General features: G+C 42.1%; 3 protein-coding genes and 1 non-coding gene across 5 annotated transcripts in view; 3 read left to right on the forward strand and 1 right to left on the reverse strand.

The window, feature by feature from the left end:
- Positions 1-7,202: 7,202 nt before the first annotated feature.
- On the forward strand, positions 7,203-7,309 carry LOC114236728 (U6 spliceosomal RNA). Its single transcript, XR_003622599.1, has one exon. It is a non-coding gene; the product is annotated as a U6 spliceosomal RNA (small nuclear RNA).
- Positions 7,310-42,716: 35,407 nt separating this feature from the next.
- RIOK1 (RIO kinase 1) lies at positions 42,717-66,268 on the reverse strand. 2 transcript variants are annotated; one of them, XM_007173919.2, is made up of 17 exons: positions 65,965-66,267; positions 62,547-62,751; positions 60,187-60,277; positions 59,230-59,299; positions 58,029-58,071; positions 55,261-55,353; positions 53,507-53,619; positions 53,315-53,395; positions 52,149-52,235; positions 51,597-51,734; positions 51,078-51,181; positions 50,754-50,860; positions 47,975-48,040; positions 47,064-47,183; positions 46,180-46,233; positions 44,147-44,314; positions 42,717-43,081 (listed from the first exon to the last, which is right to left on the reverse strand). In XM_007173919.2, the coding sequence occupies exons 1-17, from the start codon at positions 66,033-66,035 to the stop codon at positions 42,971-42,973; spliced, it is 1,722 nt and encodes a 573-aa protein (XP_007173981.1). In that variant the 5' UTR covers positions 66,036-66,267; the 3' UTR covers positions 42,717-42,970. The 2 variants fall into 2 exon arrangements, with proteins under 2 accessions (XP_007173981.1, XP_057410663.1); XM_057554680.1 differs by lacking the exon at positions 44,147-44,314 and having other exon boundaries at positions 65,965-66,268.
- Positions 66,269-85,272: 19,004 nt separating this feature from the next.
- Positions 85,273-115,435, forward strand: CAGE1 (cancer antigen 1). Its single transcript, XM_057555782.1, has 9 exons — positions 85,273-86,283; positions 88,291-88,440; positions 90,319-90,429; positions 92,341-92,421; positions 92,634-92,741; positions 110,788-110,892; positions 111,498-111,568; positions 112,485-112,553; positions 115,328-115,435. The coding sequence occupies exons 1-9, from the start codon at positions 85,273-85,275 to the stop codon at positions 115,404-115,406; spliced, it is 1,785 nt and encodes a 594-aa protein (XP_057411765.1). The 3' UTR covers positions 115,407-115,435.
- Positions 115,436-126,327: 10,892 nt separating this feature from the next.
- SSR1 (signal sequence receptor subunit 1) overlaps positions 126,328-144,179 on the forward strand; it is a 21,682-nt gene continuing 3,830 nt past the window's right edge. Inside the window, exons 1-7 of the mRNA XM_057554414.1 lie at positions 126,328-126,503; positions 129,018-129,130; positions 132,594-132,681; positions 133,980-134,242; positions 136,200-136,276; positions 137,043-137,121; positions 138,985-139,078. Of these exons, the coding sequence (XP_057410397.1) occupies positions 126,425-126,503; positions 129,018-129,130; positions 132,594-132,681; positions 133,980-134,242; positions 136,200-136,276; positions 137,043-137,121; positions 138,985-139,078 (793 nt within the window). The 5' untranslated portion in view covers positions 126,328-126,424. The remainder of the gene's footprint in view (positions 126,504-129,017; positions 129,131-132,593; positions 132,682-133,979; positions 134,243-136,199; positions 136,277-137,042; positions 137,122-138,984; positions 139,079-144,179) is intronic.

Consider the following 144,179-nt stretch of genomic DNA (forward strand, 5'->3'; position numbering starts at 1 on the left):
AATGGTGAGAAAATGGTTGAAAAACTGAATGAGTGAAGCAAATTGTGTTTGCTTTGTTTGTGGAAACGGTGGGAAGTTAGTGGGACACTTACAGTAGGAAAGATCATGGAGGGCCTTGAGCACTGGAGAGAGAAGTCCAGCTCAAGCTCTAAGACACTGGAGCAAAGGAATGCCTGGTGGTTGATACTGTTGCGGGCACATTAGAAGGCACCGGTTTGCCTTGTGGTTTGGAGCAGAGGTGAGGCTGGAGGCAGGGAGGTCAGATGAGAGGTGAGGCTAATGAATACTACTCATTCCAGGTGTGGGGTCACAAGGGCCTTGACCAGGGTGGTGGCCACAGAATAAAAGCTGGAGATGGATGGGTGTGCCTGGTGGTTGTTCCAGGCACCTGCACCAGCTGATGCATCTGTGAGGACCACATTCCACCTTCACCTTGAGAACAATGAGTCCTCTAGAAACTGGAAAGGCAGCAGTTACCAAAGCCCTGTAAGGTGAGCTCATAAGTCCGGAGACACCAATGATACCAGACAATTCCTTTTGATTCAAGGCCCTCTCAGTTTGTTTAGCCCCACCCTGGCTCTGCAACTGGGTGTTCTCTCCTCTCCAAGATGGGTGGGTTACACTAGAACAGATTCTTCTTGATTCACAGAGGCATTAAACTCACTTCCACTGTGTCTTGGATTTTGTTGTCTTCTCCCTGCATCACATCACTTACACCTACCAGGCTGTCCTCTCTCCTCTTCCCTATTTCTGAAAATCCTCTCCATCTTTGAAGTCCCGGTTTATACATCGCCTTGTCCACACAGCCCTTCATGATTACTACTGTTCAGGTGGCACTGTCCCTTGGCTGAATCCTAATCACACATATTTATACCACAAAATCCACCAAGATATTAAATAATGTATTATGCCAATGCTCAAGATGTTTGGAATATTCATGCAAACTCCCCAAGGAGATTCTAAACTCCTTGAGGTTATAAATTTGGGACTTCTTATGTATTTATTACATGCCAGATCCAGTACATACTAGGTGCTCAAGAAATTAATGCTGAGACAGTAGCCAACACCCCAGAAGTCCATGGAGGTTTTTCCCTTGGCCCAGGAAATGGGGTTAGTAGTAAAAGGAGTGGAGATAAATTTTTTTTTAAACGCATTGTTTACTTTGTTTATTTATTTATTTATTTTTGGCTGTGTTGGGTCTTCGTCTCTGTGCGAGGGCTTTCTCTAGTTGTGGCAAGCGGGGGCCACACTTATCGCGGTGCGCGGGCCTCTCACTATCGCGACCTCTCTTGTTGCGGAGCACAGGCTCCAGACACGCAGGCTCAGTAATTGTGGCTCACGGGCCTAGCTGCTCCGTGGAATGTGGGATCTTCCCAGACCAGGGCTCGAACCCGTGTGCCCTGCATTGGCAGGCAGACTCTCAACCACTGCGCCACCAGGGAAGCCCGAGATAAAATTTAAGCATATTATTTCAATCCATAGAAATAGCCTTTAAGTCACAACTGCACCAGCTCTCCCCTTACTTCCTTAATACAGCTCAAAAAAGCATCAGCCCCAAGGCAGAGGGGTCCTTATACCTCCAAAAGGAGCTTCGTGGGTGGGTCGAAACGCAAAGCTGACTTATCCTCATGTGCATAATGTTGATAAAATGGTTAAGCAACTGACTCTTGGCAGTCTGCATCCAAGGAGATGATTAACCTGTCCTTAGAGGCAGGTAGGACCAACACCTGTGATAAGGATCATACAAAGGGCCTGAGGGGAGCTGGTGCCAGGGCAAACTTTGGAGTGGAAGACAGCTGTTTGAATACTACTTATGAGAAGAGGACAAAGGGGAGTTGGCAGGTATTTTTGCAGAAAGGTAAAAGCCGATCCTCAAATGCATATGGAATTGCAAGGGGCCCCAAATACCCAAAAGAATCTTGAGAAAGAAGAACAAAGTTGGAGGACTCACAGTTCCCAATTTCAAAACTTACCACAAAGCTACAGTAATCAAAACAGTGTGGTACTGGCATAAAAATAGACATATAGCCCAATGGGATAGGATAAGAGTCTTGAGATGAACTCATGTGTCTGTGGTCAAATAATTTTCAACAAGGGTGCCAAGTCCATTCAATGGGTGAAGTCATTTTAACAAATGATGCTGGGAAAACTGGATATCCACATGCAAAAGAGTGAAGTCAGTCCCCTATCTCACACCATATACAAAAATCAAGTCAAATGGATCAATGACCTAAATATCAAATCTAAAACCATAAAACCCTTAGAAGAAAACACAGGGGTAAGTCTTCATGACCTTGGATTTGGCAATGAATTCTTAGATATGACACCAAAAGCACAAGCAACAAAAGAAAAAAAATGATAAATCAGACTTCAAAATTAAAAACTTTCAGGCACCAAAAGACATTACCAAGAAAGTGAAAAGATAACCTGTAGAATGGAAGAAAATATTTGCAGATCAAATACTTGATAAAGGTTTAATATCCAAAATATATAAAGAACTTCTAACGCCCAACAGCAAGAAGACAAACGACCAAACTTAAGAAATGGGCAAAGGATTTAAATAGACATTTCTCCAAAGAAGATATGCAAATAGCCATCAAGCATATTAAAAAATGTTTAATATCATTAGTAATTAAGGAAATGCAAGTCAAAAGCACATTGCGATATCATTTCACACTGATTAGGTAGGCCATTATCAAAAAGAAACAAACAAAACCCAGAAAATAATGTGTGGACAAAGATGTGGAGAAACTGGAACGCTAATACATTGCTGGTGAAAATGTAAAATGGTGCAGCCACTTTGGAAAACAGTTTGCTATTTCCTCAAAAAGCTAAACATAGGGGGCTTCCCTGGTGGCGCAGTGGTTGAGAATCTGCCTGCTAATGCAGAGGACACCGGTTCGAGCCCTGGTCTGGGAAGATCCCACATGCCGCGGAGCAACTAGGCCCGTGAGCCACAACTACTGAGCCTGTGCGTCTGGAGCCTGTGCTCCGCAACAAGAGAGGCCGCGACAGTGAGAGGTCCGCACACCGCGATGAAGAGTGGCCCCCGCTTGCCACAACTACAGAAAGCCCTCGCACAGAGACGAAGACCCAACACATCCATAAATTAATTAATTAATTAATTAATTAAAAAAAAAAAAGCTAAACATAGAATAACCATATCATTCAGCAATTCCACTCCTAGGTATACCCCAAAAGAATTAAAAACAGGTGTTCAAACAGATACTTGTCCACCAACGTTTATTGCAGCATTATTTGCAATAGCCAAAAGGTAGAAACAACCCGTGTCCATCAGCAGATGAATGGATAAACAAAATGTGTTATATACATACAATGAAATATTATTCACTCATAAAAAAGGAATAAAGTTCTGATACAACATGGGTGAACCTTGAAAACATTATGCTAAATGAAATAAGCCAGACACAAAGAGCCGAATATTGTTATGATTCCACTTTTATGCAACATCTAGAATAGGCAAATCCATAGACACAGAAAGTGTAATAGAGGTTACTAGGAGCTGGAGGAGGGGCAAATGGAGAGTTATTTCTTAATGCTTACAAAGTTTCTGTTTGGGGTGGTGAAAAAGTTTTGAAAATAGATAGTGATCCTTGTACAACATTGTGAATGTACTTAATGTCACTGATCTGTACACTTAAAATGGTTAAAATGGCAAATTTTCTGTTAAACATACTTTACCCCAATAAATTTTTTTTTATAAAGTAAAAGGAGAGTTGGCAGATGTGAGGAGCAGAAGCAAGGTGAAATGTGTACCTGACACTCTCTGGAATGGGTAGATATTGGGAGAGTATGTGGTAAAGGCCAGGCTTTTATTTCAAAGACATTTTGTGTTAGATGCCAAAATATGCCTAAATACACAAAAACCATAGGCAGAGAAGATGTGTTCCAACAAATTGGGAGAAGCAAGATTCACCCTTGGAGTCAGCAGACTGATCCACAGGCTTTTGGGGCCACCCCAAGATGCTGAGAAAATGATCTCTAAGTTCACTTTCTACGCCCAAGCTTTATTATTCTGGTGGCACTTACTTCCCTTGCCATGTTAAATTAAAAAAAAAAAAAATCTCTGATGACAGATGCCCGAAAGCTTGCTTAGCTAGAAAATGTTTAATCTTCCAGCATCTCTTATGTCAAAAAAAAAAAAAAAAAAGGCACTATGGCTTCCATAGCCTTTTAATTTACTTTTTAGGATAAGATATGTCAGTTTCCTATTCAGCAGAATGTTGAATTCTGTTACCTTAAGAGAAAGCTACTTAGAGTCACATTGCCTCCTCACACATATCTGATTTCAAACCCTCCTCCTGGGGTGTCAGGGGTTCACCAGCTGTACCAGGACAGCACTGCCCAGCACCCTCCTCTGCCCCCACAGGACACTGGCTCTGGGGCACTGCAGTGTTCTGACCCATCTCTAGAAAAGCATGAGCATTGAGATAATGTACGTGGCAGTGCTTGGCACATAGAAGATGCTCAAAATACGTTCGTGATATATAGAGAATCCCAGCTCCCTGTGAGATGCAAAAAGAAGTACAAAGAGGTGATTGTTAGGAGAAAAGAAAAGGACATCCCTGGGATACTAAAGTGTAAGTTCAGCTTTTAAAGAGGGACATGTTTAAAAGAGAGCACATATGGTCCTTATGTACTTCAAGCCTCTTTGAATATCTCTGCAACTTCATTTGGATGATTCTAAATCTTCAGTTGGATCAGGGAACTGATTTTCTGGGATCTCCACTTTTGAATTTAAGAGTGAGCTGCCTGCAAATCAGACATGTCCTCAAATATTTAAACCTCCTAAATGAAAAGGTCCTCCTGAAAAGCACAGGTAAAAAAGTGTGACTGTAACAACATTTCTGGTTAAAAATGAAAAGAGAGCCTTTAAAATAGATACATACTTCTGTATAAGTGACATTTGGTTAGATTTGATATGATGGCTAGTTTGCTCGATTTTCTTTTATTTTGGTTTCTCTGTTCTGCTCAAATTGTACTATGCAGATACACCACACAGCCGGCCCTAAAGATTAATTGCTAAGAGACAGCTCTTGCAGGGAAGTAGACTCAATTATCATCAAATCTTTAATTACACAGCATATTATATACTTCACATGTATAATTATTTATTTTATGGCATCATGCCATCCTGTAGATAAACAAAGACTGAGAACATTTACTAGCTTTTCTGGGAGTGTCCCCAAAAGGGTGTAATTTTCATTCTAACCAATAACTAAGATGGGAATAACCCCAGAAGTAGATTGTTAACCTGTTGGTGTAAAATAAGTTCAGGAATTCCCCTCATGAATTTTTTGTCTTTAATGTAAAATTGCAGAAATGTTTATCACACCCACATGAATATATTATTTATATTTGTGTTGGAAATACAAATATAAATAATATAGAGATTTTGTATTCAAGGAATTCACAGTATAGCATGGGAGACTGGCATATAAATAAATCATTAAAATAAAGTCTGATAAAGGCACAAAAAGAAGTGAGTAGGGGTTGAAGGGTGGTGATGGTCTTCATGGCGGTAGGTAAAAGTCAAAAGTGAATACTGGGGAGATCAGCTCGGTGCTTTGTGACCACCTAGAGGGGTGGGATAGGGAAGGTGGGAGGGAGACGCAAGAGGGAGGGGATATGGGGATATACGTATATGTATAGCTGATTCACTTTGTTATAAAGCAGGAACTAACACACCATTGTAAAGCAATTATACTCCAATAAAGATGTTTAAAAAAAAAAGTGAATACTGAAGAATGAATAGGCATTTTCATGCTTACAAAAGTCAGCAGAACACTCCAGGAAGAGGGAACAGCACGTGCAAAGAAACACAAAACACAAAAAAGAGTGATGGGTTTGGGACAACTCTGTGTGGATCTATACTGCTATAGATATGGGGGTAAGCTGATAAGAAGTGAGACTGAAAATACAGAGTAAGGCCAGGGGGTTCTATGTTTTACCATCCTCAATAAGTAATAACAGGTGATTCATCTTCATCTTAACATACACAACATAAATTGGGTTATTGGATTGTAAAATACGATTGAGTTAGAATGAGTGGTCCTAAGAGCTACTGAACCAAGACTCTTAAAGCTCAGCCATACTCTTCAGAGAACCAGTAGCAAGAAAAGAAGAGTCTCTCTTTCCATGCCCCCATCCCCAACTTTAAAACTGTCAGTTTATTACAAATAAGCCAAGCAGAACAGGGACAGTCAGAAGAGGATGCCATTGGGGCAATTCCCAACAGGCTGAGTGACTCCAGGCCCTGCTGTTGGCTGCTTGGGTCCTGGGTCTGGGCTGAGAAGATGTGCAGGCTGAGGAAGGGGTACACAGGTAGGATGTGATCTCCTTGGGAAAGCAGTGTGGGGAACTGATAGCTTTTAGGCAATAGAGTCCTGGCTCTGCAGCGGGGAGGGTTCCGTGTCCTTAAGGATGGCTGCTGCTGGGAATTCTCATTCCACACCTGACCACCTCCCCTCCTTTGAATCTATTGATATCTCCTCTTCTGATGTCGTCCAGCATCACAATGTCTCTGCTACTCGAGCCCTCACAGTGATGAGACCATACAGAGCAGTCTGGTGTTGATCGTGGGCAACAAGGGCGCCCTGCCTCTCACTCCCTGTTTCCCTCTGATCAAGACATGGCAAAGGGTTTCCCTGGTGGTGCAGTGGTTGGGAGTCTGCCTGCCGATGCAGGGGACACGGGTTCGAGCCCTGGTCTGGGAAGATCCCACATGCCGCGGAGCAACTGGGCCCGTGAGCCACAGCTGCTGAGCCTGCGCGTCTAGAGCCTGTGCTCCGCAACAAGAGAGGCCGCGATAGTGAGAGGCCCGCGCACCGCGGTGAAGAGTGGCCCCCGCTTGCCGCAACTAGAGAAAGCCCTCGCACAGAAACGAAGACCCAACACAGCCAAGAATAAATAAATAAATATATTAATAAAAAACTACAGGGAGAACAATGATTTAAAAAAAAAAAAGACATGGCAAAGTTCATTTGCACATTCAACAAATTGTATTCTTTTCATAAAGCAAGCATAATTTTATTAAGTTATCTTAGCATCTAATTGAGGAAGAGGGTAAAGAAGGAAGAGAATACAATCGTCCCTCGGCATCTGCGGGGGACTGCTTTCAGGACTCCCATGGACACCAAAATCCACAGCTACTCAAGTCCCTCATAGAAAATGCCCTGTACGCGCTCGTTTCGGCAGCACGTATACTAAAATTGGAATGATACAGAGAAGATTAGCATGGCCCCTGCACTAGGATGACACGCAAATTCGGGAAGCGTTCCATATTTTTTGATTCACTTTTGTTATAAAGCAGAAACTAACACACCATTGTAAAGCAATTATACTCCAGTAAAGATGTTTAAAAAAAAAAAAAGAAAGAAAGGAAATGCCAGTCGGTCCTCCGTGTCCGCTGTTCTGTATCCGCAGATTCAACAAACTGTAGCTGGAAATCCATGGTTGGTTCATTCCGTGGATGTGCAATACTCAGATTGAGGGCTGACTGTATTTACAAACCCAGCACGTGCTTGACTCTGTGCTCTAAATATATTATCTCATTTAATCCTTTCAACATTCCTGTGAGGTAGGCATTGTTCACCATTTTGCAGATGTGAATATAATCACAAAGTCCATGTTATTGGGAACTTAGCCGCCATCGTTACCCAGCCCAGTTTTGAGCACAATGGTCTAGGCAAGTATCTAGCACAGCATATGACTGATATATGATAGATGGGCTTGGCTGGATCCTGGTCCCTGATCAAGTTGATAAAGTTTTACCTAGTTTCTCCTGCCCTTCTGCCTTATTTCAGCACTCCAAACATATATTGGTGGAGAACTGGAAGTTCTGGGCATCATATTAGGCTCTCTAAAGGAAAAGTCAAAGTCCTATATGCATTTATTTATACCTTACTTTTTCCTTCCAGGGATTTAGAGTGATTTACTGGGACTTCCCTGGTAGCGCTGTGGTTAAGAATGCACCTGCCAGGGCTTCCCTGGTGGCGCAGTGGTTGAGAATCTGCCTGCTAATGCAGGGGACACGGGTTCGAGCCCTGGTCTGGGAAGATCCCACATGCCACGGAGCAACTGGGCCCGTGAGCCACAATTGCTGAGCCTGCGCGTCTGGAGCCTGTGCCCCGCAGCGGGAGGGGCCGCGATAATGAGAGGCCCGCGCACCGCGATGAAGAGCGGTCCCCGCACCGCGATGAAGAGTGGCCCCCGCTTGCCGCAACTGGAGAAAGCCCTCGCACGAACCGAAGACCCAATACAGACAAAAATAATAAACAAATAAATAAATAAATAAATAAAAGAAAATCCTTAAAAAAAAAAAAAAAAAGAATGCACCTGCCAAAGCAGGGGACACGAGTTCAATCCCTGGTCCGGGAAGATCCCACATGCCACGGAGCAACTAAACCCGTGCGCCACAACTACTGAGCCTGCTCTCTAGAGCCTGCGAGCCACAACTACTGAGCCTGCATGCCACAACTACTGAAGCCTGCATGACTAGAACCTGTGCCCTGCAACAAAGAGAAGCCACCGCAATGAGAAGCCCACGCACCACAATGAAGAGTAGCCCCTGCTCGCCGCAACTAGAGAAAGCCCGTGGGCAGCAATGAAGACCCAATGCAGCCAAAAAAATAAAAATAAAATAAAAAATAAAAATAAAATAAAGTGATTTACCACAAAGATACCTACAATAACATGACTAAATACAAATAAGAATAAAATAATAGGATCATGGGTAACTTAAACATGACTAGTTAAAATAAAATAAAAGCTAATAACAGAAGAGGCAAAGTAAAATCATAAATATGTAGGCTATAAGGAATTATATAGTTGCCATAATTAAGCCTGAATTTTTACTTTTTGTTTACTACCAGCCAAACTGAAAAGGAAAATATGGTCAGTTACATAGTCCTTATTCTTAGGAAAAGAAACTTCCTCAAGGGAAGCTTAGCTCTTCGAAAAATTTGGTTCTAAATTATATACCTCATACACAATTTCATATTAGCTTCGACCCGCCCCACTCATGACAGAGTAGAAACTATATCATACATTCCTAGAGCAAAAGCAGTAAAGTAAAACTCTATAGTAAAGGTTAATAAAGAGGTTCTCAAGCTGGGATATAGAGTTTGTATCAGTTATCTGTTGCTGTGTAACAAATCTTCCCAAAGCTTAAAACAGCCACCATTTTATTTGCTCATGATCCTGAGGGTCAGCAAATTGGGCTGAGCTCAGCTGGGCACTTCTACCAACACTCAGGCCTCACACTGCAGAGGTTCTGATAATGGGATGAGGCCCATTTATCAGCAGCAGATTAAAAAGCTCCTCAGGTGATTCTTATATATTGCCAAGCTTCAGAGTCATCACCCTCGTGCACAACACTAAATCACAACTGAGTGAAGGCTGTTCTTCCCGGGTGAGGTAAAGTCAAAAAGGACTTTGAGAAGTCTGAGACCCAGATTAGCCAAAACAATACTGAAAAAGAACAAAGTTGGAGAACTCATACTTGCTGATTTCAAAATTTACTATAAAATTACAGTAATCAAGACAGTGTGGCATGGCATAAAGAAGATGTATATATCAAGGGATCAGAATAGAGAGTCCAGGAATAAACCCTCACATCTATAATCAACTGATTTTCAACAAGGGTGCCAAGATCATTCAATGGGGAAAGAAGTGTCTTTTCAACAATATGATAAGGAATGATTTTGGACCACTTTCTTCCATCATCTAAAAGAAGTCACTCAAAATAGGTCATAGACCTAAATGTAAGAGCTAGAACTATGTAACGCTTTAAAAAAAAAAAAAAAGCATAGGATTATACACCATGACCAAGTGGGATTTATCCTAGGAATGTAAGGTTGTTTTAAAACCCAAAATTCAATTAATGTAATTCACTGTAGTAATAGGAAAAAAGGACAAAAACCACATGGTCATCTCAATAGCTTCAGAAAAATCATTTCTCAAAATCCAATTTACGTTCATGATACAATTCCTCAATAAACTAAGGAAAAAAGGAAGCTTCCACAATTTAACATTATACTTAGCACTAAAAGACTGAATGTGTGATGGAATATGATTCAGCCTTAAAAAGGAAGGAAATTCTGACACAGGCTACACCATGCATGAACCTAGAAGACATTATGCTAAGTGAAATAAGCCAGTCACAAAAAGATAAATACTGTATGATTCCACTTATATAAAGTGCCTAGAATAGTCTAATTCATAGGGACAGAAAGTAGAATGGTTGGTGGCAGAGGCTGAGAAGACAGGGGAACAGGGAGTTACTTTTTAAAGGTACAGAGTTTCAGTTTGGGACGATGAAAAGAGTTCCACGGATGATGGCGGTGATGGTTGCACAACAGTGCGAATGTACTAAATGACAATGAACTGTACCCTTAAAAATGGTAAAAATGGTAAATTTTATGTTATGTAATTTTATATTTCACCACAAATTTTTTTTTTTTTGGCTGCGTTGGGTCTTTGTTGCTGCGCGTGGGCTTTCTCTAGTTGCGGCGAGCAGGGGCTACTCTTGATTGCAGTGCGCGGGCTTCTCATTGTCGTGGCTTCTCTTGTTGTGGAGCACGGTCTCTAGGCTCGCAGGCTTCAGCAGCTGTGGCACATGGGCTCAGTAGTTGTGGCTCACGGGCTCTAGAGCTCAGGTTCAGTAGTTGTGGCGCACGGGCTTAGTTGCTCCGCGGCATGTGGGATCTTCCCGGACCAGGGCTCGAACCCGTGTCCTCTGCATTGGCAAGCGGATTCTTAACCACTGCACCACCAGGGAAGTCCCTCACCACAATTTTTAAAATAAAAATAAGTAAATACAATAGTGAAAGCCTGAATGCTTTCCTAAGACCGAGAACCAGGCAGGGATATCTGCTCTCATCACTTTTACTCAGCGTTGTCCTAGAATCTCCAGCCAGTGAAATAATGCAAGAAAAACAAATAAAAGGTGTATAAACTGGAAAGGAAGAAGTAGAAATGTCTCTATTCACAGACAATATGATCCTGTACGTAGAAAATTCTAAGGAGTCTCCAAAAACGTACTAGAATGAATAAACCAGATCAGCAAGGCCACAGCACACAAAACCAATACAAAGTTAATTATATTTTAATATGCTAACAATGAACAATTCAGAAATGAAATTAAAAAGCAATTCCATTCACAATAGCATCAAAAAGAACAGGGCTTCCCTGTTGGCGCAGTGGTTGAGAGTCTGCCTGCCAATGCAGGGGACACGGGTTCAAGCCCCGGTCTGGGAAGATCCCACATGCCACGGAGTAACTGGGCCCGTGAGCCACAATTGCTGAGCCTGCGCGTCTGGAGCCTGTGCTCCGCAACAAGAGAGGCCGCGATAGTGAGAGGCCCGCGCACCGCGATGAAGAGTGGCCCCCGCTTGCCGCAACTGGAGAAAGCCCTCGCACAGAAACGAAGACCCAACACAGCCAAAAATTAAAAAAATAAAATAAAATAAATAAAGAATTATTCTAAAAAAAAAAAAAGAACAAAATACTTGGGAATCAATTTAACAAAAAAGTGCAAGAACTATGCACCAAAACCCCTAAAACTTTGCTGAGATATTTACCTGAACATCTGATCAAATGGAGAGGCGTACCATGCACATCAATTGGAAGGCTCAATTATTGTTAAAGAGGCAGTCCTCCCTAAATTGATCTAAAGATTCCACATAATCCCCACGAAAATCTCAGGAGGGCTTTTTTGGTATAATAGAATTTGACAACCTGACCCTAAAAGTTACATGGAAATGCAAAGAACCTAGAAGAGCCAAAGAGTTTTGAAAAAGAACTAAGTTGGGACACTTACACTACCTGGTTTCAAAGCTTTCTATAAAGCTAGAGTAATCAGGACAATCTTTTTTTTTTTTTTGGCTGCAACGCACAGCTTGTGGGATCTTAGTTCTCCAATCAGGGATCGAACTTGCACCCTTGGCAATGAAAGCACAGAGTCCTAACCACTGGACCGCCAGGGAATTCCCTGGGACAACCTTGTATTGGCATAGACGTAGACATATGGGTCAATAAAACAGAATGGCATGTCCAGAAATAAGCCCTTATGGTCACAATCAATTGCTTTCCAACAAAGATGCCAAGGCAAAAAAAAAAAAAGTATACCTTACCTCCCACTATACACAAAAATTCATTCTTAGATCTAAATGTAGGAGCTACAGTGCTTTGTGACCACCTAGAGGGGTGGGATAGGGAGGGTGGGAGGGAGGGAGATGCAAGAGGGAAGAGATATGAGAACATATGTATATGTATAACTGATTCACTTTTTTATAAAGCAGAAACTAACACACCATTGTAAAGCAATTATACTTCAATAAAGATGTTTAAAAAATAAATAAATAAATAAATGTAGGAGCTAAATAATTATTATCTACACTAATTCCAAAAATCTATCCCCAAAAAACCCCCAGCTAACTAGCTCTTTGCTTTACTTCACTAGGGCAAATGACTAAGGTTAGAGGTGGGCCAAATATTTTGAATGCCATTGTCTGTTATTTTCGACACCTTTACCAATATTTTTCTCTCTGTGACCAGATTTGTCAAGTTGAGTGCTTTGGAAGAAAACCCCATCACATTACCCCGATGGACGTCTACATTGGAAAGAAAGGTAATGAAATTTTTAAGTTGATCCCAAGGGTACTGAAAAATCCTAGATGGGTTCTGAACTCAGATTCTGTTCTAAAGAATAATGTTTTCCATCTAGAGAATTTGACTGACAGTTGCGCTAATAATTTCTCAAATTTAGCTGTGATCATTCACCTTAATTTAATTTGAAGATGTAACAAGGAAAGGAAGACCTCCCCAGGGGTGTTCGCCACTGAGTTCCTTCGGCCTTAAAACGCTGAGAGGGTCTACAAAATTCTAGGTCAGCAGCTGTGATTTGGGGGATTTCACAGACGGAGGAGCCCCAGTTTGTGTCTATCCTGACAGCCTAAGATGCTGCTGGTCAGGACCAAGCCTGCTTCTGTGAAATGCCTCCGAGGCAAGCAATCCCTCATTAATCTTAAGACTCAGTAGACCTGCAAAATGAACAGCTCTCTCTAGGGAGCAGCTGTAGGTTTGCCCATGTCTTCTGGATTCCTTCCAGCTTCTGGGTAGGTTTCTTTCTTGCAGTTCAGGAATGGGTGTGGGAAGCAGCAAGCTTCAGCTCTCCACCAGGGAAAACATATTCATTCACCTGCCAACACAAGCCGCAACTTGCGGGATCAACATTTCACTTCTTTTGTCTAGAGATTTGATACAAAGAAAATCAGGTCCCCTTCCCATGAGGCCAATATAAAGCAACTGTATTAAAAACAAGGATATATACCCAAAACACAATTTCCATCTCTCTCCCTACTTACCCACAGATACTCATGGAAGTTGAATTTCAGACTAGCCATGCATGTCTTTTAGAAGATTAGCTTCCTTCCAACCAAACCAGCCAAACCTAAAACGTCTATTTTAGGTAGTAGTGACCTTCCTTTGTTTTAGAATGTGTCATGCTCCCATCAGAGACATTAAATCTTTCTCTTCTCATGAATTAAAATGTCACAATTAAGAATTGTAACTCAACGTTTACCAGCCCTCATATGCCACTGCCTACCTGAGAATTTCATAACTTTCAAGATAAAATGACAGCTCACACAGTAGGAAAAAAAAAATAGATACCGTGTGAGTCTGAGCAAGTCATCGTCCTCTTCTTGAGAAAGTGTGTGCAGAGGTTAGCATGCAATCACAGTGTCTCTTTCAGGTCTACTCTTCCTCGATTTTATGATAGATTACAGAAAATGCTTAGGACCATCCTTAGCGTGCGACAAAGTTAAGCATGGCATGTGATCCTAGCTCTCCACTGTCATTTCTGAGTGTTTCTCCTGCTAGTACTCTATTTTACATTATTGTTTTTTCAATGAAATAATGTTCTCATCATCCTGCCTCTTTTTGATATTTCCTTTTATGTTTTAAAAACAGCATCTTTGGGGCTTCCCTGGTGGCGCAGTGGTTGAGAATCTGCCTGCCAATGCAGGGGACACGGGTTTGAACCTTGGTCTGGGAAGATCCCACATGCCGGGGAGCAACTGGGCCCGTGAGCCACAATTACTGAGCCTGCGCGTCTGGAGCCTGTGCTCCGCAACAAGAGAGGCCGCCATAGTGAGAGGCCCGCGCACCGCGATGAAGAGTAGCGCCCGCCTGCCATAACTAGAGAAAGCCCTCGCACAGAAACGAAGACCCAACACAGCCATAAATAAAATAAAAATAAAAATAAAATTTAAAAAAACAGCATCTTTTATCAGATTATAAAATTAGTACTGCTCATTACAAAATTCTAAAATATGAAGAGAGGCACAGATGAGTCCCACTGTAAAGCAAAGTCTCATTTTGAATAATGTCAGGAATCACACCTCCTCCCCCTAACTACTCTGAGAAGTTTAGATTATGTATACCGAATTTCCTAAAGCCAGGCACACCTGAGATATGTTTTGCTCAGGCACCTGCCCATTTGCAATCACTTCTTCCAGGAGATTCTGTGAGAGTCACTCATTTACAGACATTTTATTTCCTGCTTATGTCTAAAAACCACTTCGTGAGTCATGGCCATTTACTCACCTCCGTCGCTGTGTGTTGTCAGGTGTGTGACGGCAAACCTGCTGCCTGACAATGTCATTCTGTAACTGCCCCGCCCCAGGGAGCTGGGGCACACGGGCAGTGGTCCCCCTCCCACCACGGAAGCGCAGGGAGAAACTCCTGTTCCTCTCAACCTTGGGTCGGTGAATGACGTGGACCTGCCAACGACAAACGAGGCTTCTTCTGACTCATCCGTGCACACAGCTGCTTTATCTCCCTCCTCTCACCCTTGTGCCCTCCCCAGCCTTTCCTCCAGACAAGCCAGGGATGGAAATGAAAGTGGGCACCCTGGGCCCAGAGAGCTAGGAGGCTGCTGAATCAGGAGCCCGCCAGCCTTGCAGCAATGGCCCCAGTAATGCCTCACGCCTGGGCCACGCCTTTCACTGGGGACCGCAAAGTCCCTAAAGCACTGGCTTCCGAGTCCCATGCAGGCCCTGCGAAATGACTGGGCTATTTTCAAAGTCTGGGAGGCTCAGGCGCAGTGGGGTCACGGTCGCGATGGACATCACACAAGAAGATGATTCAACGACAACTGGGACTTCCGTGTTACTTTTAACCCCTCCTCCCCCACCCTTTTTCCTGATGTTTTCTGGAATCGAACTCATATTTTCAATGGATGGGGAAAGGGAATAACAACTTTGTACAAAATATAATCTACAAATAGCAATCCAGTGCTTTAGGACAGCCCAGAGAATCTCTGTTTGTGTGGCTTTTAGAATAGCTTTGCTTCCTGAACTCTCCCGGGAGCGTCTCCCCTTTCTGAAAGCTTTATTTCTTACAATGCCAGTGTCTTTTAGAAGGCAGTCACCTCAGGTTTTAAGATGGTTTCTCAGATTTTGATGTGCAGAAAAATCACCTGGAGATTGTATTAAAATGCAGAATCTGGGGCTTCCCTAGTGACGCAATGGTTAAGAATCAGCCTGCCAATGCAGGGGACACAGGTTCGATCCCTGGTCCGGGAAGATCCCACATGCCGTGGAGCAACTAAGCCCATGTGCCACAACTACTGAGCCTGCAAGCCACAACTACTGAGCCCACGTGCCACAACTACGGAAGCTGACGCGCCTAGAGCCCGTGCTCCGCAACAAGAGAAGCCACGACAGTGAGAAGCCTGCGCACCGCAACGAAGAGTAGCCCCCGCTCGCCACAACTAGAGAAAGCCCATGCGCACAGCAACGAAGACCCAATGCAGCCAAAAGTAAATAAATAAAATAAATTTAAAAAAGAAAAAATGCAGAATCTGATCCGATAGACCTGGGTGGGGCCTGAGCCTCTGGATTTCTAATAAACTCTCGGCTGCTGCTGGTGGTCCAGTGATTACACTTTGAGTAGCATGGGGCCAGCCAGAGAAAGCCACCTGTGGACACTGCCTTCTTGAAAAATAAGACTTAGAGCACATCCATGGCTTCCCTCAACACCAGCTTTCTGGGAGCTTAATTATCTGAGTCTTTAATTATTCTGAGTTTAATTATCTTGACTCTTAAGAGTCTGATTTGCAAACCATGCTCATGTTAGCGCATCACAGCACTGGATGGAGGTAAGGAAGTCATGGTTGTTTAAAGCCTGTACAAACTAGGGAGATGGTTTTATCTCTGATCGTACTTAACATAGTTAATAGACGTGCTCCTTCGAAGAGTACTACCAGGTAAAGTTGTTTGCTAAGCAACATTCCAATGCAATAGACTGAAAAAGAGATTAAATTAATAGGAGGTCACTTGAGAGTGAAGAGAAAAATTACCTTTCAAACCAGCCATCCAGTGCATCTCAAGAACATAGTCCAGGCACATAAGAGGTTTTACTACATCCATCTATCAGTGTCTGAAATGACCTTTCACCTCTGTCAAGTTATTCATGTGCCCAGTGGTTGTCATGGCAACGTTGATAACCAGCAGTGGCTTCTCAACACCTATGGAATGCCGGAGTCATCCGAGCAGTCTCATTTTCTAGCCTTCCAGCCTGTCACCCTATAAACTAAGAGACGGTTGAGGCTCTAGGGCACAATTTCTAAGTAATTAGGGGTACTGCAGAGTCGAGGACCTTCCCAGACCTAAAACTTCAACCCACAGCCTCCAGGATCAGGAGACAGTCACCGAGGGAGGAACCTTGCCTGCGCTCTTCTGGCCCAGACAGCAAGGACAGAGACAAACGTGCGTCTGCTAACATCTACTGCCCACCAGCACCTTGCCCCGCGCCTCGGTGAGGGCAGGAGGGTGGAGATGGCAACAGCAGTGGGCCCAGCACGCTCCAATCCCCGCGTCCCCCCCGCTCCCCCAGCTCCAGCTTCCCCTAGACAGCAGACTTTCACTCTGTCCACAAATTCCTACAGCCCGACAACATAAAACTTCACTCACCTTTTTCTTTAATACCGGGAGATATTGCAAATGTACTGAAAAGTACAGATGATTTTGCAAATATGTATACACTAGCTTTATCAAATATCGACATTTTCGACAGAAACAAATGTCCAGGTAGAGTTGATATTCCCTGAGTACTTGTACCCAATCCTCTTTCTCTCCTTCTTTCCCGAGCTAACTATTACCATGCTTTGCTATTTGTCATTCCCATGCATATTTTACATCATGACTTCATATGTTAGTGATAATACAAATATGTTATGCTTTGCATGGCTTTATACAAATGGCATCCCACTACATGCAGCTCCTTAAAAACATTTTTTTCACCGAAAATTATGTTTATGAGATGTATCCATGTTGACACATGTAACTCTAGTTCATCCATTTTAATTTGCTGTATAGTATTCCACTGCATGAATAAAAACAATTATTTACCTACTCTCCTGTTCATGGGCACTGAAGTTGCTTGAAATTTTCTCTTACAGATAAAGTTGCCATGAACATATGTTTATGAGATGTATCCATGTTGACACATGTAACTCTAGTTCATCCATTTTAATTTGCTGTATAGTATTCCACTGCATGAATAAAAACAATTATTTACCTACTCTCCTGTTCATGGGCACTGAAGTTGCTTGAAATTTTCTCTTACAGATAAAGTTGCCATGAACATACTTGTAAAGTCCCCTTGTGTGCATGTCCTAGGTTCATTACCTAGAAGTAGGGTTGCTGGGACACAGAATAGCATAGCTTTCCTTTTGCTAGAGGCTTCCAATTTGCTTTCCAAAGTGTACCAGCTTACAATTCCACCAGCAGTGGGGAGAGTTCCTATCTTTCCACATCTTCACCAGCACATAGAATAGTCAGACTTTTTAGTTTCTGCTCATCTGGCAGGAATAAAATGGTATATTCCTCCCTCTTTAAAAACAGCCTCTTGAGATATAATTCATAGACCATACAATTCATCCATTTAACATGTATAATCTGATGGCTCTGAGTTTATCTACAGAGGTGGGCATCCATCACCACAATCAATTGTAAAATATTTTCATTGCCCCAGAAAGAAATCCAGTTCCTCTTAGTTGTCACCCCCATACCCCCCTCCCCATCTCCCCAGGCCTAGGCAACCACTGACCTACTTTCTGTCCCTATAGATTTGCCTGTTCTGGACCTTTCATATAAGTTCATAAAAGAAGGAACCACACTTTCCTTCTTTTCACAAATTCCTACAACTTGACCACATAACATTTTGCTTAGTGTTTTTCTGTAATTTGGGGAAAGATTCAATATGTGGTTGCTGCCCATTTTAATTTGTATTTCCCTAATTACTAGTAATTCAGACAACGTCTTCATATGCTTATTGGCCATTTGGGATTCTTCTTGAAAATGCCAATTTACATTCTTTTATCCATTTTTAAATAGGATTGCTTGCCTTCTCCTTGTTTATTTGTAGGACTTAGTTACATATTCTGTACAGGCGTCCTTTATCGGTTCAATATGTTGCAGATATTGTTGGAAGGCAATGCTCCCTGGATTTCCCAGTGTTCCCTGCACTGTCCAGACCTTTTGGAGCAGCAAATATTGACATGCTATAAAGGTAGAAATGGTCTCCTTTCTCCCCACACCCATTTTTCTCTTCATTTTCTAAAGGTGATAAACCCAGAGCCATTTGTTTACATTCCAAATGGTTGTAAAAACCCAGAGAACTTCCTCTCCTCTCCCCAGAGTGGAGTGGTTTAGATTAGAGAGCAAAGGTCTCTCCCTCTACCTCCAGAGTGCAAGGGAGGGACAGATGTGCTGGCAGCATCTATACCGGCTCTGAGAGCCATCATTCTCCAGCTCTTCCCTGTGTTACAAGCCCCTGGACCTGCAGGACACATCTGCCCTCACTGCGTTGCCTGCTGGGAATTGGCAGAAAGACTGATAATGTCAGCAAATCACTGGTCTCTTCTCTGATCCAGAAACCTCATGCTTCCAGTCAGGATACTAAATGAATAATAGATATAAAAACTTAACTGGTATCCTCTCCTGGTCTGAAGCTTATCTTTTCCCTTTGTTTATGCTGTCTTTTTTTTTTTCATTGTAGTAAAATATACATACATAAAATTGACCACGTTAACCATTTTTTAGTGTAGGTTTCATTAGCATCAATATATTCACAATGTTATGCAACTATCAACCCTATCTATTTCTAGAAATGTTTCATCTTCCAAAACTGAAACTCTGTACCCATTGAACACCAACTCCCTCCCCCTTCCCCCTCCCCCAGCCCCCCTTCTACTTTCTGTCTCCATGAATTTGGCTACTCTGGGACCTCATATAAGTGGAATCATACAGTATTTGTCCTTCTGTGACTGGCTTATTTCACTCAGCATAATGTTTTCAAGGTTCACCCATGTTGAGGCATATGTCAGAATCTCCTTCCTTTCTTTTTTTAAAATTGTGGTAAAATACACATAATAGGGAATTTACCATCTTAACCCTTTTTAAGTGTATAACTGAATGAACCTAAGTAGATTCACATTGTTGTATAACTATCACCACCATCCATCCCAGAACTCTTCTCATTTTGCAAAACTGAAACTGTATATCTGTTAAAAAATAACTCCCCATTCCTCCCTTTTTAAGGCTGAATAATATTATACCCATAGTATGTATACAGCACATTTTGTTTATCCATGTATCTGTCAGTGGACACTGGGGTTGTTTCCACATTTCCCCTATTGTGAATAATAGTCCTATGAACATGGGTGTACAAGTATCTGAGTCCCTGCTTTGCTTATGCTTTTGATGAAAAAAATTTTTTTAAGTTTTACTTTATTTTTTTAAAGTTTTTTTTTTTTTTTTTGATGTGGACCATTTTTAAAGCCTTTATTGAAGTTGTTACAATATGGCTCCTGTTTTATGGCTACAAGGCATGTGGGATCTTAGCTCCCCGACCAGGGATCGAACCTACACCCCCTGCATTAGAAAGCAAGTCTTCACCACTGGACCGCCAAGGAAGTCCCTTAAGTTTCAACTCATTCACTTTTTTCACCCTTTCCTTTAAGGTCTGAGGGGTTTGTTTTTTGTTTTGTTTTGTTTTTTATATCTCATGAAACAACACTTTTTGAGTACACCATGCTTGCTATAGCGGCCTGCCTGCTTCTGGCTCCTGTTGCCCTGAAACCAGAATGCGGAGGCTGTTCACCCCAAGCCCAGGCTCTAGACCAACGCTGCCCAAAGCAAAGTAGATGGAGCTTGCTGGCTGGTTTCACGCAAACCCGATTCCTTAGACCCACTCATCGGGCTCTTCTGTCTGCTCTCCTTAGGCCCAACCCCAGGCTCGGCGCTCCAGCCTCACGTCTGGCTCCTCTTGGCTGAGTCCTGTCCACTCTCGTTGGTTCTTCTAATGAATAATCTTGTGCCTGAACTTAATCCCGGAGTCTGGGGCCTTGTTGTGTCCTGTGCCTGGTCCCCCAAACTCCCCCGAGATCATCTGGTTGCCTGAGTTCCACTCAGCTGCTTGCTCCAGGGATCTTTCGTAACCCGCACCCCAGGCCAGGGAAGTCTTAGATGGCCAGGGTCTTGGGTCACTGCCTCTCCCCCATCGCTGTTTAGACTACAACCAGAGATACTTAACATTCTTCATGAAACCACACTGACCATTATTCATTCTGCCTTTTTTTTTATGTGAAAATTAAATTAATAAAAGGAAAGCTCACTAAAATGGAGTCGGGAGGCCAGAAGGGGGTGGTCTCACTACCGTACCACCCTGCATCATTACAGATCCCAACGGGAAGAAACTTCCCTTTTTTTTTTTTTTTACCATGCTGCATGGCTTGCGGGATCTTAGTTCCCCCACCAGGGATCAGGGATCGAACCCGGGCCCCAGCAGTGAAAGCGCTGAGTCCTAACCACTGGACCTTGAGGGAATTCCCCGGAAGAGACTTACCTTGCATCTCCGGCAGGAAGTGACACTTCTTTACTACCCAGCAGGAAGAAGAAAGATTTCTCCTCGCCTGGCAACAGCCCAGCCAATGAGAGACTGCCACAACTCAGCCAATGGAAAGCCACTATACTTCGAACTCCCAGTTTCCTCCACAATTGGAGGGCTCTTCATCACAGCGTCCAGCTCTGTTACCTCCAGGGCACTGACGGTGTGGTCTGGTCCAGGAGCCCCTCATCTCCACATGGACCTCCTGGAATCTCTCCATTGTACACCTTGGCAGAGCTGCCGTGGCCATTCCCACTGTCAAGAACTCACTCAACAGAAACATTTTTTTTGTTTTTTTTTTTAGTTTTTTTTTTGGCTGGGCCATGCGGCTTATGGGATCTAAGTTCCCCGACCAGGGATCAAACCCGTACCCCCTGCAGTGGAAGCACGGAGCCCTAACCACTGGACCGCCAGGGAATTTCCTTCAACAAGATTTTAAACAAGTATTTATTGAGGCACCAACAGGTGGCCAGCCCTGAAGATGCAAAAGTAAATAAACAAAATAATTGAAATCAAGTTCTCAAAGGGTTCTTTGTACACCTGTGTTCACAGCAGTACTGTTCACAAAAGCCAAAAGGTGGAAGTAAGCCAAGTGTCCATCAATGGATGAATGGATAAACAAAATGTGGTCTATACACACAACGGGAAATTATTTGGCCTTAAAAAGGAAAATCTGGCATATTCTGCAAAATGGCTGAATCTGGAAGAAAGTATGCCAAGTGAAATATGCCAGTCACAAAAGGACAAATACTATATAATTTCGCTTAAATGAGGTGTCTCAAATTCATAGAGACAGCAGGTAGAATGGTGGTTGTCAGGGGTTGTGGAGAGGGAGGATGGGGATTTAGTGTCTGGTGGGGACAGGGGTTCGGTTTGGGGAGACGGATGGTGGTGATGGTTGTACAGCAACGTGAATGTACTTAATGCCACTGACCTGCGAGAACTGCAAAAACTCTTCACGTGAAAGACTCCATTCAACCCCCTCACTAAGCGACCCGACCAAACTCTAGTACGGCTTCTGGCAGCCTCAGCCCCCGTCCCTGGGAAGCCCGCACGCCTCCCACCTCAGTGTTCTTCTCTGGAAAAACACAAAGCTGCCAAAAGAAATTTACCATTTGTTCCAGCCAACCCCTTACTGATAGGCCCCTGACCTCCCTTTCTCGGAGCATTTGCTAAAAAAAAACCCCAAAAACTTACAATTGTAAATCTTTCCTCTGTCCTTTTGAGATGTGTGTGTGTTTCTGCTACAACCCAGGACGATTTTTCTCAAAGACCTCAAAGCCATTCCTTTCCTTTTTTTTTTTAAATTTTATTTATTTATTTTTATATAGCAGGTTCAAAGCCATTCCTTTTAAGTGTCATCATCAAGCAGGACAGGGCCACTGGCTCCCATTCGCTGTAGGAGGGGAGAAGCCTCACTGAGAAATGCCGATTAGTGGACACAGCTGGCCTGATGGGGTTTACACTGACGAACCCTCTCACCAGCTTTTTGTAATGTTTCGCTGCCCTGACTCTGCTTGAGCCCAGCCTGCTGCCCCTCCCCACTCCTGTTCTCCCTTGACAAGGCCGGGTCATCCCTGGCAGGTCGAAAGGAGCTCAGCTGTTTCCCCTTGATGTGGGAAAGCGTTCAGCCAGATACGCTGTCTAGTGAGAGAAGCCAGGCGCAGAGCTGCGGGATACCATCATTTGTTTAAAGGGGGGAGGGGCAAGTTTTATATACGTATTTTCCTGTGTGCACAGAATCTGTGAAAGTCACACGAGAAGGTACTATTGCTTTTAAAGTTTACGTTTGGAGAGGGGAATTGAGTAGCTGGAGGGATGAAGGGGAGCGAGATATCCTTTCAAATCTTTTGAATCTTGAAACATGTGACTAATAATACTATTTCCAGGGGGAAAAAGTTTAAATAGAAACAAAACAAAATGAGTAGGGCCAAAATTGAGAAGTGAAGTCACAGAAATGGAAAATTCTTTTATCTTTTTAATTGAGATATAATTCACATATCTTGAAATTCACCATTTTAAAGTGTACAATTCAGTGATTTTCAGTATACACAGAAAGTTGCGCAACCATCACCACTGTCTAATTCTGGAACTTTTTCATCATTCCAAAGAGAAACCCCTTATCTGTTAGCAGTCACTCCCCATATCCCCTCCCCCAAGTCCTTGGTAACCATTAACCTGCTTTCTGTCTCTTTGGATCTGCCACCTATGGACATTTCAGGTAAATGGGACCATACGATATGTGGTTCTTTTCGACTGGCTTCTTTCACTCAGCAAAATGTCTTCAAGGTTCATCCATGTGGTAGCATGTGTCAGAATTTCATTCCTTTTTATTGCTGAAAAATATTCCATGGTGCGGACATACCTGGTTTGTTTCCCCGCCGATGGACAGCTGGGTTGTTTCCACTTTTGGGCTATCATGAATAATGCTGCAGAAATGCAAAATCTGATCCACACTAAGTCCAAGATTTCCTAATACTCAATGTAAAAGCTGGGCAGCGTGTCCAGCTACAAAGTGGATGTTTTCTGTACGCATTTTAATACACATTTAAAATACATTCTGGTGCAACTGTGAAAAGGTCAAAATTTCATTTAAGTCAAATCTTCCCTTTCCCGTCCTTTGCATTCTCACCCACCTGCCTTGTTTCTTCCGTCCTTTCCTTCCCTTGTCTGTCTGTTGCTACCCTCTCTCTCTCCGAATTCCCAGTCCCTCCCCATTCTCCCTCCCGAATGACTAACCTTTCTTCCTTTACTGGGCATTTTTTCATTCCCCCTCTTTGCCAACATGTACAATCATCATTTCCAAATTAATTCAACCTGGAAAAAAAAAAATCTAAACACTGGCACCCGGGAGCTTTCTTTGAATAGTCACATTTGCCATTAGCTCTTTACCTGCAGGCCAAGAGGTTTGCTGAAACCCGCCCTGCTCCCCTGCTCCCACAAGTGTGAACTGTGGTCTTTTTAAGCCCAGGTTTACTGAGCCCCAGAGACTCTCTTAACAGAGATTAGGATCAGCAACTGGACAGTGTTTAGCTGCAGATAAGATCTGGAGAAGCAGGCGGGAGGTCTCCACACACACACACACACACACACACACACACACACACACACACACACACACACACACACACACACACACACCCTCCAGAGCAACCTCTGTGCCTGGAGTCTCTCCTGGGAGTCAGAGTAAACACCAAAGATAAGGGCTCAGACTCTTCCGCTGCCATCTCTGTCCATCCGGCCTCCAGAGAGAATTCCTAGGGAGACAGGCCTTGTTTACCAGACAGGCGTTCCTTGGGGGTCAAAGATCAGAGCTTCAGGTCAATCCTTGCTCGGAAGCTTAGGTCATTCTGGTACAGCCTGAATAAAACTTGTTTGGATTTTTAAATTATGTCATTGTCCCCTCCGTGGCTAAAATGCTCTTTAGGGGAACACAGACACATATAGCTCTTTAAACTGTATCCTTGCCTCTGTACTCGCCCTGTGGGAGCAGCCAGCACCCTACCCCCCCGGACTCCTGTCACAGTGCTCACTGCTGCCTGCCCCCTCCCCTTGCCCTGTCCCCTCATCCCACACAGCGACCCAGGCTGACCTCTGCCCCACATCTCCCTGTCAGTCCCCCTCCCCCGTCCCTTCCCCCCACCCCGTCTAAACCGTTCCGTGTCTCCCTGGTACGAGCAGGACAACATCCCGATCTCAGCCTGATGCACGGACTTGTAGGACATGCCCCAGTGGGCTCCGCATCTGCCCATCCCTGTTCTCTCCCCCAGCCAGGCGGGTTGACCCACTCTCTCCTCTGAGCACCCCAAACGCTTTCCAGACTCTGCTCAGACCACACTCTACTCCCCATCCACAATGCTCCTTATTTCCTCATTCGACAAATATTGACAAGTCCCCACGATGTGCTGTGGTGGGACGTCACGGTGACACGGCCAGCGAGGGCGGCGGGCAAGGGTGCAGGCTGTTCCAAACGCAGTGTGAGCAGGGCTTTGGGGTGGGGAGCAGGGCTCTGGGGGAGAGGAAACCAGGTGGGGGGGCGCAGGGAAGAACATCAGGCACACGTAACCTCGTGCTTTCAGCAGCTGTTAGGGAGACAGAGTTACACCCATTCCAGAGCAGAGGAGGCCGAGGGCTAGCACCGGGCTAGCAGAGGCCACTCCGCTGTATCTGGCTCCCAGGCTGTCTCCTCCACCAGCCGCCCCAGGCCAGACAGACCTAACAACAGAAGCTCCTACCTTCTGCCTTTCGTTTAGAGAGCAATGGCCTAAGCCTTGTCTTGGCAGCGTTCTTAAACTTTGTGGGCATGGTACATCTCCTCTCCCCGGCTGGCTGTGTCCCTGCAGGCAGGGCAGAGGTTCATATACACGACTTTGTACGGAGTAGGCAGCCAATAAATATCTGCTGAATGAATAAGTGAGTGAATGTACTCCTAGCACCTGATTATCTATCCAAAATCATCTGTCCAAAAAAATAGCTCCACAAAACGGAGAGGATTGTTCTTCCCTACTTTACAGGGAGTGCTGAATAGATTAATTCATTTGTGTCCCTAATGAGGCCTGAAATCTTCAGATCAAAAACACTAAATCTTTAGCAGACTCACAGATATAGAACACAAACTAGTGGTTACCAGTGGGGAGAAGGAAGGGGGGAGGGGCAAGATAGGGGTAGGGGTGTAAGAGGTACACACTATTAGGTATAAAATAAGCTACAAGGATATATTGTACAACATGGAGAATATAGCCAATAATTTATAATAACTATAAATCCTTAAAACTGTGAAGCACTAAGAAAATCGTGAATCACTATATTGTACACCTGTAACTTACATAATATTGTACAGCAACTGTACTTCAATAAATATATATATATATGATTAAGAAAAAAATCCCCACTAAATCTTGGTGGCTGAAAAAAAAAGCTTAAAAAATAAAATATAGGGGCTTCCCTGGTGGCGCAGTGGCTGAGAATCTGCCTGCCAATGCAGGGGACACGGGTTCGAGCCCTGGTCTGGGAAGATCCCACATGCCGCGGAGCAACTAGGCCCGTGAGCCACAATTACTGAGCCTGCGCGTCTGGAGCCTGTGCTCCGCAACAAGAGAGGCCGCGATAGTGAGAGGCCCGCGCACCGCGATGAAGAGTGGCCCCCGCTTGCTGCAACTAGAGAAAGCCCTCGCACAGAAACGAAGACCCAGCACAGCCAAAATTAAATAAATAAATAAATTAATTAAAAAAATAAAATAAAATAAAATATATTTTATCTCATAATAGGGGGCCTTGATTACCCTTCATTAATAACCATAAAGGCTCATTTAAACTGAAAGCACAAAGAGCGGAGAGCATAGGATATGGAGAAAAAATGTATTTTTTCCTTTTAAATGTCATTTCTCTTTTTCTCAGTGTCTAGAATGATTACTGAGCCCTGGGCGTATCCTGCCAAAATCAGAAGAAATGTATAAGGCAACGCACAGCTCAGAGCTGGCCTCTTCCCAGAGGCTGGAAAGCCCGGTTCCTTCAAAGCCAGGACACCGAAGCTTTGCAGGAGCTTCTCACTCAGCAAAAGGCTGAGGGAGCTCCACCCAGACCCCAAGCACCTGCCAGCTTTTGTCTCTGGGAGAAAATGCTGCTGAGTCCTGACAGAATCTGCAAGGAGATTAAAAAGTAATTGAGGGAGATCCCCAGCTCTGCTCTCCTCCCTTCCCCTCTGGGCATGTGGCCACCCGCTCCCAGGGGGCTTTGGGGGAGCGCGGGGCTTGGATGAACACACCCTTCTTCTTCCAGGCTGTCCTCGTCTGTTGGGGGGACACTTCATCTTCCTCCCTCCCTTCTGGCTGCTCCTGCTTGCCACTGTTCCTGTGTCCTCCACTTTCTTCCACCCCACGTGCAGTCCTACCTGCCTTCAGTGTTGAAAGCAATGTTCTCTTCCCGTGTCTACGCCTCACACTCTGTCGGGCAACTCACTTATTCCTATAATGTCAAACCCCCCTCTTCGCCCCTCCCTCAAGTGGCAACTCCCACGTCGCCACATCGACTTACACACTTGCAAACTCATTATTCCCCCAAAGTATCTTGTTCCGTCTCCCCAGACCTGATCGCGTCCTGATTCTCCATCTCGGTGGCTTGTACCGCTGTCTCCCCTGACACCATCAGGGCCGGAAACCTGGGAGTCAGTGAGTTGCTCTCCTCCCGTCCCTACGGCTGCATCTTCATGTGCTGTCAAGTCGAATCCTCTCCATCCCGAGTACCACTGCCTCCGAAAGGCCCACTTTCTCGTTAGCCTCCAAAGTGGCTGTTCTGTCTCCAGTCTCTTGCCCAGTCCAACTTCCACATTGTGGCCAAAGGGATATTTCTAAAATGCCAATCTGTTATGTTCTCTTTCTACTTACATTCCTTCAGTGGGACTGCACTGCCTAAAGCAATGGTTCCTAAACCTGGTTAATAGACCTGAGAGCTTTTTTAAAAATGGAGACTCAGAGGACCCAAGAAAGGCCAAGTCAGGATCTCCAATGAGTGGTAAGAGGGTAGCCCTGCCATGGACCTGATTTTGAAATCCACTTGCCTAAAAAATCAATTTAAATTCTTTTGAAGCACCTTGGTCCCAAAACTCACCCTACTCTTCAGCCATCCTTAATGATTTCATTTCCCGCCGGGACACCCCTTCTCTGCCCGAGCTATTCTGCTATCTGGACACCCTCTCCAGCCGAAGGCTTCCTGTGCCCCCAGGCAAAATCAATACCATCCTTCTCTGGGCCTCCTCTGGACTGTGTAGTCGGGGAAACCCCTACTATATCAGGTATCACATGATACCTGTAGTGCTTTTTTTAAAATATGAACCTGATTTTTTTTTTTTAGAACAATGTGACTATTACTTTTTATTTAATTTATTTATTTATTTATTTATGGCTGTGTTGGGTCTTCGTTTCTGTGTGAGGGCTTTCTCTAGTTGCGGCAAGTGGGGGCCACTCTTCATCGCGGTGCGTGGGCCTCTCACTATCGCAGCCTCTCTTGTTGCGGAGCACAGGCTCCAGATGCGCAGACTCAGTAGTTGTGGCTCACGGGCTTAGTTGCTCCGCGGCATGTGGGATCTTCCCAGACCAGGGCTCGAACCCGTGTCCCCTGCATCGGCAGGCAGATCCTCAACCACTGCGCCACCAGGGAAGCCCCCTCTAGTGCATTTTTTAAGAAGACGTCTCTCTCTCCAGCTGGACTCCAGAGTAACTCCCTGAGACAAGTCTTAAATAGCTTTGCATCCCTCAAGTCCCAGCACAGGGCTGGCATACAATTTGTTCTCAATAAATATGTATTAAATGCATTACTAAATGAAGAAGAATACGAGGAAACACAGTTTTTCCACGTTCAGAATTTTATAGAGATGAAATAATATGAAGAACCACCAACAATTTTTAGTTTCTGAAGTTTTTAAATTTCTGAAAGCCCAGAAACTTGCCATTTTCTGCCTGAAGTCTCAAATCTCCACATCGTCACTACAAGTCTCTTTTCCCAGGATCCTCAACCAGAACCTCCAAGCAGTGGTGTCCTAGGAGAGGGAGACCTTATCGAGGGTACAGACAATAAGGGATGGGTTTGCCTGCAAAGATTTTAACGACAATAATAAGCCAATTAAAACTCCCTCTGCTTTTTATTACCACCATGTGCTGGTAATTCTAAGCAATGTGAGTGATAAAATTCTGCTGGTCCTTTGCCCACCAAGTAACCCCGTCCTCTTGTGATCCCTTTTTTCCATTGTCATAAGTGAAAATATGTATGATCTTTAAAGTTTTATCAATTAAAGAGAGAGAGAGAGAGACCTGAAATCTGTCCATGATGAATTAATACTACCTCTCCTTTACCTTCCTTGGCCTGCTTTGAAAAGATTCTTAAGATAAAATAGAGATAAAAGAATTATGCATTCATCGAAATGTAATCTTTTTATTTCCTTTTCTCGTAGGGGCTCACACCGACGAAATAAAAGATTTCCAGGCCATCTCTGCTGTTTGTATATCCTTCACTATGCAAACAGTTCTGTTAGAATCTGAGATGCAGTTCTGGGTAAAGATACATGATGAGCACACACAACTCATTTCATTCCTCCTGAAATGCTAAAAACCAAAGAAACAAAACCGGCACACAGCCAGGGAGAATGAGAGACGAGACAAAATAAAACTTTGGAAGCTGGAAAACAGACGGACAGTGTTAAGTGACTTTGCTGACCTGAAAAGACTGAGTGTAACAAATGGGGGAAGCCGAGAACAGCTTGACTTACAGCCCAGAATCCTTAAAAGATGCGGGGAATGGCAGCACGAGGGGTCCCAGGAGCCAGCAGTAAAGGAGGTGCGACTTTCCTCCCCGGGAGGTCGAGGATGAAAGCTGTTTAACAAGCAGTTAGATCCGCGGATCCCCTCCCCCACTCCACGACTGCTCCTCCCCCATGGCAACAGCGGGGAGATCTATTGCCAGGGGAAGGTAAAGGAGAGGCTCTCTGGACCGGGGGACGCCAGGCACGGTTAGGGGTCAGGAGACTGTCCTGAGGGCAGAGGATGGCTTGAACGTTCACACACTGAGGAATGAAGCAATCAAAGCTCCCCCCCGCCTTGCGCGAGGCTTCCCGATGCTGGCAGCCAGTGTGTGTGTGTCTGTGTGTGTGTGTTTTATTCCATAAGAAAGTAGTAACATTAAGGGCAGTAGCTAAAGTATAAATCTTGTATATCTCTCAATAGCATATCATCAGTAGGTTTAGAATAATATTCAATTCAGAAAAAAAAAAAGAGAGAATGAACTATAGGGTTAGTGCTGCTTTTCACTGACTTTCTATTTATTTGCAGGGAGATTCGTTCCATGGGGCATGGATGTCAGAAAGAGAATCCAAGGTACGCAAATCTCTGTTTATTGTAAACATTTATTGCCCGCTCTCAAACCTCTGTTGGGACCTCAGACTGGACTTTGTGTGGTCCAGGCCTCCCCAAGAACGGAGCTTGAAAGATCATAAACCAGAGCAAGGAGGGCTCCGGATGGTGCTTCATTCAGCTGTTTACATTTCCTACTTCAAAAACCCGACACCACGCAACCCAGAACAGACTCACGGGTGCCTAAGAGGCCTGTGAGCAGCTGCGTGGCCTGCGGAGGCCGGGAAGTAGCCCCAGAGCAGCCCAGACACTCAGGTGGGAGGGACAGTCAAGCTGCCGCAGCCGGACTGTCGTCCTCAGAACCAGAGCAGGGCTGACCATCACCTCTAGAACTTTCCTCCTTCCTCTGGTCTTCTTGGAATTGTGTGTGGCAGAGAGCATCTAAAACCCCTCCAAGAAAGATCCTTACGGGCCATGGGAAAGTGGATCCCGTTTCTACATCCAGGGTGTAGAGTCTACGACAGCCCCGCCCTGAGCTGGGGAGGACAAAATGGGCCTCGGCCAGGAGGTGCCTCAAAGCTCTTCCCGGTGCCTGGTCCACCTCATCTTTCTCGCCTGCTTCAAGGAGATGGTCTGAAGAAGGGGAGCACCTCCACTAAGAGCAGCCAGAGAGGACAGACCACCAAGTCCCAGACTGCCTGGTCCTCACCCGCCTCCATCCACCTAGCGGGCGGCCCTAGCTAGGTCGGGCTGGCCTCTGCCTTGCAGGTTCTGCTCCTGGGAACGTCCACAGACACTGGCCTCGCACGTTCCTACAAGGCCAGACGGATCCTGCACCAACCCCGTCCCCAAGCACTGGGTGACTTTCTTCATTGTCCTCTATTTTCTGGGGACATGTGGGTCTGCATCACGTGCAGGCGGTGCTCACGCTGCCTCAATGTGATGCAGCTCCGGCCAGCATCCAGCTCCAGCGGCCTCAGGCAGCCTCACCCACACCCAGCCTCCTACCGCTGTATCCAAAGCACCCCTAATGTGTCTACTCGGGTTCTTCTCGCCCTCAATCCTCACGGTCTGGAAAACAGAGTCCTCTGCATGCTGGGATGCTGATACTGGCTGGCAACATGCCCAGCATAAGGTGGTTGGACCAGGACAGCCCACTGAGGCTGGGTGGGGCCTCCCTCGGGCTTGAAGATAGAAGCAGCTGAAATTTCAAACTCCAAACACAACCATTCGGAAACCTTTTCTGTAACTTGCCTTCTCGTAGGGGCTTGCCCTTTCTTTGTTACAAAAATGTTTTCCCATTGTTAAGATCTTTGAAGGATTCTTTTCTTTTTTTCCTGGACTCCTAACAAGCCCATTCCAGTCAAGAGAGCTAGATTTCCATCTCTGTGACACCTTGAGAAACTGCCTCATCCTGGAGAACCGTCCCCAGAGAACCTGCTCTCTGTTCCCTGAGCCCAGACTCCAGAGGCAGGAGGATTTCAGCCCCCTCTGGGCCATCCCAGGGCCTCAGAACCATGCCCCAAGGTCAAAGGTATTTCAGAGAGATGCTGGGAGAGTGAATCCAGCTAATGGCCAAGACTGCTCACTGCTTTTCTGGCCACTTTCTTCCCTGGCGAGCACAGGCTAAAAGCAGCAAACAAAGCAGACTCGTTCATAAACTGGGGAAGAAGGAGCGAAGCTCCTGCAGGAGGGGACAGAGAAATCCTAACCAGAGTGGGCTTCCCGGTGAAAGCAAGGGCCACCGGCTTTCCACTTTCCACTAAGCCGGGTAACTAGATGCTCCGTAGGCTGCCATGAACCTAAAACCAACCAAACCAAACAAAAAGCAGCCAAAAAGCAAAACCAGAAAAACGACCATCCCCCAAACCAACCCACGGCTCTACTGCAGAATCCTAATTACAACATGGCCCGCCTGCCCAGAGACACTCGGGTCCCCGGGGGCGGGGAGTCCAGCGCTCAGCATCGCACAGCCTCAGCCCCAGCCCTCCCCCTGGGGTGAGCACGCACCCCTCCACCTGGCTGGGAAGGCCGGCCTCTCCTGCTCAGGTGTTAGGGTGGGTGCCAAACCAGCTCTACCTGGGCCTGCCAAGCATCACGCAGAGATCCCAGGCCCCAAAACAGGGAGGGTTTTCCAACAGGATGAGGCCGACTCCGCCCACCCTTTTAAGCTAGGGCAGGGCTGGCGCAAGTGAAACTGCCAAGTCTGGGCGTTTGGCTTTCGGACTCCTCCACCCTTCCCTTTCTACCCATCTCTGCCCTTCCCACCTCACCCCTCCGGCAGTCCCCGGCCCTCCGCCTCGTTGAGGTTCCTTCCACGGAAATTCACCATGTACATTTGGTCCTCATCTGCTCCTTTTTCAGTAATTTGCTTATAACTAGATTCCCCGCCCGCCCCCTGCCCTCCGCCCTCTGGCTGGCCAGGGATCGAACCCGTGCCCCCCGCAGTGAAGGGTGGAGTCCCAACCACTGGATCGCCAGGGAATTCCCACCCCTCATCTGCTCCTAAAACCCTATTCCAGAAGCAACCTGTTGGTGGTGAAGGTCATTTTCTCCTCACTTCTCCGAGGGCTGTCCATGGACTTCGACCACTCGCTCTGGAATTCTCCGTTTTGAAGTTCCCAGTTACCCTGTTTGTAAAATAAAACGTATTCCTCCTGGAAGAGGGGAACGGAGCAAGAAAGTGACACTGCGAGGGAACTTGCCTTAGCATTTCCTTGAATTCTTAGGGGAAACCAATATTAATTGAGTACCATCCTCGTTTCAGATGAAGGAGCGAGTTCAGAAAGTTTGGTTTGCCCAAGTTTGTCCAACTAGCAAATAGTGGAGGTGGAATTTGAAACTAGGCTGACTTCAAATGCCAACCAGGTGGAATTTGAAGTCAGGCTGTCTGACTTGCAAGTTCAGTGCTTAGGCCTTAGCAATCACCCTCGTTAAGGAGATGAGGAGACAAGGGCTTATGTCAAATGACTTTTCCAAGCCCAACACACGAGGAAATTCAGCCAGGCAACAAGTATATCAGCCTATAGGTTGTTGCTGTCTTCACTTCTCCCTTCCTCCAAACGGCTTTGTTCTTTTTACCGATAGTATTGAATATGCTGTTTACTAAAGACCATTTAACAGTTCTTCATAGACAGTGTATAAGTTATAAATAAAAAGGAGTAGCAGATTCTGGACTAAATTTCAGGGTTTCTTAATTCAAATCTGGGACTTTTTCAGTTAGGACACATGGGCTCCTACTAACACCTGCATAAATATGAACAAAACTGTAAATGAAACCGGTATCCCATTGGTATAACAGCAGTCCTGATACAATGTTATAACTTGATGTGAGCTATCCCAGTACAGTCAGCATTCTCTAAGAAAAAGTCTTTAGCCTCTGTCCTTCATTTTATGTGGAACGGCACCTATTAGGAGCCAAATGAGAATAATAGCCAATACTTATATTTTAGAAACATTTAGTGTGTGCTAAATGACTTGTCTGCATTAAATCTCATTTAATCCTTACTGCAATATAATGGACACAGTTATTCTGCAATTTACAAGCAATAATCCTGCTACACTATCCTCACTAGCAACTGACTTTAAAATAAAATATGATTATGATGGTCCTGATGTGGACCAGGGAAACCTCGGGGTATACGTGAGGCACCACTTCCTGGAGCATCGATATTACTTGATGGTAATTTACAACTTTTCCCCAAAGTTCTTAACAGAAATTTATTATGAATGCAAAACTCACATGAATTTTGTCTTTTAAGCTAAAACAAGACATTAAAAAAAAAAAGGCCTGCCTGGAGGTGGAGTGGAAGGCATCCTGGGGCCATGTTCTTCTGTCTTGGTGAATCCCTTTCGGTAGGAAAGTTTGAGGAGCAAACCAACAAGCACACAAAATACTGTGGGGAAAAAACAAGTATTTAACGTCTCCTTTTTAAAAATAATTAATTAATTAATTAACTTTTGACTGCGTTGTGTCTTCGTTGCTGCGCGCGGGCTTTCTCTAGTTGCGGTGAGCGGGGGCTGCTCTTTGATGCGGTGCGCGGGCTTCTCATTGCAGTGGCTTCTCTTGTTGTGGAGCACGGGCTCTAGGCGCACGGACTTCAGTAGTTGTGGCACATGGGCTCAGTAGTTGTGGTTCACAGCCCCTAGAGCTCAGGCTCCGTAGTTGTGGTGCACGGGCTTAGTTGCTCCGCGGCATGTGGGATCTTCCTGGACCAGGGCTCGAACCCGTGTCCCCTGCATTGGCAGGCGGATTCTTAACCACTGCACCACCAGGGAAGTCCTAATGTCTCCTTTTACTTGTTTATTTTTAAAAAGCCCTATTGTCCCTCATACACCGTATATACAATCTGTATTTAAGCCAATTAGAATGGCAGTTTTGCCTTCAGAAATAATATATTTTTGAATGTGAAATATTAAAACTCTCTTGTAGAAGATGGGTTGAGATAGATTCTGGGGAAAATCTTGCTCATTCCTTCCTCTGTATGTTGCTTTGTCCTATACATCACATATTCACATATGTCACTTAAAATTTTCTACCCCACAAGAAAAGTAAACATAGGTGAAATTAATTCTAATTTATTTTATTTGACCCAATACATGCAGAATATTATTATTCCAACAAGTAATCAATATCAAAAAATTACGAAGTTACTTTATACATATATATATATTATTTTCATACTAAGTCTTCAAAATCCAGTGTGTATTTTACACTCTCAATCCAGACTAGCACCATTGCAAAAACTTGACCGTCACATGCGGCCCGTGGATACCACGTGGAAAGTGCAGCTCAAGAACGATCAGAGGCTTCATCTCCCCAATGTCATCGTTTCACAGATGAGGAAACTGAGGCCCAGAAAGACGAAGTGAGCGTCACAAGTTAATAACAGGTCAGATTTCCAGTCTAAGGCTCTTTAGGAGTCTTTTTGTGTGTGGTTGATATTCTTTGCTTCAAGTATGTGTCTAATTTTAAAGTAAAACGAACAACTCCTGATTAAATGAATTACAACTTCTAGGAAATGTTATTGAGGAGCTCTTTCTTCAGGAACTCTTGCAAAGGATTGATATAAACATCAACCACCGAACATGCACCTGCTGTCATAAGGATCCATTCATTTAATCCTTCTTTAAGGAGAAGGTAAAGACGTGAACTTGACTAGTCTTATGCCTCCTGTGCAATCAATAGTCCACGGGCCATTCCTGCAGCTCGCAGGACATTAATGATAAGACTTAGGCAAATATCTCCCTCCAGAGGAGCAAAAATTATTGCAGGACAATGAACAGAATTCCCATCGTTAAATTCAAATGGGACACGGTAAAAAAAATAAAATTGCCTTATGAGACTATGATACAGGTGAAAAGCAAACCTGGCCTGTGGGATATAACTGGCACCTTAAACCCACTGACTGTATTTTAATAAACAAACTGTTTTAAGAGATGTAATTCTAACCTGGTCCTTTGGCCTCTGAAGGGCCTTTTCTAAATCATTGATATGCTACACTTTTTTTTTTCACAGTCAGTTGCTTTATTAATTTTATATAAAGCCAGAAATCATAATCAGAAATAGATAACACACAATGTGCAGTATCCATGAGAAAAACATGAGACTTCTTTGAGCACGAAATTTGAGAGGCCTTTGGTCATCCTGATAAAACTACAGCATTTTGTTTAGCCATATCCAGGACTCCTGTAAAACACATTTTTTTTTTTTAAAGCAATCAACGGCTGTTATTTATTTGCCCTCACACGTGCTTTCTTTTTCATTCCGTATTCCTCTTCAAGCCTTCATCCGAGACCCCTTTCCTTCTCTCTGAAAATGTTTTCTTTGGTTTTTTCATGCCATGCCTCGCGGCTTGCGGGATGTTAGCTCCCTGACCAGGGATTAAACCCGGGCCCTGGCAGTGAAAGCGCTGAGTCCCAACCACTGGATGGCCAGGGAAGTCCCAAAAATACCTATTGGAAACTCCTTTCAATAAGGGTCATCTGTGCTACACGTTTTAAAATAATAGAATTGTAAAGGAGAAATTTGATGGCTGTCTGGTCCAATTCCCGCAATCCACAGACAAGAAATCTTCCCCCAACGGAAAGTGCCTTATCCATTCCTGCAACTCCCCCACCCCCGACCCTGCCCCGGCCAGCCTTGACCACGTTCACGTGCCCGGCAGTAGGAGGGAGGCTCCCAACATCACCGCCAATATTCGTATCATTTACTGAAAAAAAATACACCTGTATCTGGAACGGTTCTCACAGACCACCACCAGAACCATCTCTTAAGATCAATTTATTTTCAAAACTTTCACTCCCTATTTGGGGAGAGTTGGCAAAATGTGTGACTATAAGCCTAGGCTTGTATCAGGTCTCCCAGTCTCCTACATTATGGTGATTTGGGATTGAATAACTCATCAGTCGATCCATTGTTGCCCAAGCACTTTGGATAACAGTCAAACGGTCTCACGTGGTCAAAGTCAAAACAACAATCCAGTTTAAAATGCACCCGTTCCATTGGCTGGAGAGCTGTGCTAATGCCGAGGGTCTGTCAGAAGACTGTGCAGAGCCAGCGCTGTAGCCCCCAGGCGTAGTCGGTCACCTTACAGTGGGCGCCCCCGGTCACTGAAAGGAGGGCTAGAGGGCACAAGTCAATGCACATCAACCCCTAGTCTTCATTTTTATCATCAAGGGGGGGTGGTGGTGTGTGTATCCAATTGATGTCACAACTCCACCTTTGTTTAAGAAACACAACGTATTATTCCCTTATATATTTATTGAGCATTTACGGTATTTTTGACACAATTCTAGGTGCTGGGATACAAAACTGAACAAAGATAAAAATCCCTGCCCCTGTGGAGCTTACATTCTAGGAAGAGGTTGGGAGGTGAGGGAAGACACACAATACGTATGAGAAAATTCAGCACGTAAGTACAGGCAGAGCTCGGACATACCGCGGGCTCGGCTCCAGACCACCAAATAAAGCGAGTAGTGCAATAAAGCAAGTCACACGGATTTTTTGGTTTCCCAGTGCATAAAAAAGTGATGTTTACACTAGACTGCAGTCTGTAAGTGTGCAATAGCATTGTGTCTAAAAAAAGTGATTAAAAAATCCTTTATTGCTAAAAAAAAGTTATCCATCATCTGAGTTGTCAGCGAGATGTAATCTTTTTGCTGGTAGAGGGTTTCAAAGATTGTGAGAACTATCAAAATATGTAGCACAGAGTCACAAAGTGAGCAAATGTTGTTGGAAAAATGGCACAGACGTGCTCAACAGAGGGTTGCCACAGACCTGCAGTTTGTAAAAACCGCAATTATCTGTGAAGCGCAATAAAACGAGGTCTACCTGTAAGTTAGTTAGAGGAGCTTTAGAAAAACAATGCAGAGCAAAGGTAATAAGGTGTGTAGGGACCTTAGTTAAGGGGGCAGACTGCAAATCCAGGCAGAGTGGTTAGGACAGGTCACTGAGAAGGTGACATATGTTTTTTTTTTTTTTTTTTAGAAATTTATCTATTTATTTATTTATTTTTGGCTGCGTTGGGTCTTAGTTTCTGTGCAAGGGCTTTCTCTAGTTGTGGCAAGCGGGGGTCACTCTTCATCGCGGTGCGCGGGCCTCTCACTATCGCGGCCTCTCTTGTTGCGGAGCACAGGCTCCAGACGCGCAGGCTCAGTAGTCGTGGCTCACGGGCCCAGCTGCTCCGCGGCATGTGGGATCTTCCCAGACCAGGGCTCGAACCCGTGTCTCCTGCATTGGCAGGCAGATTCTCAACCACTGCGCCACCAGGGAAGCCCAAGGTGACATATGTTAAAACAAGGGTCAGGCTTGGCAGCACTAAAACTTCTGTCAGCATTTGTTCAATATACAAGGTCTCGAACTGCCTTCACAAAGGGCATTTCAAGTGACATTGCCGAGCTGGGCCAGTACCAGAAGCCATCACAGTCCTACCTAGACCTACTTCTTTGGCCCAGATGATTAAACCTTGATGCCTGGGCAAAAAAAGTTACTTAAGAATAACGAGTAAAATAAAAATATAGATACTTGCGTAATACAGTACTACTATGTGACAAGCCCTGTTTTAAGTACTTAATATAGTTACTTTGACTCAGTAAAAAAAAACCCCTTTTTTCTTACAGAAATTGTTACAGAGAGAGAAGAGTATAATAAATCCCTACATACCCATTACTCTGCTTTAGCAACTACTGACCTCCTGCTATTCCTGCTTCATCCGCCACTTTCCTTTAGGAGTCGGTCAAGGACGGAGAATTTTGAAACAATCGCAGGCATCCTATCCATCTCACCCATAAAGACTTCAGTCCATGCTCTGAGAGAACCATTTTTCAAAACAATACCACTGTCACACCCAGTAAAATTAACAATCCCTTACTATCATCTAACGCCTCCTCCATTTTTAGTTTTCCCTATTTGTCTAAAAAGAAACCCCCAACAGTCCATCTTTTTACAGTTGGTTTGATCTAATCAGGATCCAAGTGAAATCCACAGCATTGGGATATTTGTCTTAGACCTCTTTATCATAGCTCTCCCTTTTTTTTTTTCCCCCCTTATTCTGAATTCGGTTGGCTATATCCTCCCAGCATCATTTATCCTGTTCCTGTGAGCTGTATACTTTGTAAACTGCTGACTACAGCTGGCGGCTACATGGGTTGAGGTTCAACGTTTCTGGGGGGAGGCAAGATACTTTCTAGGTTCTGTGAACCTCTTTTCACATCACTGCAGGAACACCAAGGGGTCTGACTGTTGCATCTTTAATGACTGAGTTCAGGTTCACCAGCCTGATCCAGCCCTTACCAAGCTCCCTGTAGCTCTCCTCAGTGTCCTTCACGATAACTCCACGAGGCAGGCACTACTCTTTATCTCCATGTGCTTGTGGCATTTGCCTACTTAATGGGGTCAGGCCCTCAGACCCAGAAGCATCCAGCCCCACAACGGGGCTTTTCCTACTCTTCTCCATCCTGAAACACTCCCCCTAGTGCCGTCTGGAACCCACGTGGGGTCAGACACCAGCAAGAAGCCTCGTATCCTCAACATCTCCTCTGAGGGTTCCCCTCTCCTTGCCCCATTTAAACCCTGGCTCTCCGGAGGGCACTGACGTCGTCAGACACCCCTCACCTCCCCACAACGTTACAGAAGTCCACGTCACCCCTCTGCCAGCCCACTGAAGATTCAGGCATGTCACTCACAGACACTCTAAAACTAGGCCCTGTCCTAACACAGATGGTCCTTCCAAAACCCTGGCCTCAGTTCCTTGACCTAAGCCTCTGATGCTCCCCTATGCAGCCACTCACGCCCACGGCTGTAGCGCAGATGCTACCCACAAGGGCGACCCCCATGCGTACTTTAAACAGCCCATCCTCTGCCTGCCCGTCTCTCCAGCTGCTGCACTTGGACCCCAAGGACCCACCACTTTTTCACTGACAAGTTTATGACTCCAAGACAGCTATGCAGAAAATGTGTAAAGGTTAAAATTTCACCCTGAGATGATTAAGTTGCTCGGCCTTAAAATTATCAAGGTGCATTGATAAGAGGGGTAGAAAGCTCTCAGAGAGCTAGAAATAGCTGTGCTCACACACAGATGATGCCCTTGCCATTCTGGGAGAAAAGGAGAGAGAGAAAGGATTTTGTGGGTGTGTGGCTATTCCAGGTGGTACGAGGGCCACCTCCTCATGACCGCGGCCTGCCAGCAGTCAAAGCAGGATGTGGAGTGACACAGAAAATGAAGGAAAGCCGAAAACCAAAAATTCCACGAGTTCAAGTCTTCATTCTCCGAGTTCAAGCCCAGAGGTTCCCACAGCACTACCAACCGCGACTAAGATCTCTGGAGAACACAGACGCGAGAAAGGTATCTTTTCCTTCGGAAACTAGCTTAAATGATTTCAGACACAACACTATCATCTCCCCTGGAGCACTAATAAAAGCCCGGATTTCCAAGGCAACACAAACCCAAAGGATATGGAAGTTAAAAACTCCAACCAAAATGGATTAGGAATGTAATAACCTAATCCAATTCAGGAGACAGAACATGGAGAGCTCTTGTTTTATGATCACCAACGGTTGAAAATCTTAGCCATCTGATGTGGTCACAGGAAATCTTCACAGGAGACTACACCTTGAGGAGCAGGATTTGCTGTACCTGCTGATTCATGTGACCCTTTCATCATCAAAAAGTAAACCCCGGAAGTCAAAGTCAAGCTCTGAATGAATGTTCCTGGTCTTTACTTATATGTGTATAAACAACCAAAAATTAGAAAATCTGTCAAGCTCTTGAAAACCAAAAGGATTTTTAGAAACGTCAACATTCAGAGCCCACGACATTTGAGATGTCCTTCAAGTGAGTTTCTACCAGCTTCCAGAAGAACTTCTTCATCTCTTCATTTTGAGCCAAAAGGTTAATGAAATCATAGCCACAGAACAGGATAGGCCTGCAACCAAGAAACAACAAGCTGCTTGCACAGAATTCAACAGAAACCCATGAAAAGGAGAGCTCTTCTCCAACAAGTCTTAGTACCAAACTACAAAGTTCTTCAACCGATTGAGTCCATCTTCATCAAGGAGTAGAGGAAGCTGAAGAAAACGTGGTGTCAGCCCCAAACGTGGATTCGCATTTGATCAGACCTAGGCAGCCAGCTGCCACTATGCCCACCTCTTCACTCCAAGGCCAGGCTCAAATGCTGGAGCTCCTGGGCCAGGGGAAGTTCTGTTCCTAAACTGCTTCATGAGAGGAAGAATAAGTAGAGCTGCAGAGGAAATAGCTGTGATTTCGCGCTTCAACGAAATCATCCAGATTCCTCACAGTAAACCTTTAGAAACACCTGCATTTTTTGAAGCGATTAGAAAATCAACAAAATAGGACAGAAAACCAGATACATCAACAACTGACAAAATGATGTCCCAGCCTTTGGATCAAGAGACCCCAAAGCTCATCTCTCCAAATGGAAAGTCACTGCACAACCAATAATCCAGGGACGCTAAAACCTGTCAACTGCTCAAAATTCTATTGCAGTCAAAGCCACAAAGTAGCCCTGTTAAGTCGGCCTACAAAGAGGCTCCTTCTTCCAGACCTCCTGGCAAGAAACCAACAAGGGAAACGGTTTCAGACCAGTTTGGCAAGAATGCTACCAGTGGTTCCCACTCAGCCACAGCTACAGCCCAGAATCCAGACAGGGAAACAGCCACGTCAGCAAGCTGTCAGAAGAAGGCGCCTCAAATGAGAATCCCCTACAGTCCCAAGTCTCGGCTCGGCACAAGCCACTTCCTCCTGGCAGCAGGTAACGAGTGTCCATCCTGCCGACACCGCTTTTGCCCAGTGAAATGGAATCCAAGCCTAGGGATTGCATTCGATTCACCAAAGGTGGCACTGAGGACCCCGACCACCTGATTCCAACACGCCTGGCTGGAGGTAAGACCCACCCCATGAGAGAACCAGGGGGTCCTGAAGATGGATCCCCCAAGGTGTACTGGACTGCTCGGCCTCCTTTTTTGTTTTCTCTTTGGTTGTGTTAACTGTAGAATATTTTAGAGGACATACAATTGTGTTTCACTGAAATCATATTTCATGTTTTGAACTTTTTTCAAGTCAGGAAGAGAGGCTATTATGAACATAATGAATTTGACTTAAAACTTTAAAAGCTCAATTGACCCCGCCCCTCCTTCAGTAACCCCCAGATTCTCAAACAAGCAGGTGCAAGCTTCAGTTTAAGGGGAACTAGGTTTATCTGCGGAAAGTGCCTTTGATTCAAGGACTAAAGTCGGCATTTCTCACGGCATATCCAGTTCACCGTGGCTGCTCTACCTAGAATCCAACCGCTTCCCTCCACGTCCGCCGCTACCATCCTGGACCGAGCCTCCGACACCTGTCGCGTGGGTTACCACGGCACATACCCAGCCGCCCGCCGGCCCCCATCCATCTCCTAGTCAGTTCTCCCTGGAAGCCACAGGGATCGCGACCCCTTCAAAACAGAAGTCAGATTACACCATTCCTCTGCTCACAACCTTCCAGGCACATACCACCACCTGATCTAAGCTGCTACTCCCCCCCCCCCCCCCCACCCCGTGGTTATGATGCTCTAGCTCCCTGTTTCTGGAACATTTCAGACACACTTCTGCCTCGGGGCCTTTGCATTTGCTGTTTGCTTTGCCTGGAATGCTCTTCTCTCCCGATATGCACATGACTCACATCCTTCAAGTATCTGCCCAAATATGGCTTCTCAGTGTGGCCTGTTTTAAACCTGCACTCTCCCACCGCCCCAGGCATTCTCTTCTCTACATTATTTCTACCCCCCACCCCGGAATATATTACCTGCTGATAGACTATTTTTTACTTATTTTGTTTCAATGCCTTGTCTTCCTATTAAAACGCAAACCAGCTGAAGGTAGTAACTTTTGTCTGCTTTATCCAGTAGACCCGCCCCTCCCTCAATAACCCACTGATTCTCAAACAAGCAGGTACAAGCTTCGGTTTAAGGGAAACTAGGTTTATCTATGGAAATTGCTTTTGATTTACTGCTGTATCCCTCACACCTAAAATACTCAAATATTTGATGAATGAATGAACAGGTCTCATAGTTGAAATGTGAAATAGCTTATAAACTAGGAGGTCCTAGCTCAAAAAAGAATATGAAAGATGAAGAGTAAATTCATTGTAAATAATCATCAATACACATAGAACAAAGTTGCGATGAACGATTATATCAACAACTGAATTCTCTAAATCAGTGAAACCCCCTTTTATAGAAACTGTGGCCTTATAATCAAATGATTTCAGATGGGTCTTCGGCACGTACAAACAAAGCAAAAACAATTTGCCCAAGTTTGTCCAAAGTGCCTTTACGTGAATGCTCAATACATTTAAACAGTTACGACGCTTCAAAAACCACACTGCAGGAGAAAATATGTACAAAAGTAAAACTGTATGAAGTTCTTCATTAAAATAGTAGCTTAAACAATCCTCTATCAATACCACACAGAGCTAGGGACTAGACCTAGACACTAGAGCTTAGAGCTTTTTACATTATTACACGAAAACACGTGAATCCGTCCACATGGACATTGCAGTAATAACCATTCAGTTAAAATCAATAACCCATCCTCCAGCTGCAGCTCAGAGAGCAGGTGATGGGAAATCACTGTACATCATACAATTCTGGTTCTATCTGCCCCTTTTCGTCCTGGCTGTCTTCTCCTTTCTTTTTTTCACATGTTTAGGAACTTTGTTTTTTCTTTTCTCTCTCTGGGCTTCCTTGACCATCTTTTTTCTTTCCTGTAAAAACAAAAATTAAAAAAATTTGCGAATTTCATTCATTCTGAGTATTCATATTATTATTACAACTACATTTTTAAACAAATTAGTTAATTAATTAATTTTTGGCTGCATTGGGTCTTCGTTGCTGCATGCGGGCTTTCTCTAGTTGCGGCGAGCGGGGGCTACTCTTGATTGTGGTGCACGGGCTTCTCATTGCGGTGGCTTCTCTTGTTGCAGAGCATGGGCTCTAGGGCGCACGGGCTTCAGTAGTTGTGGCACATGGACTCTAGAGCGCAAGCTCCCTAGTTGTGGTGCACGGGCTTAGCTGCTCTGAGGCATGTGGGATCTTCCCAGACCAGGGCTCAAACCCGTGTCCCCAGCATTGGCAGGTGGATTCTTAACCACTGCACCACCAGGGAAGCCCCACAACTAAATTTTAAAATATATGTAAAAAGATAAAAAGTGAGCATCACAGAAAAAAAAATTGAAAATGATAATGGCTTGGTGGTAGAATTTGGGATGAAAATTTTAAGATTTCTTAATAGAAATTTGAAGATAGCCAAAGAGAACATGCGCTAGGGAGTTGGGTATGTCTCTCAGAAGTCTTGGAACCCTCACTCTAGAAGGTTTAAAGGATGAGGCTAAGACTAAAGAGTAACAGTTAGCCACCATGGATTGTTTCATCAGTAGCATCTCTTATGTCCACGGCCAGGAGTGGTAGCAACAGAGATTCTGGAAACAGGGAGCTGGGCTGTAACCCCCCTGAAGTGGTTCTTTGGTATTTCACCATGGGGCAACTCCAGCATCATTTGTTCTTCAAGTGCATGACAATCACTTTCCATCAATGCACTGAAACTAGTGTGCCCTCTCTCGAGGCAGTGCCCAAGGAGCTCCTAGCAGAAGCCTAATCTCTAGCTGATGTTACCACCAAAAAGCAAAGTTCACGCTTGGGAACTAAAACTTCAGGTGGAGGGACTTACTGACCAATGTGTTCAGCAACTATGATCCAGATACCTGAGCAGAGAGCCTTGAGGGGCTGTGCCGTCGTACTGACAAACAAGGGAATGTAAGTTCGTGGCTAACCTTTTTATCAACTTCAAGGTCAGCGGTGGGCTTCCTGGAGCAGGCGTTGTCTCCCTGCTCTTCAGAGTCTGTGTCAGAACACTGAGAGCTTCTGGCATCTTCTGAATCAGAACAAGTCTTTTCCTTAACTTGACTTTCCTTAATTTGACTTTCTAGGAGTGCAGGGACCTTGAAAATATCACAGGACCATGTTATTCTAAACCAGTCAGTTATCTATTGGTATTAAATGTGTTAATACCAAAAATCAGATTTCAGCCTTACAGACAGACTTTGAAAAATGACATCCTGTATTGAAACATCAAAACGATGGAATCAATGTCAGGGAGGAAGCCTGAAGTAGCCGTTCCAGGACGGCTCAAGGATGTACCCAAACGCAGGGACTGGGGCTTCACTGGGTGACCTAGATCAACAACAGGACTGTTCTACCTCCTGCAGGAAATCAGGAGGGTTGAGCCGGGATTTGGAAAGACGTGAAATACACATAGAAGTAAAAAGTGAAGTTATTTGGATAACTTTACAGTGGACTTTCTACGAATTAAATTTCATTTAACACTTGTTAATCCAATCAAGAGGGAAGACAATATTTAAACAAGAGAAACATTCATTTTTTTCCCTGAAATTTAGCAGTTTTTAAATTAACTAATTAATTAATTAATTAAATTTTTTGGCTGCGTTGGGTCTTTGTTGCTGTGCACGGGCTTTCTCTAGCTGCAGTGAGCAGGGGCTAGTCTTTGTCGTGGTGCACAGACTTCTTATTGCGGTGGCTTCTCTTGTTGCAGAGCACGGGCTCTAGGCGCACAGGCTTCAGTAGTTGTGGCACACGGGCTCAGTAGTTGTGGCTCGCGGGCTTAGTTGCTCTGCGGCATGTGGGATCTTCGCGGACCAGGGCTCAAACCTGTGTCCCCTGCATTGGCGGGCGGATTCTTAACCACTGCGCCACCAGAGAAGTCCAAATTTAGCAGTTTTTAAAGCAGCAGGAAGCATATTTAAAACCATGAGGTTTTCTCTTCATATGAAAAAACCAGATCTTTAAAAGGCGATTGTACAGAAAGGCTTTCCAGCCAGTTACAGCAGAATCTTCCCGCTCTGGAATTCAAAGCACACCTACCCCATCACACCTGCTGCATAAAACCCAGAATTCTCCTAGTCCAATTCTTCCCACAAAAAAAAAAACACTCAATTTTCAGAATGTAAACCATGATCCTTCATATTCAAGGCTTTCATTAAGAATATTAAAAGAAGTGGGACTTCCCTGGTGGCCCAGTGATTAAGAATCCGCCTTCCAATGCAGGGGACGTGGGTTCAATCCCTGGTCGGGGAACTAAGATCCCACATGCCGCGGAGCAACTAAGCCTGCGTACCACAATTGCTGAGCTCACGCGCCTCAACCAGAGAGCCCACGTGCTGCAAACTACAGAGCCCACGCTCCCTGGAGCCCACGCCACAACAAAAGATGCCACATGCTGCAACTAAGAACCAACGTGGCCAAATCAATCAATCAATATTTTTTTAAAAAAAAGAATATTAAAAGAAGAACTACCTTTATTATTGCTTAAATAAGACTCAATCCCTGCCGTTTGAAAATGTAAGACAAAACAAAGTTGCTTTAAGAAAAGAACACTACAGGAGTCTGCACTGCGAGACAGCATGACTAGCCCTTCGACAGCCTGTGCGCTGGGATGAGACCAGATCTCACTGTTGCTTTAAGTTGGTTGTAGAAACATCAACAAGCACACGGTTATTTGTTAATAACTTCACAAATGAAGACCAGGATACAAAAAGAATCGATGCCTCAGCTACAACAACAGAGCAATTCAGGGGCAGAATGAAGACTAAACCACCATTTCCACATTTCAGTCTCACGGTTAAGAAGAATGAACATAAAAAGGGCATTTCTGAAAATGCCCATGGACTTTGAAAGCATCTATACTAGTAACATTACACCACTGTTAATTTAATAATACCTGACATGAAATTTTATATCCTTTGAAAGAGTTTTCAAGTAAATGAACAGTAACACATGTTCTGCATACCTTCTGAACTCCTGACAAATCCTTCTTCAGTCCCGTGACAGTTTGGTATAGAATCTTGAAACCAAAGAGAAAAAAACAAGAATTAACATAAAACTGGACACGGAAGTACCCTGCAATACTAAGAAAGAACACTGTGGGCTAAATGATACCTTGTGTGATTATAAAAAGGTGCCTAACATTTATCTCATGGGACACAGAGTGTGTAGCATGGGTGTGGTTCTCACCCACAGGCACAGCAGGCATCAGCACTCTGGCCCACAGGCCAAATCTGACCTGCAGCCTGGTGGTTTTTAAGGATAAACAGTTGCAATCAATTTGATGATAGAAAGCCCTAACTCTGAATCTCAACTAAATGTAATGTTTTCTCCTCCCCCCCACATAACTCCATTCTTCTCTCATTAGTAGACCTGTATCATGAAAAGCTGTATGTTTTCAATTATTATTAAAGTATTTTTAATTTCATCAAAAATTTGGGGGAAGTTTTTTCTCTCTTGTTTTATAACAACCCACATAATAGCCTCAATTTTGCTTCTTGGCCTGCGAAGCCTTAAATATTTACTATCTGGCCCTTCAGCAGAAAAAAATTTTCCAGACTCTGAAACATATATGTTAGTGGAGCTAGTATAATAACCATTGATAGCCTAGACTTCTATACAAATCTTCCTTTTCCTGCAATTATAGTCTGTTGGACTCATTCAAGTGTGTCATTTCCTTTCACAAAGACCAGGGGATTGATTCCCTTTACAAGCAATGTGCGCAGAGGGTTTGCTAACGTGAAGGGAATGAGCCGTCGCACTAGCTTAGAGGCCAACACTCGAGACCGCAGGTCTGGGCCGGCAGCTTCTGCGGTGAGCTTACTTGCTGAAGACAAACCAGCGACTCACGTTGTCCTGCTGGGCGTTCATGGCCATGTCCTCTTCCTTCAATTTCATCATTATATCCATATCCCTCTCGTAATTCTTCACTTCATTCAAGGTTCTAGGAATATAAGCTCGCTTAAACACCTAACAGACGCAGAGGAAAAGTAAAATGGAGACTTATTCACATACTTCTCCTGTGCACTCACCATCCTCACCCCGTCAAGTCACAGAGGAGTTTATCACCATCGTCGCCCTCAGCGCTGATACACGGCTACCCTTAGAATAACACTTCTCTCCCCTCGTCCGTGTTCCATAGAGCCTTTCCGATGGCAGAGAAAGGGGCTGCCGCGGGCAAGCACTGCCTGCCTATGCCTAACAAAGGAAGAGGCTCCTTCACGGGCGCGTCATCTACCGTGCGCCGCAGCTGACGTGTACGGGGTACTGTATATTCACCCATCCCACCGCACACGACAGCTGTGAGGATTATTATTATTTTTTAAAAGCCTACTATACTGTGGATCACCTTCACAAAAACATATACTGACTCCCAAGATTTTAAAAAAGTCTTCCTTTTTACCAAACACGAGTCTTTAAAATCTACAGCGTTACTGAAAGCAACATTTAAATCACTTAAAAATTCACATTAGCGAACTGAAACAGGCTTTTCCTTCTTGAATCACGTCCTCCAAGGGGTTCTGTAAAAATGTTCTCCACACAGGACAAGGGTCTAACAGGTCACTGAGTGGAAGGATGTAATGGGATGTAAGTTACACAACCTCGTGCGGCTGAATCGTGTAATGTTACGTGTCAAGGAAATATCATCATTAAAAAAAACTGTTTATCTATTAAAATTAAGATCATGCCCCAGCAATATAAAAAAAAAGACCTCAAGACACAAGTGTTTCCTAAGTCAGTAAACAGATAATACATCTTACCTCTTCATCCACATGATCTTGGCTGGACATTTCCTCCTTGGTCCTTTGAGATGCTATATCCATGGCCTTGGAAAGAAAACAAAAATCACTTTCCTTTACATTCAATCCACAGAAGACACATCCATTCCCCAGTTTTAGTGGAAAGCTGTTCTAGTCTCTCTGGGTACCACGCCTTCACACTCCGTGTCCTCCAGTGGTACAGGTTAGCTCTCCACGGTAGAACTCACCAAAAAGGCTGCCATTGAACCCAGAAGTCAACAGAATAAATCAAACTCGTTTAGCCTCAGGGCATCCCTAGACTCTTCCTCAAGAGTAATACTGCTTGGACTAATTTTTAAACGATTAGCAAAAATATTTATTAAAGGAAAACTGACACCGAACGAATGAAGGAACCATTCCTCAATTCTTAAGCTGTCCACGAAGGGGATCACAGAGGAGCAGGAGGGTCCTCTCACCTTGAGTCCATGGCTCTCACGCTGCCGCACGACAGACCCCCAAAGAAAGCTCTTTGAGCAAACGATGACTGACACTAAGAAGGTGACAAAGATTCTATAGATTCTTTTGGCTTGTAAAACTGAAGATTTGTTCTCTAATCTATTTAGAATACATAGAGGAAAGCAAACAACAGTGGTACTAGAGTTTTTTAAGTTCACACACTAAAATTAGTGCTAAAGAGTTTAAGAATAAAAGTGATGGGATATCTACTTATTCAATTAACGTGATTATTTCCTCTGTGCCAGGTACTGACTAGCTACCAGTGATACAGAAAACTCTTGTCCCTTAAGAGTTCATAGCCTAGCAGAGGGTGACAAAATTAAAAAGAACTTAATGTGATAAGAAGGATACAGTGTGACTACTTCTGTTACAGAGTTAGATAATATAGAAAATATACCTATGGAAACAATGATTTCTGCCTGATTTCCCCTCGAGAGCTTTCTGAATTGAGCTTTGAAGTTCACTAGGCAGAGCAAGACGAGCAAAGGTAGAAACGGGAAGGCATTCCAGGGAAAGGGGAGAGTGTGAAAAGGTGGGATGAAACTGAACACCTGTTCAGGGGCCATGTGTTCAGTATTCTACGATTGAGAGGCAACAAAAGTAAAAACAGATAAATTGGACATCAAAACTAAAAACCTCTGTGCATCCAAGGGTGTGGTCAACAGAGTGAAAAGGCAGCCCATGGAACGGGAGAAAACATTTGCAAATCATATATCTGACAAGGGGTTAATAATCTCCTAAATATATAAAGAACTTCTATAATTCAACAACAAAAAAACAATCTAATTAAAAAATGGGCACACCTGAATAGACATTTCTCCAAAGACATACAAATGGCCAACAAGCACATGAAAAGATGCTCAACATCACTAATCATTAGGAAAATGTCAATCAAAATTGCAAGGGCTTCCCTGGTGGCGCAGTGGTTGAGAATCTGCCTGCCAATGCAGGGGACACGGGTTCGAGCCCTGGTCTGGGAAGATCCCACATGCCGCGGAGCAACTAGGCCCGTGAGCCACAATTACTGAGCCTGCGTGTCTGGAGCCTGTGCTCCACAACAAGAGAGGCCGCGATAATGAGAGGCCCGCGCACCGCGATGAAGAGTGGCCCCCACTTGCTGCAACTAGAGAAAGCCCTCACACAGAAACGAAGACCCAACACAGCCATAAATAAATAAATAAATAAATAAATAAATAAATAAACCCAAAAGTTTAAAAAAAAAAAAACCACACACACATTTAAAAAAAAAAAAAAAAATTGCAAGACCCCACCTCCCACCCATCAGCTACTCAAAAACCAAAACCAGAAAATAACGAGTGTTGGTGAGGATGTAAGAACGTGGAGAAACTGGAACCCACGCAGCCTGCTGGTGACAGTGTAAAATGGTGCAGCCACTAGGGAAAACGGTAGGGCGATTCCTCAAAAACTAAAAGTAGAATGACCATATTATCCAGCAATCCCACTTGCGGGTATACACCCAAAAGAACTGAAAGCAGGGTCTTGAAGAGATATTTGCACACCCATGTTCACAGCAGCGTTATTCACAACAGCCAACATGTGGAAGCAACCCAAGTATCCAGCAAGGGATGAACAGATAAACAAAATGTGGTCTATACACACAATGGAAGATTATTCAACCTTCAAAAGGAAGGAAATCCGGTGTCACGCTACACCATGGATGAACCTTCAGGACATTATGCTCAGTGAAATAAGTCAGCCAAAGAAAGACAAATACTGTATGATTCCACTTATACGAGGTACCTAGAGTAGGTGTCATACACATAAAGCAGAAGGGCCTTGGGAAAGGGAGGGACCGCGAGTTAGTGTTGAATGGGGACACAATTTGTTTTACAAGATGCAGAAAGTTCCATGGATGGATGGTGGTAACGGATACGCAACAGTGTACTTACTGCCACTGAACCATACACTGAAAAATGGTTAAAATGGTAAATTTTATGCTGTGTATATTTTACCACAATTTTAAAAGTTCTGTGATGCAAAAAGGCCTCTGAGAAACAAGGGAAAGGAATTAATGACCCAAAGCTAACAGGTTTCTTACTATACATTCACGAATTTGACAGCCTGTGTATCTTGCTGATGGTGAAAGTCAAGAAACCTGGCTTTACCATTGGCTTTTTACTACAGCTTGATTCCCCATCTGTGAAATCAGGAGACAGTCTCTGGAAGCTGTCACGATGAACAAAAGTCATGCCTAGCCCTGAGTCCCTCAGAAGTGCACTCGCTACTGCTATTGTCTGTTCCTCCCGTCCCGGCCCCGCCTCACCTTTGCCAGATACGCGTCCACGTTCTCGTGTGTAACTGACGGATCCGTGACGAATTCAAAGAGCTCTCGCACAGTCATCACGGCGACCCCGTGCTTCAGAAAGAAATCTGTCCCAGGAGGACATTCGTGAGAGCTTTGCGAGGGAAGAGGCTGTTAATCCAACCCCTTCATAGAGAAACAAAGAGATAAAAATACCCCGTGATCCACACTGGTGTCAGTGTCACCGCATCAAACGATTTAGCGCCAAGATTCTCTATCCACGGTTTACCAGAGTGAGAAGCACCGGCGCAAACAAGTTGGGGGACGATCCCAGCGTCCACTCACCATTGACGTTGGCGCAGTCCTTCCTCAAGAACTCCAAGGCATGCGGGTGGTCGTGCTCCACGGACTGAGAAACGTCAATGATGCACACGCCTCCGCCCTGGTACCTGTGGGCCAGGCGCGCCGGGGGTGAGCCGCCCGCTGCCTCCAGGCTGGCATGAGGGCCGGGCACGCGGGGCCAGGGCGCACCGCGGCTCGCCCACACTCTTGTTTAAACGTTTCTACTTTAGTAGCAATGGAAAGAACTAATAAAATGAACGAGGTGGGTAAGGAGAAGAGCCACTGTGACTAACAAGAGATGAAAACTGAGAAAATTTCCCAAGTCCTTTAGCCCTGCTAACGATCAGGGTGGTCAATTCTGTGACTGAGGCCACCAAAGGCAGGGAACACATCCTATCCTGTGACCCTGTGGAAGCCAACTCTACAACTGGAGAATTTAGCAAGACTTCTTGGACGGGGATTTAGTTCATTTCCCCAAAGGAAAGGTGGCTACTGGGAGGTGCGTGTGGGCCACACACTCACAGCATGTTGAATTCACTGAGATCCGCGTGCACGAGCCTGGCGTCCTGGTACATTCTCCTCATGTACTCGATCACCTGCACATACAACTCCCGAGCCTTGGATTCTGATAACTGGACGTTTTTCAAGAGCGGCGCTGGCCTTGAACAAAAATAAAGTGAACAACTCAGATAAACGGATCCAGAACAAGTCTTCTTGCTTCCTAACATTGTTACCCGTTCTTTTCTTCTATCAATCATCACTGAACAATGTGCTTCGCTCCAGAGATACGGTTCTATCAATAAAAAGCTGTCCACAAACAGATGCTTTCCCAGCTGACTGTATGAGACATTCCCCAAAAAACAAGGTGAGCTTTGTTATTCTGAAGCATCTTGGGACTTAAAAACAGCAGAACAAATGAGTAACTCTATGCATTAATAGAGTGGGAAAGATTCATTAAAAATATTACAAGACGCAAGGAGCTATTTAAATGGGAAATAGTCACATGTTGGATAATTCAAAGCACTTAAAAATACAGTTCTGGGCGTGTAATTATTAGGCCTCCTACACACTCACATGTCGTCTTTGCCAATGAAACCCATGACGAGAACATGACTTCGTAGCAGGATAGGTTCTGGGCACGGGATCTCCGCTGTGTTTAGCCTGTGATATGAAAACAGATAAACGGACAAATGAAAAGCTGAAACAAATCATCTAAAGCACCTAATCTAAAACAAGTTACAATAGCTGCAGTGCACAAGACTAGCAGTGCTGTGAGGAAACAGCACCCAGGCCTCTCGACTGTATTATTTTATTTCATAAACTCTAAGGCACCCGTGACTTTAAGCGGCACTGTTATGCGTCACCAAGAATGGCAAAACACCAGCAATTCAACTATGACATCCCATAGCCTCCATGGCATAGTTCGATGCCAGAGATGTCAAACCGTGAAGAAATGGGCGCCTTAGAACCGATGAAATACAGCAGATATGTTTGCAATTATCTTTTGAGTTGATCAGTGTGAACAATGATGACTAAAAATAGTGGCCTCATAGCCAGTCGCAAACTGAGCATAAGAAGATTTCAGAAGGACTTCCAAAACAAGTGAACTTTGCTGAATACTACTAAAATATCCAACGTACGGCACCTATGTATAGCATATAAAAAGTTAAAAGATATTTGAAAGAGAGAAAAAAAACCTTCCAATTTAAAACTTCAATTGAGGAAACTTGATCTCAGATGCCTTTACTTGATACAAAGGTGCCAGTGCAAACAAAGAATATATAAATGTGTCCAAAATGGGACTGAAGAAGAGGAAACTTCGATAAAGAGCTTAGGGCCTAACAAAATTGCCTAAAACTCCAACACCTATTTAAAAAATGACACATTATTCTCACCACCTGATTGTGTCACTTCCCTGCTTCAAATCCTGTAATGGCTCTTTATCATCCTCAGTATAAATTCTAAACCTTTTCACATGGCTCCCAAGGCTTTTCACATGACCCAGCCTTGCAGAATAAATGTGAGTCGGGGCAAAATTCTCCTGTAATGGGTTCGTAAAACAGGAGAGAGAAGGTAGCTCCTATTTGCTTGGAAATGCGTTTCCTCTGCTCACCTCTGCAGATCTAATGGAGCTCTGCGAGACCCTATCTTTGGACAGAACCACACCAGGACCTGCTGGGAGGAAAGCTCTGAGGCTGACATGCGGACACAGCACAGACACACACACCCCGGAAAGTCACCTGATTAAGTTCCTCATTTCCTTTTCTGCCCATGTTTTCACCATTTTTCTGGGGTTGCCTTTACAGTAGCCATGACGAAACCTTGAATGAGAAAAATATTTGCTATTTCGATCGTTCCATTATTCTAGTTTTTATTTTTAGGATATAGAAGTCAAGCCACCTGGGGAAAAAAAAAAAAACACCTGAGCTCACCTGAATTCCCCACTGACATACTTATCCCGGTCTTTGAACACCAAAATAGAAGTTTTATAAATTTTGATTGCTCTGCTTTCTCCATTTGTTGTGCGAGCATGATATACATTAGCCTATTTGAAGTCAAAAACAAAGAAAATTAAGTTTGTGTTAAGTAACTATAAGTAGTATTTTACTTTTGCAATCTATTTGAGTTTCTCCTCAAAGGTTAAAAAAAAAAAGTCAAGTGAACTGAACTTCTGTGCATAAGGAACACCATCCTCTTTTTAATGTGAATTAAAATATAAAACATCACACCAAACGGTACGGTAAATACACCTCCGACTTACATGTATAGTAAAGGCCAATTTAAACACATGTGAGACAGACACAGAAAACAAACTTACGGTTACCGAAGGGGAAAGGTGGGGAAGAGGGGGATAAATTAGGAATTTGGGATTAACAGATACACACTACTATATATAAAACAGATAACCAACAAGGACCTACTGTAGAGCACAGGGAACTCTACTCGATATTTTTAATAACCTATATGGGAAAAGAAACTGGAAAAGTATATATATAAAAATATATATAAATATATGTGTGTGTGTGTATATATAAAACTGAATCACTCTGCTGTACACCTGAAACGAGGACAACATTGAAAATCAACTATACTTCAATAAAAAATAAATTGAAAAAATAGGTCTTCAAATTAAATAAATATACACATACATACACACACGTGAGAAGTGGTTTCAAACATTTTTGTATTTCAAGCACGTGGAAAATATCTGAAGACATTCTTACATCTCATGATTTATAAAGTGAATTTTACTGCTTCCCACAGAATGAGTTGCTAATAGAAAAACAGCACGCCTTATATAAAGAAAACAGTGAGAAGGACATTTGTTGGCTAACAGAAACTAGATCATGACCCCCTGTCCCAGCAGTAACCGTCTGACCATCTGAACTCACTGCTGGGCACACCTGGACGGACTCCATGACCCAGGACCAAAGCCCTTACAGGCACAACTTCCTACCTGGCCATAAACATTAATAAAGCCATTTAAAAAAATTTTTTATTGGAGTATAGTTGATTTACAATATTGTGTTAGTTTCTGCTGTACAGCAAAGTGAATCAGTTATACATATACATATATCCACTCTTTTTTAGATTCTTTTCCCATATAGGTCATTACAGAGTATTGAGTAGAGTTCCCTGTGCTATACAGCAGGTCCTTATTAGTTATCTATTTTATATAGCATGTAATAAAGCCATTTTTTAAAAAATTATTTTAAATTTTTTTTTATTTTTGAATTTATTTATTTATGGCTGTGTTGGCTCTTCGTTTCTGTGCGAGGGCTTTCTCTAGTTGTGGCAAGTGGGGGCCACTCTTCATCGTGGTGCGCAGGCCTTTCACTGTCGTGGCCTCTCTTATTGCGGAGCACAGGCTCCAGATGCGCAGGCTCAGTAGTTGTGGCTCACGGGCCTAGTTGCTCCGCGGCATGTGGGATCTTCCCAGACCAGGGCTCGAACCCGTGTCCCCTGCATTAGCAGGCAGATTCTCAACCACTGCGCCACCAGGGAAGCCCAATAAAGCCATTTTTAAGAAATGGCACTGATTAAACTATCCTGGCTTGTATATGGGGTTTTTGTTTTTTCTTTTCTTTTTAAAGGCACAATTTATTTACTAAGTGCCTTAGTTTCATCTGGTATCTGAAATCAGAAAACTAACATGAAAGCATCAGGCAACCCAAGAATCGCTCACTTCTTTTCCTGTGCTAATGCAGCCATTGATCTCTGATATGACTCCTCTCGTCAACATCTTGAACAATATCATTCGTGTTCGGGGATCCAACACCTAAAAAGAAATGCAAGAAATACAAAGTTCAGAGAGTACCAAATATTTCTCACTGAAGTGTTAGACAAGAAACTGAAGAGCAAAGGCCCTATGCAATCCTGCTCAACTAAAGAAGAGTCACTACTGTGGTGCTTTTGTTCATTCTCATTTTTAGTGAATAAAATGTGAGGTGAGACCAAAGGAACCAAAGAGACAAGAAACCAGCAAGTTCACTCAGTCGTGGCAATCAAAGGCTACCAAGTCCAAGTGAAGCGGAAACCGACTCTAGACCAATGTTAGCTAACAGAAATACAATCAGACCAGAGGAAATTGTCTTTTCCAGTCATTGGTAGACAGGTGAAATTAATCTGAATAGATTTTCTCCAACCCAATACATCCAAAACATTATGATTTCAATATGTAATCAATATAAAAAGTTATTAGGGGGGCTTCCCTGGTGGCGCAGTGGTTGAGAATCTGCCTGCCAATGCAGGGGACACGGGTTCGAGCCCTGGTCTGGGAAGATCCCACATGCCGCACAGCAACTAGGCCCGTGAGCCACAACTACTGAGCCTGCGCGTCTGGAGCCTGTGCTCTGCAACAAGAGAGGCCGCGATAGTGAGAGGCCCGCGCACCGCGATGAAGAGTGGCCCCCGCTTGCTGCAACTAGAGAAAGCCCTCGCACAGAAACGAAGACCCAACACAGCCATAAATAAATTTAAAAAAAAAATTATTAAACAAAATTGTAGCCCACAATGCCTAAAGTATTTATTATTTAGCCCTTTAAAGAAAGAGTTCGCAGACCCCTGCTAGAGATGAGTAGATCAGGGAAAGGCTCTCCTTCAAAGTCAGAGCAGTCAATCTTGAGTACAAAGGACCCTCAAATTCTCTTTAACAAACAGAAGGCAACGAATTTAAAGCCTGAGGCTGTTCACACGTGAAACTGAGGCAGCCGCACATGTACATGCAATTCCCAGGGCCAGCGCCAGCAGCTCCCTGGGCGCAGGCAGCCCTCCAGCTCCAGGCAGGGGACAGTGAAAGTGGCCAGAACTAACTACAGTTCGGGGCCTACCCTTCAACGAGGTGGCTGTGGTCGCACAAGAAACCTAAGGTTAACAGAAACAAGACAACCTTGTAAGACTGGAGGACTGAAAGCGAGCTACAACCAGGACAAGTAGAGCAGCATGAAAGGAAAGTGAGTAAAGAGGCAGGAACTGCCGCTCCTTCTGCACGTGCAGGTAAACAGAGGGCACGTAAGCTGGGTGAGTAGGAATCTGCGTAGAGACCTGGGCTTCTGCAGGATCGCTGGGGAGCCAAGCGAGAGGCCCAGGAAGGAGCAATGGGCCCAAACAGCTGAAAACAAAATAGGGAAAGAGAAATAGGAGAGGCAAGTCAACTTACAAATATATATATATATATTTTTAAAATAAATTTATTTATTTATTTATTTATTTATGGCTGTGTTGGGTCTTCGTTTCTGTGCGAGGGCTTTCTCCAGTTGCGGCGAGCGGGGGCCACTCTTCATCGCGGTGCGCGGGCCTCTCACTATCGTGGCCTCTCCCGTTGCGGAGCACAGGCTCCAGACGCGCAGGCTCCGCAATTGTGGCTCACGGGCTTAGTCGCTCCGCGGCATGTGGGATCTTCCCAGACCAGGGCTCAAACCCGTGTGCCCTGCATTGGCAGGCGGATTCTCAACCACTGCGCCACCAGGGAAGCCCACAAATATATATTTTTAAAAGACAGTTTAAGACTCAAGATATACACTCTTCTTCAAAATTAATTTCCCAAGAGAAAAAGGATTTCAGGGTCTTTGAAAATGAAAGCTGCCTCATCTCTCTGAGTTGGACCACACTTCGCTCTCAATCACAAAAGAGAATACACAAAATAAATAAGTTAGAGGATGACAAAGACACAGATCCCAGACCTGACCTGCTCCCGCCAGACTGAAGGTGGAATTCTTCATTTGCACAAATGGGCTGGAGCTGAGGTTGGGATGGAGGTGGATAGAATGGGTGCTTGTGTCTTAAACCAAGAACCTGTAGGGCGAAGAGGCTACTATTCGAAACGTGTTTGTGCTTATGTGTACGGTCGGGGAGGGTGGTAGGCAGCAGAAGCAATGTTCTGACCTGTTTTATCACTCTCTTCACAACAAAAATCTGGGCCAATCCTAATACCCAATTACAACCCTCTACATGTGGGAAAATCAGGGGCTGATTTTTCCCCATTCTTGAATATAGAATAAAACAAGCATAACTTCTAAACCAAGTAAGGGATTCTAATTGAAAATTTGAAGGCATTATCTGTCTACCTCTCTCTCTCTCACACACACACACGCTTTGTGGGTGATACCTGACTCACCACCTGGGAAGGCTCACAAAATCCCTGCAGACCTTGTTTAAGACAAAAGAAAAGATTTCTGGTCTTATAGTCAATTCTGCTTCCCCCTAGAAGATGAAAGCATTGGGTGGTGGTTTCACAGGGCCACAGAAGCGGGGCATGATTCTAATTTATCTATTAATAGTCCTATTAGAAATAAAGCAAAATGTAGCTCTCTAAACTCAAAGAAGGAACAGTTTTACATAGAAGCAGTTATAGGTGACATTAGCATTAAGCAAGAAGGATGAAAGCAAATTACAACTCAAAGACAGAAGAAATGCTACTTTAAAATAAGAGCTTGCAACACATTTCAACTGTACCTGTTCTACAGTTGCTCTGTCCGCCTTATCTTTGATGCGATACCTAAGGCAGAACCAAAAAAACAGAAGTGACATTCAAAATTCAGAGAAGCCAAAATCAAAAGTTTCTAAATGTACATCGTTCCATAAAATTCCTAAGCAGGTAGTTCCTTTAATAACACGCTTCACGACCTCATCATAGTTTCATCACTTTGTGAAACTTCATTTCCCCTTAATAAGCAATTCAGTTCCCTAGGGCAAAAGGAGCATATCTGCAGTAAGAAAAAAAAAATGCCATCCACGTTTCAGAAGAATTAAATAAGTAGAGCAGTGGGATAGAGTGAACTATGTCAGAAAAAAGAAAACATCAAGTCTGTAACTACTGTCCTTAGACCTTTAATGATTATATTAGTATAGAATTAAAGTCATATACAAGGCTTTCTCTTTAGAGTCCTTTTCTACAAAGACACAAGTTTTTATCATTTCAAGACAGTTACTGCATTAAAACGCAGGCTCCGATGGCTTCGGCTCACACTAAGTGACTCAATTCACAGACTAACCTAAACTATTAAAGATTCAAACAGACACTTAAATAAGAAATGCTGTTTCTCAGAAAGCTGGTATCCCTTGGGCATAACAATAAACTAGAAGAAAACTGGTTTTTAAGTTCAGTTCTAACACTGCCATTTATATCATCTTAGTGTCACTTTCTATAATATATTGTTAATGCCTTAGAGCCATTAACAATAGGAGGTTAGCCAGATCCTAAACATTTGGCTTTGAGAACAGAGTTGTAAATGAAAACTGTTCTCTGTTGTATCACTATTTAGTTTTAAATCTGCCCTTAAATTTTTAAAAATATTCCATGGAAGGGAACAATTCTTAATAAGTTCTAAAAAGGGAACATTTTCATACTCTAACATTCTAGTTTAAACTGTAATGTACAAACACTGTTCCCCTCCTGAGAGGACATTCGTGAATTTCACAAGATTATAGTTTTAGCACAGATTTCTTAAGAAAACTCACTTAATATTTTCAACCTACAAAGGCATAGAATACCCTCATTTAAACTTAAAAAAAAAAAAAAATTGGTTCAGGTACACAAAGGAACATACTTTGCAAAAGAATTATGACAAAGATGCTACTAATTTGTCTAGAATTAGTTCCTACCAGCCAGGTTTTGTTTTATTTATTTATTTTATATGCTTGAAATATTACTTACATATCTGCTTCCTTTTGTCTAAACTTTCCCGTGACTTTGTTTATGACAGAATCAGTAACGTTTAGTTTCTCTAAAAAAAAACAAAAAAAACCCACAACGTAAAGAACATGTAAGACAAAAAGTTTCTGACTAAGCATACTTTCCGCCTTCTCCATTTTCTAAATATTTTATTATACATAGTATCTATTGTAGTAATGAAAAAAGTGTTTAATGTTTTTAAGGGCAAGCGCTAAGTTGTGCTTCCTTACTAACAAGGGCTGTCACTTTCATCACGACAGCCGTCATTTCTGAGCCATAAAAATCTAGATCCAGAAATCTCTCAAAACTACTTTACCTGCGTATGTTGAATTTCAGACTTTTTTAAATATTTTGTACGACTAACATAGATAATATAACTGCCTGTATTCCAAGTTAATTCTAAAAATGTCAGTTTCTTTTCAAATTATGGGCCCATGATAGGCAATGATGAGATATGAGAGATGCTGTACCAGGTCCGTAACGGTCAGCGTCTACGAGAGAAAGATGAACCTGCATTTCCCAAGTGGCTTCAAATCCACATTCTGATTCCTTGCTTTCAATGGCTCACTAAATGATTAATGCCACACAAAAAGTTTCGAGTAAAACAAAACGTAATTATACTCAATAGTCTAGCGTTTTCAACATTCTACTACGAGATAATCCTACTACAAAATCTAATACAAAACAGACAATAACTTGAATGGGTATCTGTAACTTCGTATTTCTACAACAGGAGAGAAAACACAACTAAAAAAGTATAAGCTAAAGTCTTTCCTTGAAGCCATGTTTTTAAATGACTAAGTTTTTAATTTTCTCTTAGTATTTAGTCAGCAACACTGAATACATCCATTGCTTAATCTAATAAAATTTTATAACACTTCGTGGTTTTTGAAGAATTTTCTCATAGCCCAGTGAGGGAATGTTATCTTAAAAACTCACCTAGATTAATTTTATTCTCAAATTTCCGTAAGACCTTGTCTGATGGAGTAGACATTTTGGCTGAATTGCAGCTGGGAGTCTGTCGATTTGCCTGGAAGAAATGAGTTCCAGAGACTAAAGCTCTAATTATAAATACAAGCCTAAGGTTCATAACGTTTTCTCCCTTAGTATTAATTATTAATTAATTAATTAATTTATGGCTGCGTTGGGTCTTTGTTGCTGCATGGCGGCTTTCTCTAGTTGCGGCGAGCAGGGCTACTCTTCGTTGCAGTGCATGGACTCATTGCGGTGGCTTCTCTTGGTGCGGAGCACAGGTTCTAGGCACGCAGGCTTCAGTAGTTGTGGCACGTGAGCTCAGTAGTTGTGGCTTGCGGGCTCTAGAGCGCAGGCTCAGTAGTTGTGGCGCATGGGCATGTGGGATTGCTCTGAGGCATGTGGGATGTTCCCTGACCAGGGATCGAACCCAGGTCCCCTGCATTGGCAGATGGATTCTTAACCACTGCGCCACCAAGGAAGTCCCATAGTTAACTATTAAAGTATCAGTACTTAGGGGAGTACCCTAAGGGAAGGGAAGGATCAATCAAATTTGCCCAAGAAGTTTTTTAAAAAGGCATTTGAGGGCTTCCCTGGTGGCGCAGTGGTTAAGAATCCACCTGCCAATGCAGGAGAGACACGGGTTCGAGCCCTGGTCCAGGAAGATCCCACATGCCGCGGAGCAACTCAGCCCGTGTGCCACAACTACTGAGCCTGCGCTCTAGAGCCCACGAGCCACAACTACTGAAGCCCATGCGCCTAGAGCCCGTGCTCTGCAATGAGAAGCCCCAGCAATAAGCCCGCACACCACAACGAAGAGTAGCCCCCGCTCGCTGCAACTAGAGAGAAGACCGCGTGCAGCAACGAAGACTCAATGCAGCCAAAAATAAATAAAATAAATAAAAAAATAAATTAATTTTTTTAAAAAAGGCATTTGAAATAGGACAAAGTCACTGGCTAAAATAAAGTCTATATAATCTGCATTTTTGCTTTTGTTTCTAACCTCTCTACAACATATTCTTCATTATTATAAATAACAAATTAAAATTAAATGCATTTTTCTGATTTGACTGGTTTCTAGATTTAAAATGTGAGAATGTTCATTTACCCCCAAGTGTATAATAAAGAGCTAAGACCAACGTTAAACTGGTTCCAGGAATTTCATTTTGGGCCTAGTGTCTCAAAAGAGGGAAAGACTAAGTACAAGGCTTAGCACTTAGACTGGTGCAATGCACAAACTGAAGTAATGGAAAAAAAAGGGAAGAGAGGGGAGACAATATCCAGAACCTATAAATAAGAGAACAGAGATTAAAAGGGCCTGTCACGAGGACTGATTCAATCCTGGTATCTAAGCGTGAACTTGGAGGCTGAGTAGTTTCTTATTTACAGGGAACTTAAAAATTGTTTTCTATTAAATATAACTTAAAATAATACATGTTCACAGTAGAAACCACAGGTAAAATTTTAATTACCTATAAGCCCAGCGCCCAAAGATTAACAGTTAACATTTAAGCATATATATTTTTCCCCCCAGCTTTATTAAAAGAAATTCCACTCTATGTTGAAATTGCTCAGTCTCACCAATGAATCAGTGAAGGAGTTGCCAAAGCAATACTGCACGTTAAGTGTGAAATTTCTTTGGTTATTCAAGAACGTATGCATTCTAGGCCATGGTATAGCTGTTTTAATTTTCAAAGAAATAGTGCTGCTTTCCCCCCCTCCCTATCTTCATGCTCTAGGAACCTTTATGTTCCAGGAAGGTGCACCGTCTGAACCCTCTGGTTCTGCACACTCCCAACTCTTAGTCCTTGCAGTTTGAGGGGCAGGCTCTACGCGGCTTGGTAACCTGCATTCTGCACTTGGTAGAAGATGGCAGATCGGGAACATTTCTCCATGTCATTAAGACAGTTTTCCATGGCAACAGACTTATTACGTATTTTGTGTCTCTGTCAGTTCATAAGTGAAAAAAAAAATCTCTACATACTCTCTGCTTTTCTTTAATTACTAATTAAGCTGAACTTTTTCTCTGTTTCCTAACCATTTGTAGTAATCTGCCTATTTGTGTCTTTTCCCAGGCAGATTTTTAGGTTTATTATCTTATGACAATTTAAATAACTTTTTAAATTTACTGATTATGGAACAAATGTACATCATTATCAGAAATACGGAAAGGATGAAGAATGAAAACCAGTAAAGGCTAGGGCTATGGTGCAATATAATCTGGTGAAAACCTTTCACTTACTCAATTCTAGAACCACAAAAAGTCCTTTTAAAAAAGAAGACATAAGCAAACAACGCAAAGATGTACAGGATCGTTCATCAGATACCTGCTGGTTACTCCCTCCACCTGAGGCTGAACACCTGGTCAGTTTTCCAAATCCATCGTCCCAGTCCCAATCATCATCGTCGTCATAATCTTCCTCCTCCTCCCTTTCTATCTCACCTTCACCCATCTTCTCATTCACGTTATTCTGAAGGTCTTCAAACAGAATATCACCTTCCTCTTTGACAGTCTTCAAGTCAATGTTTTCACTGGAAATAACAATGTTTTGGCATGTTTACACATACTCTAGTTGGACTTGCATATGTATTTATTTATGATATAGTAGGCTACATCTACACCAATAAATCTAAAAGGTTCACTTACAACATCTCCCAATAAACTCAAACTTAACACCAAGTTCTCCTGTTTCTCAGGGTTCTGTTCCAGCTGTTCACTTATTCTCCAGGTCCTACCACGGAAGAAGTACATAAGGTTGTTAAATCCACCCCTGCCTTAATGAAGTTAGAATTTATATTACTATCTTCTCTGCTGAATGAACTAACTCTGATGAGTACACCAGACCTGAACTTCAGGAAAACCATTCACAGAGCTGCTTTAAAAGGGGGTGGGGGGGGGGCTTCCCTGGTGGTGCAGTGGTTGAGAATCTGCCTGCCAATGCAGGGGACACAGGTTCGAGCCCTGGTCTGGGAAGATCCCACATGCCGCGGAGCAACTGGGCCCGTGAGCCACAATTACTGAGCCTGCGCATCTGGAGCCTGTGCTCCGCAACAAAAAAAAAAAAAAAAAAAAAGGGGGTGGGGGAAGCTTTCTGACCAAACTTGGGAATAAGTCTAAAGCCTTATTTCAAGCCTTACCTTGAACTCGTATCAAGACCTGTGTTACACAAAGAACTTCAAATCACCCTTGCTCATGAAGGGAGGGACGGTGAAGAGAAGCAGCACAAATGAGAGAAGAAGGCTGGGTATAATTAAAGAGGAGAAGCGGAGACTGTCAAACCCAGAGAACTGGCCCAGAGTAAAGGGAGCACAGGTAACAGGGTCTTTTCATACCACATGAGAATTCAGACGAGTGTTACTGTATCTTCTTAGTTTTTCAAAAGAAGCCAGAACTCTGGGTTTTTGTGTAAAATCTCCCTCTTACCTGGTATATTCAATTTGAACAAACCACTGTGCACACCAAACACAACATGTCTGCAGGTCAGATTCCAGAGGCAGTACTACCAGTTTTGAGCCCTCAGGTGGAGAACGAGTACAGAAACCACATAAAACACATGATGATATGCCCTACCAGATTAAACACAGTCAGACAGTGGTTTAAGTAAATTCAGATTATCGATCCTGACTCATTAACTAGCCATGGCTTAGAGGGCTCCAAATCTCCACGGATATGGGTGGGAAGAGAACAAATAATCAGTAAACCCCTGTTGTTGACTAGGATTTCATAAACACAATCCATAAGTCGATCCTTCAATTGCCAATAACCTAGAGCGGCATGTTAAAGCTATACTTTCATTTGTACCATGGCTTCACCACCTCGGCTGGACAATCCCTTGTTGAGGGTGGTTGTCCTGTGCCTCGATGATGTTCAGCAGCATCTCCGGTCCCTGCCTTCCAGACGCTACCAGCACACCAGGCCCCCCCGCCCCCCCCCCCCAGCTATGACAAACAAAAATGTCTCCAAAGTCCCAGGAGTGCGCAAAATCCGCTGGTTTCTATCTTCACAATGTCTAGGGTATACTCATGACCGTTAACTACTCACCAGCCACACTGGCTGTGTTTCTTCTTCCCACTTAACTTAGTCCCTAAGGCCTTCTGTACGCTCATCTGAAAACGTAGTTCTGGATGCCCTTCTCATTTCTCTGGCTAAATCCTACGTATCCTTCCAGTATTGACCTACTATCTTTGCTCAGGAAAGTCTGCCCTGTTCTTTACCCACTTCTCCTTTGTACTACTTACCCAAATCTAATACAAATAATTTGTCTAATTATTCGATATGCTTCCCCTGGTAGAGTGCAAGCTCTGTGTCATTCAGGGGAGTATTTACCAATGCATCACGATCAACTAACAAGAGATCTGACACACAGAAAGCCATCCACCTATATTTACTGAAATTAATAAAATCTATGTGCAGTGAATCCTTACTATAAAGTAAAAACCATTTTCTTGGAATTCCAAAATGAACTCTATGTTTCTTTTTGCTTTCAAGTAGGAGTTATCCTTAATTCCTTTTGCCTCTCACTTCACATCTAACCCACCGTTACACCCTGTCCCTTCACCCTCCAAAACATCCCTAGCTTGATCCCATCGTCTTTGAACTCAATTACCTGAGTACTTTTCAACTGTGTCCACCCTTGCCCTCCAAAACCATCTCCTCCAGAGCAGAATGATTCCTTTAAATCATACATCAAGTGATGTCACTGCCCTGCTAAAAGCCGTCCTGTGGCTTTCTATAAGACCTAAAATAATATCTCAAAACCTTACCGTCACTTGTAACACTCTTCATGCTCTGGCCCTTTCTCACTTCTGTATCATTACCAACCAATCTCCTCAACTACCTGCACTGTGCTCTAGGCACAATGGCTTCTAGATCTTCCTTTCACAGCCAAAAGGGATCCCACCGTAGGGCCTCTGCACCTGCTGTCCCCTGTCCTGAATTGCTGTTCCCACTGCTCTTCCTGAGGTTGGCTCCTTCGTGTCCTTTAGATCTGGACTATTTACTTATTCATTCATTCATTTTGGCTGCGCCGGGTCTCGGTTGCTGCACAAGGGATCTTCGTTGCTGCGTGCAGGATCGTTAGTTGAGGCATGCAGGATCTAGTTCCCTGACCAGGGATCCAACCCAGGTCCCCTGCATTGGGAGCTCGGAGTCTTAACCGCTGGACCACCAAGTAGGTCCCCAGATTTGGACTTAACCCTTTTCTTACAACTAAGCCACTACTTAGGTCTATCAATTGATTTTAATTGTTTGCATAGTAAATATGTCATCTGGGTTTTTAAAAAAAATATCTCTATGTACCTAATGGTGTGCCCTCCCTCCCAAGTAGAAGGCAGAACTCAATGGCAGCAAGGCCTTGCTTTGTCTTGTTCATCACTATCTTTAGCGCCGAGGACAGAAATAGGCACACGATAGGTGCTCCAATATTTTTTGAACGCTAAGTGTAGTTAAAGCTCAAACACCTGTTACCCAATCGCTCTCTCCAACTCTGCCTCTCAGCGATGCTAACAATCTGGGAACCCCGGACTCTCCGGACAGACAAGGGGCTTTCATTAACTCCGCCGGCAACTGAACAGAAAGACCTGGCTGGGATGGAGAAAGCAGCAAGAGGCTGTGAAAAGAGGCCCCGAGTGATGAATTACCAGTCTCCCTCCAAACCACAAACAAGCGTCAACTCCCCAAAGGGACCGCGGCGGCGGAAGAGAGAGCACCGTGCGCACAGCGTCGGTGTACTCACGGCTGCTTACCTGTCCGAGGAGTCGGCGTCGTCAAACTGCCCCGGGACCACCCGACTCATCAGCAGCCGCCGGTAGTCCATGACGGAAGCGCGCCGAGCCTCAGCGCCACCGGCGGCCGCTCGCCCTGCGCCGGGGCAGGAACGGCACAGGGACGGTTCTACCCGCCGATCCAACGGCCTCTGCGCGTGACGTCCGCCTCGCAAACCGCTCAGAAGCCCCCGCGCCCAAAGCGCGCGCCACGTGCGGGGGACGGAGCTCCAAACCTAGCCCCCGAGCCACCCGGACAGGAAGCCCCGCCCCGAATGGAATGCGTCTTCCCACCGGAAGCCCCGCCCCCGCGCCGGGCTGAGCGCCGGAAGTTCGCGTCCCGCAGGGCGCGAGAGGTACTCGAGGCCTGTGGGGCATTCGTGGTCCCGTCGTTCCCCGCCGAGGCTGGGCCGATTGTTCCTTCCGGAGCTTTTCGAGTCCGCTCCCCGCTTTGTGTTGTCCCGTGGAAGGACGCGTCAGCTAGCCCGGGGCTGCTGGACGTGGGGTCTCACACCGTGTAACCTCCCAACTCTGCATGGAAACGTCGATAGGGTCAGAGGGCGCGGGAGCCGGGCGGGCGCCGTTGCGGCCGCGAGGGGCGGGCGCGGCCGGGCGGACGTCACACTGGGACGTTCCGGCGCTGCCGCATCCCCGCTGCGAGGCGTGAAAAGGTTGAAAGCGTTCTTCCCCCTCCCTCGTTACCCAGTGCGGAGGGAGGCAGCCCGAAATCCTTAATGTGGAGCCGAGCAGCGATGGAGCCTGGAAGTGAGCACACGTGTGCGACCTGAAAAGTTTGTTGCGTTGTTGTGAGGTGAAAATAAGACAGTTGCTTTTCAGAAGTTTGAAATTTGACATACGACTGAAAATTTAAGGAAAAAAAAAACACTTGAGAATTTTTGCCAGTGGCCCCAGTGACACCTCTTTTAACACCCATCCTAAAACAGCTTAGGAGTGTCTCTGGAATATCTATCCAAACGTTTGAACAAGTTTTTTTTGGTTGTTGTTTTCAAGTCTAGCATAAATCGGGTAACGACAGAATGAAAAGTGAAAAAAGGAAGCCTAACTTTAAAAAAAAAGGAAATTGGTAGATTATGCCATATGAACAAAGTTGTAAAAGTGTTATAATTGGGAGTTCTAGGTTTGCAAACAAAAAATTTTGAAGGAATAAGGCCCTGGCGGTTTTTTGTATTTGGAAAACAAAAGAAGGATGTTTCAGACCCCTTTCACCACAGCCCAGGCAGCATTTACGTATTTGGAAGACAGAGGAAAAGGTGAGCATAAAGTCTGGCCGCTCACCAATCCTGCCCAGCCGGCTTGTCTCCCTGGCTTTTTTTATATTGATCCTTAACCAAATGATGACAGGTTTGAAAAAAAATTAAACCTCGGTGAATTATTTATTAATTTGATAATTCAATAAAATACCCCAGGGGAGCTGCAGATTGAAAAGTTTTAATAGAAATAAATCATTTAAGTGCAGGATTTATTCGATATATTCTCGGAACAACACTGGTTGGTTTGCTGTAGGGGATATTGAAAAACCGTAAATGGGCTCCTCCTGAGGTCTGTATAGTATGTGAGTGCAGACACTAGCACCCTTGAAAGAATGGTGAAGACTAAAACAGTCAACGAATAGGTGCTGAACTGTGAGATGGAAGTTTAGACTAAAGACGTTGAAGGAATTTAAAAACTGGGTGAACGGGTAGATAAAGTTTTAGGAGGGAGAAGCACTTACCAGGGCAGACTGCTGAGATGGTAAGGAGCGTGATCTATTTGCAGGGAAGGAAGCCTGATCTGACTTGAGCAGAGGAGGACTGGGTAGGTAATGCGGGTTCAGGCTATGGAAGACCTAGGAAGTCAAGCAGAAGAATTTGGACTCAGTGTGTTTGGACTTGTTTTCTACTCCCATCCCCTGACGGACCTGAGGAGGTCATGAGAATATGGACCAGTACGATGCCGTAGGGAGGGAAAGAAAGCATGGGTTATGAAGAACATTTTTTAAAGGAGAATCGGACAGGACTTGGTAACTGAGTAGCCCATGGGTGATGAGGTAGAAGGATGCCAAAGATATCTCCTGGTTTTCAAACCCAAGTGCCTGAGAGAATAAGTGTGGCATAAGGAAGGGAGGGAAAACTGATGTTCAGTGTTGGCTTTGACTTGGTAATGCGCTATTAGAATAGAAAGTATCAGGTAAGTAGAAATACAGTGTTTTGTGGACCCTAATAGGTCTCTGATACTATTTTGTAAATATCTTTTGATTAAGTAATTGAGAGATCCCTTCACCTTCTGGGTCCCAAACCTTTTAGGGAATCACTGGATGGTAGCCACACATACTGACTTCTTTTTGTCCAAATTAGTATTTACTACCATGCAAAGTTACCATGACTTTGTAACATACTCAGACTAATTTTATATTTTTCCAATGACTTCACAAATGATATTTTAAAATTTAGGGTAGTGAACTTTGCTGCCTTCTTAATGTGAGGAGGGAAGCGGAAAACAGCTTTTTGTTTGTATATACTAATAGACATTAAAATTATGTTTTTCTTTTGTTTGTTTTTTTTTTGGCTGCGTTGGGTCTTTGTCGCTGTGCGCGGGCTTTCGCTAGTGGCGAGCAGGGGCTACTCTTCATTGCGGTGTGCAGGCTCTCATTGCGGTGGCTTCTTGTTGCAGAGCACGGGCTCTAGGCGTGGGCTCAGTAGTTGTGGCACATGGGCTCAGTAGTTGTGGCACGCGGGCTCTAGAGCGCAGGCTCAGTAGTTGGGGCACATGGCTTAGTTGCTCCGCGGCATGTGGGATCTTCCCGGACCAGGGCTCAAACCTGTGTCCCCAGCATTGGCAGGTGGATTCTTAATCACTGCGCCACCAGGGAAGCCCCTTAAATTATGTTTTTTTAAAGAGGCCTTTCATCATTCAACAGTTAGGAACAAGGACTATCAGAAAGTTTGGTCATCACCTTCAGATCCTGTACCTTTTGAAGTGGATGCTTCTCATGAAAAATTAGAAAGCGTGTCAGAAGCAGATGCTATGAATTTCAGCAGTCTTTTTTGAGACTTAACTCACTCAGATTCTCCCTTTATGGAAACCAGCAGTACCACTTCAGACTTGCCTCAGGTGTGCATTGCTTATAAATTCTGGGAGATTTAGATGTCTTCATCCTTCACATTGTCTTCTGTATTAAATTTCATAAAAAATATGAGGAATAATAAAAGAATCTCCAGTGGAGGTGTAGAGGAGGGGAATATAGGGCTTGTTTTTTCCAGTTCCATTAGTGTACAAAGAAAGGTAGAGTCTTACAAATAGAGTGTTAAAACCAATCCTTTCTAGCATCCTGGTGTAGTCCCATGAGTGCAGCCAGGGGACGTGGGCACAAGGACTCAGATCACGTCATCTGGTCTAGAGCATTTTCCACTATGTCGGCTTGCAAATGATTCGTAATGACATTGACTGTGCCCTGCACGTAAATGACTTCCTTTGTATCTATATGAACATTCCTAGTGCCCTTTCTCACAAAATAAAAGGTTGTAATATTGCAAGGTCTTCATTAATGTTCTAAATGTTCGATAATTGTTAGCTTGAGTGTAGGGAAATAGTAGCAGTGTGTTAGGTTGTGCCGTATGAAATTGCCTTTCTATAGTTCAAAAATGGACAAATAGTGACAATTTCATGTGATTCAGGCCGTAATTGGTGTAACTTTCTAAAGGGCTGTTTAGTGGTAGGAAATCAAGAGTTTAACTGCACATTTTACTTTTAATTCTACCTCTAGGTAAGTATACAAATGAGATATTTGCAGAATTCTCCATAATAACTAAACATTGGAAACAACCTAAATTTTCATCAGTAGGGGCCTAGTTATTGTACAGATGTATAGCAGATATGTAAACCTAAAATTTGATAGTATAGATATATACTTGACATGGAAAAATGGTCACACTGCTTCTCACTGGGTAGTGGGCTTTTGAGTGTTTTTTACTTTCTTGTTTTAGACAACGTTCAAAATTATTTTTTATAATTATAAAGAACTATTTTCATTTTGAAAAAAAATTTTTGTCATAGTATTACAGGGTTAATCACGGACCAAGATACTATATATTGAATTATAAAGAATGAATGTCTTAAATTATATGAGGAGGTCCTTCCTCATGGGTTTCACTGAGCATTTTATTCTTTATAGAAAATGTATAGACCAAAGGAACAAAAGGCATGTTTTAGTTAAATATCATAGAATACTAGTGTTAGACGTGATCTCTAAAATTCAGTGTGTAGGAGTTCCAAAAAGTTTGTATAAATATAACATCAGTACATGTCAATAGTGCTATATTTTGTTTTTCATGTATGTTATTCTTGATACTTTTAAAATCTAATTAGAAGGAACGGTCTCAGCAACACGTCTAAAAAACAGATTGTTATAAAATATAATTTGGTTTTTTTGTACTTCAAATGCATTCAATAAGTAGAACAATGCTATAAAAAAGCATTTTTGAATAGAGGTTTGTAACCAGCTGACTTTAATAAGAGATAAGAATTTTTTAAGAGCATCATTTAGGTCCCCATACTTGATACGCTATTCATGATTAAACCAATGTTTTCCTCAAACGTTTAAAATATTTCTCTTACTATCTTATTTATATTTTTAATTTACTTAATAAACCCTTTCATCTTATGTAGAAGTAACGTAACTTTGAGAATAAGCTACATGAATTGTTAGGGATTGCTGTTTAGTGAAATCAGATTCCACGTTATACTGGAATCCTTTTTTTGTGTATCTACAATGTTAAATGACTCGAATAAAAACTACCTTAAAGTTGTTTAGACCAGATTTAATAAACATCAAAGAATTATAAGTAAGGGATATATATGTTATCATATATTTGAATGTTTATAGTAACATGATTTGATTTACCAGAAAAACCCGAAATATTGAAATAGCAAGATACTTATTTAATTGCAATTTAATATTGTAACTCTATTAGTATGGTTTAATTAGAAGGGAGTTCAGATATACAGTGGGGAAAGATACCAGAAAGCACATTCTACCCTTGCAACAAAAAATACTAAAAGAAAAATTATATAGTACTGTACCTTTAGAAGAAGCTTATGAGGTTAGAAGTATTAATATTAATGCCTTTTTGTTATTAATACAGAATGAAATAAAGTATATAAAAAGGAAAAATGAGTCTAAACTCACACTTTCCAAAGAAATCTGTAGCACACTAGGCAATTTGTTAGGTGGTGAGTATCTCTCTGTCGGCAATATGCAAACAGAGAAACTAAAATTTTGTGTATATGTCCTGTTATAATAATAGGTACTGTGCTAAGCACTTTATGTACATTATCACGTTTAATCCACAATCCTATGAAATCGGGCTTTTTTTTGTTCTTTTTAAGTAGGGCTGTTTTTAACCTTCATTTTACAGATGAGAAAAGTGAGGCTCAGAGAGTTACACAAGAAATATAAACCATAATCAACACATTTGACTACATTAAAATGAAGAAAAATTCTGTATGACCAAAGTATAATCAGGAAAGTAAGATAACAAGCCTCAGACTAAGAGAAAATATGTGCAATGTATACAATTCACAAAGGATTAGTATACAAAATAAAGAACTCCAATAAGAAAAAGACGCATATAACTCAATAGAAAATCAGGCAAATTGTATTATTAGTTTGGTAGAGCTGCCATAACAAAATATGCCACAAACTGGGTGCCTTCAACAGAAATTTATCTTCTCACAGTTCTAGAGGCTGGAAGTCCAAGATCAAGGTGTCAGCAGAGTTTTCTCCTGAGACTTCTCAGACAGTTGTCTTCTTATATCCTCATGTGGCATTTTCTCTGTGCCTCCCTGGTGTCTTTTCTGATAAGAACACCAGTCATATTGCACCAGGGCCCCACACTTATGACCTCATTTAACCTTAATTACCTCTTTGAAGGCCTTATCTCAGAATACAATCACATTCTAAGGTACTGGGGGTTAAGCCTTCAACATAAGAGTTTTGGGGAGACATAGTATCTAATAGGCAGATCATGAAAAGGAAACCTGCAAGACCATTAAATACCTGAAAGGATGTACATTAAAAACACCACAAAATACCATTTCATATGTGTCAGTCTGACATGGGTTGGAGGGATGTAAAGCAAAGGTAGAAGTGTAAATTGGTACAACCATTTTGGAGAGTAACTTTGCAATATCTAGTAAAGTTGAAGATATATATTTCCTATAATCCAGCAATTCCGCTTCTAGGTATATACCCAGAGCCTAGGCAAAAAAAAAAATTTTTTTTAATTTAATTTATTTATTTTTGGCTGCATTGGGTGTTCGTTGCTGTGCGTGGGCTTTCTCATTGTGGTGGCTTCTCTTGTTGCACAGCACGGGCTCTAGGCAGGCGGGCTTCAGTAGTTGTGGCACGCAGGCTCAGTAGTTGTGGCTCGCGGACTCTAGAGCGCAGTCTCAGTAGTTGTGACGCATGGGCTTAGTTGCTCCGCAGCATGTGGGATCTTCTGCACCAGGGCTCGAACCTGTGTCTACTGCATTGGCAGGTGGATTCTTAACCACTGCGCCACCAGGGAAGCCCCCCAAAATTCTTAAATTAGTGTACAAGGAAATGTGTATAAGGATGTTTACTGCAGTGCTGTTTTTAATAGCAAAATTAGAAACAAATATCTAACAGAAAAGGAATAAAGTGTAATCCTTTAGAATGAACTAGATCTACATGTATTTACATGGCTAAGTCTGAAAAGCAAAAATTTAAGTGAAATAGACATTTATATGGATATATATAAAACATGATGTTATTTATATAAAAATATTAAAACAAAATAATACTGTGTACCCACAGTTTGCCCAGGGTGCTGCAGGATATTTTGAAATTTGAAGAAAACAGTGATACTGGACATCTGTTGGACCCCACAAACTACTAGCTTAAGATAGTTCACTATTTCAGTATAAAAACCATACTATAATCCTTTCTATGCTGCCTTGTTTGCAAAGATGGGTTTTTGGAGGTTTCTGTGATAAAAAGCAAGTACTTCCTGAAAATCAGTGTGAAGTCAGAAGTGAGGGTTGGCTTCCAGCTTGATTCCAAGGTTTGAGACATTGTGCTGTGCTCAGTCGTGTACCCAGCTAGCAAGGCAAGTTTGGTTGTTTAAGAATGAAATAAAATATTTTTCTTTTACAGTTTATGTGTATTTTTAAACAGCTACTAAGTTGTTAGGAAAAATCGTTAAGTTGTTTGAGCTTAACTACTTAATAAATGGAACTGTTAAGTATTTCTTTTGGTCTAGGGGTGCTGTGAAAAAATTACAGACTTTTAAGGTGTCACAAAATGAGAAAGTCGGGGAACTTGATATGTGTTATTTCAGGTACTTAAATGAGTAGTAAAATTAGAAAAATATTGATGGGAAGAATTAATACTTACCAGCTTCAGTATAGTAGTTCTCTCTGGGGAGGGGAAAAGGAGGGAATTTAGGTAGAAGGGAAGGGTCATTTATTAATTTTGTAACACTTTACTTCTTTCCATTTTGTCTTTATTTGCTTCTTATTTTTTAAAATGTATTAAATCTGAGTAATTTGTCATATTGAGAAACAGTATAGCATAGCATTTAGAAATACTATTCTGGAATCCCAGATGCACTGCTTACCAGCTCTGTGACCTTAGGCAACTGACTTAACATCTCTTATGTTTCAGTTTTCTTATCTGTAAAACAGGGGTAATAACAGTACCTAGCTCATGAGATTGTTGTGAGATTAAATGAGTTTATATGTGTTTGCTATTACACTATGTGCTGTGCGTTTGTATTGTTTTGAAACATTTTAAAATTACAGTACAACGAAAGAATTTTGAAGATGTCTTGGAATTTGTTGCAATGGTATTTGACAAGAATGATCTATAACAAGCTTTTTTGTAGCAGTCCCTTGATGACTTTTTCCTCCACATAAAAAAGTTTTGTTGTGTTTGCTAGCACAAATACACTCAATGAAAAAGGTTGAAATATATGTAATGCATAAAAGCCTCCAACAGTTGATTTCATAAATGTAAATGTAACTGTTAAGTCATAAATTTCAGGTCAGGTAATTCTTATTTCCATCTTTCTCTTTCTAATGAGATGTCAACGTTGGAAATTACTCACAGAATGTACCAGCTCAGCCAGTTGACACCAGCATTTCTTCCTTCAGACAATTTGAACCCCTTTGCAAATTTCATCAGACAGAAGCATTTAATAATGAAATGATAACATTTCAAAATCTGACAGAAGGCTTATCTTATACAGAGGAGCCAGAACTGCAACATCATGTATATAATTATGCAGAAGACACCAATATACAGGAAGATTCATTTAAGGAAGAAAATCCAAAGGGAACTAGCACTTCCACAAATAAAGATCAACTTGTTCTTGAGTGTGTCAGACAACCTCCTAGAAGCCCACCTCTAATCCACTGCAGTGGAGAGATGCTGAAATTCATGGAAATGTCACTGGCTAATAGTACTGCCATGGAATCTGCCCTTAACCCTAGTCAACCTCAAGGCTTCTTGTGTGAGGAAAATTTACACAGTGATGTTGAACAACCACTTTATAAGGAGAATAGCTTTAACCTGCTTGATCTGAGAGCTAATTATAAAACAGAGGAGGTAAGATTTTTAATGGTTAGTACAGCCTGTAGGGTATTAAAGGATGTGTTTTTAAAAAACAAACAAAAAACACTGTATGTAATCTGAGACTTTTGTAAGTAGTGCTAAATCATCTGATCAGCATGAGGGACATTGCTTCTCCGGGGAAAATGCCTTCTGAGATCTTACTCAATTTAGAAACAATTTTTTCTAATAAAATCAAGTCCATACTTGGGGATTAGTTCTACCAAATGATAATTTCTTTGAGGGTCAGGGCTCTGTCTTACTTATCCTTTTATGCACCCTGGCATCTGCATGATGCCTTGAATATACTAAGCTTTTATATTTGGTGAATCATATTGATTGGAACTCAGAGTTTACGGTAAGGAAAAGGTTAGAAGAGGAAGAAGTACAGAGGTATTAATTATTTGACAAGAAAAGTTTATGGTTTTTCTATCATGTGGGATTTCTACTGACAAGCAAAAAGTGTTTATCTTTCTACCAAAGTGAAAACATTAATTTGTCTTTGAATTGTTGATCCTTGGTATGTAGTATCCTAAGAGCACTGAAGATGCCAACAGTATAAAGTCTATGTACTCTCTGAATAAAAAAATAAAAAATTTAAGAATTTGTGTGGGCAAATAGATAACAATCCAAGAATAGCATAAATAGTGCCTTATCATTGTGAGTTTGGTGAGAAAGCTATGGCTGTTATGTATCATTTACAAGTATAAGCAGGTTTTTTGTTCATTTATTTGGAAGGAGCATTTACAAGAGAACTTTATTTACCTGTTTTGAGGTCTGGAAAAGAACATTTTAAAAAGTTGTTTAATTAGGGTTTCTCAAGATTGTTCCTTCCTATTTCCCATTGCACCTAGCCATTCAGTCAGTCAATAAAAACTTTCAGGCATCTATCATGTCCTAGGCCCTGTGCTATGTGTTGGTTATAAAATGGCTGAAAAAGAAAACCAAAACCAAAAAGATGTGGGTTTTGTCCTCATAAAAAGAACACCCTAGTAGAGGAGATAGACTTAAACAATCACATAAGTAAATGTAAACTTTCAACTGTGGTAAGTGCTGTGAATAAAAGTTACATATAAATTGTATATAATGTTATATAAAATTACATATAAACTTGCAACTATGATAAGTGCTGTGACTAAAAGTAAGATGGGAGTCTTCCTGTCCTGGTCGGGGAGTTTGGGTAAGGCTTCCCTGAAGTGTAGTGGTAATTGAGCTCAGCTCTGAAGGATGAGTGGGAGTAGTTAGGTAACAGTGGGTGGGAGAGCATTCCATGCAGAAGTAACAACAAGTGCAAAAACCCTGTGGCTGCAGGGAGCATGGTACCTTCATTCATGGATCTGAAGGAAGCTTAATGTTGCTGGGTTGGAGGGAGAAGAGGGATGTTGTTGATGAGGATGGAAAGGTAGCATGGATTAGATATCAAGGTCAATATCAGGACCTTGTAGGCCTCAGTAAGGATAGTTGTCTTTATCTCAGAGCAATGAAAAAAACACTAAATGTAAGAATCCAGTATCCCTAAATTCTAGAAAGTTATTCAGCCCACCCCTTCAGAGATCTTTTACTGGGTTGTTATGTCATATTCATTTTAGTGTTTTCTTACTACAACTTACTGTCCTTTTTTAAGCCTCCCAAAACTGTATTGTGGGCAGAAAGTCAATCATGAGGTATGTTCATCTGACTTTCCAGTGTTCACAGGAATCATAGCATAGTGAGGTAATGGTTTAATGAGGAAAAAAAAGTCTTTATTCAAAAGAGGCTTCACGAGAGTGTCATCAGCATCATGGTGGATTGAGATGCTCTCTCTGTCTCAGCCCTTCAATCTACAACTAGTAAAACATCCACAACTCAACAAACGTGCATCTGCCGAACATACCAGGGTGCTGGAGAATTCCACGCAACTGTACATCTAAAGGAGGGTGCACTGGAATACATAGAGGAGGCAGAACTGGGGGAACAGTGGAGGTGGCGCCTGCAATCCTGGTCCCCCTGCCATGGCGGCTAAGCCCACGGCCTCAGAGAACCCAGTAGCAGCAGGAGAGGCAGCACACGTGACTCAAGCCTCCTGGCCACAGTAGCAGTAGCCAACCATAGGTGACTAGGCAGCAGTGGCAGTGGGGCCCACAACCTCATCTCTCCACCTGCAGAGGCACCCATAACTCTGCCCCCCCCAATTCAGCCCACAGTGGCAGCACCCACGAACCTGACACCACCAGGCACAACAGGGTGCCCATGATCCCCACTCTCTTCCCCTCCCCCCGTGTTGGCAGAGCCTGTGACTCAGGGGATCTTGGACGTGGCAGAAGCACCCACCACCATCCCAGTGCCCCAGGCAGCAATATCAGCAGCAGCAAGGCACCAACCACCCTAGAGGCACAAGCAGCAATAGCAAGGGCACCTGTCAGAGGCCATGGAGAGTGGAAAGTGCCAACTCTCAAATGTAACCAGAGGTAGCACAGGTAAGAGAAACTGAAAACTTGTGCTATGTATGCCACCTGCTGGAAAACAAAAGAAAGGCCTCTAATTTCTAACCTATTGAATCATTAGAATCAAGAGAGGGGAAAAAGAAAAAAGGTTTATCTAAAGAAGAAAGGTATTTGCTACTTCAAATGCACTGGCAGAGGAACAACTCATCAAGCACCAAGGAAGAGAAGAGCCATGGTAACACTGTATCACAAAAAGAAAATGATGATTCTCCAGAAACCAAAGTTAAAGTCATGGAATATTGAGATCTAACTGATAAAGAATTCAAAATAGCTGTCATAAAGAAACTCGGGGAGCCATGAGAAAATCAGGCAGTTCAATGAGCTAAGGAATCAAATTAATTAACAGAAGGAATATTTTACCAAAATATTGAAACTCTAAAAAAGAACCAAACAAATTCTGGAGCTGAAGGACTCAATAAACAAGATGAAGAATGCATTAGAAAGCCGCGGAAGTAGAGCAGACCATATGGAAGAGAGGATTAGCGAGCTTGAGGATAGAAATCTAGAAATGATACAGATAGAAAAAGAGAGTTAATCTTTAAAAAATAAGGAAATTCTATGAGAGCTATACAACTCTTTTAGGAGGGACAACAGTAGGGTAATGGATTATCCCAGAAGAAGAAGAGATGAAGAAGGGAGCAGAGAGTTTACCTAAAGAAATAATAGCTGAGGGACTTCCCTGATGGTTCAGTGGTTAAGACTCCGACCTTCCACTGCAGGGGGCACAGGTTTGATCCCTGCTTAGGGAACTAAGATCCCACATACCGTGCAGGGCGGTCAAAAAATAAATTAAAAAAATATATATACCCGTGGGCCTTTTCCCTTTGGGAAAAGGCACAGGGGGAGAAATGTTTTACTTCTTATCCTGGATGGTGGCTACACAGGTACTTACTTTATTACTATTCTTTAAAGTAAACTCCAGTGTTTTGTGCCTGCTTCTGTATATAAGGTATATGTCACAATAAAACAAAAATACTGAAGTGGAAAAATAAGATGATGTCTTCAAGTGAATAGGAAGTTCAAAAGCACTCTTCAAGTTAATTTTCTTTACCTGGCTTAATTTTCTTGGAGATAAAGATTTTTCAGTTTTCAAAATATTAATCATGACTGAATTGTGATGACAACAGAGATTTATAATTGGAACATGACTCTTTGAATTTTTGCTCATTTTAATTCTAAAATTAACTGCTATAAAGAGCCCTGTTGGAATAAAGATTTTTTTCAGAAAAAAATAAATAAAAGTAAAGATTACTGAAACCAACAGCATATCAGGGATGTAAAAAGATTAAGGTTTAAAAAAATAATAATAGCTGAGAATTTTCCAAGCTTGAGGAAGGAACTATATACACAAATCCATGAAGCCAAGAGAACATCTAATTACCTCATTGCAAAAAGATCTTCTCTAAGACACATTATATTAAAGCTGTCAAAAGTCAATGACAGGGCTTCCCTGGTGGCGCAGTGGTTAAGAATCCGCCTGCCAATGCAGGGGACACGGGTTCGAGCCCTGGTCCGGGAAGATCCCACATACCACGGAGCAACTAAGCCTGTGCGCCACAACTACTGAGGCTGTGCTCTAGAGCCCACGAGCCACAACTACTGAGTCCACGTGCTACAACTACTGAAGCCTGTGCGCCTGGAGCCCGTGCTCCGCAACAAGAGAAACCACCGCAATGAGAAGCCCGCGCACCACAACGAAGAGTAGCCCCCGCTCACCGCAGCTAGAGAAAGCCCGCGTGCGGCAATGAAGACCCAACACGGCCAAAAATAAATAAATTAATTAAAAAAAAAAAAGTCAATGACAAAGATGTACTAAATACAATGTAATACCCTGGATTGGATCTTGGAACAGAAAAAGGACATTAGTGGGAAAATGGTAAAATCTAGAGTTTAGTTAATAGCAGTGCATTTGTGTTGTTTTGTTTTAATTTTAACAAATGTGCCATGGTATATAAGATGTTAACATTAAGGGAAACTAATAAAAATTTTATTAAAAATGCAAAAAAAAGGTCAATGGCAAAGAATTTTAAAGGCAACTAGGGAAAAAAGGATGGTTACCTACAAAGGAACCCCCATTAGGCTACCAGCAGAGTTTTCAGCTGAAACTCTATAGGCCAGGAGGGAGTGGAATAACATTCTCAAAATACTGAAATATTAAAAACTGTCAGCCAAAAATACTTTATCCAGCAAAGGAGAAATAAAGGCTTTCTCAGACAAAAGCTGAAGTTTATCAACACTAGACATGCCTTACAAGAGATGTTGAAAGGAGCTCTTATGCCAAAAATAGAAAGGCAAAATACACAAAACTTCGAGTAAGGTGATAAATAGAATCAGAAAATTGCAACTCTATGTCAGAATAGATTGTTAACACTGTAATACAGCATAAATATCAAGGGAGAAAAAAGCAGAAAAAATAACCATATCTACTTCAATTTGGTGACAGACTCACAACATAAATAGGGATAATTGGAGACAACAAAAACAAGAGGGGAAGAGGAAAAGGACAGAACCTATATAGGCAAATGAAGATAAGATGCTATCAGCAGAAAAAAGACTGTCTTATCTATGAGATGTTTTACATAAACCTCATGGTAACCACAAAACATAAATCTAGAGCAAATACGTGCAACATAAAAAAGAGAAACATCATAGAAAACCACCGAAAAAAAAAATAGCAGACAGAAACACAAGAAAAAAGAAACAGTGGAGATAGAGAGCAATCAGAAAACAAAAGATAAAATGGCAGTACCAAGTCCTCATCTGTCAATAAACATCCTAAAAGTAAATGGATTTAATTCACCAATCAAAAGACACAGAGTGGTTGGATGGATTAAAGACAAGACCCTCCCCCTGCAAAAAAATATATATGAAAAACAAGACCCAACTATATACTCCCTCCAGGAGACTCACCTCAGCTTTAAAGATAAACATAGGCTCAAAATGAAGGGATGGAAGATGATACTCCAAGCAAATGGGAGCTAAAAGAAAGTGTATCAATAGTCATATCTGACAAAATAGACTCCAAGCCAAAAAAGGTAATAAGAGACAAAGATGGACATATAAAAATAATAAAGGGGACAATTCATGAAGAAGATGTAACATATATTAATAGGTATGCACCTAACATAGGAGCACCAAAATATATAAAGTGATTATTAATGGACCTAAGGGAGAAATTGACAGCAACACAATAATAGTAGGGGACTTTAACACCCACTTACACCAATGGATAGATCATCCAGACAGGAAGTCAGTAAAGAAACATCAGCCTTAAATGAAACATTAGACTAGATGTATTTGATAAATTTGTACAGAACATTCTATCCAAATGCAACAAAGTACACATTCTCAAGTGCACATGCAATTTTCTCAAGGATACACCATATGTTGGGACCAAAAAAGTCAATAAATGGAAGAAGATTGAAATCATATCGAGCACAATGGTATAAAACTAGGAGAAGAAAGCTGGAAAAATCACAGATATGTTCATGGCTGAACAACATGCTACTGAACAACTGTTGGGTCAATGGAGAAATAAAAAGTTACCTGAGGACAAATGAAGATAAAAATGCTACATATAGGGATGCAGCTCTTAAAAGAAGTTTATAGCAATGCAGGCCTACCTCAAGACAAAAGAAAAATCTCAGGGAATTCCCTGGCGGTCCAGTGGTTAGGACTCTGTGCTTTCACTGCAGAGGGCACGGGTTCGATCACTGGTTGGGGAACTAAGATTCCACAAGCTGCACGGTGCAGCCAAAAAAAGAAAGAAAGAAAAAAAAATCCTCAAACAATCTAAACTTAAACGTAAAGGAGCAAAAAAAGAAGAACAAACGAAGCCCAAAGTCAGTAGAAGGAAAAAAATAATAAAGATCAGAGTGGAAATAAATGAAATAGACTAAAAAGACATTAGAAAAGATCAATGAAACTAAGAGATGGTTCTTTGAAAAGATAAACAAAATTGACAAACCTTTAGCTAGACTCACTAAGAAAAAAAGAGCACTCTGCTAAATAAAATCAGGAACAAAAGAGACTATTAACAGCAGGTATCACAGAAATACAAATGATTATAAGAGAATACTAAGAACAGCTATACATCAACAACCTAGGAGACATGGACAAATTCTTAGAATCATACAACCTTCGAAGATGAATCAAGAAGAAATAGAAGGACTTCCCTGGTGGTGCAGTGGTTGGGAGTCCACCTGCCAATGCAGGGGACACAGGTTTGATCCTTGGTCTGGGAGGGTCCCACATGCCATGGAGCATCTAAGCCTATGAGCCACAGGTGCTGAGCCTGCACTCCGGAGCCCGTGAGCCACAACTGCTGAGCCCGCATGCCACAACTACTGAAGCCTGCACACCTAGAGCCCACGCTTTGCAACAGGAGAAGCCACTGCAGTGAGGGACCCGCACACTGCAGAGAAGAGTGGCCCCTGCTCGCCGCCCCTAGAGAAAGCCTGCACACAGCAACAAAGACCCAATGCAGCCAAAAAATAATAAAAAGAAATAAATTTAAAAAAAAGAAATAGAAAATCTGAATAGACAAATCACTAGTAAAGAGATTGAAACAGTAATCAAAAACCTCCAAAAAAAAAAAAAGTTCAGGATCAGGAGGCTTCACTGGTATATTCTATTAAACATTTAAAGAAGATTTAATACCTATTCTTCTCAAACTCTTCCAAAAACTTGAAGAGGAGAGAACATTTCCTAACTCATTCTATGAGGCCAACATTACTCTGATAACAAAGTCAGACAAAGACAACACAGAAAAAGAAATTGCAAGCCAATATTTTTGATGAACATAGATGCAAAAATCCTCAACAAAATATTAGCAAACCAAATACAACAATACAGGAAAAGAAACATACACCATGATCAAGTGGGATTTATTTCAGGGATGCAAGGATGGTTCAACATCTGCAAATCAATCAACGTGATACATCATATTAGCAAAATGGAGGATAAAAACTGTATGATCATCTCAATAGATGCAGAAAAGCATTTAACAAGATTCAACCCCCATTTATGATAAAAACCCTCAATAAAATTACTATAGAAGGAACATACCTCAACATAACAAAAGCTATATAAACCCACAGCTAACATCATACTCAAATTTGAAAACCTGAAAGCTATCCCCCTAAAATCAGGAACAAGACAAGAATGCCCACTCTTGCCACTCTTATTCAACATAGTATTGGAAATCCTAGCCAGAGCAATTAGGCAAGAAAAAGAAACAAAAAGCATTCAAATTCGAAAGGAAGAAGTAAAACTCTCAGTATTTGCAGATTACGTGATTTTATAGATAGAAAATTCTAAAGACTTCACAAAAAAAAACTGTCAGAAATAATAAATGAATACAGTTGCAGGGTACAAAATCAACATACAAAAATCTGTGGTGTTCCTATATATGCTAACAATGAGCTAGCAGAAAGGGAAATTAAGAAAATCTCATTTACAATTGCAACAAAAAGATTAATTAACTAGTAATAAATTTAACCAAGGAGGTGAAAGATCTGTACACTGAAAACTATGACATTGTTGAAAGAGACTGAAGAAGACACAAATGGAAAGATACTCCATGCTAATAGATTAGAAAAATTAACATTTACCTAGGACAATCTACATATTCAATGCCTATTATTCAGTCCCTATTAAATATTCAGTCCCTATTAAATATTCAGTCCCTATTAAATCCCAAGGATATTTTTACGGAAATAGATCAAACAATTCTAAAATTTATATGGAATCACAAAAGACCCCAAAGAACCAAAGCAATCCTAAGAAAAAAGAACAAAGGTAGAGGTATCACACGCCCAGATTTCAAACTATATTACAAAGCTATAGTAATCAAAACAGCATGATATTGGCAGAAAAACAGTTACATAGATCAATGGAACAGAATCCAGAGCCCAGAAATAATCCCACACATTTATGGGCAATTAATTTATAACAAAGGAGCAAAGAACATACAATAGAGAAACAATAGTCTCTTCAATAAATGGTGTTGGGAAAACTGAAAAGCCACATGCAAAAACAAAAAAAACAAAAAGAAAACACTATGTCACACCATACACAAAACTCAAAATGGATTAAAGACTTGAATGTTAGACCTGAAACCATAAAACTTGTAGAACAAATCATAGGCTGTATACTCCTTGACATTGGCCTTAGCAATATCTTTCTGGATGTGTGTCCTCAGGCAAGGGAAACAAAAGCAAAAACAAACAAATGGGACCTCATCAAACTAAAAAGCTTTTGCACAGTGAAGGAAACTATCCACAAAATACAAAGACAACCTGCCGAATGGGAGAAGATATTTGCAAATCATATATCCAATAAGGGTTAATATGCAAAATATATACAGGGCTCATACAACTCAACAACAACAACAAAAAAATCCAATTAAAAAATGGGCAGAGAAGCTGAATAGACATTTTTCCAAAGAAGATGTACAGGTGGCCAACAGGCACATGAAAAGATGCTCAACTTTGCTAATTGTTAGAGAAATGCAAATCAAAACCACAACGAGGTTGTCACCTCACACTGGTCAGAATGGCCATCATCAAAAAGTCTACAGATAATAAATGCTGGAGAGATATGGCCCAGCAATCCCACTACTGGGCATGTACCCAGAGAAAACCATAATTCAAGAGGACACATGCACCCCAATGGTCATTGCAGCACTATTTACAATAACAAGGTCATGGAAGCAACCTAAATGCCCATCGACAGATGAATGGATAAAGAAGATGTGGTACATATATACAATGGAATATTAGCCATAAAAAGGAACGAAACTGGGTCATTTGTAGAGACGTGGATGGATCTAGAGACTGTCATACAGAGTGAAGTAAGTCAGAAAGAGAAAAATATCGTATATTAATGCACATATGTGGAACCTAGAAAAATTGTACAGATGAACTGGTTTGCAGGGCAGAAATTGAGACACAGATGTAGAGAACAAACATATGGACACCAAGGGGGGAAAGCGGCGGGGGGGTGGGAGTGGTGGTGTGATGAATTGGGAGATTGGGATTGGCATGTATACACTGATGTGTATAAAATTGATGACTAATAAGAACCTGCTGTATAAAAAAATAAATACAAAAATTCAAAAAATGCTGTAGAGGATGTGGAGAAAAGGGAACCCTCCTGTACTGTTGGTGGGAATGTAAATTTGTGCAGCCACTATGGAAAACAGCATGAAGATTCCTCAAAAATAAAGAATAAAACTACCATATGGTCCAGCTATTCCACTTCTGGGTATTTACCCAAAGAATACGAAAACACTAATTTGAAAAGATATATGCACCTCTATGTTCATCACAGCATTATTTACACTAACCAAGACATGGAAGCAACCTAAGTGCCTGTGAATGGATGAATGGATAAAGAGAATGTTTTATATGTTTACAATAGAATACTACTGTTATATAAACAAGATGAAATCTTGCCATGTGCCACAACATGGATGGGTGGAACTTGAGGGTGTTAGGCTAAGTGAAATAAGTCAGATAGGGAAAGACAAATATCATATGATTTCCCTCATACATGGAAAAAACTCAAATGAACATAATAAGTGAAATGGGTAAAGGGGATCAACTGTATGGTGATGAATGGAAACTAAATATTTGGTGGTGAGTACGCTGTAGGGTATACAGAAGTAGAAGTATAATGTTGTACACATGAAACTTACATAATGTTATAAACCAGTGTTACCTCAATAGAAAATAAACTTTTTAAAAAGGCTTTGCAGACTTAGGGTGATGGACAAATGTTTTAATTAATTTGAAGTCGAAGAAAGTTATATGTATTCAGAAAAGTTTGTGTCATAGAAAATGGTGAGAGTATCAAAGTTTAATTTTTCCTCTGTAAAAGTAAGTGTAATACATATCTCTATCATATACCTACTGTTTGTGCTCTGCTGTGCTATTAGGTGCTGTACATACATTCAGCAATTAATACTTAAGTATTTTTGTTAATTAGACATCAGTATTGGAAGTAGATGTTGTCATTGTTATTTCAGAACAGAGAATACCAAACTAGGGATCTTGGATTCAAGGCCAGACCTCAAAGCTTATGATCTTTCTACTCTTTCATACTTATTTTATTTACTGTAATTTACAGATTGCAGGTTCTTCAAAAGGAATACAGAATTCTACAGATATTCCTGAGATGTCAGTCAGGCACCAAAAGGAAGTCGCAGTGGAGGGGACGGAGAGTCCAGAGATTGTCTCAACTTGGTCTCCGACAGGCATTTCTTGGAGTGGTGGAGCAGCTCGGGAGGACTGCATGACACCCGACACAGAGCAGAGCTTGGAAAGCTCACAACCTCTGGAAGAGGACATGGCTTTAAACGAAGTCCTACGAAAATTAAAACGTACTAACAAAGAACAGCAAACTCTGATCCAAGACCTACAGCGTAGTAACATGTATTTAGAGAAGAAGGTTGAAGAACTGCAGATGAAGACAACTAAACAGCACGTGTTCATGGACATCATCAATAAGCTAAAGGAGAATGTTGAAGAATTAATTGAAGACAAATACAGAGTAATGCTAGAGAAGAATGATACAGAGAAGACATTGCAGGATTTGCATGAGATTTTAGTTAACACCCAAAAACATCTTCAGGAATCCAGGAATGAAAAGGAAACCTTACAGCTAGAGTTTAAGAAGATCAAGGACAATTATGTTAGTCTACAGGAAAGGTACATGACTGAAATGCAACAAAAAAATAAAGCTGCAAGTCAGTGCATGGAGATGGACAGAGCCTTAAGCAAGAAAGAAGAAGAGGTAGAGAGGCTGCAGCAACTCAAAGGAGAACTGGAAAAGGCCACCACTTCTGCTCTGGACTTGTTGAAAAAGGAAAAAGAGACCCGAGAACAAGAGTTCCTGTCTTTACAGGAGGAATTTCAGAAACGTGAAAAGGAGAACCTGGGTGAAAGACAGAAACTGAAATCTAGACTTGAGAAATTGGTCGCTCAAGTTCAAAATTTGCAGTTCATATCCGACAATGAAAAGGCTAAGAATACAGAACTCCAGCAGCAGATCAACAAAGTAAAAAATGAAAACTCAAAACTTCAGCAGCAGGTTGGAAGGAGTGAGGAGCAAAATTATGTCCCTAAATGTGAGATAGCTCAACTCAAGGAGAACTTAGAGGAAGGAATAGAGTCAGATATGGCAAAGGTATTATCACAAATTCAGAATCTCTAACACAGAATTTCAGGAGTTTCTAGTAGCCTTCTGATGCATATTTGGGCATGGCCCGTACACAAATTTGTTGGCAGAGAGAGTCATTAACAAAAAAGAGAGAAAGGAAAATGCACCACAGGTTTGGAGAAGTTTCTTTGGTTCTTGGGTACTCACATTAAAGAACAGCCATTCCTGGCCTCTTGTGATTATTTTGGTAGTGGTGAAAATTAATGTGGGAATTTTGTGGGTTCCTATGACCAATCATCCGGAGCATCCTTTGAGAAAAGATTTTCTAAGTGGGGATCGCAATCTTTTCATACCACATCTACCTATTCAAACTAAATAATACAATTGCATATTTGGTTTACAAGGTAAAACAAACCTATGTTGTATCACATAGTAATTTTGTAAAGTTATAAACATTTTTATTGAGATGTAGTTGACATATAACATTATATTAGTTTCAGGTATACAACATAAAGATTTGTTATTTGTATATATTGCAAAATGATCATCATAATATATCTACTTAACATTCATTAAAAACATCATGAGAGCCTCATATCAATGTGTTTGGAAAGGCTGTAATTTTGTATTTGCAGTTCAAATGGCTTTTTTGGCAGACAGCCTGGAAGCATGTCCTGGTAGTGATAATCTTCAGAAGCCAGAGCATATCTGTTCTATTTCAGTTTTGTAGGCCTGCCTTAAAGTATTTATAGTATACAATCTTATTAACTCCGACTGCTTAGAAAGAAGGCTAATCTAATCTAGAAAAATGTATGAGTTTATTTTTGTATTTGTCGTAATAACTTAGGCTGAGCTGATCTGTTGCTTGAAGATGTCCTTAGAGGACTCTCTTTCATGAATCTGTAATCAGTATAAGTATTGCTTGCAAGTAAATAATTCTGTTATTTTTAATGACTCAGAAAAATATTGTTCTCTTATTAGAAAATTCTCTCTGTGATCTTTTCTCCAGAGAGAAGGAAGGACTATGTAAGCCAGTGTGGTTCTCAAACTTTAGCATTCATCAGCATCAGCTGTGAAAATGCAGATTGCTGGGGCCCACCCAGATTTTCTGATTCAGTAGGTGTGCAGTGGGGCCTGAGAATGTGCATTTCTAAGAAGATCCTGGATCTCACTGATGCTTCTGGTCCAGGGATCACACTTTGAGAACCACTGACCTAAACAAAGATGACCTTAAGTTTAGCTGGTAGCCAAATCATGGCAAGTTTTGAATTAGAAAACACTGAGTAAATTAGTGTAACTGTGCAGAAGTTTATCCAGTATACAATTTTTTTCCTGAGCTTGCTTCTTTAAAAAGCAGTGAAGTTCCTTGTTCTATCTTGACTAATCAATTTTTTTACTCTGCTTTTAGTTTTGCTTTTCATTACCTTTAGGTCCATTTTCCCAAAGTGTGTTCCGGGAGTATCTTTGAGGTCAAAAGCATTTTCATGGTAATAAATAGGAAGACATTATTGCCTTTTTCACTCTCATTCTTTCACAAGTGTACAGTGGAGTTTTCCGGAATCTCTGTGACATGTGATGGTGTAATTGCTTTTCACGGCTGATGGAATGTGGGAAGCACATTATGAGAATCCAGCTATCTTCTATTAAGCCAGCATTAAAAATATTTGCAAAAAGTGTAAACACTGCCACTCTTTTCACTAATTTTTCATTTTGGAAAATGTGCTAACTTTGTATTAAATTGTTACTTACATTGACACATAATAGATTTATTGTTATTTGAATTAGTAAGCAAATATTTTTGAATGTTCTCAGTTGTAATTTCAATACAATAAATATTGATAGATGTAACCTAATAAACAAAAAGTTTTTGGGATCCTCAATAATTTTTAAGAGTGTGAAGGCATCCTGAGAATCAAAAAGTGTGAGAACCACTGCTCTGAGTTTTTAAGAGTGGTATTTTATTCAGCATTTTACCTAAAAAGTAATCCAGATTCTTTGTCTTTATTGTGGCAAATCTGAATTGTGTACATGTAGGATGCAAAGATGATACATTCTAATTTGTTCCTGAATCACTCACCTTGTGAAGGAGAGAGCCTGAATCCCCCAGACATGAAAAGAACTTCGCAGCTGACCTCCAAAATTTGCAATCTTCTGGCTCTGATGGTACGACTTCTCATGTGCCAGGTAATTAGAAAAAATCATATTTTTTACTGGGAGAAGAGATATCAAGGTTGGACAATTAAGTTGTGAAAGAAAAAAAATGGAAGTAAAAATACAGATCCTTAAACTAACCAATCAGCCCTTCCTTCTTCCCACTGCTTCTTTCTTTCTTCAACACCTAATTCCCACAAATCTATAGTAAGATAATATAATAAGATTAAAAAAATAAAAACTTCAGGCAAAACCCTTCCCTCAGTGCTTTCCACATTTCAGGAAAACTCCCTCAGAGTAATAGTCTTGTGCTTCAGGGCAGCCTGTGATGAGAGATTGTTCACACAAATGAGCTGTTTACCCGATCTAAAATGCAGCTTTGGGGCAGGGGTTGGGCAGTGCAGAGCTGTGTACATTAATTAGTAGAATGAAAAATGAAGTTAGTGTCTGGTGAGTTCAAGGCACGGCTTCACCACCTTGCTGTTGTGTGACGTGGCCAAGTAAATTTTCCTTTCTCAGCCTTAGCTGAAGTGATAATTTGCTGCTGCCCTGGGAGGTTACAAACACTACATTTTAATGAGCGAACATTTTAAGGGCATGACACTTGATAGCTTCTCAGTTATTAAGCTGTCTTTCTTCCTCTTCCCTCTGATCATTGTACATTTCTTTGAGCTTCAGTGCACTCCTCTGAGCCAAAATTTGGGGACATGAGTTTGCAATGTTCCGGATCCAACACAACCTTTATTCCTGCTTTCTTTTAGCTAAAATTTGTTGCACACTAGCATTTATTGAATGCTGGAAACCAAGCTAAGCATTTTTAGCAGTGATCACGAAGTGGTGGCCCATAGACTGTATCCACCTGAAGTTCTGTCTTTAATATTTGAGTTTGAATATGGCACAAACTCTTCTTTGCTGTAACCTTTTCCCCCCCACCTCGCCCCTTCCGACGTCTGCTTTCTTACCATATTTGCTTGGCTTTCTCCTGTCTCACTGGAGGCTGCTGTTCTTTCTCAGTCTTATTTGCTGTCTGCTTCTTCTCTACAAGACCTCTCAGTAAGGGAGTGAGTCATCAGCCCTCTTCTTAGTAGATTTCATCCCAGGCCAAACAAATATCTGTTTGCTTAAGCCTTCAAGATCAGAGACTCCATATGTCAGATGCCCTCTGCCTAATGCGGGGTAAGCCCTTAACAGGCACTCAACAAATATTTGCTGACTTCCCAACCTGTCCTGGGAGGCATTTAAGTTGACCCTGCTTTTCATGGGTTATCTCATTCCATTCTTACACCAGTTTTTACATTATCAGACTTTTTTTTTTTTAACATGGAAAAACAAACTGAGGCTTAGAATCATTGAGTTTCTTGTCCAAAGTCAAGTGGTTAAGTGACAGAACTCAGATGGTTAAGTGACAGAACTCAGATACAAACCCAAGTAGTCTGACTGTAATGCATGCACTTTTGACCCTTAGGTTATATTGGTCCAAGTATCTTCATTCTTGTGGAATGTGGGTGCCACTGAAATATCTAGAGTTTCAGTATTGTTGAGGATGTCTGATTGTTCTGGTGTCAGGTATAACAATTTGTCTAAAATTTGGATTTGTAAACTGACTAGGCTAAGAGCAGATGTATGTATGAGTATATAAGCATGTGTAGTTATTAACTTCCCAGTGATTATACTAATTTGTCCCAATAACAATTTATATACAAGTGTGAATCTATATGAATTCTTTCCACATTAACCCTTTATTAGATGGCTTATGATGAGTAATTGAAGAATTGAGTTCAGTATGATTTTATCTCCTTTGGTTTAGCCACTTATTTTGGAAGGGAGATTTATTTCATTTGTGTTCTTTCCTTCCTCCTTTTAGCTTTACTGAAAACTTTTTAATATAGCTTCTCAAAATGTTACCCTTAGGACATCACCAATCCCGATGCCGAACATTTCAAAGAGAATGAGAAAGTTAGTGATATCATGCTACAAAAATTGAAGAGTTTTCATCTTAAAAAGAAAAAGTTAGATAAAGAGGTACTGTATGTATTCTTCATTCTAAAAATTGTATCATTTTTAGTGAAAAAAAGACAGAAAAAGGTCATGTAAAAGTATAAAGAGACTCCTAAAATTTTGGATTTTTTTAAAGAATTATTTTGGGGGGCAAGATTAGCTTTACTTTGGCTCTCACTAAGGAGATACACTGTTCAACATTTGACTTGTTTTATAGCATAAGTATGTATTAGAAAATCTCATTCATCTACCAAAAAATTGGTATGATTGTTTTTTCACTTTTGTATGGTACTACTGATTCCTGAAGAAGAGTGTATTTTGACATTTCTATAGTGATTACAAACTTTATCACTTGGAATAATGAATACATTGAAAACAAATTTTATTTCTCAAGTGGGACAAGGGTAAGGGAAGAGGCTCTTGGAATTTCTTCAATCATTCTTTTCCTGGTGTAGTGGTGCAGGGATGGAGAGAGAGAATGAGGAGAGTCAGTTATATAGAGAAAGTGATAACAGGACATGAATGTGTGCGCTTTTAATCTGAAAGGAATACAGAAGTGACTAATTTATCTGGCTAAAGGAAAAAAAACGTATTTAAATCTGGGATTCAATTTCAGTGCTGCATTATCAGGAAATGACTTCTCTGAACTGAGGTGGATAGAAAATTTGTTGCAGGTATTCTGTGGAATCTCTTTGTCTCTTAGCTAACCTCTAGAGGAAAGGACTAAGGAATAAACAGACAGGCAGAGAAACTACTGGCCTCCACTTCTTAAACCAGTCTTCAGAAATAAGCCCAGTTGAGGATTTGAGTAGGATGTTATAAAAATACCATTTCAGATATTTATGTTCTCTTGGTAAATTTCTGTGTCATTCCTGTAATACTGGCAGATGAAATAATATGATGTGTGTAATTTGATTCAGTGAAGGGAGTTGCAGGGAAGAGGAAGTGGCTGGGGTATTAACGATACAAGGCTGACCGTTAACTGTTAGTAGTTGAAACTGGGTAATAGTTACCTGGGTGTTCATTAAAGTTTTTCCTCTTTTCTGGAAAGTGTTCACAGTAAAAAAAAAAAAAAAAATCTGTGCAGCCCTCACTAATATTTGGAGGAGTTAGAATATTAAGATTTATTGTTATTACATGGAACAAACAAATAAACAAGGAGAAAGGACTATAAATTGCATCTAGAAAAATTTGGCTAATTTTTTTTCTTTAAAGAAGAATTTTAATAGCCTGGCTGTAAAAACAATTGAATATTAGGATAAGCTCTCTGGAGATCCCAAGCCCACGCTCAGGTTTAATGATTTACTGGACTCACAGGACTTAGCACATAGTTGTTCTCACAGCTATGATGTATTATTACCGTGAGAGGATACAGAGCAAAATCAGTAAAGGGAAAAAGCACGTAGGGCAAAGTCCAGAGGAAACCAGATCCAAGCTTCCAAGAGTCCTTTCCCAGTGAGTCACACAGGGTGCACTTCCTTTCACCAGCAGTGACCTGTGCAGCATGCGTGAAATGTTCCCAGGGATGCTTATTGGAGACTGAGTGTCCAGGGTTTTGATTGGAGGCTGGTTGGGTAGGCGCCCTCTGCCTACCACGTACCAAAATTCCAGACCCTCCCGAAGGAAAGGGGTATTCAGCATAAACGTTCTTTGTACAAATAGGTTAGGCACAGTGAGCCTTCATATCAGGAAATGATGGAAACCCTCCCACAATCCAAGTTCCTAGATGCCAGTCAGAGAGCAGTCTGGAGAGCAGGCCTTTCTAAGGACAGCAGTCTCAGGCCTGCTGTGTGAACTCTCTGCTACACAAGAGCTTTAAAAACAAGACACCTTTGGAGACCAGGGACTGTGCATGGTTTGGTGACTTTATTATAAATGTTATGGAATGTAGTTTTATTTCCTCTCCTCTGAAATAGAAAATGCTTTTTTCCTTAGCTACTGAAACATAAAGACAGAATCACAGCTTTCAGAGAGTTAATTGCTAATGAAAAATCATTTCAAGATCAGGATACTGAGGTGAGTTAAACATTCACTATGTACTATCTTTAACATACAAAAATACAATTTTAGATACTTAACATTGAAATCATTCTGACTCCAAGTTCTACACATCTGTTATTGAAACCACTGGAGATCTCTCTGATGGTTAAACTAATAACATATTCATTGTCAAATGTTCCAAGGAGTGTGAACATATTGGAAGTGAGTACAAATATGTTTCATTTCAGGTTACAGACTTTGATTCAAATGAAGCCAAGAATGTCGGAGACGTACCTGTCTTACTGGGAGCCAAACTGGATCAGTACCACAACCTAAACGAAGAGCTTGATTTCTTGGTAAGAAACACCTTTTGTTGCTTTGCTAGCATTTTTATATACAACACCATTTTATTAACAAGTTCAGGAAATTATCAACCTTCAGAAATTTTGCTCATTGAAATGGTCACACACTGGCATAGTAGCAGCATTATTCACCCACAAAAATATACAATTGAAGTTTGCATTTTCAGGTTTTGAAATTTTAAATATTGTCCCACCTGATTTCTGTTTAATCAGATTTTTTCTTTCAAAATGCAGAAATTTTCAAATATGTGCAGTTTTTCATAGAGGATGGAGCACATTGTTGCATATGCTACCACTATTCTTATAGCAACAGGTGTCTACGGCAATCATGATTAAGGGATGTACTTTGGAAAATGGCACTCGTACTTTAGATGGCATCTAAAGATAAAGGCATCACAAGGAAATGGTAATTATGTGAGGGGATGGAGATGTTAGCTAAGCTATGGTGGTAATCATTTTGCAATATATAAGTGTATCAAATCAACACGTTGTATACCTTACACTTACACAGTGTTACATCAATTATATCTCAATAAAGCTGGAAAATTTAAGATAAAGGCAGATAAAACAGGAAAAATACATGGGAAGAACATAAAAATATCTTGGTATCTAGAAAGTTACAGCCCATTTGGATCCCACCTTAATTAAAAAGAGGTTAACATAATTTATTTTTTAATAGCTAGAGAAGCCTATCATCATATTTCTAACTTATTAAAAATCAGGGAATTCCCTGGCAGACCAGTGGTTGGGACTCAGTGCTTTCACTGCCAAGGACTCGGGTTCAGTCCCTGGTCGGGGAACTAAAATCCTGCAAGCCGAGCAGTCTGGCCAAAAAATTAAATAATTAATTAATTAAAATTAATTAATAATTAATGATAAATTAATTAAAATCGGCATTCTGTACTAAATTCATTACACACCCATTCATCTTTAAGAGAGAAAAAAAAGTCCAACGTGGTGAGGGCTTAAAGGTTTCTTCTTTTCTAATTTGTTCATTTTTTTCATTAAATAAGTAATTGTTCACTTCCCACGAAAGGTTAAGCAGGGCTAGTCGCTGTGAAGATAGAAAGTTAAATCAAGCATGAGCCCTGGGTTTCCCTGGTGGCGCAGTGGTTGGGAATCCACCTGCCAATGCAGGGGACACGAGTTCGAGCCCTGGTCCGGGAAGATCCCACATGCAGTGGAGCAGCTAAGCCCGTGCGCCACAACTGCTGAGCCTGTGCTCTAGAGACGGTGAGCCACAACTACTGAAGCCCACGCGCCTAGAGCCCGTGCTCCGCAACAAGAGAAGCCACCTCAATGAAGAGTAGCCCCCGCTCGCCGCAACTGGAGAAAGCCCACGTGCAACAAAGAAGACCCAGTGCAGCCAAAAATAAATAAAATAAATTTGTATAAAAAAAAAAACATGAGTCCTGCTTCCAAGGAATCTAGAAAAGTAGATGCGATACATAGATAATTATTTACGAGGACTAAAGGGAACATTTTTAAAAAGAGATACACAGTGACGAGCATCCGGCAGAGGAGATCAGAGGAGGAACCGATGGCATCCTGGTGGGAGAAGCACAGAGGACGGTGACCAGACTGTTAGTGGGCGGATGAGAGGAGGGCACGCGGTAAGCTCTGGCTCTATCACCAGCTTCTGTGCTTCAGGCATAAAAAGGATGGGAGTGGACCTTGATCTTCCCCAGGTGGGAAGCTGGAGTGAGGAAAAGGACACAAACGGAAGTGCTCAGACACACTGTGTCGCTTTTAACATGTGCTGCAGACTTTCTTGTACAAACCGTATCTCAGAGAAACCAAATAATTGATGAGGGAGAGGTCTTCATGGAGGAATGTAAGCTATTAAAAGCAAGAGAAGACACACCTGCAGAAAATTTCATTTTGCATCCCTGAATGAAATAAGGAATCCAGGCAATTACAATGGCTGCTAAAACGTTTAAGTTCAAGGCTCATAGGAACCTGTTAATGACCAACACCAGAGCCCCCTTGTCTGCCTCAACCACACAAAAGGTGAGACATGCCCCTGACGGGATGCAGGAGGGAACGGGGCACTGTGCATGAGGTGTTCTCACCTGAACCACCTGTTCTGAAAGCAAGCTTCTAGACCACATGACCAGCTGACAGGATAAAGAACCATGTTAAGTTGACCATGATAAAAATCCAGAACGTGAGAAATTCTAATCCATAAACAATTGGCACAAGGAAGGGGAGGAAGAGGAGAGGAAGAGCTGTTCTAGACTCAGAGATTAGAGACCTGAGACAAATCAAGCAAACGCATCGTGTGTAGATCCTGGCTTGAACACACCCACTTCACAAAGATATTCGTGAGGTAGCAGCAGAAAACCGAACACAGTCTGGGTGTTAGATGCTATTGAGAATTTATTGTTAATTTTAATAGATGTGATAGTGGTATCATTGTGTTTTTAAAAGCCCTTGTCTGTTAGTGATACATACTGAGAAGTGTTTGTGAGTGAAGTAACATGATGGCTAGCTTTGCTTTAAAATACTCCAAGAAATTTAAAAGGTGGCAGAGTGAGAGTGGGGGGTGGAAAGTTGGAGACAGATGAAAAAATACTGGAAAAATGTTGATAATTGTTGAAGTTAAGTGATGGGTACATTGAGGTTCATTATACTACTCTCTCTACTTTTGTATGTGTTTTGGAATTTTCCAAAGTGAAAAGGGCTTTAGTTTTGTTCTTTGGTTTTGAAGTGCAGAAGTGTGCTCTAGAAGGCTCACTCCTCATTCTCCAAGGAACTCTAGGCCAGGAAGACTAGGTCTGCCAGAGTTAAATTTGGTGGCTTGCACCTCCTCTCATGCTTTCTCATGTACTGCTCCTGTGGTCCTTCTGACCCTTGCCTTTGGTTCTTCTTCACAATTCTGATCTTATTGGCTGCCCCAGGAGCCTCCTGACCTCCTCCCTCCTGAGACAGGACCCTAGCTTTGCCTTCCTGCTGGCTCTAGCCAGCTGGATGTTTAACTTTCAAGTGCAAACTGTCTCCTGGTCCTACAAGGCCTTGATAAGGTACACCAAAGTCAGGGATTTGGTCAGAGGGAAGAGGCAAGAGTCCAGTTAACACTGCTGACATTCCGGGTTCAAGGGGGGCTAATAAGATTGACCCCTCAAGTTCCTCCTAGATCCTATCTTCTGTAAAATAGGAACCTTTTTATAAAAATAAGATACTCTTTTTTAAATTTTTATTTTATATTGGACTATAGTTGATTAACAATGTGTTAGTTTCAGGTGAACAACAAAGTGATTCAGTTATACATATACATGTAAAAAATAAGATATTCTTTAACCAGTATTATAGAAGATATCCTTTAATCATTATTGTAGAATAGTTGAAGATTAAAAACTAAAATACGGGGCTTCCCTGGTGGCGCAGTGGTTGAGAGTCTGCCTGCCAATGCAGGGGAGACGGGTTCGAGCCCTGGTCTGGGAGGATCCCGCGTGCCGCGGAGCAACTAGGCCCGTGAGCCACAATTGCTGAGCCTGCGCGTCTGGAGCCTGTGCTCCGCAGCGGGAGAGGCCGCGATAGTGAGAGGCCTGCGCACCACGATGAAGAGTGGCCCCCACTTGCCACAGCTAGAGAAAGCCCTCGCACAGAAACGAAGACCCAACACAGCCATAAATAAATAAGTAAAATTAAAAAAAAAAAAAAACTAAAATACTATCCTAAAATATACCACTTCACTATAACACTCTATATATTACATAAAACATTTACCTAATTTGGACTTCCTTGGTGGTCCAGTGGTTAAGAATCCGCCTGCCAATGCAGGGGACACGGGTCCAAGCCCTGGTCTGGGAAGATCCCACATGCTGTGGAGCAACTAAGCCCGTGTGCCACAGCTACTGAGCCCGTGCACCTAGAGCCTGTGCTCTGCAACAAGAGAAGCCACCACAATGAGAAGCCCCCGCTCACCGCAAGTAGAGAAAGCCTGCGCACAGCAACGAAGACCCAACGCAGCCAAATAAATAAATAAATAAATTTATTTTTAAAAAAGAAGATATTCTCTAACCAGTATTATAGAAGATATCCTTTAACCATTATTGTAGACTAGTTGAAGATTAAAAACTAAAATACTGGACTTCCCTGGTGGCGCAGTGGTTAAGAATCCGCCTGCCAATGCAGGGGACACGGGTTCGAGCCCTGGTCCGGGAAGATCCCACATGCCATGGAACAACTAAGCCCATGTGCCACAACTGCTGAGGCTGCACTCTAGAGCCCGCAAGCCACAACTACTGAGCCCACGTGCCACAACTACTGAAGCCTGTGCGCCTAGAGCCCGTGCTCCACAACAAGAGAAGCCACCTCAGTGAGAAGCCCATGCACTGCAATGAAGAGTAGCCCCCGCTCACTGCAACTAGAGAAAGTCCATGCGCAGCAACGAAGACCCAACGCAGCCAAAAATAAATAAATAAATTTATATAAAAAAACAAAACTAAACTAAAATACTGTCCTAAAATATACCACTTCACTTTAGCACTCTATATATTACATAAAACATTTACCTAATTTGGACTTCCCTGGTGGTCCAGTGGTTAAGAATCCACCTGCCAATGCAAAGGACACAGGTTCAAGCCCTGGTCCGGGAAGATCCCACATGCCACAGAGCAACTAAGCCTGTGCCTCAAAACTACTGAGCCTGTGCTCTGTAGCCCACGAGCTGCAACTGCTGAGCCCATGTGCCACAACTACTGAAGCCCACGCACCTAGAGCCTGTGCACCGCAGCAAAGAGTAGCCTCTGCTTGCCACAACTAGAGAAAGCCCGCATGCAGCAACGAAGACCCAGCACAGCCAAAAACAAAAAACAAAAAACCCATTTACCTAATTTATTATTTTGGTAGCCTTTAAAATTAGAAGTTTGGGGGCTTCCCTGGTGGCGCAGTGGTTGAGAATCTGCCTGCTGATGCAGGGGACACGGGTTCGAGCCCTGGTCTGGGAAGATCCCACATGCCACGGAGCAGCTGGGCCCGTGAGCCACAATTGCTGAGCCTGCGCGTCTGGAGCCTGTGCCCCGCAACGGGAGGGGCCGCGATGGAGAAAGGCCCGCGCACCGCGATGAAGAGCGGTCCTCGCACCGCGATGAAGAGTGGCCCCCGCTTGCCGCAACTGGAGAAAGCCCTCGCACGAACCGAAGACCCAATACAGACAAAAATAAATAAATTAATTAATTAAAAAGAAAATCCTTAAAAAAAAAAAATAAATAAATAAAATAAAATTAGAAGTTTGTTAACTTGTAAAGAAATACTCAGAAGGAAGCATCATATATATATATATAATTATTTTTATTTTCATGTTATGTCCTATAGCCATAAAAATAAGAAAAGAGCAAATATGTAAAGCATAAAATTACTACTCTAGGAAAATTTTTCTAGGTATTCCAAAAGAAAATAACCGTAGTCCCTTGTCTCATGATCCCTCTGAACTATGAACCATACCTGCCAGCTCCTGCATTTGGGCACAGTATCACCTTGAGTATATGTTACATTGGTGTTACTGACCAATCTCCTGAGGAAGGGTCTGGGTTCACTAGGATTCAGGTCAAACAGGTGGGAGGGTTGTGCCACCAGGTGGAACCCCAGCTCCTCGGTTTCCAGAGAAGATGTCAACCTTACCACCTATTTCCTTGTTTTCCCAAGCTCCCTGGGCATTCCTCTGATGCTCTGACCCTATTCCTCACCTTCCTGGTTCTGATTTCCCTAAATCCTATTCTAAAGCCAGCGCAAGAAACAATATTTGCGCTGCAGACCCTTTTCAGAGGATATAACCTCAATCTATCTGCCGACCAGCTCTGAGGAGGAGCGTGTGTAAGGATTCCTGTATCTCTGAAGGGTTATGTGTGCCATCCTGTCATTCCTCTAGCAGTAAAAACACATTGTACATCTTGATCGGATACCTATATGCCCACACACAGAAGAAACACCAGTTTCATATTCTATCCTGTTCTATTCCATTTTTTGTGTGCATGTTGTTCATATATTCATTTCAATACTTATCGAGTTACAACCTGGATCATGTTTGTTATCAGAAAGCTGCTGCTTGGAACACGCTATCTTGGCCCTCACAGAATTGCTTTTACTGAGTTGTGTTTTGGTGTTTTATGCCCTCAACAATCCTAGGAAACATCTTTTTCCATTTGTTGTAAAAAGATTGCTGCTTCCCTTAGTGCCACTTGGATGAGAACGTCCTTTGAGACTTCAGGCCTACTAGGAAAAGCTTTTCTTAGAAGCAGGTGTGTTTTCATCGCATGAATAATGAAAATCATGTAACTGAGCAGGTTCCTGTTTGCTTTGGCTACCAGGAAGTTTAGTTCCGAAAGCATGGTGCTGTAGCTCAGGGCTTAACTGGCTTCATATCCGCCTGTTGTTCTTTATCTGTTCTGTACATTCTGGTCTAGTTGTTTATTTTTAATTTATATTTTATTGCATATATTCAATCTCAAAACCTTTGTGTAAAGAATTGGGGAATCAGTCAATCAGCCAGCCTTCAGATATCCCAGTCTCCAGGACTGTTCATAATGATGACTGATGCATCGCTGTCATGGTATTATTTCTACCTTGACACACTTTCTTTTCTTTTTAATTAGAGTAAAATTGCTTTACAATGTTGTGTTAGTTTCTGCTGTACAGTGAAGCGAATCAGCTATATGTATACATATATCCCCTCCCTCTTGGACTTCCCTCCCCACCCCATCCCACCCATCTAGGTCATCATGGAGCACCAAGCTGAGCTCCCTGTGCTATACAGTAGGTTCCCCCTAGCTACCTTGACACACTTTCTCTGTGAGTTGACACTAGCAGAGTGTAAGACAAGCAAAAGCCTCTTAGGAAGCCTGGAACCATGAACTAGGTAGAGCCAGATACCCTGACTGTATAGGCCAGGCTGTTGTACCTCAGGTCACAGCAGCCCTCAGTGCTCCTCTCAGGGGTGTGATAGGCACAATGATGGCCTCCCAAGATGCCCATGCCCTATTCTGCGAACATGGCAAAAGGGACTTTGCATTCCTTAATGAAACAAGAAAGCTAGCAATTATGGCTAAAGGGACGTTGCAGGCATGATGAAATCAAGGACCTTTAGGTGTGAAGATAGACTACCCTGGATTATCAGGATGTGCCCAGTCTAATCACAACTATCCTTAAAAGTGGAGAAATCTTCCCAGCAATGTCGTAGAGAGACGTGACCACTGAAGGATGTCAGAGACGCAGCATCGCTGGCTTTGAAGACAGGGAGGGACCTAAGCTGAGGAAATGTGGGCAGCCTTTGGAAGCTGGAAAGTCTCCCCTAAAGCCTCAGAAAGGAACCAGCCCTGCTGACACTTTGACTTTAGCTGAGTGAGACACCTGTCAAACCTCTAAGCAACAGAACTATAAGGTAATAAGTGTGCATTGTTTTTTTTTTGTTTTATTTGTTTTTTTTTTTTGAGCATTTTCTTTTTTTTTTTCAAATTTTATTTATTTATTTTATTTATGGCTGTGTTGGGTCTTCGTTTCTGTGCGAGGGCTTTCTCTAGTTGTGGCAAGTGGGGGCCACTCTTCATCGCGGTGCGCGGGCCTCTCACTATCGCGGCCTCTCTTGTTGCGGAGCACAGGCTCCAGACGTGCAGGCTCAGTAATTGTGGCTCACGGGCCCAGTTGCTCTGTGGCATGTGGGATCTTCCCAGACCAGGACCCGAACCCGTGTGCCCTGCATTGGCAGGCAGATTCTCAACCACTGCGCCACCAGGGAAGCCCTGTGTGCATTGTTTTAAGCCACTGAGTTTGTGATCATTTGTTATAGCAGCAGCAGGAAACTAATACATGATATGTTGACCTCATTTTCTTTAGTGTTTTGGATTTCGGTGTCCCATAATATAGTGGGGCAAGTCCATATATTATCAACATGGAACTGTGTCCACAAATCTAGAATACGGGGGACCACAGAGGGGACCCAACCCAGGAACTCCTCCTCTACAGGAATTCACGTCTGAGCAGCCCGCCTGGACCCAGCAGACCTCCTCCCAAACCAGCAGCCACTGCTCTCCTGCCTCTCAGTGCCTGCTGTTCTCACAGTGCAGGGGGGCAGCTTTCCAAGAGGACTTCCTCCTCCACTACGGTCAAGTGCATGTTGCTTTGGGCAGGGCCAGGCACGGTGCTCTTCCTCCACCAAACTCCACCCTGCCCTTGGAACCCGCTTCTCCTAGATGACTGACAAGGCCCATCCCAACTTCTGTGGGTCTGCATCTGCACCACGGCCCTGGCACTCACGGGCAGGCCCCTCAGGAAAGGGGACCAGGGGGGCTGGGAGAGAGTGCTGCCACACCTGCTCTCAGCCCTCAGGCACCCCGGGGTTAGGGGAGGTCTTGTTAGACCTTGTTTATTAAAAAGTGCCTTTTTTTGTTAATAGATCTTTATTGGAGTATAATTGCTTCACAATACTGTGTTCGTTTCTGTTGTACACTGAAGTGAATCAGCCATATGCATACATATGTCCCCATATCCTCTTGAACCTCCCTCCCACCCTCCCTATCGCACCCCTCTAGGCAATCGCAAAGCACTGAGCTGATCTCACTGTGCTATGCGGCTGCTTCTCACTAGCTATTTTACATTCGGTAGTGTGTATATATGTCAATGCTACTCTCACTTTGCCCCAGCTTCCCCCTCCCACCCGTGTCTTCAAGTCCATTCTCTATGTCTACATTAAAAAGTGCCTTTTGATAGGCTTTCAGAAAAATGTTTTAGACTTTTCCAGTGATTTGATTTTAATAGACTGTCTTCCAAAACTTTTCTATTTTGAAATATTTTTTTTAACTTTAAAATAATGAGCTCTTAATGAAAAGACAAGTCACAGACTGGGAGAAAATATTTTCAAATCACAGATCTGATAAAGGACTTGTATCTAGAATATATAAAGAATCCTTGAAAACAAACAACCAAATTTTTTAAATGGGCAAAAAGGTTTTAACAGACACTTCACTAAGAAGATACATGGATGGCAAATGAGCACATGAAAAGATACTCAGCATCATTAAGAGGCAAATTAAAACCACAGTGAATACCACTACACACCTGTTAGAATGTCTGTTAAAAAGACTGGCCATACCAAGGATTGGTGAGAATACAGAGCAACTGCAGGTCTCATCCACTGCTGGTGGGAATGTAAAATGGTACAGCCACTTCGGAAAACATTTTGGTGGTTTCTTAAAAAGTTAAACATGTGCTTACCATCATTCTACTCCTAGGTGTTTTATTTACCCAAGAGAAATGAAAGCCTATGTTTATACAAAGGTTCCTAGCTGCTTTATTTATAATAGCCAAAAACTGAAGGCAACTCAAATTTCTATCAACAGATAAATGGATAAACAAATTGTGGTACATGCATACACTGAAATACTACTCAGGAATGAAAAAGGGGTGAGTTGGAGATTAGTTCAAGATGGCGGAGTAGAAGGACGTGCCCTCACTCTCGCGAGAGCACTGAAATCACAACTAACTGCTGAACAATCATCGACAGGAAGACACTGGAACTCACCAAAAAAGATAACTGACATCCAAAGACAAAGGAGAAGCCGCAATGAGACGGTAGGAGGGGCACAATCACAAGAAAATCAAGTCCTATAACTGCTGGGTGGGTGACTCACAAACTGGAGAACACGTATACCACAGAAGTCCATCCACTGGAGTGAAGGTTCTGAGCCCCACATCAGGCTTCCCAACCTGGGGGTCCAGCAACAGGAGGAGGAATTCCCAGAGAATCAGACTTTGAAGGCTAGTGGGATTTGATTGCAGGACTTCGACAGGACTGGGGGAAACAGAGACTCTACTCTTGGAGGGCACACACAAAGTAGTTCACGTATCAGGACCCAGGGGAAGGAGCAGTGACCCCATAGGAGACTGAACCAGACCTACCTGCTAGTGTTGTAGGGTCTCCTGCAGAGGCGGGGGGTGGCTGTGGCTCACTGTGGGAACAAGGACACTGGCAGCAGAAGTTCTGGGAAGTACTCCTTGGCATGAGCCCTCCCAGAGTCCGCCATTAGCCCCACCAAAGAGCCGGGTAGTCTCCAGTGCTGGGTCACCTCAGGCCAAACAACCAACAGGGAGGGAACCCAGCCCCACCCATCAGCAGACAAGCAGATTAAAGTTTTACTGAGCTCTGCCCACCAGAGCAACACCCAGTTCTACTCACCACCAGTCCCTCCCATCAGGAAGCTTGCACAAGCCTCTTAGATAGCCTCACCCACCAGAGGGCAGACAGCAGAAGCAAGAAGATCTACAATCCTGCAGCCTGTGGAACAAAAACCACATTCACAGAAAGATAGACAAAATGAAAAGGCAGAGAACTTTGTACCAGATGAAGGAACAAGATAAAACCCCAGGAAAACAACTAAATGAAATGGAGATAGGCAACCTTCTAGAAAAAGAATTCAGAATAATGATAGTGAAGATGATCCAGGACCCCGGAAAAAAGATGGAGGCAAAGATCGAGGAGATGCAAGAAATGTTTAACAAAGACCTAGAAGAATTAAAGAACAAACACCTAGAAGAATTAAAGAACAAACAAACAGAGATGAACAATACAGTAACTGAAATGAAAAATGCACTAGCAGGAATCAGTAGCAGAATAACTGATGCAGAAGAACGGATAAGTGACCTGGAAGATAGAATGGTGGAATTCACAGCCACGAAACAGAAAAAAAGAATGAACAAGAACAACATTCGCATTATAGGGGTCCCAGAAGGAGAGGAGAGATAGAAAGGACCCAAGAAAATATTTGAAGAGATTATAGTCAAAAACTTCCCTAACATGGGAAAGGAAATATCCATCCAAGTCCAGGAAGTGCAGAGAGTCCCAGGCAGGATAAACCCAAGGAGAGACACACCGAGACACATAGTAATCAAATTGACAAAAATTAAAGACAAAGAAAAATTACTGAAAGCAACAAGGGAAAAATGACAAATCACATACAAGGGAACTCCCATAAGGTAAACAGCTGATTTCTCAGCAGAAACTCTACAGGCCAGAAGGAAGTGGCAGGACATATTTAAAGTGATGAAAGGGAAGAACCTACAACCAAGATTACTCTACCAGTCAAGGATCCCATTCAGATTCGATGGAGAAATCAAAAGCTTTACAAACAAGCAAAAGCTAGGAGAATTCAGCACCACCAAACCAGCTCTACAACAAATGCTAAAGGAACTTCTCTAAGTGGGAAACACAAGAGAAGAAAAAGACCTACAACAAACAAACCCATAACAATTAAGAAAATGGTAATAGGAACATACATATAGATAATTACCTTAAACATGAATGGATTAAATGCTCCAACCAAAAGACACAGGTGCGCTGAATGGATACAAAAACAAGACCCATCTATATGCTGTCTACAAAAGACCCACTTCAGACCTAGGGACAGATACAGACTGAAAGTGAGGGGTTGGAAAAAGATATTCCATGCAAATGGAAATCAAAGGAAAGCTGGAGTAGCAATACTCATATCAGATAAAATAGACTTTAAAATAAAGAATGTTACAAAAGACAAGGAAGGACACTACATAATGGTCAAGGGATCAATCCAAGAAGAAGATACAACAATTAGAAGTATATATGCACCCAACATAGGAGCACCTTAATACATAAGGCAACTGCTAACAGCTATAAAAGAGGAAGTTGACAGTAACACAATAATAGTGGGGGACTTTAACACCTCACTTACACCAATGGACAGATCATCCAAACAGAAAATTAATAAGGAAACACAAGCTTTAAATGACACAATAGACCAGATAGATTTAATTGATATTTATAGGATATTCCATCCAAAAACAGCAGATTACACTTTCTTCTCAAGTGCACACGGAACATTCTCCAGGATAGATCACATCTTGGGTCATAAATCAAGCCTTGATAAATTTAAGAAAATTGAAATCATATCAAGCATCTTTTCCGACCATGACGCTATGAGACTTGAAATCAATTACAGGGAAAAAAATGTAAAAAACACAAACACATGGAGGGTAAATAATATATTACTAAATAACCAAGATATCACTGAAGAAATCAAAGAGGGGCTTCCCTGGTGGCACAGTGGTTGAGAATCTGCCTGCCAATGCAGGGGACATGGGTTCGAGCCCTGGTCTGGGAAGATCCCACATGCCGCGGAGCAGCTAGGCCCGTGAGCCACAATTACTGAGCCTGTGCGTCTGGAGCCTGTGTCTGCAACAAGAGAGGCTGCGATAGTGAGAGGCCCACACACCGCGATGAAGAGTGGCCCCCACTTGCCGCAACTAGAGAAAGCCCTCGCACAGAAATGAAGACCCAACACAGCCATAAATAAATAAATAAATAACATGACTATCCAAAACCTATGGGATGCAGCAAAAGCAGTTCTAAGGGGGAAGTTTATAGCAATACAAGCCTACCTCAAGAAACAAGAAAAATCTCAAATAAAGAATCTAACCTTACACAGAAAGGAACTAGAGAAAGAAGAACAAACAAAACCCAAAGTTAGTAGAAGGAAAAAAATCATAAAAAGAGCAGAAATAAATGAAAAAGAAACAAAGAAAACAATAGCAAAGATCAATAAAGCTAAAAGCTGGTTCTTTGAGAAGATAAACAAAACTGATAAACCTTTATCCAGACTCATGAAGAAAAAGAGGGAGAGGACCCAAGTCAATAAAATTAGAAATGAAAAAGGAGAAGTTACAACAGACACCGCAGAAATACAAAGCATCCTAAGAGACTACTACAAGCAACTCTATGCCAATAAAATGGACAACCTGGAAGAAATGGACAAATTCTCAGAAAGGTATAACATTCCAAGACTGAACCAGGAAGAAATAGAAAATATGAACAGACCAATCACAAGTAATGAAATTGAAACTGTGATTAAAATCTTCTAACAAACAGAAGTCCAGGGCCAGATGGCTTCACAGGTGAATTCTATCAAACATTTAGAGAAGAGCTAACACCCATCCTTCTCAAACTCTTCCAAAAAATTTCAGAGGAAGGAACACTCCCAAACTCATTCTATGAGGCCACCATCCCCCTGATACCAAAACCAGACAAAGGTACTACAAAAAAAGAAAATTACAGACCAATATCACTGATGAATATAGATGCAAAAATCCTCAACAAAATACTAGCAAACAAAATTCAACAACACATTAAAAGGATCATACACCATGATCAAGTCGGGTTTATCCCAGGAATGCAAGGATTCTTCAATATATGCAAATCAATCAATGTGATACACTGTATTAACAAATTGAAGAAGAAAAACCATATGATCATCTCAGTAGATGCAGAAAAAGCTTTCGAGAAAATTTAACACTCATTTATGATAAAAACCCTCCAGAAAGTAAGCATAGCGGGAACTTACCTCAACATAATAAAGGCCATATATGACAAACCCACAGGCAACATCGTCCTCAATGGTGAAAAACTGAAACCATTTCCTCTAAGATCAGGAACAAGACAAGGTTGTCCACTCTCACCACTCTTATTCAGCATAGTTTTGGAAGTCCTAGCCATGGCAATCAAAGAAGAAAAAGAAATAAAAGGAATACAAATTAGAAAAGAAGAAGTAAAACTGTCACTGTTAGCAGCTGACATAATACTATACATAGAGAATCCTAAAGATGCCACCAGAAAACTACTAGAGCTAATCAATGAATTTGGTGAAGTAGCAGGATACAAAATTAATGCTCAGAAATCTCTTTCATTCCTACACACTAACAACAAAAGATCAGAAAGAGAAATTAAGGAAAGAATCCCATTCACCATTGCAACAAAAAGAATAAAATACCTAGGAATAAACCTACCTAAGGAGGTAAAAGACCTATACTCAGAAAACTATAAGACACTGATGAAAGAAATCAAAGATGACACAAACAGATGGAGAAATATACCATGTTCTTGGATTGGAAGAATCAATATTGTGAAGATGACTATACTACCCAAGGCAATCTACAGATTCAATGCAATCCCTATCAAATTACCAGTGGCATTTTTTACAGAACTAGAACAAAAAAATCTTAAAATTTGTATGGAGACAAAAAAGACCCCAAATAGCCAAAGCAGTCTTGAGGGAAAAAAATGGAACTGGAGGAATCAGACTCCCTGACTTCAGACTATACCACAAAGCTACAGTAATCAAGACAATATGGTACTGGCACAAAAACAGAAATATAGATGAATGGAACAGGCTAGAAAGCCCAGAGATAAACCCACGCACCTATGGTCAACTAATCTATGATAAAGGAGGCAAGGATATAAAATGGAGAAAAGACAGTCTCTTCAATAAGTGGTACTGGGACAACTGGACAGCTACATGTAGAAGAATGAAATTAGAATACTCCCTAACACCATACACAAAAATAAACTCAAAATGGATTAAAGACCTAAATGTAAGACCGGACACTATAAAACTCTTAGAGGAAAACATAGGAAGAACACTCTTTGACATAAATCACAGCAAGATCTTTTTTGATCCACCTCCCAGAGTAATGAAAATAAAAACAAAAATAAACAAATGGGACCTAATGAAACTTAAAAGCTTTTGTACAGCAAAGGAAGCTATAAACAAGACAAAAAGACAACCCTCAGAATGGGAGAAAATATTTGCAAATGAATCAATGGACAAAGGATTAATCTCCAAAATATATAAACAGCTCATGCAGCTCAATATTAGAAAAAAAAGAAAACCCAATCAGAAAATGGGCAGAAGACCTGAATAGACATTTCTCCAAAGAAAACATACAGATGGCCAAGAAGCACATGAAAAGCTGCTCAACATCACTAATTATTAGAGAAATGCAAATCAAAACTACAATGAGGGGCTTCCCTGGTGGCACAGTGGTTGAGAATCTGCCTGCTAATTCAGGGGACACGGGTTCGAGCCCTGGTCTGGGAAGATCCCACATGCCGCAGAGCAGCTAGGCCCGTGAGCCAATTACTGAGCCTGCGCGTCTGGAGCCTGTGCCCCGCAACAAGAGAGGCCGTGATAGTGAGAGGCCCGCGCACCGCGATGAAGAGTGGCCCCGCTTGCCACAACTAGAGAAAGCCCTCGCACAGAAACGAAGACCCAACACAGCCATAAATAAATAAATAAATAAATAAAATTAAAAAAAAAAAAAAAAAAGACTCTGCTCCGAGTGCAGGGGGTGTGGGTTCAATCCCTGGTTGCTGCACGGTGCAGCCAAAAAATAAATTAAAAAACAAAAAAAACAAAAAAAAAACTACAATGAGGTATCACCTTACACCAGTTAGAATGGGTATCATCAGAAAATCTACAAACAACAAATGCTGGAGAGGGTGTGGAGAAAAGGGGACCCTCTTGCACTGTTGGTGGGAATGTAAATTGATGCAGCCACTATGGAGAACAGTATGGAGGTTCGTTAAAAAGCTAAAAATAGAATTACCATACGACCCAGCAATCCCACTACTGGGCATATACCCAGAGAAAACCATAATTCAAAAAGACACATGCACCCCAATGTTCATTGCAGCACTGTTTACAATAGCCAGGTCATGGAAGCAACCTAAATGCCCACCAACAGACAAATGGATAAAGAAGATGTGGTACATATATAGAATGGAATATTACTCAGCCATAAAAAGGAATGAAATTGGGTCATTTGTAGAGACGTGGATGAGTCTAGAGACTGTCATACAGAGTGAAGTAAGTCAGAAAGAGAAAAACAAATATCATGTATTAATGCATGTATGTGGAACCTAGAAAAATGGTACAGATGAACCAGTTTGCAGGGCAGAAACTGAGACACAGATGTAGAGAACAAACATAGGGACAGCAAGGGGGAAAAGTGGCAGGGGGGGTGGTGGTGAGATGAACTGGGAGATTGGGATTGACATGTATACACTAATATGTATAAAATAGACAACTAATAAGAACCTGCTGTATAAAAAAATAAATAAAATTTAAATGATAAAAAAATAAAAAAGAAAAAAAAGAAAAAGGGGTGAGTTACTGATACATGTGTAACCTAGATGGATCTCAAAATAATTATGCTGACTGAAAGGAGCCAGATAAGAGTAAATACCCCTTGTTTCTGTTACATAAAATTCTAGAAAATGCAAACTAATCAGTCATGACAGAAAGCAGATGGGTGTTTGCCTAGGGCTGGCATAGAGTATGGGAGTGAGGGAAGGACAGACAGGAGGGAGGGGTTATCAAGAGGCAAGAGGAAACTTTGGTCAGGGGGCGGGTGGATATGTTCATTATGTTGATTGCGGTGATGGTTTCACAGTTGTATTCATAGATAAAAACATCAAACTGTACACTTTATAAATATATGCAGTTTATTGTATGACAGTTATGCTCTTAAAATGGTTAAACCCTACACTCTTTAGCAGAAACTTAAAATTTTGGATTACCTTTCACTGTAATCCCCAAAACTGGCTTTTACGGAGCAATTCTTTTATCGCTAAAATAAACAATCTTTAAGAACTCCTTTGCCCTTCTTTCTGTAATCTGAGGCTAGCAAATTTTTAAAAATCAATCTGAGGACTTAAAAGGGTTATTACTTTGATCTTGAAAGCCAGTAAAGAAATTCAAGATGTACCATTAAGTCTATAATTAAAAACAAAAAACAAAAAACAAACAAAAAAACAACAGAAGTGAGAAGGAATTCCATGTTGCTTCAGTAAACTGTCATGAGGTATGTAAAGCTGAGAGAGGAACCCCACCCTCCAGGATGCCGTGAGGAGATGCAAAGGAATGGAATGGGAAAAGCCCAATGCTAATAGTCGATAAGTAGAGATTTTAGTCTTTTCTACTTCTAGACACGTCCTTTAAAAAATCTTTTAGGGCTTCCCACTGGTGCAGTGGTTGAGGATCCGCCTGCCAATGCAGGGGACACGGGTTCGAGCCCTGGTCTGGGAAGATCCCACATGCCGCGGAGCAACTAGGCCCGTGAGCCACAACTACTGAGCCTGCGCGTCTGGAGCCTGTGCTCCGCAACAAGAGAGGCCGCGATAGCGAGAGGCCCGCGCACCGCGATGAAGAGTGGCCCCCGCTCGCCGCAACTGGAGAAAGCCCTCACACAGAAACGAAGACCCAACACAGCCAAAAATAAATAAATAAATAAATAAAAATTAAAAAAAAAATCTTTTAAATTCTTTTCACCTTGGGTCTGCTAAAGTGAGGTGACATCTATACTCCCTACCTTAAATAATGTGTGTAGTCAGAGGACTGGGACCCCTGATTTGATGTTGTCCCCATTAATATATTTACGTAAAGAGAAAGAACACGAAAGCTGCGGTGGCTGCAGCGAATTTGTTCTGCTGTTGCTTCCTCCAGGGTGTCTCACTACAGACGCGCAAGCATATGTAAATAAGAATATTTAAATAAGCATTAGAATATTGATGGCCATTACTATCATTGTTATTTAATGGGAACATTCCTGTCCTTTTCTATAATTGCTTTGACAATTAAGGTAACTGTTCAGGGACTTGTGAATACCTTTTCCTGATAATTAATCCTAGATGTCACTTTTAGAAATACAATTTTTAAATTGTTAAAATTTTTTTTGCAAATAAAACTTGGACCATAAGTCAGAATGTGACATACATTGAGCAGAACCTTAAAAAAAAAAAAAAACTCTCATTTATGCATATTTGAGAATATTTGAGAATATTTATCAAACCTGAAAATGCATCATCAAGCCCAACATCAGTGCTTTACTTCAGAGAGAATCAAATATGTCTACCCATTGTTTATATATGGAAAGAAGGTAATGAAGATTTGGGGCTAATAAGTATTTGTATTCACTAACAGGTGTTTAATTATTTGCAAAGCTGTTTCATAGTATTAAATTGGAGGAAAGCTGAAATATTGTTTTAATTTCTGCTCATCAGTTCTAAGTGCAATCGAACTAGGACCTGGTTCATAGCATGTCTCGATTCACCTATGGTACAAATCAGTTTAAGAGAATATTGGAATAAAGTATAGCTCACTGTTCTGATTTGTTCTTAGCATCCACACGTGGTTTTCATGGAAGTTTCCAGGTCAGTATATTTACCGGTGTTTCTCCATAGATTGCAAAATTGGGAAATCTTCTAGAGTTAAAAGAAGACCACTGCAACAGACTCATTGAAGAAAATGACAAGTATCAAAGACATTTAGGCAACTTAATAAATAAGGTACACATTTTCTTACATAAATATTTGTCTTTTTAAAACTGTGTGAAATATTAAAACGATAGAATTTTGGTGCTAAAAAGGATCTGAGGGATGATGTAATACATTTGTATTGATTCCTTTCACTTCATAATGACCTTCCATTAGCCTTTTAGCTGAAAGCTGGCAAAGAACATTGTGTGTATCTGTCCTTGTGCTGTCAGCACTTTCAGGTCTTAGTATTACTGCTTCATGTTGAGGGTCACTCTAAATCTTGCCAACATAGTGTGCTAGTTTACCTTTTGAAAACTGCATGAACTTTAACCACGTGGACTGAAAGCCTGGGTTGAGACCCACACCACGTGCAGGGATCACAGTTGACTTGCTGCTACAGTTGTCCGCTTTTTGACACTTCACTTTTTCTGCATGATGAACAGGCACATTACAATTCTATTTGTATTCATATTCCTGATTTCAAAATGTAAGGAAGATGTTCTGCCTATTGTAAAACTTTCATTCATGGGAGCCATATAATTGAACTTCAACTTGTACAGATTCTTAAAAAGCAAAATTAAATAAATATCCTAGAATTTATCACAGAATAATTGTTTTAGCTAATGTTTTTCAAGGTTACATCATACGAAGAAATTATCGAATGTGCTGACCGAAGGCTCATGATATCGAACTCCCAGATTGCACAGTAAGTTGAAAAAGCTTAATTTTTAATTTTGTAAACGTTTGCTGATATTTAGCTCCCTGGCTTGCTAAGTTCATTTTTTAGACTCCTAGAAAGAGGAAAATGTGCTGTTTTGTAAGTCAAGACCATTCTTCAATGATATATTTAGTGTGCCTAGTGTCTGGACTACTTGAACAAGCAGAATTTCATCTTCCTTTCTCAGAACTCCCTTTGACTTGGGGGTCGGGGGAGCGAGGTTAAGAAATTACAGAGAAACATCCGAGAATTTTAGAGGATATTACCATGGTATTCAAGTAAAGTAACATTGCTATGCTTAGAATTTATTCACAAAAGTTTTTGAATGCACCCCAAATGAAACATATCAAGTACCAAATAAACTTTCTCATTAGAATGAGATTCAGGAACTGCCCTGGTGACGCAGTGGTTAAGAATCCGCCTGCCAATGCAGGGGACACGGGTTCGATCACTGGTCTGGGAAGATTCCACATGCCACAGAGCAACTAAGCCCATGTGCCACAACTACTGAGCCTGTGCTCTAGAGCCCGTGAGCCACAGCTACTGAGCCCACGTGCTGCAACTACTGAAGCTCATGCGCCTAGAACCCATGCTCCGCAACAAGAAAAGCCACCGCAATGAGAAGCCCGTGCACCACAACGAAGAGTAGCCCCCGCTCACCGCAACTAGAGAAAGCCTGCGCACAGCGGCGAAGACCCAACGCAGACAAAAAAAAAATAATAATAATAATAATTTGAGTTGCTTGGAAAGAATTCCAGATTCCCATAAAGCAAGATGGATGGATGATGTATAGAGAACTAGACCACCATGAAATTTATCTACTCAAATCCTCCAATGAAATTAGCAAAATGTTAGCCTAGAAAAGTCCATTTTAGTCATAAAATTCAGTTGTTTTTTCTTTCAGTTTAGAAGAGAGAAATAAACATTTGGAAGATTTAATTAGAAGGCCCAGAGAGAGAGCCAGAAAACTAAGGTAAGTTGTTTCTTTTTCTAAATAATAATATCTTTAACTTTAGAATATATGCATAACAATGTTATACATTTTAAAAAAAAACCCTTTTCCTTATCTCAGTTTAATATAAATTATATAAAAGTGCTTGGTATTTTGCCTAGCATAAAATAGTTTCTTTGATAGATGTTTTTTGTAGGACCTGAATTGGAAAGCCTGGTTACCTGCTCTCATGGAACTTATGATTATCTCTAAGAAAAATACTATACAGATTATGAGCTAAGATTTTGTCTACAATAAAACAGCTTACCCTGATGTAAATATATAGCAGACCAGATCTTATGATCAGATTTTCTTACACTAATGTGAAACCTTATAATCCGTTATTTTAGAAGACTCTCAACTCTCAGTATTTGATGCTACAAGGTATATGTACAAACCCTATGGGGTTGATTCAGACCACAGCAGGATGTTAAAATGGGACTCTTCCTGACCTACTTCTTAAGATACTAATTAAATATTTACCGATTCCCAAAATCGAGTGAGTGAGTTTGCCCGATGTGCAGAGGTTCTGAGGGAAATTTCAAAGAACCTTTTTCATGACTCATATCCCTTGACCAGATCCAGTATATGAAACGTCTGGAGTGTGGGGAAAATTGCAGAAGAGATTTCTTTGACTCTGTCGTGTCATGAGCTCCCGTCAACCCCAAGTCATTCTACCTCTTTTACCTAAAGCCTTGTGAGGGGTCTCTGGGAGATCACCTAAGGAACTTTGAAATGTGTTTCCTAAACACATTTAGGAAAGGGAGGATCAGTGACGGAGAAAATTAAAGCAAGGTGTGGCAGGCAGCATGACAGAGGGGCTGAGTTGGGTGGCCTGTTCTCCCTGAGCTTGTCATCAGGACAAAGAATGTCTGTGACAGTTTCTTAAGAACCATGCAGGTGAGATCTGAGTCATCTTGGGCCCGGCTGAAGGCTGCCTGGTGGGATGCCAGCAGCAAGAAGTGGAAAGGGAGCAGCACATTCTTAGGGGCTGGTGCAGCAGTACCAGGTGACCACCGGAAGAGAGATGCCTCAGCCTGGGCCCAGGGAACTGTAGGGCAGGGGTCCCTGGCGGTGGCAAGCTCCAAAAGAAAGAGTCAGCCAATCCCAGAGACTGTGAAGCCACCCAGCCAAGTAAAAGTATCTTATTGCTTTACTTCTCCGCCCTCCTTCTGCAAAGGGAGGAGGTGGGGAGTGAGGAGGGCGCAGACACTGACCTTCAGGGGCAGGCAGTGTCCACCAACTACAAGCCTTAGCTGAAGGAGACGGATGAGAAGTTCTCCTGAGTGAAGGTTAAAGGACCGATTAATATTTAACACGGGGCATCGAACTGAACTGAGCTGTGCTTAATCCTTCACAGTGAGGGCTGATTGTTACCTTAGAGCAAAAAAAATCACTGGGCCTGCTGCCTATTCAGCCAACAGCAAAGGGGAAGAGCTCCCCTGAGTGAAAAAAGGCTAAAGTAGGGACTTCCCTGGCTGTCCAGTGGTTAAGACTCTGAGCTCCCACTGCAGGGCACGTGGGTTTGGTCCCTGGTTGGGGAACTAAGATCCCACATGCCAGGGATCCCATGTGCCATGTGGTGTGGCCAAAAAAACCCCCAAAAACCCAAAAAATTTAAAAAAAGGCTAAAGTGGGGAGCAGACATGAAAGTTGCATTTTCATTATATCGTGGGTCATGACTGTTCCGAATACCATTTGCAAATACAACTATGTTTTGAAAATCAAAAGCCTTTAGCAGGTTTACACTATTGTTTGCAAAGTGATAGTTTAACTATGATTTTCTCCCTAATATGAAAGAATATGATCTGATGCCTGGCATATTACAGATGCTCAGTAATCACTAGTTTAAACTGAATGTGAATCTTCTCTGAGTTGCTGAAAGAAACTGTGGAATATTTTTTTCTGGCATTATTTTACAATAAGAAAATTTGCTTCTAAATTCACACATTTCACTAGTTCAGATATTTGTGTACTTATACTTGGCCTATCTTCACAGTAGATTTGAGGCCCATTTATATAGACTTAGAGTGGCCTTGAAGCAAAGGTGTGAGGTGGAGTGGAAGAGCTCTCAGGCCCTTTCTAGCTGAGAAGACCGTTTCTTAGAGAACTTCAGACTCACATCAGCCTTCAGCCCCGCACCATCCACAAGCCTCCCCTTGACCGATGGGCCTCAGTGAAGTCAGCACGCAAACACGCACCATCCACGAGCCTCCCCTTGACCGATGGGCCTCAGTCAAGTCGGCACGCAAACACACTTTAGACCACCTCTGCATCGTCTCAAAATTCTGGTGCTGCTTTTGCCAGTTGTCTTTAGAAGTGGAAACAGTGAGAAATAGGGAGAGAAAAGTGAGCACTTTAACAGTCTCAGATGTCTTGTTTTGGCCTCTAGTTCTTTTTTTTTGGCCTCTAGTTCTTTATCACTTCAAGGAGATTCATTAGGTTTTCAAGTCATAGCCAGAATCTTATCCTAAGTAAATCTAGGAGAATGTTAAAACATAACAATACTGAGGCTCAATATTTTTATTTAATTGCAGTTGAGAATGATCCATGTTTTACATATTGAAAAACTTTATCTTAATCTTTTAGGGTCTCATAGTTCTATCCCAAATGAGTTTCTCTTTGAAAAGTGAGGAAAAGAAAATTTTAAATAATGGCTTCCTTGTTCACTATGTTCTCTATTTTAGTCCTCCTCACCACCACCCGCCATTTGTTTGTTTGTTTGTTTTACATTATTCTGTTTCTGTTTCCTGCAGACTGAGAAGTGATCCGAAGTCCATGACCGTGGTAGGTCATACTGATGATAATTATAAAGAATGCTATATTCCCATGTAATTGTCAAATTACACAAAATTAAATATGAGTTCCTGAAGTTATGTTTCAGTAATGTTCAGCTTAGCTTTCCCCTCTGCCCTCAGATGAGGGCCTCTTTTGCCTCTGATTGTAGTTGGTTCTGTAACTGGAAGCCTTAATTTCATCCCCATGGCTACTGCTTCATGTCGGGGCCTCATCGTTTTCATCTGGCCTGTCACAGTCGTCTGCTTGCTCGTGGCTCCGCCTCCAGTTGGCTCCACCCTCCACGGAGTAGACAGAGTGGCTGTGCAGAAGCAAAACCTGGTTATGCTCCTGCCCTACATGAGACCCTTCAGTGCTTCCCAGGTGCATTCAGAACCAAATCCAGCTCCTTAGCTGGCATAGAGGTCCTCTGTGGTCTAGCCCTCGCCTTCCTATCCAGGCTTCTCGTTCACTGCTTCCTCCTTCTCATCATACACCCCAACCATATCTAACACTTGCAATGTTTTGCACATGCCGTGTTACCTTTGTGCCTTCTGGCTGCTGCCCGGGTAGCTCCCCAACCTGGAATGCTGTCTCCCAACCCCTTTTCTCCCCGTTCCTTCAGTTCCCGCCTCACAGACACCTGCCAGCGGGGGCTCCACCTGCTCCGTGAAGCCTTTCCCACCCAAGCAGAGCTGACTTGCTTCCTCCCGTGCGTCCTCATTGTACCCTCTGATAAAATAGCACCTATGATGTGTCATTACAGTTCTCTGCTTGCACATCCCCTGACCTCACTAGAGCTCTTCTAGTGCAGGAATTCTCATATTCATTTTGGCATGCCCCAAGCACCTATCCCATAATAGGTACTAAATAGGAGTCAAATATTAGACAGACTCGGGACCCAGGCCCAATGCTATACTTGCTGGAGTAATTCCTAGTAGAAGATACACCTGCTGCCGCCCTGTCCCACGTCAGGCCATGAGTATGGGTTCATGAATACCATGGCCCATTTGTGACACAGCTTTGCAGAAGAGGGGGTACAGTCAAAGGGCCTGTCTCTATCTGTCCCACTGAGATGCAGCTGTTGTAATAGTTGAGTTATGAGGACACCTTAATACTACCAATTCTTAGTTATGCTCTGCTGGTGAGTCACTTCATGAATTGTTCAGATCCTTGCTTCTGTTCCTTTTTCTTCATTCTGCCAGCTGGCAACCAAACCAAGGAAGATGAAACTCAACCAACCTTGCTCCTTGTCATATTCCTTAATAGGAAAAAGGTTGAAACAAACAAAAATATGGATTAAAATATAGTATTAGTATTATCTGTGGAGTTTATCTATCTGTAGGTTTTCCTTGTGCCCCTTTTCCATATGTAATCGAGAACTCGCTGCTTATGGAATAGGAATTCCATATGTAATCAAGAGTCAGCTCTTCTGTCCCTGAATGTCTATCCTGAAAACTGAAGAAACAATTTTTTCCTTTCATTTTTATATGCCAGATATCTTAGAAGGAAATAGAAATGATTTAGATTAAACAGGACTGAAGATTAACAATTAATCATTTTTGTTAACCACACCAGGAGGAGAGTCATTACTAAGTATAGCACCCAGATCCATAGATACAAGTGATACATTAAAATCTGTATAAGTGGTGAAATTTTACATTCCAAAAAATGTGATTACTATTCTTCTAATTTCTTCCATGATCAAACGTATTCTAATATAACATAAACAATTGAATACAGTGGCTTCTTTTCCAAATATCTGTCAATTTTCATTCTCACAGAACACCACTCCTATATTGCCAGGCCTTTAGTAACATATGAAAATTTCCTGTGTCTCACCCCAAATTTTTTTTCCTCTCTGGGCAGGCAGGTTCTTCCTACTATCAACCAAATTTAAAAAGACACTAACACTGAAATCCCTTGGAATTAAAACCCAGGTGAAAGGAGGTTTCACCCTTATAACTTCCACCTTAACATAGTTTTGAGGAATTAGTTCTGAGTTTAAACAAAGAAACCAGAGATAGCTAATTTTGTAAGATGTATCAGAAAAATGAATGTACATAACATATTATCCTTTTGATAAATCCCAGCGCCAGGATGAAAGTATAATTATTGAATCAAGATATACCTTGAATGGAAGGGAAGAAATTATTTTATCTCACTGAAATTAGTTTTGCACTTAAATTAGTCAGGTAAGTGCAAGAGGGAAATATTGGAGAATCTATAGCTGGCCCCAAAGGAAGTGCTGAATAAATAAAAGCTATTACTATTGATGTTATTTTTGTTGAGGAATTCTATAAGATACATTTTATTATGAATTTTGAAGCAAAATTTGTTAATTTCTCAAATTCAAAAAGTTGTGATATGGTTTAAGACAAACCATGAGAAATGCACAGTAAGTTGCAGCTATATTAGTGTTTCATTTGAAAAATTAAGCCCTGAAAGCTTTGGAAGTGATTCAGGTTTTAAAAAGAGACATTATTATTAGTTTCATGGAATTCTCTAGGGAAAGTTAAGATATGATAGGAGGAAGACAAACATTAAGATGGCTAATGCGGGGGGAATTCTCTGGTGTTCCAGTTGTTAAAAATCCACCGTCCAATGCAGGGGACGCGGGTTCGATCCCTGGTTGGGGAACTAAGATCCCACATGCCGCGGGGCAACTAAGCCTACGCGCCACAACTAGAGAGAAGCCTGCGTACCACAACAAAGAGCCCGTGCACTGCAACGAAGGATCCCACGTACCTCAATGAAGATCCTGCGTGCCGCATCTAAGACCTGACACAGCCCCCCCGCCAAAAACAAACAAACAAAAAGATGGATAGTGCAGCGTGTGGAATGTGGAACATGGTGAAATCGTTGGACTGGAAGGATTAACACAGTTTGTCCGCAAGCAGGGCTGTGTGCATAAGTGCTACGTTTGCCATGTGCGCTATTAGACATTTATGACCTTTTACCAAAAGGTTGTCTCACAGTGAACGTACCTCCTTTGGCGCACGGCTCAAGGATGCAGCATCTAAGCCAGTGCTTCTTGCAATAAACATTTAGTGACGTGCAATAAACCACGTGACAGCCTCTGTGTTAGAAGCCAAAGGTACAACGAAAAACCAGGCAGAGATCACCAAGGACCATGTAATCTAGTGGGGGAGATAGATAAATGACTCTTTCTTAGATTGGTGCATGGGTCTAACTGTCAGGGGTGCTCTAGAAGCATAGATGAAATGGCCCTGGACTAGGTGAGAAAACCTCAGGGCAGATTTTACAGAAATAATGACACCTGAGCCAGATCTTCATCACTGACTTGGTATTCCCCAGGTAGATAGAAGAGGAAGCTCTTCCCACACAGCACAGAGGCCTGAGGTATCCTGTGATACTCTCTGAACCACAAGTAAAATCTAAAACCCATGTCCTTCATGTGGCAGGAGAGGAAGGTGATCGTGAATTGTCTCATGTGCTTTGTGAAGAAGCGCGAACTTTGTCCTGAGAAGCTCTGAAGGCTTTTAAGTGGAGGAATGATGGGGTCCATTATGCATTTTGAGGGAATTCCCTGGCAGTCCAGTGGTTAGGATTCCAAGCTTTCACTGCCGGGGGCCTGGGTTCCATCCCTGGTCAGAGAACTGAGATCCTGCAAGCCGCGTGGCCAAAAAAAAAAGAATTATGGGACTTCCCTGGTGGCGCAGTGGTTGAGAATCTGCCTGCCAATGCAGGGGACACGGGTTCAAGCCCTGGTCCAGGAAGATCCCACATGCCGTGGAGCAATTAAGCCCGTGCGCCACAACTACTGAGCCTGCGTGCCACAACTACTGAAGCCCACGCACCTAGAGCCCGTGCTCCACAACGAGAAGCCACCACAATGAGAAGCCCATGCACTGCAATGAAGAGTAGCCCCCGCTCGCCCCAACTAGAGAAAGCCTGCGTGCAGCAACGAAGACCTAATGCAGCCAAAAATAAATAAATAAATAAATTTTTAAAAAAATTATGCGTCTTGAAAGATCACCCTAATAGTGATATAAAGGGTAGGTTGATGGTGGGTGATGCTAGAATCAAAAGTACCAGATAAGATACTGCTATAGTGCTCCATGCAAGAAAAACCGAGACCAGAAACTAAAATAGTGACAGAGGAAATAATGAGGAAGTTATGGATGCAAAGTGATTTCAAAGGCAAAGTGAAAAGGATAGGTAATTGTTAGCTATGGGAGTGAAGGGCGAGGAGTCTGGGAGTGAAGGGGGAGGGGTCTAGGAAGCCTGGCACAGGTCTGGGTGGTCGTCTTCACAGAGGTAGAGAACACAGGAGGGACCACTAGTTTGCGGGAAAGATAGGATGAGGGCGAGATTGCTGTGAAACACCCGGGACATATTTAATAAGCAGTTAAATATATGCTGAGAAGGATCCAGTGGTCAGGGAGGTTCTGAAGACAACGAGGAGAGAAGGGTCATTGATGACCGAGGTCTCAGAGGCGGAAAGAGGGCCTCGGGTCCCCAGAACAGCGTAGGTTCAGACACCCCTCCGTCTGAGACTGGAGGTTAGGAAGGCAGCTCTGAGCTGTGCATGGTGTTGGAGACCCTGGCGGAAAGCTTGGCCCTCTTCCTGCAGGAGGAGGCTGGTGGGAGAGGCGAGGGTCTGAAATAGCCACAGCCCCTGCTCTCAGGGAGCAGAGCGCGGGCTCTCGCCACGGGGTACTAGGAGGAGGTGCAGTTTCCTCTCCACCTCACCGTTCCTCTATTTTTATCCACTTTCTTCTCCTCCCCCCTTGTTCCTTGTTTCCCTGACTGTGACCTATCGCATCTTCTTGAGGACTTGCTCCATCGATCATTCTTACTCTCTCACACCTTTAATTTACAATTCTTTATTGAATTCTTACCCTAGCCTTAAAAAAATCCTTCCTGCAACCCTCTTTTCCTCTGAAGCTATCACGTCTTATCTTAACCAAGTCTTTATTGAATTTGTTACAATATCGCTTCTGTTTTAAGTTTTGGTTTTTTGGCCCAGAGTCTTGTGGGATCTTAGCTCCCCGACCAGGGATCCAACCGGCACCCACTGCATTGGAAGATGAGTCCCAACCACTGGACCGCCAGGGAAGTCCTGTGATTCATAGTGTTTCTGATAAATATTTTTCCATATTGCTGGTCTCAACATGCTGCTCTCATTTTTAAAGACTGCATGATATTTCATTATATATAATTGAAATAACTTATTGAATTATAGTTTGTGGACAGGGTTTCCAGTTCTTACTGGTAGTCCAGAACTCACTGCCTTACATGCTCTGGCCCCAAATTACGTGCGTGTGCCTTTGCCCACGTGGTTTCCTTGTCCTAGAATGCCCTTTCCTGCCCTAAGTAAACTCTCTTCTCCACCTCCACCACCCAGCTCCTCATATTTGAAACATGTGCATCTTTCAAGGCTTAATCGAAATGTCACCTTCCTCCTTATCTGAAAGTAATACGTATCTCTTCTATCTATGACTTTCTAAGGGTTCTTAGCACGTTCTTCCCTAAATTATAGCTCGTGGGTGATATCAGGCTGCAGCACAAAGAGCACTCGACATGGAATCATAAGACTTAGGTTCCAGGGCTTCCCTGGTGGTTCAGTGGTTGAGTCCACCTGCCAATGCAGGGGACGTGGGTGTGAGCCCTGGTCCGGGAAGATCCCACATGCCTTGGAGCGACTGGGCCTATGCACCACAACAACTGAGCCTGCGCTCTAGAGCCCGCGTGCTACAACTACTGAAGCCCACATGCCACAACTACTGAAGCCCGTGCGCCTAGAGCCCGTGCTCTGCAACAGAAGCCACTGCAATGAGAAGCCCACGCACCACAACGAAGAGTAGCCCCCGCTCGCCGCAACTAGAGAAAGCCCGTGCGCAGCAACGAAGACCCAACGCAGCCAAAAATCAATGTCAAAATGTCAGTATTTTGTACATTATGTCTATAGTTAAAAGACTGTAACATTTGCCTGTGTAAATATAACTCCTGGGATGAGTGAGTGGGAGGTAAGCTGTGAAACTGGTCAGGGATCGTCCCGTATTTCGGAAGCCCAAGCTTGCAGCAGCAACTAGAATACACGTGTAAGACATCCTAGTCAGCACCCTATGGTGAAAAGTCGACCGTTGTGTAGCACAGTTGGGGATTCCTATAGGGCCAAGGTCAAATATGTTACGAGAAGAGAATTTTCAAGATTTCACAGCACAGCTACCCCACTGATGGGTTCCAGTTCGGTTTGGACTAGAGGAATTGAACATCCCTAATTGAAGAAATTGGCGCTGGAAGAATAGTGTTTCGGGAAACTCCGTTTTCTCCCTCCTGTGTTCCTCCCTACTCTCACTCCCTGACCACATTCACAACACCTCTGACGCGGGTGCGTGCTGGGTTTTCCCCCCACAAGCTATTCTCTGCGACACCAGCTGGGGGTCCCACAATTTAACTCAATCCGGACACTACCTGAAGGTAGCATCAGATCCCACAAGACTGCTCCCGCCCACTTCAGATGCTAATGGCAAGTCCTGGTTGTCGCCTGTGCCTCTAATAGATCAGCTGTAAGTCAGAGGTTCCCATGACCCCTTCCTCCGAGTCCATTAATTTGCTAGAGCAGCTCACAGAGCTCAGGGAAACACAGACATTTAACAGTTTATTAAAGGATATAGATGAACAGCCAGATAAAGAGAGACATAAGGTGAGGTCTGGGAGGGTCCTGAGGACAGGATCTTCTGTCCCCCTGGAGTTGGGGTGTGTCCCCCTTCTAGTACTTGGATCTGTTCACCAACCTAGAAGCTCCCTGAATTCTGTACTTTGAGAATTTCTACGGAGGCTTCCTGACATCATCATGATTAAGCATTAACTTCATTTCCAGCCTCTCTACCCTCTCTGGAGAATGGAGGGTGGGGATGAAAATTCTAAGCCAAGCAGTGAGGTGGAAGGAAAACCAGGAGAGTATGTTATCCTCCAGCCTCGAGAAACAGGTGTTAAAAAAGGGGGTGGAGGGACTTCCCTGGTGGTCCAGGGGGTAAGACTCTGCGCTCCCATTTCAGGGGGCCCAGGTTCGATCCCTGGTCGGGGAATTAGATCCCGCACGCATACCGCAACTAAGATCGATCCCGCATGCACACCGCAACTAAGATCCTGCATGCTGCAGCTAAGACCCAATGCAGCCAAAATAAATAAATAAATATTAAAGAAAAAACAAACAAAACTTTTAAAAGCGGGGAGGGGGGCTCAGATGAGGACTTTCGGATTCAGCAAGATGAGATATGTTAGTGCAGTGGTGAAAATAACAGCCCAGTGGAATAAATGGAGAAGAAAATCGAGAGGTGAGATAGGGAAGTTTTACTGTGTCTGAGGCAGAGAAGCGAGGCTCTTGCTGAGGGTACCAGCGGCCACGGGAGAATTTTTTTTTTTTTTTACTTTTTGGCCACACCGCGAAGCATGTGGGATCTTAGTTCCCCAACCAGAAATTGAACCCACGCCCCCTGCAGTGGGAGCGCTGAGTCTTAACCGTTGGACCACCAGGGAAGTCCCAGAATTTTGTTTTTTAAGATGGGCAATATTATAGTATATTTGTATGTGGACGGGAGCGATGAATTGGAGAAGTAGAAATTTATTATGAGGTAGAGGAGAGATGGCTATTTTCAAAATCGCACGGTTTTGAGCAGGAGATGAGATCCAATCCACAAATGATGGCCGACCTTTGACAGGCCCATAGAAGTTTTTTCTTGGAACAGAAAGGAGGGCAGAGCATGAGTGTACAGTTGGAGGAAAGCGGTGAATGTGATTTTGTCTGTTCTTTTCCAGGAAATACGAGCTGAGCAAGCGTGGGCAGGGGAGTCTGTGAGTTGTGAAGGAAGAGGACCAGGTTGGGGACAGTCTCCCCTCCCAACCCCCCCCCCCCCATAGTATTCCTTTTACATAAAGATCACAAAAGAATGTTTTTCTTTCAGAAGTAAAGTACCAAAACCATAACTCTTCTTTTTAGCCCTTGCTAGGTGAAAGAACACAGAAGTCTTTGCTGGCATATAACAAACACAACTTTTTTTTTTGCTTGACAGTTTTTCATTTCTTATTAGGTCTACAAATGAAGTTAGATTGCAAATTTGTGGGGAAAGATGTCACTTATAATATAACAAATTCAACAGATATTTTCTGAGTTACCACTGGTGTCAGGCGCTGTTCTATAACATTGACTAAAGGCACAAAGATCCCTCAAGTGTGACAGACAGGAGACGTAATAAACTATATATTGTGTTAGAAGATAAAAAGTGCTATAAAAAAAAAGAGAATAGAGAGAAGAAATTGAGAGTACAAGGGAGGGGCTGGGGATTGTAATTTTAAACCGGGAGTGAGGGTGAGCCTCACTGAGGGGGTGACTGTTGAGCAAAGGTTTAAGGACATGAGGAAGTTCCTTAGCTACTGGGTTACCTGGGGGAACACCCAGAACAAAAACTGGGGCTTAGCAGACACAGTTGCTAATGATGCTGAGGGAAATCTTAAGAAATTAAAGAAAAAGAAAGCTCTGCTCTTACAAATTCCAAGGAAGTAAAATGACAGAAGTGGAGAGTCAATTGTGGGTTTGCCTGAGCTGTAAGAATGAGAATAACCAGGATGTAGTATATTTCTGGAAAACACAGATCTTCAAGGAGATAAGTGCAGAGGTGAGAAAGAAAAAACATGGAGAGGGGCACCCAGCAAAGAGGAGAGCTCTGGATGGGCACCCAGGGAACGCTGCTCATTACAGGGAGAATGGAGATCACAGTAGTGCAGAGTTTGTGGGCACCAAGATCAGGGCAAGGATTTTACTTCCCTGGGCTACTGTTTTTGATTTTTGTACTAATTGGACAGTCACACAGGTCTCTCTCTGTTTTCTGTTTGTACGTTTTCATTTTCACATCAGTCCCGTCCTGAGCAGGCACACTTTGTCCCTGTTGCCCCTTTAGGGGCTGGCTGTCTAAAATTCAAGTCCCAAATAAAATCTATTAGTAATCATTTAATAATAAAACTGGAGTGGAAGTCCCAGTTTAAGCCTAAACTGGATTATCCTTATATGTTCAGGCTCTATCTAAACATGTTCTGAGAACTGAAGAGACAGGCCTACTAGGAATCTCTTTAACATAAGGAATGAGAATCTTCTCTGCCAGAAACCAGCCCTCTGAAGGGAAAAGAGAGTCAGGGAGACAGCCCTGGTCCAGTGAAAGAGAGAAGAGGTGATTCTGAGTATACAGCATGATTACATGTATATATCTCCTACTGCAGTCCACAGCAGATTCTTCCCGGTGCTGGGAGACAGCAGCAAGTTAAATAGTAGGACGTGTTTTTCAAAAAAACCTGTCAGGCATCAGGAGCTCAGAGCAGGTCTGATTTGAAACTCATGGAAAAGAAAGTGCCTCAAAGTTGGGGAGGGAGAGTCTTCCACGCCAGTAGAGAGCTCAGCAAAGTTCAGCCACATCAAACTGGCGTGCGCAGTCGGGATGTCTTTCGCACAGAGTGGCAGCTTTGGTAGCCGTGCGCAAGCGTGGAGGCAGCAGCTAAGTGGGAGGAGCCTTCTCAGGGAGCCCCTCCCCTTCTGCCAGGTGCCTTAGGAGCAGCAGCGGTGGCGGCCCTGGTGGAGCGAAGCTGAGTTGGTTCAGCCCAGCGCTGTCAGGTTTAGCAGACAGAATTAGATGGTGCCTGCAGCAGCCACAAGCTGCCTTTCCAGGGGCCCCAGGGCAAGGAGGCCTTGAGCAGAGCCAGTGCAGGAGTAGAGCAGCAGAGGTCCTAGGCCAGTGGAGCACGCAGTCTGGAATCAGACTGCCAGGTTCAAATCTTGCATCTGTCATTGACTAGCTTTTTTTTTTTTTTAATTAATTTATTTATTTTTGTCTGTGATGGGTCTTCGTTTCTGTGCGAGGGCTTTCTCTAGTTGCGGCGAGCGGGGGCCACTCTTCATCGCGGTGCGCGGGCCTCTCACTATCGTGGCCGCTCTTGTTGCGGAGCACAGGCTCCAGACGCGTAGGCTCAGTAGCTGTGGCTCACGGGCCTAGTTGCTCCGCGGCATGTGGGATCCTCCCAGACCAGGGCTCGAACCCGTGTCCCCTGCATTGGCAGACAGATTCTCAACCACTGCGCCACCAGGGAAGCCCCCATTTACTAGCTTTTAAGCCTTGGGGAAGTTACAAAACTTTCTGTGTCTCAGTTTTCTTCCCAGTAAATAATACCCAGCTCATAAGGATTTTCAGAGATTAAATGACAGGAATTGGCAATAGTAAGCACACCATGTGTTAGCTTATTTGTTTTATCATCCGTATGACAGCTCACGCTGGTCTAGCGCAACAGTACCTGGAATTCACATTGTTTAATTGCATGACATACCAGATTACTGGCAGCAACCTGAAGTGCACACTAGATGAGAAGGAAAGTGTCCAGCCATTGCCGCCCCCATTATGTGTTTCCTAAATGCTTACTCTATTCCAGGCCCTGTTCTGGGTGACTTATAGCTCTGGAATGTCAGGTAAGAAGTTAAGAACTGTCACTGTTTAACTGTGGGTGAGGGTGTCTGCAGAGGGGGGACAAGAGTTTCCACTGTATATTTTTTATGCTTTGGGGTTTTTTTTCTTTAACTGTTATATAATATATATTCCAAAACATATGCTTGCTTTTCAGTGCCACACGCTGGCAGTTCATGCTCCTTATAAGACCACTATTTAAAATTACACAAAGACTTTATTGCGCCGGTCACCCGGCGGATCGTCATTCAAATAAAATAACCACTAACGACGTTAATTAACCGGAAGGGAGTGATGGAGGGCGGGGCGAGCGGCCAACCGCAGGTCACCAGCCCGCGACTATAACGGGAGGCGGACTCTCGCGGGAATCTCAGAGGCCCTAGCAACCGGCCACGTGACTCCCGGGGCTGCCCGCGCTCCCCCAGGCTCCGAGCCCAACAGCCACGCTGGCGGCGTTTCTCGGCCAGGGAGTGGGCGTGGCGAAGGCCGTGCGTGCTACGTGCCCCGCCCCTCCCCGCCCGGAGCCCGGATGAAGAGTAACGCCATTACCGCCGGAGCCGCCGAGAGCCCTTGCGGACAGGGACCGGACGCCGGAGTGGCCGCGCCATGAAGTCCCTCCCCCGCCTGCTGCTGCTTCTCCTGCTGGTGTTCCCCGCCACTCTCTTGCTCCGAGGCCGCCCTGGAGGTGAGGCGAGGGGAGTGGGTGGCGGGTGGGTGGGAGACGCCGCGACCGCAGGTTTGAAGCTGGCGGCGGCGGCGGCGGCGGCGGCGGCGGCGGCGGCTCCTCCTCCTCCTCCTCCTCCTGGGTCCGGCGGCCCCCTCACCGGCCTCTCCGCGGCCCCCGACCCCCGGCTCGCAGGGCGGCCCCCCGCGCGCCAGAGCCTGCCTGACCCCTGCCTCCTGCACGCGAGGGCTGGTCGCTGCCGGCGAGCTTGCTCGGGGGCGGCGGGCGGCTCGGGCTCGCGCCTGCAGCCGCGGCCTCGGCCGGAGCGAGGGACGAGGGGCGGCGGGCAGGCTGTGCCCGAGCGCGCGGCGGCCCCTGGCGCTCCAGCGGCCGCCGCTCCACCCCGTCCCCGCCCCTCGGCGCTGGGCTGACGTGTCTTTAGCGTCCACGCCAGGAGTCTTCCATTCATTTGCTGAAAGCCTTGTTTTCTGCTAGCCTGAACTCTGAGCCGTGCTGCTGGTCCTCTCCCCGATTATCAGCACATCCCTCTGTGCTCCCAGGTGTCTTGATTTCCCCAGAACTCCCCATCCTCACCCGCCTGTCCAGCCCTGCTCCCAGGCGGGCTGAAGGATCCCTGGGCATGTCCGGGACTTGAGCCCTCCTTTTGCTCTCCTTTTTTTGTAATTATTTTTCCCGTTTTGTTTTGTGGAAGCATCGCATTGTCCTGAAAAAAATGTAGTCTCCTTCGAGCTGTACGTGTTTTATCTAGGTTTGTTCCAACAGTTAACCTGGTGTGAGAATAGGTAGCAGGACGTCAGAAATGTGGAAACTTGGCTTTTTACCCTGGTTCTATCGTGAACTTCCATTTTCTCCTCTGTGGAATTCAGTCTGACTAAATGATCGCTAGAGTTCCTTTTATTCTGTAACTTTAAGCAAGCTGTGTGGCAAAGTGAACGATAGTGACAGGTATCCACGAGTTCTTTTGCAAAGAAAAGTGAACTGACTGGCTTCTATTTAACGGATAGAAAACCAAGTGGGAGAATTAACCAAAACCGTTAATTCATTTGCAGGTTTATATAGGAATGCTTTTCCTTTAGGAGTTGCTTGCTGGTCGATGTTTTCATTTTCTTTAAGAAAATTTGGTAATCGTACTTGTCTAGAATCTAAAGTATATTTTTTCAGGCTTTCTTTTCTTAAGAAACATCAGTATCTAACTGGGTATCTTTGAACACTTTTTGTGCAGAGTGGCCTGTCTTTCAAAAGATGTTTTCTCTTAATTTTTCCAATGTAAAAGTGTTAGTTTTTTTTTTTTAGGCACAAAATTGTTACTGGTTAGCATTAAAACTTTTGTTTTATAAATGTAGGGTGAAAGCCATTGTATATATTGAGAAGTCTTGAAATTTAATTGAGTACCACTTAATTATGTCAGATGTGGGTATTCTTACCGGTTTTACAGAATGCCTTGTAAATTATGAATGCACTGTTTAGCCTGTTCAGCAAGCAGTAGAAGCTGATTTTCAGTTCATAAAGTGTGGTTCAGTGTTCTTTAATATTTGGCATAAGTCTTAACGGGCAGTAAGAACTCAAGGAAGTGGGAAAGACTTAAAATGTAGTCCTCTTAGTATATACTGTTTCTCCTGGGTATTACAGCATGTGCACATGCTTCCTTTCCCATATTTTTCTTCCCTCTACTTAATTGCCACATCATCATTCTTTCTGAGAAATGTTGGAAGAGTCACTAAAACTTTGAAATTTCTTTTGAGAGTCTTGCCTGAAATAGATTTAATGTGACATGTACTTTTGCCTGTAAAATTATGATGTATAGTTTCTTGGCGTTATAGTTATGCTTGCTTTCACTATGATGTTAAGTGTAGGAGAAATAAAAAGTATCTTAAAACATGTTTGAAGTTGTATGCAAAAATAAATGCATGCTTTCTCAGCTCTCAAACTTGAAATTACCAATATAGTTTTTACTAAACCAAATGTGTTTCATGAGAGCTAGTTTTTACTATGGATGTCATACAGATATTTGTTCCTTGGAATTACATGCTATCGAGTACTAAGAGTTTTGAGCTGTAGTCAACTCTAATAACAGGATTTCTTGCCTAGATATTTAGATTGCTATTTTCCTTTAGACCTGGATTTTTTTTGGTTTGTTTTATGTGGTTAATGATAGATTAAATTCTGGAGTTTCTTACTTTTAAAACAAACTTACTTCCTTTAATATGCTTAACAGAGTTGCTTGAATTTCTTTATTTGGGCTTTAAGGCATCTTTAGTTTTAGCAGTTCATTTTTCCAGCTGCTTTTTAGAATTAAACAGCATTTCCCACTAAAATTAATGTGCAGTTGGTAAGACTAGCAGTAAGATAAAGTCATATGAATATTCTTAGACACGTTGTCATTTGGCATCACTAGAGTGAGCTGGGAGATTGAGTTATTCCAAGGGAAAATTTTCATTGCCTATATACCTGAGATTTAGAAACATTGGTATTCCAGGGTAAAGGTTAACTGCTTGTTCTTTATTTTATTGTTAGGCTCATTGGCAGCGGCTCAAGATCTTACAGAAGATGAAGAAACGGTGGAAGATTCTGTAATTGAAGATGAAGATGATGAAGCAGAAGTGGAAGAAGATGAACCCACAGATTTGGTTAGTGCTGTATTTGATTTAATACATATACATAGTGTATCTATATACATGTATTTAGCCCTTATATAGACAAATTTGGTATTAAAATTCTTGCTTTTAGAGGTTTGTTACTGGAATCAAAGTGGATTGAATTTGGGAGAATGGGGCCAGTCATTGAGGATGATCCGTAAGTATTCCCTGGCACAAGGAGGGAGACGTGAAACAAAGAACAGTTCAAGGTGATATGAACTTGAGTCTATGAGGGTAACATTATAGTAGGACCACTGGACCATTTGTCGTTGGGTTTGGGTACATACTACTTAGCTTTCTGGTCTTGGGCAACTTATCTTTCTGGGTCAGTTTCCTCTTTCTTCTTTCTTTCCTTCAGTCAATAAGCAAGTGTTTATTGAGTTCCTACTATGTGCCAGGCACTGTTTTGGATTCCCCTGGTGAACAGACCAGAGATTCTCTCTGCTCTCATGGAGTTTATGTTCTTGGGACAGTGTGTATGCATTTTGGTGGCAGGGGGTGAGGAGCAGACAATAAACAATATATAAAATATGTTCTGTGAAGATTCCGCTTAGAAGGAGGGCTTAGAGAAGATCTCTTAGAAGGTGTCTAACGCTGAAACTTTTACTATAAAGTTATAGTATGACAGTAAGAATATTGGGCTAGAATCAAGATCACTGTGGCATGCTTCTAGCTAATTTTATTTTCTCTTTTTGACTACTGTAATTTATCCTACATAGAATTGGTTTTTAACCACTTTTAAACTCCAAAATCAGTCCTCTGTGAAATCTTAGCAACAATATTGTCTTTGATGTTAGAAGGTGAAGGCCATCAAGTGTGGACTCTGTCAAATTTTCTACATTCTACTTCTTTTTTTTCTTTTTTTTTTTTTTTTAAAGGAATTCCTTTATTTTTATTTTTTATTTATTTACTTATTTATTTTTGGCTGCGTTGGGTCTTCGTTTCTGTGCGAGGGCTTTCTCTAGTTGCGGCGAGTGGGGGCCACTCTTCATTGCGGTGCGCGGGCCTCTCACTACCGCGGCCTCTCTTGTTGCGGAGCACAGGCTGCAGACGCGCAGGCTCAGTAGCTGTGGCACACGGGCTTAGTTGCTCCGCCGCATGTGGGATTTTCCCAGACCAGGACTCGAACCCGTGTCCCCTGCATTGGCAGGCAGATTCTCAACCACTGCGCCACCAGGGAAGCCCTCTACTTCTGAATATATTATTCACTCATGTTTTCTACATCTCTCCTTTAACAGTGAGTTGTATTTACTCTCTTCTAAGGCCGGCCCTACCACCTTCTCCCCATCTGGTCTTGTGAGATCTTGTTTATTATCCTCTTTCTTTCTGTAACTTTACGCATTGATCCTTCTCCGTGACTTAATTCTGTTAAGCTACAGATGTGCTCACATCCTCCACATTGTGTTCCTCCACCTGAGGTTTACACGTTTTCTTTTCTTTTTACCAGCACAGTTCTTGAAAGAGGAAATTGTACTGCTTTCTCTTCTGCTCATTTCACATTTGTTCTCTAACAGTGGTTGGTGTGGTCCCATGTATCTAGTAAAACTGTTCTTGCTAAGTCACCAGTGGCCTAACTGCCAAATTCCTGGCCTGTTTTCCGTTCCTCCCCTGTGTGGCCTCTTTAGCATTTCCTGAGCACCCCTTCCTTGAGTCCCCTCGTTGACCTCTGTGGCACTCCCATCGGTTTTCTCTGTTCAGCGGCTGCTCCCTGGTCTCTTCCGCCTTCTCTCCCTCTGCTCACTCCCTTAATGTTGATGACACCTGTGGTTTTAGCGACCACCGCCTTACGTGGATGACTTCCAGATCTCGTTTCTAGCCGCCTACCTTACCGAGCTCCATTTCCTCTGTTCCCAGCTCTTTGTGGGGTAGCCCATCTGGATGTTCCATGAGTACCTCAAATTGTATCTGTCCAAAATGGAAGTCAGCACTTACCGTCCATCTTACTTCCATGACTTAATTCTGTTTTGATAAGGCTCCAGTGCTTCAAGCTTTTACCTTGTTGCTTTCGTTTCTTTTTATTCCACAACCTGTTAATCAAATCTTAGGGATGATTTCTGTTGTTTCTCAAGTATATCCTTTCCTCCTTATTTGACAGCTGTTTCTGGTCTCTTTTCTTACTTGTGGGTCTCTTTTCCCAAAAGTAGAAATTCACTAAGTCTTAGTAAATGAAGGTATCATTAAAGATACTTAAAATATAACTTACAGTACAATTGAATGAGTTGTACAACAGTCGTTGAAGAAATGTTTTGGGTGCCTTAAGCATATGAGGTGGGTGTGGAGAATTTTTAAAATGTAAGACAGGCTTTGCTCTTGAGAGGTCTGTATTGGGAGAGAGAGAGTATTTACATAAATGAAAGTTAAATGCCAGTAAACAGTGGTGCCCTTAAGCATCTCGATTTGTTAAGGGCCTGGACACTTCAAATATCTGAGTATCTAATTCTCATTGATGCCTGGAGAAATGCTGCACTGGGGTTTAAAATTTTTAGTTAAAATTTGTTGACATTTTTAAACAATTTTATTGGAATGTAATTTACATATCATGATACTTGCTCATTTAAAGCATACAGTTCAATGATTAATAGTAAATGTACCAAGTCGTGCAAGTTTGAGTTTCAGGACATCTCCACCCCAGTATTTCCCTGGTCACATTTTTTTAAAAAAAACCATTTCTTCCAAGTTTTGTGATGACTTCTTACAGGGAAATTCTTAATTGGGATGGAAAGACCAATAACCAGGCCCTTAGCACGGATCGGCAGAATGTGAATGTGGGACAGAGCCAGCTCTGCCCAGCCCCATGTTGTCCCTGGCTGCTTTCGTGCTGCCCCCGCAGTTGCATAGTTGCAGCAGGGACCTCGTGGTCCCCAAAGCGGAAGACACTTGCTACCTGCGTCCTCAGGCCAGCGCCTCCTTTGGAGTCTCTTTCCCTTCGCCCTTTGTGGGGGAGGGGTGGCACAAAGAGTGTGTATGACACTTCTTCTTTTCCCGGAAGGTAGTATTCCTGGCATTTAAACTAAGGGGAAAAGTAAGTACTACCCGTTTTAACTAGAAACTAAATGTCCCTTTGAAAAATACTGTTTTTAAACTTCTTTCAAACTTTACAGAAGATTTACCAACCCACACTCTAGAACCTCGCAGTTCAAAGTGTGATCCAAGTACCAGCTTCATGGGCATTTCCTGGGTGCTTGTTAGAAATACATACAGAATCTCAGGCTTCACCCTGACCTGAGTCATAGCTGCACAATCCCCAGGGGATCAGCATGCATATTACTCTTTGAGATGCGCTGCTCTTGAAGTTTTATTTTCACTGAAGAGTTACAATGAAATTCATTCCACTACTAATCCCAACACAGCCTTGGAGGAGCAATGTATATATTGTCCCAAATCTAGTGAAGTCATTATTCTTAAATGATGTTGTTTTTCCCCCATAGTAATCTGCTTTTAACATTTTTCTTAGGCTGAAGATAAAGAGGAAGAAGATGTATCTGGTGAACCTGAAGCTTCACCAAGTGCAGATACAACCATCCTGTTTGTGAAAGGAGAAGGTGAGAGGGGAATGTTGGTTGTAATTCAAATACAGGAATTTTTTTAAATGGCTAGCTCACTTTTTGGGGACGCATTAGTAATGATTAAGGTCTTTATTTTACAAGTATAGTGTAGACACATTTTGGGGAAAAACCCAGTTGCATGTATGAATACCCATATCTGTAAGGTAGCGTTTCTGGCATTTAAACTATGGGGAAAAAATAAATACTATCCATTTTAACTAGAAATCAAATGTCCCTTTGAAAGATACTGTTTTTAAACTTTTTTCAAACTGCCACAGTAAAATAACATTCATATTTTGAGTGTAAACATTAGTGAAATATTAAATCTTTACAGTTAGGCCTTGACTAGAGCCTATGTTGCATTAGAAGAAAATTAACTAATGGCTTATATTTATTGAGAACTATGTGGCAGGCACTGTTTTCAATATTTTGCCTGTATTATTCAATTCTAATAGGAACCCTAAGAGGAGAGTTATTGTTGAACTGAGGTTTAGAGAGGTTACGACTTGAACAGGGTTACTCACTTAGTAAACAGATTCTGAAGACAGGATTCAGACCCAGATCTGTCTAACCCCAGAACCTGTGCTTTATGGATGAAGCAGCTCTGTAGACCACAGGATAATTATCGAAGACTTATTATTTGAGGTTATTCATTTTCTTGGTCTTCTCAAGCTTTCTGTTTTATTCCCACGTACATTTTACCTCTGTGCCTACAGAAAGTATAATTTGAGGGGTTTTTGTTGTTGGTGGTGGTTTTTCCCATTTATTTTTGTAGCTGCCTCCTTGGGTCACATTTGTTTGCATTTTGACTAACTGCAAATAAGGATTGCCTGATTGATTTTTTTTTTTATGTTTTAATAGATATTACAGTTTTCAGGTGAACCTCTTAGACTTTACCTTTCTGTCATTTTTCTCTCCATTATCTGCACAGAGAGCAGATACTGAGTTGGAGATGAAGGTGACTTCACCAAGACATGTAGCCCCACTGCAAGATAATCTTACTGCTGAAAGTATACAACTCCTTCTTAGACATACAACTTGGAAGTGATCTGGTCTTAAATTGAGGTGCTCAGTTCAACTCTTAAGTTGGAATGCTGCCATGCAGACAAGGGTTTCAGCTTACACACGAACTCCAAGTTGCTAGTTAGTGGATGGCTGGAGTGCTCTACTGAAAAGGGTTCTGAAACCAAATCCATACATAGCAGGAAAGGGTGCCAGAATCCATTTGTAATGTCTACTTATTTTGTACCCTTTGAATGTTTTCTAATCTTCCTCTCTCTTTTTTTGTTTCTTAGATTTTCCAGCAAATAACATTGTGAAGTTCCTGGTAGGCTTTACAAACAAGGGTACAGAAGATTTTATTGTTGAATCTCTAGACGCCTCATTCCGTTATCCTCAGGACTACCAGTTTTATATCCAGAATTTCACAGCTCTTCCTCTGAATACTGTAGTGCCACCCCAGAGACAGGCAACTTTTGAGTACTCCTTCATTCCTGCAGAGCCCATGGGTGGACGGCCGTTTGGTCTAGTCATCAATCTGAACTACAAAGATTTGAACGTAAGGCCCTCTAAACCTTCTTCTTCTTCTTCTTTTTTTTTTTTTTTTTTTAAGTTAATGGATGAGGACAGTTGACATTGTTTAATGAATATTCTTATATTTATTCATTCAGGTGCCTATTTTGTGGTTGAAACTGACAGGCAGCAGGGAGGCAAAGATAAATTGTACATCTCTGTCTTCAAGTCTATAATCCAATGGGGCAGATGGTTGTAGACAGACAACATCACAGCATGATAAGTGATACATGCTAGAGACAAGTAAGTGTAGGGGTAGGAAAGTGACAGTGACTCCAGCTGGATCTTAAAAGGAAAAGGAACAGTAAGCCGCACAGTGGAATCTGCTACTTCTCAGATGTTAATATATATTAAGTAATTTTTGTACCTCCTTTTGTTGCTTGCATTTTGCCCATTTTACTGCTTCTGTTGGTAAGTTTTAAGGACTTTCTGTGACTATTTTTCTGTCATTTTATACACTCATAGAGAAAATGTAACCAAATATTTTTAGGATGTTAGTAAGGCTTATGGTTTATGAGAACCAAATAGCCTAATATAAGTTCTGTTGTCTTTCTTAGGATATTTTACTATCTTTCTATAGTATACATATATCCAATGAATGAATGAGAGAAGCCCACTAGAATTTTACTGCTGGGGGTTGACCTCTAGATGCCAACTGTCACGTCCTCCTTCAGATAGAAAGCACATCTAAACCATTCCCTTTTGAAAAAGTTTTCTGAGAAGGAAGTTTCATCCTCTCTTGGAAGCTTATTCAACCTTTTCATCACCCTAGTGTCAACATATTTACATCTGAGTTAAATTTCTCATGCTGCAGTTAAGTTTTCCTTTTGTGTCTTTTTTAAAACTACTTAGTGGAAAGTGGGAAAGAGTTTTCATCTTTTTTCTTTTCTTTTTTTTTTTTTTTTTGGGGGGGTGGTGGGGGGCCATACTGCACTGCTTGCGGGATTTTAGTTCCCCGACCAGGGGTTGAACCCAGGCCCCTGCTATGAGAGCGCCGAGTCCTAACCACTGGATCACCAGGGAATTCCCCTTCCTTATTTTCAAAACAATGTATTAAGCTTCCTCAACTTTATAGTTTAGTAGCTTGAAGGACTGTGTATTTCATCAAGTTTTCAAGCAGAATTAAACTTAATCCAACAAGCATATATGTAGCTTCAGTTCCATTTTGAATGTTTGTTTCATCTTGGAATTGTCACTAGAGGAATGCTAATAGAATGATCTTGGATAAGACTTAAATCGTTACAGTTCAGCAATAAGCAGTGACAGTTTTGGAAAAGTACTACCTCGATGCTTCACACAAAACACTGAACACAGCTGTGTGTTGTCCCAGTGATTCTCATGTATTTGAAAACTTAAATTGTGGTGAGCTGACAGAATTATTTGGAGACCACCACAGAAAAAGATTTTGATACTGAAAGTCACTAACCCATTTAATATAAACTGATTTCCAATCCATTGTCAATTTAGAACATGAATTTGACTTTTGTTCAAGGCTAGTTCTTAAAATGATGTTCTTCTGGAGCTCCTGCTGTACGTGTTCATGCTCTTCTTTTCTCGTTTGGAGGATTACCTACAACAGAAGCCAGGGCTTCTAGCTGAAGAGTGTTCTGTGGGCTCTGTTTCTTTCTGCACGTTATCCTGTTTTTTACTTTACTTCCCTGGTTTCTCACATCTTCTCCCATCCCCGTCAAAGAAAGTGGGGACAACTTTAGCAAAGTTGGAGGCCTTTTTTATTTTTGAGGAGAAAGTAACATCATAACGTTGAGTCCCTGACATTGAATTGGTGCACTCACGTACGACTCTGTTGAGTCTTACTGACCTTCTAAGCGATGAGAAAGCGGTATGGTATCGGTAGGGTATCTGTAGGGTAAGTTTTAAGAAATCTTGTAAGCTTTCATTCTTTCAACACATTTCAGATTTTTGTGATTTATTTTTTTTAACAGGGCAATGTTTTCCAAGATGCTGTCTTCAATCAAACAGTTACAATTATTGAGAGAGAAGATGGGCTAGATGGAGAAACGTAAGTGAAAGTCGCAGTGCGTAGGTCTTGACCTCAGAAGGTAGGACTGGGAGGCTTGCGTCCTTCACTGTATTTTTAATGGTGAAAGATTAGGTGTAGATTGGGTGAAATCCTGACTACTTAAATTCATACTTTAGATGATTCTTAGAACTGTTAATACCAAGTTAGGAAAGATAGTTAAAGCTAACAAAAAACTGTTTTAGAAAGATAGTTTGCTTTTTGTTCTTCCCGTCTTTAAATTGTTTTCCACCCCATCCTCTTAAGTTGGTCATCAGCCTCATCTAAGTTTCATGACTCCAGAATTACTATTGAAAACATAAACCAGAAGATTTTATCTTGAAAAATGTGTCCTTTGTGAATGATGAATCATTTTTCACTGTATACTTATATAATTCACTAAAAGTAACTTTTAAATAAAATTGTGCAAAGTCTAATATTTGAGGAAGACAACACCTAATGCAGCTGTTTTAACTGAGCTTTGACTATAACAAATTATGAAGTAATTCATTGTAGATCATATGCCTTTTTTGGAGGGTGGGGACTGACTGTTGTTAAAGGTAAATTTATAAAACTTACCTGGATCTACGTTGAATTTAAAATATTTTGTTCCTTTTCCCCACAAATTATTTGGAAAAATTATATTTTGTTAGAATTATTGTTGTAATTAACTCATACCTCTTAGGAGTTAAAGCACAATTATAGTTTTAATTAGCTGTGGTATTTCTTATGAACTAAAGCCAGTTTATATTTTCTCCTTTTATATCAGAATCTTTATGTATATGTTCCTTGCTGGTCTTGGGCTTTTGGTGGTGGTTGGCCTTCATCAACTCCTAGAATCTAGAAAGGTAAATATAGATAAACAGCTCTTATAGCCATACTTCAAAAGTCGTTACAGTACTAAGTACAGTCTAGTTATTTGTGGCTTCTTGCTCTCACTGTGGGTTTGTAGATTACAGGTTTGTTGTGCCTTTTTAAAATAAAGCCTGAACGAAGTGAGAGTAGCACGGACATATATACACTACCGAGCGCGGGGTGGTTGGCTGGTGGGGGATGTCAGCATAGCCCAGGGAGATGGGCTCCATGCTTTGCGATGACCTGGGGGGTGGGGGGCCCGGGGGGTCAGGGCTGTGTGTGCATGTGGCTGATTCTCTTTGTTGTGCAGCAGAAACAAGCACGCTATTGTGAAGCGGTTGCACTCCAGTGAAGACCTATTTAAAAAAAATAATGATAACAATAAAAATAAATAAAATAAAGCCTGAAGAGGAGACCTTGGGTGTATGATTTGGATTTGTTTAGACTCTACTGCCACGTGCAGTTGGTGTCCTTTGTCTGCATTCTCCAGGATGATATTTACCTTCTCACTGTTACGTAACTCTATATTATGCTAGAATTTTTATTCCTAAAACTCAGACATAAGATTTCATTCTTCTGTTTATCATACTCTTTCATGGATATGTATTTTATCTATAAGTAATGCAGCTTTTATATATTTGCTTTAATACTCTTGACTATAGGGCTGACTTCTGATTAGCAATTAAATGAGTCTTCATTTGAAAAAGAACGCATGAATTTGGCTGTATTTAAGTCAGAACTGTGTTTTGAGTTAGAGTAGTAGAGTGGCAGCATTGAAGCACCTGGTGTAATCATGGTTTCCTGTCTCTGAACATGGTATAGCTGATTCTGCCACTGTACCCTCATGTCCCTCTTCTCCCTCACCCTGCCAAAAAACCAACCCCAAAACAAAAGAACCCATACGATTCCTCTCAGTATATAACATGATTTGTGTCAAATACACTGATATGAACTAGACCCTAAACAATTGCTAGACATTTTGGTTAATCTTTATTACGCAGTAAGTCAGGCAATCAAACCTATGTAAAATTAGCAGTAAATGTTATTAATAAATCCTTACTTTTTAAAAGAAAAATACTTAGTGCTTGAATGTTAATTTTCATAACATTCTTTACCTTGTTTTCATAATAGTCAGCATTTTTGCTATAAGTTTATGTATTAGGTATAAGCCAGTTTTTCAGTTATCTCTGTGTATTCAGAGTCCAATTTGTGGACTGTAAAATTAATATTCTGTTTCTTATGTAAATAATTAGGTGGGGTTTTTTTTTGTTTTTTGTTTTTTTTTTTTAAAGAATAGGACCAAAGAGTGGAATTGAATCACTTTCTTACTTTCTAGCAGTTTTGCTGCAAATACTCAGGGAACAAAGTTTGAGGTTGTTAGCTTAAATGGGATTATATGTTTTTGTTTTGTTTTATTTATGCCAGCTGTTTAAGTGTATTTAGCTAATAATGCAGGGATCTGCCTGCATGCAACATTTCAGTAATTATCCCAACTTTTGTTTAATGTGGAAATAAGTTTATTCTTTAAGATTTGATTCCCAAAATGAAAGAAAATCGTAAAAATAGAAGTTCTTACTTGGTCTACCAATTGTGTAATAACATATGAAGCTTTACAGCAGAGGAAAAGGTCGTTAAAGACTGAAAATAAGTAATTGTGCAGATTTATTCCTTATTCTTTATATTGGTGTAGACATGATGTTCCCGCCTTGTTAAAAAAATATTTGAGGAATGTTTTAGGACTAGAAGAGAACATGTTTATCTATTATATTTAAGTGGGTAGCTTGATGGGCGGTTTTAAAATTATAGTAAATAATATAATGGAACTCCTTTACAATAATGTTTTTATGTTCTTTTAGCGCAAGAGACCCATACAGAAGGTAGAGACGGGTACCTCGAGTCAGAGTGATGTTGACATGAGCTGGATTCCTCAGGAAACTTTGAATCAGATCAGTAAGTACTCCTACAAACTCGCCTGGGAAACTTTTCTCTTAAATGGAAATTAAGTATCTTAGATTTGGCAAAAAAAATGCTTGGTCAGTGCTCCTTAACACTCATCTTTTCATGGCTTGTACGAATCTAATACGATGAGCAATGAATGCATCACATTTTTATTCTGTGCACTATATTTATGCTTTAATTTAGAAATGCTTCCACATCTGCAGTTTGTATACAAATGTGTGAATTCTCTATATTCCTAACCTTTTTCCTGTCTCTCTTCTTTCCTGTGGCTTCAGTGCAGAGTAGGAGAGGTGAGGCAATTCATCTTTTTAATGGTGTTTGATGTGTTGGGAGCTGTTGTATAGTTTGTGAATACTTTACAGTAAGTGTACTGAATACGGGAACAGTTTTCTATCACCATATTTATTAGAAAAACTGCCAACTACCCACTATTTTTGAAAGAATAAACCTACAATACTGCCTGATAGTTTACCTAACGTATATTTCAGTTTCTATTTTATATGCAGTTAGTTAAATATTAATCTTTATAGAAGAATATAGATTTTTTTTCTCCAATTGTAATTGGACTTTTTAAAAACATTTGCCGTAAAAGCAGTATGGCTTCATTGCCTTTTTTTAAACAATTTTTTAAAATTTATTTATTTATTTATTTATTTTTGGCTGCGTTGGGTCTTTGTTGCTGTGCGTGGGCTTTCTCTAGTTGCGGCGAGCGGGGGCTACTCTTCGTTGCGGTGCTTGGCCTTCTCATTGCGGTGGCTTCTCTTGTTGTGGAGCACGGGCTCTAGGCACGTGGGCTTCAGTAGTTCTGCCCCAGGGGCTTAGTTGCTCCGCGGCATGTGGGATCTTCCCGATTGGGGCTCGAACCCGTGTCCCCTGCATTGGCAGGTGCATTCTTAACCACTGTGCCACCAGGAGGTCCTGCCCTTTTTTTGGGGGGTGGAAAAGAAAAAAAGTTCAGAGATAACCTCCTGGCTCCCCTAGTTCCATTTTCCATAAATATTTGGTACTTATGTGTTACTCTGTTTTCTACACGTGTACCAGCTATGTGTCTGTTGTGTCTGTGTGTGTGTGTTTACACAGGTGGCGTCATGTGGCACACAGTTCTACAACCTGAGTTCTTGTGCCTTCGATGTCTTTTTTTGATAATTACTTACATATTTACCTTATTCTTTTTAATAACTACATAGTATTCTTTTACAATTCTTTTATATAAATGTGTCAGAATTAAGCCTGTTCTATATTGAAGGATGTTTGTTATTTCCAGTTTTTTGCTCTTAAAATTAATACTCTAATGAATATTCTTAATATATAAAATTACGGGATAATTTAAAAAATTAAGATGTAATTGACATATAACATTAGTTTTGCATGTACAACATAATGATTTGATATTTGTATAAAATGTGAAATGATCGCCACATCATCTAGTCAACACCATCCCACACAGTTACAAATTTTATTTTTCTTGCGATGAGAGCTCTTAAGATCTATTCTCTTAGCAACTTTCAGATATACACTACAGTGTTAACTATAATCACCATGTTGTATATTAAATATTTGTGACTTATAACTAGAAGTTTGTACCTTTTGACCCCCTACTCCTATTTTGCCCACTCTCCTACCCGGGATAATTTTTTTAAATTAATTAATTAATTAATTTTTGGCTGCGTTGGGTCTTCGTTGCTGCGCGCGGGCTTTCTCTAGTTGTGGCGAGCGGGGGCTCCTCTTCGTTGCGGTGCGCGGGCTTCTCACTGCGGTGGCTTCTCTTGTTGTGGAGCACGGACTCTAGACGCGCAGGCTTCAGTAGTTGTGGCTCGTGGACTCTAGAGCACAGGCTCAGTAGTTGTGGCACACGGGCTTCGTTGCTCCGCGGCATGTGGGATCTTCCTGGACCAGGGCTGGAAACCGTGTCCCCTGCATTGGCAGGCGGATTCCTAACCACTGTGCCACCAGGGAAGTCCCCAGGATAATTTCTTTTTTTTTTTTTTTTTTTTAAATTTTATTTATTTATTTATTTATGGCTGTGTTGGGTCTTCATTTCTGTGCAAGGGCCTTCTCTAGTTGCGGCAAGCGGGGGCCACTCTTCATCGCGGTGCGCGGGCCTCTCACCATCACGGCCTCTCCTGTTGCGGAGCACAGGTTCCAGACGCGCAGGCTCAGTAATTGTGGCTCACGGGCCCAGCTGCTCCGCAGCATGTGGGATCCTCCCAGACCAGGGCTCGAACCCGTGTCCCCTGCATTGGCAGGCAGATTCTCAACCACTGCGCCACCAGGGAAGCCCCAGGATAATTTCTTAAAAGTAGAATAGCTAGGTCTAAGATTATGCACGTTTTAATTTTTATGGAAAGTGTTCCATTTCCTTCCCGAAAGGTGCCAATTTATGTTCTCAGTAATGTATAATATTGCCTGTTTCTCCTCCCCTCTTACTAATCATTCTCAAGTGTTAAGTATAATAAAATGTTTTAATCTGCCAGTATGTTACAAAATGGTATCTCATTTTTCATTTACAGTTAAGAATGAGGTTTGGCTTCTTTATGCATATTTATTGGCTACTTAGTATTTCTTTTCCTGTGAATTGGCTGTTCAGGTTCTTTCCAGGTTTATAAATTGACTTGTCTTTCTATGTTGAAACGCAAGTGCAGTCTGGTAGGCGCTTTAGTAAGAGCGTAGGAGGGGCCTTCTCCAGGTAGGAGAGTAGGGAGATCATTCACAGAAGGGGTTGACATTGGCCGATTCTTGAGTTCTGTGAGGGAGAGTCTTTTTTATGTGCTCTGCTATGGCCTTCTGACTTTCCTTCTAGCCAAATGGCAGCCATCAGATACTTTAAAGCAGAGAAATAACAAATTCATGTTTTTTTTAAAAAATTATGTGATAGTTTTGTGGAGGCTGGCTAAGAAGTGGGAGCTACTGGACCCAGGGATACCAGTTAGGTGATTTCAGCAAAGCATACGAGGAACCATTAGGGCCTAAGCTAAGGCAGTAGTGAATGGGAATAAAAGGGAAGAGAAGGATATTTCAGAAGTGGAGCCGGTCGGGCTTTCAGTGACTTTTTGGTAGTTTCAGGAAGGGAGGAGTCAGGGCGCTCTGAGTTTGGGCAGCTGGATGGAAGATGGTCCCATTAACAGCAGGGACTCTAGGGAGAGGAGTGTCTGTGCACAAGGAGGGATGGGTCTGAGTTGGATCTGTGAGTGTGAGGAGCCCGTGCAACTCCGGTGAGCGTGTGAAAGCGTGTGTAGAGCTCAGGCGAATCAAGACTTGGAGACGTTGGGACGTGGAGCCTAGGAGACAGCTGAGGGTCTCTTTAAGGACAGATTTCCCACGTCATCCGGCATTCAGTGTAGCAGGAAGTGGAATTGGGTGGAAGTGTAGACCATGGCCTCTGTAGTGCAGCAGGATTGCTTATGTAGACTGGGAGATTGGTTTCATAGTATCTTGCTCCCTGACTTGTTATTCATGAACTTAAAAGCTGAGAATTATTACAATTACAGAGCAAAATTCCAATCACGTATGACTATTTATTTTCATTCAGTAAGTATGATCTGCGGTGCCGTAACACTGTGATACGCTCGGTTCTGAGCGGTATGTTATGTTAAGAAGAAGGTAAGAACATACGTATTACTGTCTTTCAGTTTACATTTCTGCTTGAGGAAAATAAAGTACGTATGTGAAATAATATGTGATTATGTGCTAGAATGAATAATGTAGACAACTGAAAAGTTAGGAAAGGGGGATCATATTTAGAGTCAAAGGAAGTCTTGTTGAAGGAGAGAATAATCACGTGTCTCAGGTGATGAGTCTCGTTCAGACTGTAAAGGAAGAAGGGTGGTTTGAAACAATTTGAGCCCATTACTAAGAAGTTTTTTCTTGTATGTTTTGCATTTCAGAGTAGGGTGCTTCAACTTCCCTGAGGTCTTTTAACTATAAGTGACAGGTTAGCTGATTTTAATAGAAAAATTATAGGATCTTCGCTAAATGCGGTTTCATATGTGTACATAGGGAAAGCTTCATCAGAAGCTATAACTATGAAGTCTTCTGTGTAATGTGACTTTAACTCAGGGATCTGTTAGAAAACTGTGACATGTATCTCATTAATAAAAAAAAAATCCATCTGAAAGTTATTTATATAGTATTTCCCCACAGGTGAGGTAGGAAATTAGATTATGCAGTCCCAGAAAGAGGAAAGGGACCATTTTAACTTTCTGCTAACATCTTGCCTTTCTCTTTTCTAAAATGAAAAAAGTTGGAGTGAGTTACCATTTTACTACAATTTAGTCTTTTTTTAAATGGGCAGGAGAGGCATTTTTGGATCTGCCCCATTTATTCAATATGAGACATCATGTTTAATTAAGGTTTTCTGTTTTTGTTCTTTTTTTAAAGTTTTTTAGGGTTTTGGGGGGGGTAAGAAGGAGGTGGTTTCCTTTGATGACTGAGAAGCACCATTATACATGTTTCATTGTTCTTTGCTGAAATGAAATGCCACTTTCTAGGCTGTTGAGGCATTTGGAGCCATTTTCCCCAAAGCTGGATGACTCCAGGCTGCTCTGTGTGTGTCTCAGTTGTCTGCTGCTTAACTCTGATGAGCTAGACATGTGGGAGGGGAAGGTTTTAGACTCACTGTTAAGGTAATTTGGATCGGCTGTCTTACTGATGGAGTGAAATTCATGTGTGTTGGACGAACAGGCTTTGCAGGTTCTCCGAGGCTCTTTTTTGTGTATTCCTGTATTTAAAACCCTGCTGCAGGGGGTTGACATTGTTGGGAGTCAGTAAGGACCATTTTAATCCATAGTAACAGCTGTGTCCACATAGGTGGCTGTTAGATTCTGAAGCATTTTTTGGAAAAAAAAAAATAAAAAAGATTATTCAGCTGCTGCTTATATTTAAAAATTATTTAGGAGTAGAAGATGCAGTAATTCATAGTCTAACCTTTCTGAAAATTTGATGAAAGTTGTAGGCTTTCTTTGTCAGAAAAGTGCTTCTGTGCTCAGCTTTAGGCACTGGAGCCCCCGAAACACATCATTACCAACCTCAGTAAAGCACTGAGGCCAGCTCTCACGTGATATTTCAGTCATTAATTCTTAAGCAGTTTTTTGAA

This window comes from Balaenoptera acutorostrata, chromosome 10 (assembly GCF_949987535.1).
Source record: "Balaenoptera acutorostrata chromosome 10, mBalAcu1.1, whole genome shotgun sequence".
Lineage (NCBI taxonomy): Eukaryota > Metazoa > Chordata > Mammalia > Artiodactyla > Balaenopteridae > Balaenoptera > Balaenoptera acutorostrata.

What these genes read in the sequence shown, in the direction of transcription:
- RIOK1 (XM_007173919.2), bottom strand. Translation starts at nt 66,035, where the DNA reads ATGGACTACCGGCGGCTGCTGATGAGTCGGGTGGTCCCGGGGCAGTTT. An exon ending in ACAGAGCAACTGTAGAACAG is followed by an intron (nt 55,354 to 58,028) that starts GTACAGTTGAAA and finishes ATTTCTTTTTAG; the next exon opens with GTGTTGGATCCCCGAACACG. An exon ending in GAAATGAGGAACTTAATCAG is followed by an intron (nt 52,236 to 53,314) that starts GTGACTTTCCGG and finishes TTCATATCACAG; the next exon opens with GCTAAACACAGCGGAGATCC.
- CAGE1 (XM_057555782.1), top strand. Translation starts at nt 85,273, where the DNA reads ATGTCAGTCAGGCACCAAAAGGAAGTCGCAGTGGAGGGGACGGAGAGT. An exon ending in TCGAACTCCCAGATTGCACA is followed by an intron (nt 111,569 to 112,484) that starts GTAAGTTGAAAA and finishes TTTTTCTTTCAG; the next exon opens with TTTAGAAGAGAGAAATAAAC. An exon ending in GAGAGAGCCAGAAAACTAAG is followed by an intron (nt 112,554 to 115,327) that starts GTAAGTTGTTTC and finishes TGTTTCCTGCAG; the next exon opens with ACTGAGAAGTGATCCGAAGT.